At 40.3% G+C, this 144,179-nt stretch overlaps 4 protein-coding genes across 11 annotated transcripts in view; 2 read left to right on the top strand and 2 right to left on the bottom strand.

Annotated features, from left to right (window-relative positions):
- The window catches only part of ASTE1 (asteroid homolog 1), a 51,786-nt gene extending 51,784 nt beyond the window's left edge, over positions 1-2 (top strand). For both annotated transcript variants that reach the window (XR_006417153.1, XM_044455831.1), the window contains one exon: positions 1-2. This exon is cut by the window's left edge and continues 1,490 nt beyond it. The gene's annotated coding sequence lies outside the window, so the exon portion shown is untranslated.
- ATP2C1 (ATPase secretory pathway Ca2+ transporting 1) overlaps positions 1-12,298 on the bottom strand; it is a 50,550-nt gene extending 38,252 nt beyond the window's left edge. The window contains exons 1-4 of one of the 3 annotated variants that reach the window (XM_044455800.1): positions 12,045-12,298; positions 11,207-11,381; positions 1,972-2,082; positions 9-125 (exon numbers count right to left, since the gene is read on the bottom strand). In XM_044455800.1, the coding sequence (XP_044311735.1) occupies positions 9-125; positions 1,972-2,082; positions 11,207-11,212 (234 nt within the window). In that variant the 5' untranslated portion in view covers positions 11,213-11,381; positions 12,045-12,298. Of the gene's footprint in view, positions 1-8; positions 126-1,971; positions 2,083-3,443; positions 3,464-11,206; positions 11,382-12,044 lie in introns of those variants that run through there. The other 2 variants (XM_044455808.1, XM_044455790.1) reach the window with 2 other exon arrangements.
- A 37,928-nt stretch (positions 12,299-50,226) lies between these two features.
- Positions 50,227-79,120, top strand: PIK3R4 (phosphoinositide-3-kinase regulatory subunit 4). Of its 5 annotated transcripts, none has more exons than XM_044455748.1 (20): positions 50,227-50,507; positions 53,466-54,228; positions 55,739-55,872; positions 56,000-56,582; positions 57,370-57,504; positions 59,423-59,644; positions 61,002-61,175; positions 62,010-62,155; positions 63,140-63,343; positions 65,184-65,385; positions 66,354-66,553; positions 68,894-69,104; positions 71,570-71,735; positions 72,802-72,966; positions 73,726-73,937; positions 74,660-74,791; positions 75,423-75,523; positions 77,300-77,388; positions 77,752-77,860; positions 78,504-79,120. In XM_044455748.1, the coding sequence occupies exons 2-20, from the start codon at positions 53,499-53,501 to the stop codon at positions 78,672-78,674; spliced, it is 4,086 nt and encodes a 1,361-aa protein (XP_044311683.1). In that variant the 5' UTR covers positions 50,227-50,507; positions 53,466-53,498; the 3' UTR covers positions 78,675-79,120. The 5 variants fall into 5 exon arrangements, with proteins under 5 accessions (XP_044311683.1, XP_044311692.1, XP_044311713.1 ...); XM_044455757.1 differs by having other exon boundaries at positions 50,237-50,503; XM_044455778.1 differs by having other exon boundaries at positions 50,237-50,507; positions 68,894-69,086.
- Positions 78,985-141,179, bottom strand: LOC123036460 (collagen alpha-6(VI) chain-like). The gene is made up of 38 exons (XM_044455737.1): positions 141,141-141,179; positions 135,121-135,220; positions 133,191-133,796; positions 131,877-132,497; positions 129,651-130,211; positions 126,243-126,806; positions 122,025-122,600; positions 119,228-119,791; positions 117,612-117,964; positions 116,041-116,119; positions 113,098-113,243; positions 112,843-112,935; positions 110,101-110,154; positions 109,949-110,020; positions 109,821-109,847; positions 108,457-108,501; positions 108,307-108,360; positions 106,697-106,759; positions 105,656-105,721; positions 104,135-104,188; positions 101,515-101,550; positions 100,823-100,885; positions 97,917-97,979; positions 97,098-97,160; positions 95,347-95,409; positions 93,474-93,524; positions 92,945-92,980; positions 91,335-91,397; positions 90,411-90,473; positions 88,139-88,174; positions 88,002-88,035; positions 86,834-86,845; positions 85,431-85,924; positions 83,478-83,574; positions 82,713-83,384; positions 82,140-82,236; positions 81,356-81,450; positions 78,985-79,945 (listed from the first exon to the last, which is right to left on the bottom strand). Exons 1-37 carry the CDS (start codon positions 141,177-141,179, stop codon positions 81,369-81,371), a joined length of 6,762 nt encoding a protein of 2,253 aa, XP_044311672.1. The 3' UTR covers positions 78,985-79,945; positions 81,356-81,368.
- Between the last annotated feature and the right edge of the window lie 3,000 nt (positions 141,180-144,179).

The raw sequence follows: 144,179 nt of genomic DNA, 5'->3' as shown, positions 1-144,179 counted from the left end.
GCACTTACCTGGGAAATGTATTTTTTCCACAGTGGTTCATCCTCACCAATATCAAACTCATTCCATCCATGGAAAGCCCTTCTATGACAAACTTCACAATTCTTCAAGCCATTCTGAAGGTCAGCCTATGGGAATATGTACAAGTATATGTAATTTTTATTCTGCATATGTAAGTCCAGATTTTATTCCACTGCAAAAATAAGTTAAAATAGAAGCCAACCCTGTTATGTTTATCTATTATTTCTGAGTATTATTCCTGAGCACTGCTGTAAATTTCAAGAATCAGACACAGCACACATTTTCCCAGCATGGAAAACTACATTCCTGAAGTGCTGGATTTTGACGAAGAAAAGATGCAGTTCATACCTCCACCTCCTCAGACCTAAAGCCCTATACTGATGGGACCCATATATCTGAACAACTGTTTTCTCCCATATTAACCTGGCCATACCATACACCTGCAGATTTCTTTCTTCAGATGTCCCCATCTTGGAGTAAGGCAGGCATGGTGCCTCATCTTTGGAAACCCATCCCCAGGGAGGCCCACTAGTGGCCCTTGGCACTAGTTCTTGTGTTCTTTAGGAATTATTTATTTGTTCATTTCATTACATTCCTATACAGCCAAAAATCCAAATTCTCTGCGTGGTTTCAGAACAATTAAAACCATGAAATATAAGACACAATATAAAATTTTACATCTACAGTAAAAAGTAAAATAAAACCTAACAGCATTGCCAAGATTTGTAATACAACAAAAGTATTACAGCAGAAAGTGAAACACTAAGGAAATAAGGAAATAAGAAGGTGCTTCACCTGGAAAGAGCACAATGCAAACATCAGACAAGCCTTTCTGGGAACCTTATTGCACAACTGGGGTGCCAAATAGAAAACGCCCCCCTTTAAGCAGCCACCTACCTCATTTCCTTGGCAGAGGAAAGAAAACAGGTGAAGACATGAAAGAAATTTCTTCATTAAGCAAAGAAAACATTTTCCCAGGTCTTTTAAGATCTTGCTCAAATCTGTTTTTACTCTGTTACTGTATGTTATTTTTTTAACTGTTTGGAAGCTAAGTCACAAGCATTGTTTATCTACTTGTAACTCATAATATTAAAGGTTTGCTTTAAAAAAATATATGGAGGCTACAGAAAAGATTATGCAATTAATGGCTCTTTTCAATATTTTGTAACAGATCAACATTTCTCTAGTTGCCAAGATTACCATGCACATTTGAGAATATTTACTCAACTGGAAACACTCTCAAAATTGTTCTTATTTTAAAATGCTAGTAGAGAAATTACTGATAGTGTGCCAAGACAGCAAATTGAGTATTGAAAACTACAGAATATATTAGCTGACGATTTGAACATTTTCCTATTGAATTATGGATGCTCTAAGAATGAATATTATGATAAAAAGCCAAACATTTGACAAAGCAGACTCATCTTCCTTCCAAAGTTTTATTCTTAAATTACGTCAAAATCTGATTGTAATAATACCTGAAAGATGTATTATAGTGGTAACATTAAAGATATTTCCCATGGCATATGTTTATATATGTATACAATGCTAAAAAATACTCTTCATCACAGACTGACATTTATTTAACAATATTTATGAATTGTCTAAAGACATTTCTAAGGAATGTACAGAACAAGCTTTTATACAGAAGACAAAATTACTTTTTCTGCAATGCCTCTTGGAAAAGGTGATTTTTCAGTAGGCACAGAAAACTGGAAGAGTTGGCACTTTCCTTATTTGTAGTGGTGGAGAGTTACAGAAACTAGACCTTGTTTATCTTTAATCTAAAATTATTTGTTGTAATTTCTCATAAGTCAAAGTACTATATGAGAATCAAAATGCAGTAGGTTAGTGACAGCCACCAAATTATTAATTGACCAGACTTTGGAATTAAACAAATATTAAATAATGTTAAGGAAATGGTTCATTTAAACAGTGTTAGTCATTAGTTACCTGAAGAATGCTTGCAACTTCATCAACTGGTATTTCACTTGCTTTTTTGGAAGTCAGGACAGGAATCATTATTTCATTGTCATCATTAGGCAGTTGTTGAAAACGTGCAACCTAAAAAGCAAGAAGCTACATAGATCACCAGACTGCACATTCTCCCTCTCCTTCTGCAATAAATAACAAAGCAAGTATATCCTGGAAAGTAAAGGCTAATGCCATTTTCTATCATATATACAACAGGCAATTACTAAAAGTTTAAGCCAAGACTCAAAAAAAAAAAAAATCTTATTCTTCTATATTGTGCAACTTTTCTGAATACACATACAAAAATAATTCCATACAAGCTGTATTATGAATTAAATTCAATTTACCTTCTAGCTAATTATTCCTATATCATTAAAAGAAGAGAATGTTACAATAGAACCTAAAGATTGCATATATACACAATTCTGTTGCTCATTATTGTTAACCATTATACTAGGACTGTCAGTGACCTCATGACAGCTCACTGTCCTCCTCTCATTAGACTCTCTTCTCCTCCTTTCAATTGCCAGCCCTTTGACAGGTTTTGCACACAAAAATTTAAACCAGCACACTAGGCAACAAAGGTCTACAGATAAATAAAAGCAAGGCAATGAAGATACAGTATCTTTGGAATAACGCAATGACAACAGAACAAGATTTGCACGGCCTTAGCAATGGCTTCCTAAATTACAACAGCACAGATGAACAAGCTACTCACAGATGTACCAGCACACACTGAGAATGTATACTAAAATAAATAAATAAGCAAGCAAGCTGCCCGTGGTTATTCCACTGCTATTTGCCCTAACCCTTTGCCTTCTTGAGCTGTCTGTTACTCAGCACTTTTAAAAGGATAAACACGCTTTCATAAAAGCAACACAGGCATAATTTAAACTGAATTTTAGGCTTGTGTTGACAGCCAGTGTGGGATGGTGGTTAGCACAATGGACCGGAGACCTGGGAGATCTAGATTCTAGTCTCCAGCCATGAAGCCCACTGGGCCAGTCATTGACTCTCAGCCTAATCTGCCTCACAGGGTTGCTGTTCTGAGAATAAAAATGAAGTGGAGGAGAATTCTGTACGTCACCTTAGGTTCCTCACAAAAGGAAAAAATGGCAGAATGTACATACAATGCAATAACATTATGTAATAACTTCTGATGACTGGAGACATGAGCAGCTTTTTTTCCTTTCTAGACCAACTGCCCCTTTTCCACACTCATTAATCTTCTGCTCCTACCAAATATAATGCTAGAGAGATGCTGTCGCTATATGATAGGGCAACTTCCCAGGGCACTCCTGCAAAGCAACCAGGAACAGAGAAAAGAGTGTTTACTGCAAGGAGACTGTGATACCAATGTTCATTTGGATGGACTCAGAGAGCTCCCAATATCATGTATCTAGCGTATGACCCACATCAGCATAGCCAGAACTCTCTCTTGGAACACAAACCTTGAATGAAACTCTTTCTTCAGGCTGAATACATCTTTCCAAATGTTTTGTAATCATCTCTTTGTTGCTGAAATCAAAAAGACTGTAAAATATGGCTATGTAGGGTTCTCTGTGGCCAATGTCTGAAAGATCAGAATGTTGTGTAAATGTCCACTGCTAAGAGAAAGTACTTCAAAATATTCTGTGCCTCACATCCATTTTCTTTTTGTAATGCTTATTTTAAAACCCTGCATTGTTCATTCTTAGCCACCATATTGCTCCAGCTATGCTTAAATTTCAGTTGCCATGTGTGGTTACTGAGAAGGTTCCTGAATTCCAAGAAAGCAAAATTCTCTTAGATCTAGCTTCTCGTATCACCAACTCTGAGAAAGCTGATATAGTACATGGTGAAATCTCATTTCTGTGCTACTCTTAAGACACAGGGATCCATAAGAAAATTCAGTTGTATTAGTTCTAAACCCACAGTTCTCTAAAAACATGATTTAAGAGCCTCTTTATGCCACTGTTATTCACCCAGTTCTCATGCTTGCTGTGTAACACCCTGATGGAGTTTGCACATTCACAAGTTGCTTCCAGGTCTGGTACCACTGTGAGCTTTAAATACACTATTCTTTCCTGAGTGTCCTCTACTCAGTGAATAACTATGGAACAAATGGACACATGAAAAAGCACAATAGTGGCTGGACAGCTTTAGTTTTTTTACGTCACATTCTCAGTGTGCACTGGAACAAGATGTTTGTCTGTGCTGTCATTGTTGAGTACCACACAATTCTGCCCGCAATTCTGCCCACATAAGAATTTGTTCTACGTTTGTTGACCCAGCATTGTTCTGAAGATACTGTACCTTCAGTGCATGTTAAATTTATTTTATTTATTTACTAATGGGGAGTTACAAGAGTGGCTTAACCCTTGAATATTACACAATGGCCAATTTCACACAACATGGTACAAAACTCAATCACCCTAATCAGTCAAGAGTTGCATACTCAAAGTAGTGGCCACATCCAGCTCAAAACATGGGCTGCCTTGGGTAATTTAATCCATTTTAACCCTCTATGCCATGCAAACTGGAGAGAACCCAAGTTATAGTATCATAGGAAAGAAGGGGAGGGAGGAGAATCTCTATATGGTCTATTCACACTAACTAATGTTATAAACCTTTATCCTGTTCTCAGTCCACAACTTATCTTAGCACAGGAATGGGCAACTTTGAGTTTTTAACCCCCAAACTCCAGTTCTGCAGACCCCAGTTTGAGAAAAACATAAAACTAAATTAATTTCTTTTTTCACAATGTGTCCCGTTGCCCACTGTTTAGTGTCATTCAAAGGCTAGACCCAGGAACAATATAGAATCAAAAAGACCCTAGAGGCAGAGTCTCTATGTGTAGCTGTAGCTTTACTGCAATGTCCTTCAACAGCACTGAAAAAGATGGAAGAAAGATCAGTCTAATGGAAACTTCCTCTCAATTAAAAGTATTTGCACATAGTGATCTTAGTAATTTCTAACTCACAGAATTTCTGCATTGCAACCCCTTACTTCAAGTCATTAGACTAAATATAGAATCCACATAATCAGGTACTTCTTTATTATCTTAATCTGGACCTTGATTTGAGGTTCTGTATTTTCTTCTCAAACCCCAGTTGATGTCTACTGAGCATTTTTCCACCCATGGAAAAACAATTCTATCCCTAAGTGCTACAACAGAGTGAGGAAAAACATTAAACCAAAAGCTCTGCAATATTCATTGCATACTGCCTTTCTATCCATTAGTTTTTCAGACAAATGCATAATCAGAGCAGTGAACAAATCTAAAAACCAACACCACCACATTTTATCAGTGCTATAAAAATAAAGCCATATAGGCACCAGATCTATGTATAAAAATCAACGGGAGGAAATCTAAGAGAATCATCAGCCATTAAACATTAGCTAGAATAGAGGTTTTAAGATTATAAAAGGATAGTTTAGATAAACCTCTTTAGGGAGTTCCTTTCCATGCAGCACAGAGGCAACTCTGCTTTCTCTACCTTCTGTCTTGGGACAGACAAACACTTGGCTCAGAGGCAAAAATCAGCTCAATATGGATGACTAAACATAACCCAAAATAACAACCATAAATGTTTGCAAGAAAAACAATGGATCCTCTTGAGAAATAATGTATTATAAAATAGGTGATGGCCTTGTCAGAAGATACTGAGCAACAAATGCCCTTTAAAAAAAAAAATGAAAGCTAAAAGAATTCAAGCTGGATTTTAAAAAAGGAGCTCAGTGGGTGCTGCTTGGCGTTTTCCCAGTTTTCACTTTAATTTAACTCACAGGGCTGTCAGAGAAAAGCAGCATGCAAACATTTTTTAAAAATCTGATTTAAAATGGATCAGCAGTGTTAAATAGTTGCAACAATTTAAATGTAGCATCATCAACAGATAAATTTATATCTGGTGACAGATTTGTCTACATCGCATTTACAGGATAAAGAAGGTCAGTCAGCATTAACCTGTCATAAACAAATTCATACATCTGTAGCTACATTGTAAAAAGATTAAATGAAACATTTGGAAAGTAATCTATTTCTATTTAGCAATGTTTTCTTAAGTTACTTCTTCATTTTGATCTTGTATGAACTACTCTGACAACCCACGGCTTGTTGTAAGAATTACAAAACCACAATGAACTGTTATGATATCTGAACCCAGGAGAACACTCTGGGTTACAAGCAGCAGCAAGTGAGTCACTCAACAAGAATGGCAAGCCTCCTTGGCCACCCATACTGCTACCAGCAACAGCTACTCCACGGATGTCCAAGCAGAACTTTGAAGAGACCATCATTTACTAGCTATTCCTTGGAGTGGGCAATGTGTGCAATCAATATCAAATTATTTTTAAATTGTATGCACTAATTAACCTATAAAGTGCCTCACTTTGTCAGTGTTTGTTACCTACTGCATTTTGATGGCAGACACTTACCAGGACATTGGGCTGGAAAGACTCCACTTCTTGGACAGCCACTAATGTACACCAATAAAAGACCATTTTTTTAAAGTGCACACATTTCCACTGCCTTCCTCATCATGAAAAGGGTTATGAACTTTATGAACTAGTGATGGCTACTTCAAAGTGTCACTTGTACATTAGTGGAGCAGCTGTTGCTGGTGGTGACACAGGGTTCAGGGGAGTGGCAGGAACTGAAAGCAGATTGTGATCAGAGTGCAAGGAGGAATTAAGACATGTTCTGCTACACAAGACTCTGGGATACTAACCAGAAGACCAGGGGGAAGGAGAGGGGAGAAAAATCCACAGTAAGTCCAACTGCCCATCAGGTGTGGCTTGGGTTCTTCCGCCAACTGTGGCTTATTCACAGGATGGCTTAGCATGGTGTGCGAACCCACCCACTGAGTCAGACCACTGGTCTATCTAGCCTAATACTGTCAACATGACTGGCAATAGTTTTCTGAGGATTACAGTCAGGGGCTTTTCCTGTTCTAGGTGCCAAATTGTTCCTGAGGAGTTTCACAGGAGAAGTCTATGTTCTACCACTGATTGGCTGCCTCTTTTCTTATGTGCATCTAATGGTGCTGCACAGTCCCATGCATTTAAGAGATACACCCAGCTGTTAATCTTGAGCCAAGATTAACTTTGTGGGGCAGGTACACATGTTATTTGCACCGGCTGCATACACATAAGCCCACATTCCTACATGGATCTCCACTAGGAAACTGAATGAGCACCATTTGGCTTATTTCATAAAAATAGAGGAACTCAAAGCAAAACAACCCTAAGAGGCTGAAACTACCTGATTATCTACACTGATGCTCACATGTTGCCACTGATATGGAAAGTACAAATATCTGTAAGGAAACTTATTTTTTTTAATTCTAAAAAGATTTAGAAGAAAAACTTTCAATGCCAGACTGATGCAAGGCAGCAGTATTCTAAAGAAGGAAGTTAGAGCCTTTTTCAACTCAAGGGCTGAATTCTAGTTTTAAAAAGCCCTTGGGGCCACAAATTATGGGTGAAACTGAAGACAAAAAAGGAAGGGCCAAAGTACCAAACATACCAGCACAATTTAGCTTCAAGCACTTAGGGACAGAAACTAACCTTTTAGAATGTGAACGAACTGCACAAAAGCAGTACACTACCAACCATCAGTGGGACCCCAGTGAGTTAATAGTTCTGCATTGTTGCTCAGCCTGCCCAGTGTCAATTCAGTGAGTGTGTATGACAAGCTGCTGAGTTTGATCTTGTTCTTAAACCAGTATCCCAGTCTGATCCAGTCCTTAAACACTGAGGGATAATGGGACACAGCCTTATTGGCTTTGCTATACATACAGCCTCTGAACTGGTAAGCTACAAGTGATAATTCATATAAAATTAGTCAGAGAATATAGAAAATTTACCATACAGTGCACACACTAGAAATGCAGTTGCAACTGCTCACTTCTTTTTAAAAAATAACTACCGCCATTTCCATATTGCTTTATTCTCATGTACCTATAAAGCCCTAAACGGCTTGGGTCCTGGTTACCTGAAGGAGCTCTTACATCCATATATGCCCACTCGCCCGCCCCTTGAGATCAGCGGGAGAGGCCCTTCTCCGGGAACCCTCCGTGAAGGAAATTAGGAGGGTGAGTACTCGGAGGAGGGCTTTCTCTGCGGTGGTGCCCAATCTATGGAATGCGCTCCCCAGAGAGGTCCGCCTGGCGCCGTTGTTATTTTTCGGCGCCAGGCGAAGACCTTTTTATTCAAATGTCATTTTAACTGTTAATAGTATTTATTTATTTTATTCTTTGGCCAGGGCGACTTATTTTATACTGTTAATTTATATTATTTTAATTGAAGTTATTTATGTTGTGAGCCGCCCCAAGGCTTCGGCGAATGGGATGGCATAGAAATTTTCTAAATAAATACTTCTGTTCCTTGCTATAAAGCAACCAGGAACAGGAAGACGCTTCCATATTAAGAAGTTGGAACATCTAGATCTACATCTTGTAGTAGAAAGATGAAAATTATTGTCTTTCTACTAAATTTTTTATTTCAAAAGAATATCTGTTACAGCTAATTATTGTTTTTTAGCCAGAGATTGATATAGGAGGATATCAGCAGGAAGGATACTGAAAATTATTTATGGGCTAGCAACAAATATAGTTCTATATGCAAGGCAACACACTGCTATTGTTGGCTGCCTAGCATAACAAACCAACATACATTAAAAAATGAAAGTTGCATCTATTATCTTCTGTTTCGTCTGTAACAAAGCTAAGCACACATCATTTTACACTGGTGCTATAACTAGAAGAAACATTAGATCCTTAGGCTATGTTTCCCTGAAAATCCAGGATTTCAACTGGTTTCCAGGTAGCTGCTCAAATAGCCTATAAAGATAGCAGAAATTCTGGAAAAGCCCAACCCCAGCTTCCAAGTCTTTTGCACTTGATACCTTTTGTTGAATATTTTCATCACAGCAGTTGCAAATGAATGCCAGATGGATAAATGCTACCTGTTGTAGAATGACACCGTTTCAACAAATAGGATGGACTAACACATTGCATAGTATTTAGGATGAGACTCTTCCCCGTGAAAGTCCTTAGTGAAGAGTTTAAATAGTGCATAACAAAAGATACTCTGACTGGATTCACATGCTATGTTGAAATAACTGAGCTTATAAACCCAGGTGGCCTAGTGCATTGACCAAATTCAAGCATGCTCCCTAGCATGTTCTTGAAGCCATGACTTGCTATAGAATACATACACCATTCCTGGGCTTAAAGGAGTTTAAAGTGTTGCCTGAACCTGGTCAATACTTTAATCTTAGGAAAGTCAAAACCCCAAAACTGCTGCTTGGCAAGAGGGACAAAAAAGACTGCCACTCTGGCCAGGCAGGTCTGGGTGAATGCCAATGACAGCTGACCCAAAGTGCCTAAGCAGCACTTGAGAATGGCTCTCTTCTGCTACAGTCACTAGCCAAAATTGCTGGTGGCTACATCAGTGCAGGACAAGTCACATTTTGCCCAGTCTCATCTAAAAGAGGTTAAGGAGAATGTGCCTTCCTGGGGTTGCTGCCATCATGGAAACTAGAAAGAGGAACAAGCAGCATTCTGCTCAGCCGCTTCTAAAGGAGACCAAACAGATCACAGTTCAGCCTACCATCCTGTACTGCTGCTGATCCTGATAAAGAGGTGCTGCTTGGCCACCCCACTGCTGATATCAGTAGCCAGCAGCAGCTAGCTATGTCTCTGCCTAGCAATTCAGGCTGGCCCAGAAAAGGAGGTCATTGCAGCCACCTGCCTGGAGCAATCTCCTCTTCCCTGCTGTCCCTGCCTGCCATTCTGGAGCTCAGCACCAGGCACAGAGGGGTACAATACTCAGCTTCCACTAGAGGAAACCCGACATCATGCCTCAAATCCTGTGAAGCAGTTGCAACACCAGATGGGAGCAGAATAGCAGGACAGCACTGCTTCTGATCTCAGCAAAGATGGTTTGAGCAAGGAGTACTGAGATGGACAAACAAAGAGGTGCTTAAGGCATATCAGATAGTCATAAGTCACCCCACTCTTAAAATGCCATCTGAACCCAGCCATTCTGCAACTGGGCATCCTGTAGCAAGCAAATAGCCCCTGATTTAATTTCAGCATAACATTTGTTCTAAGCTAACTTTATATCAATATTTCAGTAACAAAATGCAGTCCAAAGCAGTACTATGCACTTCCAATAACATTCATACTAACAAGAGTTTTGGGTGAGAAACAGTAGCAGCACTATGATATGAAAAGGAAGATGTACAAGTAGCTCTAAATATTGGCCTAATTTCTCAGCGCTAAAGTATTTTATATCCAATGAATGTTATAAGGTTGGGGACAAAACCCTTCTAGAAAAGTGTAATACAATCCCATACAGAAATAAACCCTACTAAGGAACTTGCTGCCAAAAAAGTGTGCACAGCACAGCCTTTGGGCTGAAATACAAAATTAATTCTCCCAGGTTATTGGTGCAGTGGTGCTGAGGATGAAGTTTCTCTACCCCTCAGAACACTTCTTTCCCAGCAGCTTAGCATGAACATTAATACCAGATTGAAAAGTGACATGGGGCAATTTAGAATTTCTGAAGCCAAGTGATAGTGAAACCAATTAGCACAGAATCAGCTATGAGATCAGTGTGAAGAGAGCACTTTCAAATTCATGAAGTATTATTCCCATAAGACTGTTTCCAATTAATGTAGTTCATCTTGATTTTACAGTTTCCGAGTTGTATGAACTGTATTTGCCCAGAACTTCCAACTAACAAAAGGGACAGCTACAAGTTCAGTGCTTGAGCTAGACAAGAGCTTGCAATGACTGAGAGGAATCAACTATATTTCTACATTTTCAAAGTTTCTCATGATGAATATAGTTCATACACTTTAGTCAACCAGACCTTAATCAAGACACTCTTAATGAGTCCCTGTTTTGTTTAGCACCTGCTTGAACAAGAAAGCCACAAGTAACAAGTATTTTAATCTCTTCATTAACAATTACAGTCAACTGACTTGATATGGGATTATATATAGAATCCCTCAATTCTTAAGAAACAAAAGCAGCAGCACTGGATAAGATAGTGGTTTGAGTAAAGTGTAACAATTTATACAATTAAGGATAAAACTGATATACACCAAGTTCATCCAGCACCATGCAGCCTCCAAAACAAGCCTATACCTTAATAATCATGTTTTTAAAGCAATCATCACCCACACCCAAGCCCCAAATGCAAGTTACTTTGCTGAGATATTTACCTTCATTTTTCCATCGAAACCGCACTTGGATTGATGGCTACAAGACTTTAGTGACAGCAACAGCAGCCCTGGGCTTTGGGGGCTAAGAAGTAAAGTGCAGAGGGATCCCTATATTTCAGGTTGTTGCTTTGTTCCCAAACCCAGCAACATCGGTGATGGGGGAAGTGGCGTAGCGCTACCAAGAAAAAGAGAAACAAATAGAAACACGCAAAACCGCCACCACGTTTTGGCTCTCCGCACATATCCTTACCTCCACAGACGTAGCAATCTGTAAGCTACGCTTCCTGCACCCCCACCCAAAGGAAAACGGTGTAAGATTACAGCAAAGAAGCACCGGCAGGGGAGTGTTGGAAGGCCCTTCCCTAGAGCATGTAGAGCCCCACACCCTCCCTTCCCGGAACGCTCCCCAATGAATTGCTACCCTGTCTTGACACCTGTCAGCCCTCCCCTCACACAATCCTCAGCTCCCGCGACCCTCCGCCTGACATCTATGCCTGTTGCTAAGGTACACCCCGGATACACACGGCGGGAGGGAGGAGAGGGAAGACAAGCGAAATAATTCTGGATGGGAGAAGGAAGGTAAGGCCGGTAAGAGAAGAGCCGAGGCGGCTGTGCAAGAATTCCCCTCGGGGGTAGGAATGGGGCAGGGAAATGCCTAAAAAGGTAATGTGGAGCAAGACAGGAAGGAAGAGCGTCCCCAGCAATATTTCCTCAGACAAGCAGCACCTGGCATGGGGTCGTCCCACGCGTCTTCACTCGGGAGTCGCCTCCCCACTGAGACCCACCTTCTGCCTCCCCATGCACGCCCTCCCCTACCCCTCCATTCAGCCCGGCTTACCGAGCGAGACGCCCCTCGCAGGTACCTCTCGAAGGCTATTCCGTCTCCTTCGCCCTCCCCCACCCTTCGCAGCCTTCACTTCCCGGGCTCGAATTCCTCGCGGCGGCAGCGGCGGCCCAGGCACATCCTCCCCGGCTCCGTCCCGTACCAGGTTCGCTCGGTCGCTCGCTCAGCACCCCCAATTCACTTCCGCTGCCAACGGCGGGTACGGGGCGGAAGGGCCTGGAGTGCGGGAGGGAGGGAGAGAGCAGCACACTCCGAGGCAAGCGCGGAGACGCGCATGCGCCCGAGGAGAGAGCGCGGCGGCGGCGGCGGCGGCGCCGGCCGCCCAAGGCCTGTCGCTGCTCGCGCGCAGCGTCCGCTTTCTCTTCTCGCCGTGTCAGGCTGTCCTACACTTGAGGACAAGAGGCGGGAGGGGGAGGCAAGCGCCTGGTTTGCTAGGGATAGGAGGGAGGGGTGGCTGTAGCGCTCGTCTGCTCGCCCTGCGTTCGTCCCTGGATGTAACCAAGGCTGCATCCCTGGGCAGCGTTTGTTTGTGCTGCGACGGAGACGGCCCCATTCTGTTCTGTGGGGTTTACCTCCAGAGAAACATGGAAAAGGACCGTGCAGTGAATGCGCGGGCGCCCGGCCACCACCCATTGCCCACCCGCGAGATCGCCTGACACTCGCCATACAGAAAACACATGCATCTGAGGAAGTGGGCAGTGTCCGCGGAAGCTCACGCCAGAATAAATGGTGTGGGTCTTTTAACGGGCCGCTTAAAAGAGTGTTTTGCCGCTGCAGACCAACGCGGCTGCCCCTTTGAGAACAGAGAACAAAGAGGCCACTTCGCCGATGGAATCCAAAGATAAGCTATGCAAAGAGGTCGCTTTATGAAGAGAGAGAGAGAGAGGTGCTCGTTTATTTCAGAAGCCATCAAAGTTTCGCGTTGGAAAACGGTGCTTCTCTGAAGATTTCGGAATGCCGCAGCTCTTAAGAAATCCTGGAAAGCAGGCTTCACAAGCGCCGTTGGAAGCAGCGGGTGGGCGCGGAAAATCTCGCTTCACTGACTCTCGCTGCCACCCGATATGCCGCCCTCCTTCCATGATGCTTTGAATGGGCATGAAATACCGATTCAAAAGGTCCTTATAAAATCCAGCACAGTGATTCAGCAATGCCCAGGCAGAGGCATCACTCATTATCTTCCAGTTCTACTTTGGTTATAAATACACCATGACTTCTTACGTATCTTTGCCATGTTTTAATCATGCACTAGACCTGCCCCCTATTCCGAAACCCATCGTTGACCCACGATCATGGGTTGAATCAATATGATGCCCAGTAAATTTGCATGTACATGTAATTCTGAACTTCCAGAAGTGGACTAGATTAGCATGACCTAAGACGCAAATTCTAGAATTTCCCAATTATTCTATTTGACTTTTTGAAAGGTTTCAGATTATGAAAAAAATCTTTTAGAATTTAAGACATGGTGTGCATATATTGTTACCCAATCTTTACTCCCTTCAAAACACTTCTATAAAGACATGTAAAATGTCTGGAAATAATAAAGCCATGGACAAAAATAGCTTTTTTAATCTGTACGATTTGCAGCATAGTTATTTCTTCCTTATTTATTGATTGTATCTTTTACTGATGGACATTTAGGGATGATCCAAGTCATGTTCAGTTTTCCAACATGTGATTAGAATCACCATATAATATGCTAGCAAAATTGCATTCTTTAAAGTTTAGGATTTATTTTACAGAGTCATGTGCTTCTGAGTTTATTCTGGTTGGATGCTGTAGCAAGACTGCTAAAAGTTCTAAACTAAAACTACATGTAGAAAGAAAACCACCCATTGTAGGTTATCCCTGCATCACCACTAGATATGATACAACAGCATATGAATGATCCCAGCTGCTCTTCCCTTCCCCTTCCCTTCAGAAATAGCTTAGAGGCATGTGCCTATAGAATTCACTGCCACAATTTTTAATAAAGATCTCAATTAGACCCCACCACTAGAAATTCTGCACCAGCTATAAAATCTTTTAATTACCACCACAAGAATAACCTTCTCTGCTTAAAAGAAATGCAGTAGCCTAGTACCTGTACATGAGACTGACACTCCCACTAGATGAATAAAAAGTATAAAGTTTGTTAATAGCAATATTTACAAAAAAGAATACATATAAGTTCAAACAGTGGGTTGAGTTTGCTTACAGCCTCTTCAGTGTGACTGCTTACCATTCTAAAGCTGAGACTTTTCAAGTGAAACAAAATCTTAATAGCACTTTCTTTGGACTGGATTTTCCTAAACTACCTCATACATCCACAAACAAGAACAGGTTTAGGAATCTCCCAAAACTTCCTTACAAACAGAAACAGATACTATAGATCAATTTTTCCCTGGTTCCAATCCTACTTGCTGCTGCCTTCTGCTTCTCGGATAATTCAGATGTTTCAGGGACTGCTTGCTGAATTTCTCTCTGATCAGACATAAAATAGAAACTTAAAATCCATTATGTATGGCTTGCTCAGCTCATAAAATTAACATCTGGTATAATAAATGTAAAAATATAGTTTATTCATACCATATTTACACATTTTAATGTAAAAAGTTGTTAAATATAATGTTAATTTTATGAGCAAACAAAGTTATACATAATGTAATTTCTGGAATGTCAGGGCTGTTTTATGCATGTAAAAGCTGGTGCTCTCCAGATGGTTTTTTTTTCTTTTTTCCCAAATTTTCCATTTTTTCCTCCCCTGAAGCTGGGAAAAAAAAAAAAAAAACCAGGAAATTTTACCTCTCTAACTGTAACCTAACAAAAGTGGTTGAATTAACAACATTCGAGGTGGTCACATTTAATAAAGTAAGAAGATCCTCTTCTATGAGCATAAGACGCAGAGTATTTAAAGGTGAAGATTTTCACAGGGTACCTACCACAACATCTAGTTTTGGAATCATGCAGAAAGCAACAAAATTATAATACTTCAGGGACTTGGTAAATTATAAGGGCTAGTTTTGCTGTGTCTGTGTTGCTCTTGCCATAACTAGCTATTCTGAGTATGTAGTCATTTGTTTAACCTTACATTTGTTACAAAACTCCTGTAATTAACTCACCAATGCTTCTGTGTTTTTTGATAACAGGTCTAAGACTAGGATTTAAGGACATCTGTAAAATTATGTATAACACAATTGTTATGGCTAATAGTCATGCCACAATAAGTGTGACCAATTTCAAATATCATGAATATTTATTTTCTTGCTAATAATGATTAAGATAATTTTGTATATTTTATAAAATAGCAAAAGCAAACAGCCAGACTCCCTTTTTGCAAGCTGATAACATGCAGAACATGTAAATCCAAGTATATTTGTATATCCTCTTTTCAGCACTAGTTTTATTATGCAAACCAACTAAACTGCAACTATTACTCTGGAATTTTAGAGTGTTACACTATAACAATAGCTGTTAGATGTTTAACACTATTGCCTTAATTACAGTACATAGTGCCCACTTTATTTTATAATCAAGATGTACAAAGAACCTTCATTTATCTTTTAAACAAAAACTAAGAAAACCAACATCAAGTTGAATTCAGAATTAAAAGGATTAATAGGTCAGAGCAGAAATAATCTGACAGCCGAAAAGCTGCCAACAGTTCAGAAGAAAACAAGCTAATAATGAAGATGGGCTTATATAGGTGTATATAGGCTTTACCAGAATAATGGCAAGTAAGGTTCAATAGCTAGTGTAGTGAACTTTCCCAGTGTCCAGGGAACTTTCCCAAGATCTAGAACAAAGCTATTTTGGAGCCATGCTCAAGCATTATAGCCTTCAGCTTGTTAGGAAGAACACCAGAGAGAAATTCCTTGGAGCTACCTTTCCTAGTAATTTGGTAGATAAGGCTTTCCTTTGCCAGGAGAATAAGCTGTTTGCCTAAGTATCTTTGAGCACATACGCCCACATACACCCACATGTGCATGCATGTGCATGCGCACACACACATGTCTCCCAGGGGTTACAGCTGTGTGCATACTCTGGAATGGGGAGAAAGGAACCTTACAGAATCCTTGGCAAGAAGCACTGTCTTTTGTTCTCGGTCTGGGGGAGAGGAACTGATGCATTATTCACCCAGAAAACTTTGGAGGCCCAGGAGGCTAGCCTATTTAGGAAATCAATCCGGCCACTAAGAAAGGGGAGTATGGGCTTTCTTCTGCGTTTTTATATTCTGCATCTGTGTTTCATCGCTGTATTAATAAACTGTGTATAATCTTCAACACAAATGGTTTTGTTTCATACAAACATGGTTTTGTTTGTATCCTTGAATCTGAAAGTGAGGTGCCCTGGTGAGACCTGGCCCCTAAGATAAATTTGGTTTGGATCCAGTTTTAGTCATACTTATGGTAAACCTGCTGAAATCAATGGGACTCTAATCTCTAATCATGAATCCCATTGATTTTTAATGGATCTAGTCTAGGTATGACTAAATCTGCATCCAAGGTGTTCTCTATTCTCAGGAAGGTCTAAAATTGGAATAATAAGAATAATGAGCACTTATACAGAATCCTGAACATTTTGCATATACTGAATTGCTGCAAATAAGGCCTAAAGAATGCATACCTCTCCAGATATTACAACCTAACATGATAAATGGCACTAAACCTAAAAGACAAATCACATGTCCTTTCAACATGATGATCTGTGAGTCAGCAGGATCAACAGCTTTTAGAAAAGGAAGTAGTGAACTACTTTTGAAATAAGCTGTAATATGGCCACACAATTCACCTGAATAGCAACTAGGATTAAATTGATGTAAATGCTATAAGAAGTTTCATAGATTGCTCTTACTATAAATAATAAAATCTGTGTTAATAAATTATTACTGTAGAGAAGTCTCACCTGGTTCCTTGAAAAATCTTGCACATGCATTCCAAAATACACTGAAATTGGGTCTTTTGCTGATGTTAAAGAGAATTCACAGATGCCTTGCTTTGACTATATTAGGATTTTTAAAATTCTACAAAAAGTGAGTAAATGTCCATTCTTTGACTCCCAACAGAATAATTAAAATAAGAATGAGAGGTGATTAAGGCCTGACTGGAATATGAAGGAGTCAACAGTAAGTTTTTACCTCTCTTTGTAGCTGCTCATTTCAAAGATCTGTAAGAGCTGTTCAAATGCCAGTGGGAATTGAAGAACGCTTTTGATAAGAAAGTACACTCATAAATTTACCAAAAAAGTACTGTTATTTGTAGATGTGCATCAGTATAGCCTGAAGAAATTTTGAGTCTTTGATTTCAAATATTTAATTAAAAGGAAAGTAGTAAGATCAGAAAAATATGGTTGCATCTGTTTCTATTTTTCAATTGACCAGATGTAACTTTTCGAGAGTCATATGTATTTTATACATTGTAAATAAATGCTCTTTACCTTGATTTTTAAAATATTTTTTCCTTTTTTCTTCTTGCAAGGAATCCAAGGTGGCTTAAATGTTCTGCCATTTCTCTGGTTTATCCTCACAACATCCCTGTAAAATAGTTTAGAATAGGAGTTAGTGACTGCAATATGTCACCCAGGGAGTGTCATGGATGAGTGGGACTAGAACCCAGATCTTCAGGTCTCAGTCCAACACTCTAACCAGTACAACACATTGGTTCTCCATGACCACTGAAAACAAAAAGGCATTAAATAAGAGAGTGTGAAATGGTGAAACAACGTTCTTTAAAGGATTAGTCTGCATACTAATATATATGCAAGACTGTAGGTTTGGACAGGAGAAAGTTAGTGCAGGCAGAAGCACTTCTTAATGGCCTTGGCCAAAAATATTTTTTGAATACAGAGATTACTAGCCCAATTACTAGGCAACTTCTGAAAGCGGTAGGAGTATAGCTTTCCTCACAACCACCATTCTCAACTAAGGATATTGAAATATGAGACGTGGTTTGGAAAATGAAACAATCCATGGTTACCATAGACCATGGTATAGCCTCTTCTTAGGTTGTTTCATAATAGCCAAACCCAGAGTGTTTGGCAGTTTAGGGTTTAAACAATTCAGGGTTAATTTCAATTTTTTCCATGGCTTTTAAATGGAAAAACCAGGACTAGGTATCTATGAAGGAAACTAAACAGACAACAGTTAAACAGAGACTGGACAAAACAACACACTATGTTTACTGTGTAGTGCTGATCCCAACTTTTTAATTTTAATATAAGCATGTGGACACCCAGTTCAGATCAGGACCACCACAGATGGTTAGAGGGGATTAATCTTCCCATCCCACTGTTACTCCCCTTAAATTTGCCCCCAAACCTTCCACTGGCAGCAATGGAGGCTTGCTTTCTTTTTTTAGTTCCTAAAGAAAGTTGCAGCAGTTGGGTGGGACTAATTCCATCCATGTGTCATGGTCCTAATCTAGATTTGGGATATGTGCATTAATGAAAAAAACCAGCTAGTTTAGACCACAGGAAGCTGAATGTGGGTGTCTGTGAAAGCATCTCAGGATTCTTTCTCAAGATCTGATGTTGGAACAGTGGGCTTTGGAGATGTGAAGCCATGCCTCTACCTATGTCCACTTATACATTTGTAAATAAATTAAAAAGAATTTATAATTCTTATTCCTTCTGAAGGGAACTAAGCACTGCTGCACCCCAAAACTTCTCATTGCTAGGAGAAGTGGGTTAAGAATAACAGAATTTTCTTGCAGTTGTCCTGCTACCAGTATCTCCAGGTTGGGGGATCTCTGGAGAAAGCAACATGTGAATGAAAGGTGGCAAGTTATACCTCGCTACAAGAGGTTTCTGAGGGCCCTTGGTCAAGATACCTTCAATTAACCCCCTTCCTTCTCATCACCATTGTCACTAGCTGCTTTTGCTCATCGTCCTTGCTCATCTTTGCTCCCATTAACAGGCAGAGAGCCAGTTACCATGTAGGCAGTGACATCAATTGCTGTTCTATCTCACCCCTACCATTGCCTGGGCAAAAGACAGGTGAACAAGCAAGTGGTGAAGATGAGGGAGAACACCAGGAAACCCTTGTCAGCAGGCTTCTGCTGCAGTGTGGGCCCTCAGCAGGTGCTTGGCCAGGCCTGTCCTTGTCATTGGCCTTTCCTACTAGTTTCATGACCGTGGCAGTTCTGGAAATGCTGCTGTGGTTGCATTATGGTCACCATTATTCAAACCTTCCCCTTGACTCCGGCTGTTTGGAAGGGTAAAAAAAGACAAGTGATTTCCTTGCCTTTGCCAGCCAACCTTGAGAGAGAATGCCAAAAACAATGCTATGCATTGTCCTCAAAAGCTAGGACAGCTCTGGAGGACAAAAGAATGTACTCAGGGTACTGCAAGATGAGATGAATTGCCACACTTCACAGCATCTGAAGCCAAATGTCATCAAGGACACCTCACTGAGGATATTACAAATGGTCCTGAAGGTTATATATATATGTGTGGACATATTGCAGAGCGTATTTACCTAAGAACATTCCTTCCATGAAATGGGAAATAATGTAGTCTTATGACAGCTGTGATATTTACACAATGCATTTTGTGCCATTTTCTGAAAAGGAACAGCATTTTATAGAATGCAAATAATAAAGAGACTTCAATATAATGATATTGGAAATGTTTAAAAAATGGAAATGTTTGCTTATTTTTGAACAGATTGCTGCAAGGGCATTAACTAGTTCAACCCCATCCACAAAATTTACAAAATAAAAGAAAATACAAAAAAAGGCCATCTAAACATGCCCTAAAGATCCCATGTTCTTTACATTTCCACTGCTATAAAGCAGTGAGAGCTGGGGGATGTACAGGAAAGGGGAATTGACAATGTTTCTTTCTTACTATTTATTCATTATCTATTTATGAAAAAAATTCTATATAGTCTTATATTTTCCAAAAATCTCAAGATGGTCTACGTCAGAATTAAAAACATTAGAACTAGGCAACAGTTCTTGATTTAAAATATATATATTAAAGATTATATATATTTAATATATATATATTAAAACTAACATGTAAAAAAACAGGGAAATAAAAAGGGTTTGGCCTGGCACCAAAATGAGTAACGAGTAAAGAGTTGGTGCTAGGTGAACCTCTCTGGGGAGAATATTCTACAGTCAGGGCACTATGGCTGAGAAGACCCTTCTCCTAGTAACAGCCCTGCTCACCTCCTTCAAGAATCCTAAACGTTATAAAATCACATTCATTTTTAAAGAGTTTGGTTGCTAGAACAAAGCATTTGTTTTTAAAGTGTATTATTAAATTGACAAGACTGCATCTATTTTTTCATATCAAAATGCTTGCTAACCTTGTGCAAGGATGGTGAGAGTCCCCTGGCATACTTCATTTTGCTCTTCCAAGGGCATTTACTGGGCAAGTATGATTTCATCTGTAATATTAATGCTGTCCTTATTCTGGTATACAATTGATGCCCAACAATACAGTACCCCAATTATTTTAGCAATAGTGATAAAGTTAGATGAAAGGGTTTTTCACATTACACAGAAAACCCCAAAGTCCATTTCTGATCTAAAATGAAAAAAGTGTTCAGCTATTAGAGAACTGCATTTCAATCACTGCTGCATTTGGTAATGCAGCCTTTGTCATAATACATCTGCTTGTAGCACACTTATTTGTATTATATTTATTTTAGTTTTTGCAAGCAAAGGTGCTGAAGAAAGAAAATACTTATTTTGCTAAAAGAGAAAGCCATTCTGCCTCCTCTCCATCTGCTTAGTGGATTTTGCATGTGCACACACCCCTCACTCATACCACAGCTGTCAATTTAGAAGGAGAGTTTTTAAACAGATTCACTTATAATTCTTCTAGAACACATGGGAGGGTGTCTCAGAGATCACAGAATCATAAAATAATAGTGTTGGAAGGAGCCAAGGAGACAATTGGATCCAACCCACTGCTGGATGAAAGCATACTGTGAATTATTAACGACTACAATCATTTTAAGCAAAGACACATTTCTGACTAATAGTTGCCAGTGTGGGTCCAGAAGATACAGTTAGAATATTGTAAAAAAAAGTGAAAATATTCCACAGGTATGACTAAAACTTCCAAGTCCAACTCTATTTTGATCAGAGACTCACAAACTAATCTCCTGAGATACCACTGAAGCTTATATTTGACATTGGAGGATATCTATTTTGTAACTGGGGAAAATTCCAGTCAGAGTATTCCTGCTTCCAGATGGACAGCTGTTGTGTTTTGCCTGGAGTAGAACACCTAGCCAAACCATACTGATTCCATCTTTAGGTCTAGAAGACAAAAATCTCCCTTTCCCAATGTAGGTGACATAGCTGAGGTCACCTGGAGGCCAAGCACTACCATTTAGCAAACTTCTTGATACCAAAGTTGTCAGGTACCTGAATAAAAGGAATCTTACAGCTTCCATCTCAGAGCTGGGGATGAGCCATTACTAGACACTCAACAGACGAAAGACAAGAGTCCCTTTTGAAATGTTCACCCAAGCAAGAGATTGTGAGGGGCAGAGGATGTATACTCCACTGAGAAAGTAAATGCACAGAGGTCTTCCTCCTTTGGCACAGATGATAGGAACAAATCTCCCAGGAAGTGAAAGACCAGTTCCAAGAAGTCATCATCATGGTTAATAAGCAACACAAAAGAAGCTATTAGAGGAAAATAAGGCTTCCTTCAAAAACTCTTGCCCAAATGAGAACAAAAAGGAGCACAAATTTATACAAAGGAATTGCAAGCACACAATAAGAAATGCAAGAAAGAAAGAGAATGAACGAACAACTGAACAAATGAACAAACATCAAGGCCAACAATAAGGGATTCATTAAATACATCAGAAGCAGGAAAGCGGAAACAAAGAATGACACACGTAACATGATTTTTTAAAGGAGGTCCAGGGAGGTATGGCCAGTTATAGAGTGATTAGCTGAAAGGAATTTGAAGAATTCATTATTCAAATTGGAATTAGCAGTCCTGTAGAAGTACGGCTGAAAAAGAGTTGAGATGATTTCTGTAAAGCTATGTCCTGTCTTACTAATGTTTCAGAGCTCTTTGACAGTGTCAATAAACATGTAGATAAGGTGTTTTCTTGGACTTCCAAATGGCTTTTGACAGAATTCTTCACCAAAGACTCCTAAATAAATTTAGGAGTCATGGAGAAAATGGAGAAATCTTTCTATGGATTGGTAACTAGTTAAAGAATAGGAAGCAGACAGGAGTAATAAATTCTGTAGCTGGGGATGTATACAGTAGGCATCAGAGCCAATGCTTTTTAATGTGTTCATAACCGATCTGTAATTAAAAGTAAGAAAGCAAAAGCAGCTAAGTTTGTCAATAGCACTGAGAAATTTAGGGTGGTTAAAACAAAAAGGGATTGAAAAGAGTCCAAAAAGATATTATTATGAACTGTTCAGAGAGGTTTGGCTACTTTGTGGTATAGGAATATAATAAATAAATTTAAACATGTAACATATTCACTAACAGGATCTGAGCTGGCAGTGAGTGACCAAGAAAGTTCTTCCTCATGAACCTGTTGAGCCAGTGTATGACTGCTTTAAAAAAGGCAAATTTCATGTTGGATATAATTTAAAATGTAAGCTCTAGTATGGCTTTACTTAGAAAACTGTGTAGAGTTCTAGTCACTGCACCTAGCAAAGGATACTGTAGGCTTCGGAAAAGTGCAGACAAGGGACAACTAAGATGATCAAAGGACTGGAGCAACTGCCCTATGAGGAAAAGTTACAATATCCGAGTTAGAAAATAGGGTGAACATAGGAAGGAAATGATAGAGGTGAACATCATACATTGTATGTAGAAAGTGGATAGGAAGAAGTTTTTTTTCTGCAGCTCTTGTATTTTTAAAACCTGGAGTCTCCCAATGAAGGTGTTTGATGGGAAATTCAGATACATACAAAACACTTTACATAGCAGAGTCAAAAATTAAAATTTGCTACTACAAGATGTAGCAATGGTCATCAACTTGAATGGCATGAAAAGAGGTTTAGACAAATTCCTGGAAGAGAAGATTAGCAATGACTACTAGTTCAACTGGTTTTTTCCCAGTATCAGAGGCAGTCTGTCTATGCACACCAGTTGCTGGGAAACATGAGTAGAAAGGTGCTATTGCACTAATGTCTAAGTTATGGGCTTTGCACAGGCAGCTTATTGGTCTCTGTATGAATAGGAGACTGGACTAGATAGGGCTTTACTCCAATTTGGGATCAGTCTTCCTAATTCAGGGCCAATCTCAAACATTTTACCTTCCAAGGAACTACACTACTCAAACCAAGCTGTATACCCCCACCATGCTCATAACTGTGCCTTTTAAAGATGGCTATCAAGGAGGTTTCTGGTTTCTTCTGCTGTTGGACTGGTTTTGCTAATAACTCAGTTGCTTGGCAGTTCAGTAGTTGCATAAATCTGTGTAAGTACAGGACACACCTTTTATTTGGGTGGAGTTATTCCAAGTTCCTCAGCTGTAAGAAGTGGATACTTTATGAAAGTGTCAATGAACTGATTGTGTGTGTGTGTTTTAAAGGGGCTAAGCCAGTTCTCAATAACAGTGCGACACTAAAAAGTAACACTTGGCAGAAACATTTGACATGGAACTTGCCCTGGGGGGGGGGGAGTCCATTTTGGCACCTGTAGAGATCTAAAGCACATTGACATACACCAACTTTCCTCAGTATGCTGCCCTCTGAATGTTTTCAACTTCCATCAGTCCCAGCAAGCATGGTCATGGATTTGAGATGATGAAGGGTGTAATCCCAAACATCTGGAAGTCACCACACTGGTACAACATAAAAAACTTTTCTTCAGGACAACTGCAGAAAGCCAGATACTCAATCACAGGATGGCAATAAATCCCCAAGCTTACAAGAAAAATTTAGGGCCATATAAATACTAGGAAGAATTTCAGAAGTGCTAAGTGCATAATCAGGCAGTTCTTCCTCACTATATGCAAATCTATGAGCAACACATCACTTCTGCACATTTATTTTGCCATTTTTTTCTTCCTTCAACAACCTTCAAACATATGAAGGCAAAACTTTAATGATGTTCAGACTTGCTTGAACCCCAGCAAAGCAGTGACATTCATCCTGCTGAATACATTTTTACCCAGCGAAAAGGTTTGATCTCACATGCTGTTCTATCTGAGAATTGGGTTATGTGGATTTATGCCAAGGAACAAACTGCATTATTATGCAGAGTTGCTAGGGAGTTAACAATAGCATATGTGGAAATATTAGATACTTAATAAACCAAGCTGAATGCATAATTGTATATACAGGTACTAGGGAAAACCTTCCAGAGCCTATCAAAAAGTAAAATGCAAAAAGTGTTTGAAGTTCATGAAACTCTAGAGCTCCTGAAGTGTAAACAATTGAAATATAACAGGCTGATGATAAAGTCTATACCAAACTCTGTAAAGACATGTGTAATGGACAAACCAGTATGGTATGGCAGTGAGAGTGTTGGACTGGGGAACTGGGGGATCCAGGTTGACCATCCAGCTCACTGGGTGACACTGGGACAGTCAGTCACTCTCAGCCTAACCTACCTCACGACATTATTGTGAAGCTAAAATGGAGCAGAAGAGGACTATGTAAGTTGCCTTGTGTTCCTCTCAAGAAGCAAAAAAGTGAGATGTAAATGCAGTGTAATAATAATAGTCTACTGACATGCTGAGTCTTCTTACTGTCAGTGCATCACCAATAAAACCAGAAGCAAATCTGTTTTCTTGAGCTACTAGTTGTACAGGGGTGGCTTGCTGAGTAGATCCATGGTTAAAGTGTGGTAGAAAACAGCGGTGCACAAACATATATGTGCCCCCTAAAGGTGTAACACATAGTAGGGAGAAGGGGGAGCAGCAACTCTGAACATCTCAACCCAATAAATGGTTAATATATTTAAATGCATAGGAAAAAACCCCTTTGCACTCACCACATAATCATTTCCTTCCTTCCATTTAATTCCATATTGAGCAATGGAACATTTCTAACAAAATGTTTTTTAAATGGCTGACATGATTCAGTGATAAATCACTAAGGAGATGAACCAAGATTTTAGGGCTGTCTCTGTTTATAGCATGTACCCATGTTCATTATATACCCCTGCTTCAACTAATATTTACCAATATACTTCATGTGAGATGATTTCGTATTGTATGATGTGATCAGCAGACCAAATTCCAGGTAAAAAAGACAACCTTGTATCATTTAATTATTTAATTTCTTATCTGCCTAATAACTAATGTTTTCTGGGTGAATTACCAACAGTTAAAAAATGAAATACCCAGGAGAAAGTTAAACATTGAATTCAAATTTCAAAATACAGTACAATTCACATATCATAGGAATAGATATAACAGCCATGAACATCTATAACTAGGTTTCTAAAACAGAACCATCATTGTCTGTCTCTGAAAAAATGATAGAGTTGCCAGGTGACCCTCATCAGAGAGTGCATTCCATAAGGAAGGTGCCACCCCTGCGAAGACCCTCTGTCTTAACACCACCACTTCCTCCCATCATTGAGAAGGCCTCCTCCCTTAGAGAACGTCTCCCAAAGATAGCCTAAGGGTCTGAGCAGTTGCATGTGGGAAGAGAGGTTCCTTTAGATTTTGATACTGAATGCACATTTAGAGTGTTGGGTGGGCAGTGCAGCTTAAGCTTCAGAGATTAACTCTTCCTTAAGTATATCCTATTGCTAAAAGAGACCTTTTATATGTGCTGTATTACTTTCCAGGGATGTTTCTAAAGCTCCTTTGCCTGTTTAAGATTAGAATAACAATGGTCTGCTAAGGTAAGTAATTACTTTCTGTCATTATTGCATTTCAATTCCCTCTGACTTGTTTCACAACATCCTCACTCTAAGCTGAATCTAAGCCTGTGTGTGTGTGTGTGTGTGTGTGTGTGTGTGTGTGTGTGTGTGGAGGGGGTGTCCATGTACTTGGAAGTCAGGATAACACTTCACACAACTGATGAAAGGGCGCTGTAGTCTGCAAAAGTGTTTGCTGAATACAGTTAGTTTCTACAGTGCCACAAGACGCTTGTTTCTGCAGCAACTGGTAAACATAGAAACTATTTCCTTTGGAAATCATTACTAATAGTTAGACTGCCGCCTCTCAGCAGACATCTGTGAACTGCACATTTTTAAGTACATTCTTGAAGTTCTTTTATTGGGAACAGAATTGTCTTGAAACCTGGATACAGGGTGAAAGGTTTTCAAGGCTAGGGAAGGTATAGGATTTTCCTGCAGGCAATGGGAGATGATGGTAAATTACTTTGTAGAAAAGAGATAGGTTTGGCTAAGTTACTCTGTGCAGAAATGTACACAATTGTAATAGCTGGGAAGTAAATGGAAGGGAATTTGTGCAGCTCAACAACTGTGCTGTTACTGCAAGTATGCAAATTTTCCTTTCATTTACTTCCCAGCCATTAAAGTTTTATACATTTTGGCAGTATTTTAGAACCATCAGAACTATTACTGCTATACTAACTGCAGCAGTAAGGTTCTGAAAAGGGGTTGAAAGCCTGCAGAAGAGTTGAAAAAGATGTGTCAGTTCACTATTTAAAATCAAAAGGATTCGATTGTTGAAGGCAAGATATTGTGTGTCTCCCCAACCCCACCTTCCAAGTTTGGTGCACTTTCTTTTGCCATTCCACCCCCCACCCCCACGCCTTAGAAATGCTTTTCAATTGACAGCTTGGATTTCAACTGTGACAACTGTTTGCAAATCAGCTTATGTGCAGTCTGACCTTTTCAATCAGTTAACTACTCCACTTTGCTGCTCCCTTGATAGTTGAAACAGACGAGAAAATTGACTAGGCAAGACTACCTATATCAGGTATCTCTGAGGGTACACTTGCAAAAGGCCAATAAAATGATAATTTTTAAAACTGTGAACAGTAATGCCCTGAAAAAAATGACCCCAATTGCACATTTTTGTGGCTTTGCGTGGGGGGGGGGGCATAATAAAACTATGCTGGCAAAGGAAAAGTAAACAGAGCAGGGAAAAGGAGATGAGATGGGCCCTGCTAAGGAGGAAGGATATGGGGGGAAAGCAAACCATAGCAAGCCTGATCATCTCTTGGGCATACTGTGGGTTGTTCAGTGAACAGTCCCCATGGCTTAGCATGACATGCAAACTTTCCTCACGCTTTTCCTGAAGTGCAACCCAGCAAGCTATGTACTATGGCCTCCTGACATCTCCTGGGATGATGATCTCAGAGCTGGGACTCTGAAGCAAAGCCTGCTACCCACCTCAACAGCAAACATGGAAAGAACTATCCTGGCTGGCTGCCCCCCACCTACCCACCCAGTCACATGCAGGGAAAGGAGAGGCTACACCATGGATGTATGCCAATTCCACTCAGTATTCCAGCCTTCTTCCCTCCCCCTCAATGGCACCAAATCTAGTCAGGCAAGAACGATAGTCTAGAAAAAATGCCCAGTATGAGATACAGCACTAGAGACTGCTGCTGCCACATATCCAGGCACATAAAGTCTCTGAGATTAGAGATTACATGCACTGAGGGTTCAGCAGATAAGATGCCACCCTCTGAGGTTTTACTAATGGTTAATTTTGTATTGTGCTTTGTTGATGTTTGGGTGTCATTAGATTTTATGTTCACCACTTTGATACCCCTGTAGCAATTGGTATAGAAATTTGAGAAATAAGGAAATAAATGGAACGGTTTGCCTATTCTTCCCAGCCACAACACCCACCATCCTTCCCCCTCTTCCCTGTGCATTCTGCGCTGACTATACCATAACATTTTGCCCATAAAGGAATGCCAAAGAACACATTACAAATCTTGAGCATTGCATTTTTGTAGGCAAAGTCTGGCTTGAGAGGTATTAACCCATTTTACTAGGTTGCTTGCTTATCAAATTCTTTAATGCTTACAGGAAATTGTGTCTGGCTTTCAGAATTAATCCTGCATTCTGCCATCAGTGGAATGCTGTCTCTTTCACCAGAGGCATTAAAAAATGCTGCACCAGAAGCCATTCTGGTCTTTAATGCCTGGAATCCTGCCCTTAGTCAACGTGCTTCATGTTCCTAAGTGACAGCTTGGCTGCTTATGCTTCGGTCCATCTGCTTCCATGGACTGAATTTGCCACCTTTACAAGGTGATCAGGCTTTCACAGAGAGAGGTCATCAGTAATGTGTCCTCCTTCTGGCACAAGGCACATCCATTCAGTCAAATGTGATTTTACACTTAGGCCAGTAGATTTGCTGCAAGAGATGGGCAAAATGAAGCAACAGGCCCTGCCATAATTTATATTATAATTATGGGCCAGCACAAGGAAAACCAACCATACCAATGTATCACTAACTTGGTTTATTGAGATGTCTGTTCTATATTATGGTGTATTGTTTTTGCTTTGTTCTGATTGTAAACCACTGTGAATATTTCATAGGAAGCAGGGTATATACATTGAAAACAGCCAAAAATGAACAAACAAATAATGTTTTCAAATAGTATGCTTGAGCAAGCCTTGAGCTTCCACTTTGTATCAAAAAGTGTGTATCTCAACTTTGCATGTATTCTCCCAACAAACTGCCATAAAAACCTTATAAATACCCAATGAGACCACTATGGTTTCATAGACAGGATGTTTTATTTGCACTAGGGAGAGCCTGAATTTAAATCCCCCATTGAAGCTATTCCATAACACATTTCAGCAAATGCCAGCTTGCCACTATTCAACTAGAGCAGTGCAATTAATCCCATCTCACTAATGATACCAGTATTTACAGATGTGTATTTGTCACAGTCACACTTTACAATGTTAGATGAACACAAATTAAATCATATTCAGATGCTTTGACTAGACCCTCTGAAGGCAACAGTCAGCTGCTCTGAGTATAACAAAGCCTGGATCCAACCTGCTGGAAGAACACCGGCCAACATCTGAATTGATCCTCATCCATGAATTTTACGGAATCCCCCTGCACTCCATTTTATCCTCACTACAACCTTGTCAGGTAGCTTAGCCTGAATATCTATTACTGACAGTGTCGGAGCACTTCCTGGCTGAGTGGGGATTAGAACCTGAATCTCCTGAGTTCCAGTCCAAAATGTTAATCATTTCTAGGCCACACTGGCTCTCCTTTTTATTTATTTGTTTATTTATTATATTTAGATCCTAGCTTCTCTTGTTCTGAGGAACCCAAGGCAGCTTACATAATCCTCCCTTTCCTCCTCCTTGTATCCTCACTACAACCCTGTGAGCTGTTATGCTGTGAATCAGTGGGAGTCCTGAAGTCACCCAGTAAGTGTCATGGCTGACTGGGGAATTGAACCTGAGCTCCCGTGCCCCAGTCCAGCATTCTCATCTCTCCTCTCTTTTTACAAAAAGCTCTCCAGAAATCCTCTTAGGGTAACGTCTGCCTCCTTCTTTCCCCATGAACTCATCCTTGCTACCTACTCCCCCGACATTTCTTCCCACTATCTGCTTTGTTCACAACTGAATTCATATCACAAATCCATCTCTGCCATAAAACATACTTAAAACACAGTCTTTGTCCACTTTTCTAGCCATATTTCAAACTATGGAACACAACAGCCATTAACATTTCCCCCATATATTTCCACAGAACAGAACCAAGCACATTTTTTATTGCAAACATTGCGGCATTAGAGTAGCTCATATTTTTTGAAAATGTCAACCCTTTTATCTCTACTAAGTCGTCCCTTAGCTATCCTGCCAACATGTGAAGCAGAGGACTTGTGCTGAGCTTGTAGCATGAGAAAAAAGGCCCGAGGCTTAATGCACAGGCAAGGAACACTCTTCTTGCAAAACAATAGGACAATTCTTATGATTAAATAGCTACAGAGCCATGGGAAGAACAGAAATTCTATAAGATCTAAATATATTTTTTTTCACTGTGACTACCATCATAAACTGTGCTTATCATGAAAACTATAGTGCAAACACCAGTCTTTGTATGCAGTTAGAACTTAATTCTTTTTGTTTTGCAATACACCTAGTCTTACCATCCACTTATTCTTATTTAGTGAGATTGTTTTCATTAAAAATGTTTCACACAAGCCATATATGAGCTATTACAACTGTTGCACAAATTGTGTTCCTCTAAGAATGATACATATTCAAAAAGAGCCACTGGCCTTTTCTTTCTTTTTTAGAGTTGTATAATATTATTGACAATTTGGTGTCCCATTTGTTCACCATATCTCGAAGCAAACTCTGCTCCTGCAATTGACTTGGTGCTTTCAAGAGACATGCTTTGGCTTTTTATCATTTTATCTAAATTAAAATCTTGCCCTACTTAAATAAGTCTATTTAAATAAGACTCTTCAGTTACAGTCTTGGATTCCATCATTCTCTGACTTCAGACTACCCTACTCAGTGCTTGGCTGTATGCATGTATAGCCTCAGAATTGTTTAATGAACTAATTAAGTTTTTCAGCAATTGGTATAGCAACATCCAGCAAACAGCACTCTGGAGATCTACAGGATTTCAGACTTCTGATTTTGAGGTTTCACTGGAAAGTACCGTTAAGAGACATGTCTCTTTTTTTCAGTTCATGTCACCATAGGCAGAACAGATGGCTTTTATTTAGAGAACATTATCTTGTGTATCCCTTAATTCTGAGATTTTAATCCAGTAACCCAGGCAGTATATAGCTATTTGCTATTCTACAGTGCAGATCTATTATGGATAAATATTTTAAAATATGCTAAAAAAGAGATAACTTGTTCAGCCCCAAGAGCTGCCAACATCTAACCTGCATATTTAAGTTGCCTGTAATGAATGAAATTTATATATGTTCATCATCGACTGCGTGGGTGAGATGTTATGTGTTGAAAGTGGGACCCTTAAATAAGAAAAGTCTGTCAGATGATTAAAGAATGCTGCTGTTCAGGATCATCTCAGTAGCAGTGGGACTTACAAATATCTTGGGTTGGGTTGCAAGTCACAGCAACACTTATTTTTGGGTTCTTTTTATTTCCCTTATTGCAAGCAGGAAAACTACCCAAAGAAAACAAGCCATGGGTTATTTGTCTGACTTGTCTGGGGACAGACAAATCTGGGTTCTAGTCCCTGCTGAGACAGAATCAGCTGGATGACTTTGGGCCAATCACAGACTCTCAGCTCAACCTGCCTCACAGGGTTGTTGTTCTGGGGTAAGACAGAGAGCAGGAGGGGGAGACTTATGTGATCTGTTTTGAGTTCCTTAAAAAAGAGAGAGAAAGGCAGGATATAAATCTAATAAAATAAATAAATAAATAAATAAATAAAGCCTGGTTCACACATCACAACAACCAACCTAGGGAAGGAATGTTTTGTTATCCATGGATTGTCTAGTTTCTGCTTCCAGCAGCAGTGATCAGGCAGTGTGCAGCAGCACATTCGTTCATCACAGCCCTGGGCTTACTAGGCTGCTGTTTTACAAAAACCCTTTAGTACTACCTTCGGAAGTTGTACTCCGTGGACAAATAAGCTGGCCACACTTGAATGCCTGCTCTTAAGATGCACCACCATTGTGTTCGAAGATAAATCTTCTGACAATTATGGCCAGTTCTTGAAATGACAGCCTCACTCATTTTAACTAATTAAACCTTCCTAAAGCACAGGGAAGCTGCCAGCAGGAAAAAAATTAGAAACAGTCCCAATGACATGGGGAACATCCAGAGGAGGCTTTTATTGTGTGATTGTCCTGCCTTACTCATGACATTTTATGAGGGATGCCAATTGCTCTCCTTTTGATTGATAACCCTCCCATCTTTCCTCAGTGTTTCTATATTGTTTTTATACTACAGAAAATCCATTCAAAATGGAAAAACAGAAAAGCTGCACAATGTCTTTTCATAGTATCACTAGCAGCCATCAGCCTGGAAGCACCCAAGTATACACACTTAACTGTGCATCATTTATTGCAACAATATCAAATGGACCTGTTTTAATGGAATATGGAAATAAAGATTCCAATAAAGTAAATAAATATGGAAATAAAGATTCCAATAAAGTAAATAAATATGGAAATAAAGCTATGATTTTGTTTTACAGTGACTCCATTTGATCACTAAAATTGGTTTTATTGATACCGTATTCCAGAAATGTAGTCTAAAGCAAAAAACAGCCATGAACACTCCTTGCTTCTTAAGCCACGTGAGACCCCAAGTGAGTCTTTTCATCAATGATCACTCCCAGACTACGTGCCTGCTGCATCAGGGCAATACTGCTTCATTCAAAACAGACTGTCTTCCTAATTTCCCGCTTTCTAAACTTTCTTGAAGGGCCAGGGTGTGCAAAACTTCCTTCGTGTGCAAACCTTTCCATGGACATGCATGAGAATAGATGAATATTAAATATAGATATCCTTTACAATAAGGGTCTTTCTCCTATGCTAATGAGTGAATTTTATCAACATTATATGCATGGTCTAAGTTAAACCAGTTTTTAAAAAAGAATTTCTCATTTGAAGCCAGAATCTAAGAATATACACTCCAATATCTTATGTATAAGACCCATGAGTTCAGTAGAGCTTATTGACAAGTAAAGGTGTAAGGTTTGTAGCTTAAGTCCTTAGCATAAATCATGTCCTAAACTCTGCTTAGCACTGTCGACCCTAAGCAGAAATGTTAGTTAGGTAAAATGCTGAAATCTCAAGGATAAATCTAATCTTATTATATGATGTTGCAATAACTAGAAGGTAGTCTAAATGGAAGGAGGAATTTAAGGAATTCTTTACATAATATCATAGAATAGAGAGATAGCTTAAAGATCAACTAGTCCACCCACCCCTTGCTTAATGCAGGTGTGCCTACAGCATCCATGACATATGGCCTTCCACCTCTGATTAAATATGCCTGCCTTCCAAGGCAGTCTGTTCACTTCTCCTAATGTTTGGCAACTGTCTGATCCCTGCAGTTTCCCACCCATTAATTCTAGTTGTTCCTTCTGAGGCAAAAGAGAGTAATACTGCTCCATTTTTTGCATGACATCCTTTCAGGTATTTGAAGATAGTGATCATGTATTTCTGTAATCTCAGCTTCTCCAAGCAAAACATACCAAGCTTTTTCAACACATAGGACATGGGTTTCCTGCCCCTTCACCATCCCGGTCACTCTTTTTTGGACTCACTCTAGTTCATCAATGGCCTTAAAATGTGGCTAAAACTGAATATAAAACTCCAAATATGGTCTGTCCAATGCATAAAACAGATTATTTCCATGACGTGGACACTATGCATCTGTTAATGCAAGCTAAGACTGCATTAGCTTTTTTAACAGCTGTTCCCCACAGCTGGCACATATTCAGCTTGTGATCCACTAATATTTAGCTTATGATCCATCCTACAGTCAGGGATATTTTTTTGTACGCAAATATTCTGGACCTTCAACATTTATATTGATCTTTGCTGAATTTGTATCTTGCAAGCTTTGACGCACAGTGGATGAAGGATTCGGGACTAGAATAAGACATGACTGGTCAAACAGGTATAGCTTGGCAAATGCTTATGAGATTAGGCCAATGGCTTATCATGTCCATCCCCACCTTCTCTCCCTCTGTCCTGGAAGTTTCGGTTGGGAGAAACTCAGACAAGATAAGGTTGAAAATCAGAGAGCTTAGCTCTGGGGGCATCATTAGGATCCAAGAGCCCCCATAGAAACCAAATTGTGGAGCAGTATCTAGAGTATTAATGCTGTGCAATCCCATTTATTCTCAACCTGCATATGTGTGTATAAATAAACTATGTATTGCAGAAGCAGCTTAAGCCTTGTTCAAAGGAAACTCAAACTCTGGGAAATGCTTACTGCTTTGGATTTCTCACCATTCCAGGGCTGTAAGGGCTTTAACCATAACAGTGGGACTGACCATGTGGGGCATTGTTTTGACCAAGATTGGAAGAGTCATGTGATTCCCTTGGCTATGTTTACTCTACAAGTATGAACCTATTTCAAACCTATATGACTATGATGTTGTTCAAGGAATTCCGGAAACTAATTTTGCCAAAAGGCTAGCAGTCTCTGGTACAAAATTATCCATTAATGCTAATGGATTGAAATTCAACTATCAGCTTCAGATATTTTAGGGAGGGGGCATGACAGAGTGATGGCCCCACCAAGGGCTGTTCCTACCATTAGACGGGTGAGGTAGACAGAAAATTCTGGGAGACATCAGTAAGATGTTAAAGGAGAGAGCTGAGTGGGGTGTGGCCTGCCTTGCCTCTCTTAAAATCACCATGCTGTCTTCATGAGTGTTGGTGGATGCTTTCCCATCATCAATGTGGAAGGTAGATTCATTTGCCAGTCCAGTCAGCTTTTGTACATGGAAAAAAATGGAGATGGAAAGACCCCATCTCATTCATCAACTCAGACAGCAAAATTATTGGCTCCACAATCCCACAAGCTGCTCAGGTTTTTCGGGGCTATTCACATCACAAAAAGCATGTCCCTTGAAAGCATCCACACAATTTATGGCAGGCCTGGTTGGTTTTAAGTCTTCCTGATAATCTATGGGACTCACATACAGTACATACATACATACATACATACATACATACATGTGTGCTTAGGACCACAGCATGGGAAGCCTCAAGCTTCCTTGATACAATGGATTTCGCCCATCCATTTCACTCCCTTTCCCCCTTATGAGCAGGATTCCAGATGTGCTCCACTGCAGGAAGGACCAGGAGAAGATGAGAGGGCTGCAGGACATACAAGCAAGGACCACCCCTGAGATACTGTGGAGCCTCGGCAGCTTCTTGGCAGTCAACTCTGGTGAAATGCCAAGGATTATTTCCCCTTGGTTTCTGGTTGTTTTACTGTTGCCTTCTGAGGGTTATGCCAAATTTCTGTCGTGTCTGCTTAGGGTCTCTTGTAGCACTGTCTAGTCTGAGTATTCCTTGTCAAGCCCCACTTGCCTCTTTCCTACTTCATCTGGGCACACTCATCAGCACTGGAACCCATTTGGGTTATCATGGTACTAGCAAGTCTGGGTTTTAAAATTATTTCCATCTGGGTGGACTTTTTTTAAACTTCCAGGCTTTTCTCCCCCCCTTACCAAGCCTTGGGAATTCAGTCATTATGTCCTCAAATCCTAAATCAGTTGCCGTCCCCAAGGGATGTGTGGCATTTAATTATGTAAGTTAATAATTTCACACACTGTTATACAATTGCTGAACATAGGCTGAAAAAGTGCTCCCTACCCCAAACCAGCAAGGAAGACTCCTTCTAAGTTGGAGTGAAGGTAGTTCTGCTCCTGCTTGCCATCGCCACACAGAAAAGGGGTGGCCAGCTCCCCCATTCCTTCAGCTACCTGCTGCCACTGGGGTTTTCTGGCTGTGGGGAGCAGGGCAAACCTTGGTGTCTCCAGGATGATGTTCGTCCATCGTTTTCAAATAGGACCTTGACATCTAACAAGTTGTGGGCTGTTCACGGTATATCTGCAGGTGGCTGGTAAGGCCGATACGGGCACAGAATGTTCTGCCAAATGTCAGGCAGACATGTGTGGGCACCACTGTTGCAGCATTTGCAACTCTGGATTTACGGAGTGCTCACTTCTCTTGTGCTATGGTTGTCCTTCTAGCTTCAGATGTTTCACAGCCTTGGTGGATCAGAGAGAGAGACAAGGCTGTCTCCAGGATACATGCAGTGGGAAGGACAGGAAGGTTGCTCTTGAACTGCAGTTTGCCTGATCATCTGATGGGCAGATGGAGGGCCTGAAGTCAGACAAGCCACGCAGGTTGTTGTGTCATGTGAACCTGCCTCTGTATCTTTAACAACTGTAGGAGTTTAACAGGTCCAGTTTTCCTTGCACAAGGATACCAGTAATAGGTAAACCTATTATGTCATGAGATCCTCTGCCATACACAAGAAGTAAAACGAGAGAGAGAGAGAGAGAGAGAGAAGGTGGCAGTCCACAGGAGATTTAAAATAGAAACTGGTATGAACATCTATGGTAACAATGAGAACAAAAAGGCTTTCTGTTGGGATATGGTATTCCACTTAATGAGTGAGCATTTCATATTTTTATAGACTTTTGTTAGAGCAGAAAGATCTTTCAAAATCTTCTTGTGAAATGGATACCTTAGTATTTCTATATAAAGCTTGCTCCACTGTCTTCTTTTTTATAAGTCAAAAGATCATTTTTCTACCCACAAGGTCAGACCTTATGTCTATTCACACAGCAATCTATTCATCAATTTACCTTATTCCACAAACACAAAAGTTATTCTAGGAGCAAAATGTTGTTACCAGCAGCAGCTCTGCTGCTGCTTTATAAAAAAGGTCATTTATTCTTCTCCACAGCTCATAACCAGAGAATAATTACACAATAGGTGCCACTATGGGGTAAAGAAGACAGTGAAGTACTTGGATCAGAGAGACTAGGTTTAAATCTTTTGTTCAGCCAAAAAGCTCACTGATAGTCTTGCATAGGATTGCACTACTCAGAAGTAAACCCCAGGATATTCACTGGGACTTATTCACAGGTAGCTGTGCATAGTATTATAGCTGGGCTAACTTCAGGAACAGCTGACCAAAGATGCACAGCTTTTACTGATAGTTATTTAACAGCAGGCGTTCTGACAGAGGAAAGGGTTTGCCACTCTTTGTGTTAGTGCAGGGCAGCTGCCTTTTCAAAAACTGCATGACAGACACAACAGGAGCCGCTTTCTCCATCACCATACCTCTGCAATGAGAGTGTTGCACTTGTAACATGGCCATCTGTCATGCACAGAAGAATATCTGTCTTCAGATTGGTCTTCACTGTTGGTGTAGTTTCATTTGTAGTCTGTACTGCACTGAGTTTGGAAAGCATTTTGCAGGGCTGCCAAGGTGCCTCTGTAGAAACAAAAGAAAGATGGTTATAGTGATACATGCCAGTGACTTTGTGTTCACCAGGGGTTAGGATAGTCCTGTGAAAAAGAGAGTACAGCTCTTCTTTCCTTTAAGAGTTCTGCAGAAATAGGAATTTCAAAAGGGAACTCATCCTGCTGAAATTACCTCTTCTACACAGCAATTAAAGGGTGGTATGTGAATAAAAGTGCTACTACACCCAGATGCTCTTCCATGTTGCATGGAAGACAAAGTGTAGGGCATTATATTTATCCCCACCCACCTTTTTTGTGGAGATGCTGATAATTACCTGTGAGAAGTTTTTAGGTGAAGTTATGTTTCAGAAAGAAGGAAGCTACTTTGTTTCCAGATGTGAGTGTTCTTTAGGAAGAACAGTCCTGAGAAAAGAGATTTAGGAATCTCCTGTTTGATCTTACAAAATTGTTCCATTTCTGGAAGACCCCTTGTTGTTTGAGTTGAGAAAGGTCTCTACAAGTCATAAAAAATGGCTGTGTTTCAGCCCTTCTGATTGAGGCCACTTCTAGGGACCTTGATTCTATAGTCTTACAATGTATATAGCAGTATGTGTTTTTTTTACTCTGTTTGTCCTTATGTATTCCATCAAATATCTTTTATTTACAGTATGCTATGATTTTCTGCTTTTCTCCTCTGCCCGTATCCCTCCTTTGCAGAGTACACAGAAGCCAATGTTTTACTCTTTTTGCTTCAATACACTTTTTCTTCCATTATCTCAGGGGTGCTGAATCTGTATCATTGCACTCTGATTCTATGTTAAATAACCTTCAGAGCAGTGTTAAAATAAAGCACATTCTATTCTTTTCTGCTAGTATGGTTGTAAGGACTCTCTGCAGGAGTGCTGCTGTTAGCACAGTCTTAACGATTTATGTAGAAAAATAAAGTCTACCCTTCAGCTTGACTATGGCTGTTAATTCTTTTCGAGCATGACCGGTTTGTGATCTTAGGTCTAAATGCATGGCTTAACTGTAAGTACGAAACTGTCAGAAGAGGGAATTTCCTGTGCAACTTATCTCTTGCTGTGCAACCCATGCAAAGCATAAAACTGAGCATATGCTAGGGCCCTTTGCTTTCTCACAGAAACAGCTCAGTGCTGCCCTTAACTCTTTCCTGGTTCCACCCAGGATGTACAGCCCTTTCAGACTTAATCCAGCCATCCTTCCATATTGTTACCCAGGTGATCGTCTGCCACTGCATAGAACAGTATCTGTACACAATGTAGTATTGCTTTACAGGTTTGCATTAGGATGGCCTTGCCCACCCTTGCACTGTCTAGATGTGTTGCGCTACTATTCACATCATCCCAACCAGGATTGTCAGTGGGCACTGACTGGGGATAAACTGACTGGGGATAAAGGGAGTTGCAGTGCAACAGACTGCAAGAAGCTTTTCCAGACCAGTCATTTATTGTGCAATCCTCATTCTCTACCCATGGTTATTTACAGGTACTTTCTTTAGACCTGGGGAAAATGTATTACTATTTCCAAAACCTATTTTCTGACTTGTGCAGATGCAGAATTGTCAAGAGGTTATGCAACAGAAGGTTAAAAAAGGAAAAGCTCTTTGTGCAGAATTCTGATCTCAATGCAAAACCAGAAATGGAGACAGCAAGTTAAAATGTGGTGTAGAAAAACTCAGAAAAGGGTCCTATACTGGGCTGGAGAAAGCTGGGACTTGTAAGCCCTTTTCTGTCTAAATATGACTACAATTGCAATCTAGTCTCTGGTAGATGCTGATTTCATTTGCTGTTGGGACAGATATATCATTTCTGATCCTGCATTTTTAAAGAAGATCAAAGTGCCATTTCGGTGATCTGCAATGAATAATTGTTGTGTGTGCAAGTGGGGCCATCTCATTCTTGCCATCATGGCCCCTTCCCACCAGACCATACTCTCATCTGTTCCATGGGGAGCATGTCTGTACATGGGAACCTGGTCCAAGCACCTAGCTGCCCCTCATGAAGTGGAATCCTGATAGTGTGAGGTTCCAGGTCATGGGAAAGCCTACACACATAGAGAAGACTGCCCTCTACAGGCATGTGCTCCCCAGTGCATGCATGGAGAGAGGCAGGACCAGAGGGAGCATTGCCATGGTTAAGACCAGTGGAGTGGCATCTCCTTCCCGGGCCTGCATGAGGTAGGGAGACTGCCCAAGTATGAACCAAAATCTAGCAATTACTTGAGTCCATCTCCAGCGCTGTGGGCTGTTCGTTAGCCTTTGAAGAATAAAGTAATTAAAAACAACTACACATGAAAGATGATCCCACTGGCAATGATACTGACTGGGTTACAGCTGTGAGGAATATAAAACAGGGAAACAAATGAGGTTGTACAGAACACTCCTGTCACTTACTGTGATGGTGTTACAGACATTATGCACAGCTACAGATAAGGGCACGGGGGGGTGCGGGGGGGGAACCACAAGGTTCTCATGAGCTTGCTCTGTTCTGCAAGCTGCCAGCATTATCACTGATAACTTATCATGGTATGTGCACAGCAAAACCTGCAAGCTACTCATCTGAGAGTTACCCAGTAGCTAGTGAGGAGTGCTGCTATACCTGATGCACATGTTTTGCATGTAGAGGTTCAGATTCAATCTCTGGCATTCCAGTAGAGCTGTGAAAGTCTTGCCAAAAGCCTGGCACACTGCAGCCAGTCAGTACCAGCAATACTGATAGCTTCATCATAAAGCAGCTTCATACTTTATCGTTTATCATTAGGCACTGAATAAGCCTCCTGTATTTTCTCCCTCCCTAGCACTACAAAAATGAGTGTACGCCAATAAGCATCACAATTCATGGCTGGAGGGCATGTGACCACAAATTATGCCTGTTGCATACACATAGAACATTCTTTGCTGAATATACCTGTTGTTGATGTGAGCCTAATTTTCTCCACTGTATGGCATGGAACATATATTCACTTTTTTATTTTTTAATGTTGCCCTTCAGAATTATTTGTGGAACTCTACCCCTACCCAAAAAGCCAACAAACAACCAAGCCAAGCCAAGCCAAGCCAAGCCAAGCCACAAAACAGAAAAACACCTATGCATTATCTTGGCTTGCTTTGTAAAATTCTGGTTTCCCTGCACTGACACTAACTTTACATGTGTAGTTTTAGTATAGATATGTTTCAGTATAGATATGTATAGATAGTATTCATGGGCTAGATCGACATGGCACATAATTATACTGACATGACATCTAAATGTGCCTGAAATCTATAAACTCACTAAAGTTAAGGTTTTATGTATGCTTTAGCTGCCAGGAAGCAATTTACTTCCCCAAAAGGAAAAGTTGGTTTCTGAGACAACCTAGCATTATCTGGCTTGGGGGTTGCATATCTCCCCTGTGAAAGTGATGCATTTAGATAGTGCATAAAGCAGGGATGCAGAACCTCTGGTCCTATCTGGCTGCCAGGACTGAGGTGTCCCTGCCAACAGTAGCACATCTGCAGCAAGAGAAAATCTGTGTGTGCATGCATGCATATTTTGGTCAGATTAGGTTTTTCCCAAATAGCTTAAAATAGTCCAATTCTCCCTTATGCATTTGTGTGCCACTCTGGAAGTTGTTAAGATGTGGAGATGTATATACACGTTGTAAATTAAGATTACTATCTTGTGCACGCTTAAGAACATAAGCTGGATCAGAGTAAGTGTGCATTTGGTGCAACATTCCATTCACAAAGTGGCCAACCAGCTGCCCTAGGAAATTCATGAACAGAACATGAGCATGCAGCACCCTCTTATCCATGCCTGTAGTATAGGGAGATCTACAGCTTGTAATACTGGAGGTGGCATATAGCCATCAGGACCAGGAGCTATCTGATAGCCCTGTCTTCCATGAATGGATGAATCTACTTCCACAGGAGTAAATTTCCATTGAAATGAGAGGGACTTATTTCTGATAGGTGACTGACAACATTTTCTTGGAAGCGGATCTTGCTGAATTCACTGGGACTTACTTTTGAGCAATCACATACAGCATTGATGTGCACATAGGCACACTAGAAATAAAGCTAATATAGAATGCTTTGGCCATACAAAAGTTTTCCACAAATGGAGAGTTTCTGGCAAGGAGGAGCATTCAGTCGTGGGATTCTCCCACTGCAAGTTACACTGCCCTCTATCTGACTCCATGTAATCCGACTTGGACTTGCAGATCTGCAATGAAAACCCTTTTCATAATTCTGTCTACGGACCATGGACAGACATCCAGAAAGCACACCCAGAGCATCATTCTCAGTGGCTGCCCAACATCTTTTTGTGGCTGGTGTTCAGTATTTAAGTGGGAATGGTAATTTAGTATATATCAGCCAGGATATAAACAGGCAGTGCATTCCACATGTCCAATAGAGTTTCTAGGGTTTTTTCCCTCCAACAGCAGACCCTCACATATGTTCACCAGACAATAGTTTCAAAAGCAGTTTGTCCTATTGTGTGGGAAAAAAGAAAAAAAGTAAAAGATGGATGAAGCTTTAAAGACAGAAAACTTATGGAGTACACAATAGAAATTATTCCCAGGGGAGCGTGCATAGGATTCTAGTCTTAAAGTAACAGTCCAGCCATTTTCTTTAATTGCTTGATTTATAAACTTATATGTTTTCAGAGGTGTTAGCCATATTAGTTTGTGATAACAGAAATCACACACGTCTTGTGGCACTTTAAAGGCTGATCTATCCATTGCAGCATAAGCCGTAATGTTGTGGGCTACAGTCCATAGATAATTCTTCATGCATCTGATAAAGTAGACTTTATCTACTTTCTACATTCCACAAAAGTTTATGTCATAATAAATGTGTTCATCTCTGGAACACAAAATACTCTGATACTACTGATTTGATTAGGCTTAGGTATATAATAAGTTAAAAAGAAAAAAATGGGGAGGACACTTTATTGAAATATTTTCTTCCCCAAAGAAGTATCACATGCTGCTAATAAAATTAAACATGAAAAGGGTTCCTTCCACTAAAAGTGATGCTTCAACAGGTCTGGGTAAACATGGCATTCTTTCTCCCATTTCTTTTATGCATAAGCAATTAAACTCACTGTCAACATGAGCCATTGGAAGCGAGATGGGAGACAATCAAATGATAATAAAGAAGCACTCTGACAGGCATGGAAAATTATTTCATATAATTCTTTGAATTATTAATACATGTTCAGCTCAAGTCTCATGGGACCCATGAGAAGTATACATAGTGATGCTCTGATTTTTCTGAATTGCAGTCACTCCCCAAATACTATCTTGCCCCAGATGGCTGACAGTTCCCTCAATTATATCTGAGTATCAGAAACAGCTGAACACCCTGAAAACCCTGTGTTATGGTATGCTTTGTCTACAACTTATACTGGAATATATGAAACTTGGAAGCTAAAAATCATAAGTTAGTTCAGTGAATTCAGTGGGACCTATTCCCAAGTGTACCTAAGCGCTGCCATTCTGTGCAATCCTAGAACATCTGTGCCAAAGATAGCCAGTCTTGTGTAAGCGTTAGAATGCTAGACTAGGATAAAGGAGACACAGGTTCTCGACCTCACTCAGCCATGAAGGGTAACCAGTCACAGATTCTCAGGATTGTTGTGAGGATAAAATGGGGCAGGATCATGTAAACTGCTTTGGGTTCCTTGCAGGTGAAAAAGGATATAAACATAAGAAAGAATGCAAATGTAGACTTCTAAAAGAATGTTCCATAAAGTTCAATTAGCATACTTCATGGGAGAAATTTGGAAGGAAGAATAAATGTGCCACCTGGATAGACAGATGAGAAAAACCCATATTCCTTTTTTCAAAATAAGCAGTGCCAAATTATTCATTTCTCATCTTCTATGTAGATCTGTAGAACAGCAATCTTAGGTTAGCATGGTGATATAAGTAGCATGTAAAAGCTGTTTAAGTGCTCTGAGAGCTCTTTTGCTGCCTTCCAAGCACACAGGCATTTTCAGGGTGAACATTGCAGGCCAGATTTTCATAATGAGTTCGAATCATGGGAAAGTTAGCAGTGGCAAGTGGTTGTTTGCAAACACCTGTAATGGAACATGCATTGAGTGCGGCAACTGTTTTTTAAATATATTTGTGGGGCTTTGTTCTGGCAAGTGAATGCATTTGCAAAGAAATATACTGTATTTTTCGCTCTATAAGACACACCTGACCATAAGACGCACCTAGTTTTTAGAGGAGGAAAACAAGAAAAAAATATTCTGAATCAAATGGTTTACTAAACTATTTAATAAACTATAACAGAATACAGTAATACCGTATTTCAACCTTGTAAAGTGAACAGCAGTCAACAGTGGCATTAAGAACCATCATCACTGTCATTAACAAAAGAGAGACTTTAAAGTTTGAGTACTCTTCTAGTTTTCGTTGAACCCATAGAACTCATCATCGCTAGAGTCAGAATTTATGAAGTTCTGTTGCTCACAATCACTGACATCACTTTCTTAGTCAGTAGTGGAATTATTGAAGGAATCCACAATCTACACCAGTTATACAAGAGCTGCTGCAGACAATTCAATAACAAATTTAAAAAAGCCAGTAATGTCTACGCTGCCCTACTAGTAAATAATAGAAAAACACTTCTGACAAAAAATGAGATACTGTACGGTAAATCAAACACACAGTGGACTAAGTAGCCTTTGAAGAATAAACTTCATACACGAAGGTAATGCTGTTCAAATATCCACTGATCCTAAAAAAAATGTGTCTGATCAACTAACAGATAACTAATCCATGGAAAGCTTCCTGATAAACACAGGCACATTCCCTATCACTTCTCCATGGGCTTCATTAAAAGACGGGTTGCCATTCGAAAACACACACCGACCTGTGATTAACAGCTCTCACCTGCGCCGGAGGAGGGGGACGGAGCAGGGCGTGCCGTGCACGTGCCGGCCAGGTGGTGCCACGTGGGGCCGGCAGCGTGCCGGCGGTGGTCTTCTGGGCGGCGCGGCGGCGGCAGCAGCAGGTCTTCCCAGGCGGTGGGGGTGAGCAGTTCCCGGGCGGTGGGGGTGAGCAGTCCGTTTCTCCGTGCAGCCAGCGGGTTAAAGCCCGCGGCTCCTCCTCCTCCGCACCGCTCCCCCTGAGCGGCACAGCTCTCACCTGCGCCGGGGGCGGGGGCAGAGCAGGGCGCGCCGAGTGCGTGCCGGCCACGTGGTGCCACGTGGTGCAGGCGGGCTGGCAGCGTCCCGGGCATTGGGCACACACACATTCGCTCTAATAGACGCACAGACATTTCCCCTTACTTTTGAGGGGGAAAAAAGTGTATCTTATAGAGAGAAAAATACGGTAAGTGCACTACTGCTTCTTTTTTAAAAGCTGGCAACCCTTTGATTTATTAGGGTAGAACAAGAACAAAGGCAATCCATCCCTTGCCTTCCTGGTTTGCACATCTGTAATAAAACTTGCAAAACTGCCTGAGTATTGACGGCTATAATTGATTTTAGCCTTTAGCATTTACCTGCAGAAGTAGTACTCAATTCTCTGGCCTAATTAGAAATAGAGTGTTTCCACAAGAGACATTAACACCTTCATATTCTCCCAAATTTAAAAACTGATGTTACTAGAATGCAGAAAGCATCGGGGAGCCATTTAAGCATGGACTGAGGTGTGATTTCATTTGTTTTGCAAATCTGTGAAATTCAAGCACTGTCTGGTACAATATATAACTATAGGCAAAACTGAGAGGAGATAGCCAAGATATATACAGTGGTATCTTAGCTCATGAACTTCATCCGTTCCAGGACTCTGGTCATGACCCAAGTTAAATTTCCCCATAAGGTTCAATGTAAATAAGATTAATCCGTTCTGTATCCATTTTTTTTAAATCAGAAAAATGTGAAGCAAAGTGACAAAGAACAACAAAGATCGTGGCCATCTTCCCTCCCGCCAAGCACAAGCGTGGCCATCTCCCCGCCCCCCCCCAGCACGACCGAGATTGCGCCCTTCACCCTGCACGTGCCCGTCATCCCAGCATGCCCCGGGGGTGGGGGAGGGAGAGACAGGTGCAATCACAGGCTGACTGGGGGAGGGAGAGACAGGCGCGAACGGGGCGCACTGGGGGGAGGGAGAGACGTGCCCCCAGCACGATCGCGGCCATATCCCCACTCAGGGGGGTGGGAAGATGACCACAATCGTGCTGGTTGGGTGGGGGGAGATGGCTGAGATTGTGCCCGTTTTTCCTGCAGGAGCTCCAGCTGCTATTCAGCTTTTAGAATACTATGAAATAAAATTCCTTTGAGGGCAGTCCTTTCATCATTAGGCTTCTTTGGTGCAGATAAAGCATGGATCTTGTACAGTGAGCTCAAATCAAACAGTGGCTCACTGTGTTCCCTCTACAATCTCACAATGTCAATCCCCACAGCAAAGCTAAAAATAGATAATGCATTACTAAGTAGCTTTGCAGCATTTGAGAGAAATTCTAAGACTGCAATACTATGCATGTTTAAAGAGGAAAAAAATCTTACAAATGCCAGGAATATCCATCCATAAAGTTTCTTTGTTCGGTTTCATTCAAGTCAGGGGACTGGGTTCACACAATACGTTAAGCTATTATGGTTTATAAGCCAATGGTTTAACTTGTCTGAACCCAGCACTCTTCCCTCAGGGTGATCCACAAGCTTGTGTAAGCTAGCCATGGCTTGTTGCAGGGATTAATAAGCCCACTATGGCAAGACAATGAGTCATAGTCAAGTTAAAAATGCAAAGAGCCACTTGGCAAGAGCAACTGAAAGGTTTGCCACTCTAGTCAAGGAGCTAGCAGGCATCCTAAAGTGCCAAAGCAGTTGGGAACATCTGGGAAACGCTCCCCGCTTCTTGCTAGCAGAAGGAGCACTTCAAAACTTGGAAAACCTGTTGTACTGCCTTACATCACAAGCCTCTCACCATCCCACTTCCAAAATTCCCCTCCCCCATCCCACTGCTAAAATTTCTCTCAGGTTTTGCTGCTATGCACTTGGGTTAAATGGCATTTGGAGTAAATTCTTAGGAAGCACCCTGCAGAAGCCCTGGGGATCCTGTTTGGAACTAGGTGGAGAAGTGATGGGATGGCCTTCAAAACACTTTTTTATGGATTCTTGATTTTTTTTGAAGGGTGCCCTTGTGCCTCTGTGTTATCTATACTTGGGAATGAGAGGCAACCCAAGGTCACACAGATGAATTTTGCTGCAAAGGGTGTTTCCTCTCTCTCTTTAAAAAATAGTTAAACCTTATTAACAGTGTGTTACAAACTTGAAATTTAGTATGTGTTCTCTGTCTGTGCAGACAAGTGTCCAAGCCAAATTGCAATTTTGTGGTTTTACTGCTAATTGTTTTTTCTAGGATTTTTTTAATAGGTGGGGTATGTGGAAAGCACTTTTGCAGCAGAATCCTTGGGTTTTGTAGGGTATTCATATGGACTTGGCTGCCCTCACTTTCCCAAATTTTGATAAGACAGAGGAACTTTTTGACTTCTTTAGTCGAGCCACAGCCAGTGTTAAATGGCTGACTGGGGCTCAGGGGATATTTTGGTGCTCCTGCAGTGTAAGGCTGGGCTGCTGCAGGAGAAATGCGGTGCAGAGAGGAAGGGGAAAGAGGGAAGAGGTGGCACAAAACCCCTGCAGTACCTGATTGTGGGTCAGGTACAGAGGAAGTTTTACCACAGTGCTTAATTAAAATTCCAAGCAGGTTTAACATGTGTGAATCTGGTCAAAGTATATTTAAGGTAGCTAGGGGGGTGGCATACAATAAACAAACAAACAAACCTTCGGTTAGCAAGCATTTCCCATTTTGCTATGTTTTAAAGTAGCATTATTGAAATGATTTCTCCATGCCTTTTCCAAATGTTTCTTCCACTAGACACCAGCATTTAGCATCTGAATTATTATTATTCATTTCCTTATCTGAAATCCCACTGTTCCTGCACTCTTTTTAAATGGCTTATTAGTGTAGTTGCACAAAACCAGCCAGTAAATTTAAAAGCATTTCCAAAAGAAAAGCAAGGATAAGCAGAAGCGAAAGGTTCAGTGAAGAGTAGAACAAAAATGATAATGATTAAAAAAACATTTGTATTAGTATAACAATGGATCCAAAAGAAAAAAAATGTGTTTTTCAGTTACCAAGAAGCAATGGGGAAATGTGTTGCAGGGCACATAATGACAGCACACCCAGGAAATGTGAGCTGCTGCAGCAATTCTATTCAAAATCAGGAAAACTGACTCAAATCAGGTATTAGAACCAGATTTAAGTGCATGCAACTAGGCTAGTGGAGATTTCTCCATCTCTTCCTCCTTGCAGTTGCCCTTTCAGTTCTTTGAAAATGATACACAGAAACCATTGGGAACAGAATCCATGGTGGCTTCATTTGTAGTTGTGCATAATGTGTATGCATTCATCAATTTGCCTAATTACCTTTATGACATGTGGCTTGCCATGTTGTCTAACCCTGGCTTGGTGGGCAATGGGGGTGCTTGCAAAACCATGCCAGAATGCTGTTTTTGACATCTGTACTATAGAAATCATTATAATTTCAGAACTTTGCTTTGATCTTAGCTAGACTGATAGCAGGGACAAGAACAGGAGTGGACAGACTTGTTCATCTTGAAGAGCCACATACAGTAAATGTCATAATTTTGAGAACTGCAAGCAGGCACCCGTGGGCATGAGTGGTGGCTGCAAGCAGTGTCAAGCGGGCACCAAGCCACAAGCGGCAAAATAAACTCAGAGTGACTGAGCCTCAGTTTGACCACCTGAACTAGAAGGTCTGATCATATAACATCACGTTTGGCCCACTTGCACTGGCTGCCTGTACACTTCTGAGCCAATTCAAGATGTCCAATAAAACCTTATGTGGCTGAGAATTGTAATACCTGACAGGGTGCTTCTACTGATATATGAATCTCTCTGGCTACTACAATCCACAGCTGAGGAAAAAAGAATTCTTGCTGGCAGCCCCTGCCCCACAATTGTGGAATGCTCTTCCTGCCTGCTGAAATATACTACCAATGCAACATTTTTGCTTTTTTTGGCACTGGTTTAAGCCTTTTTCTACTCTGAGGCATTTGATGACATACAATGGAACAATTACTGTCAGTTGCTTTTATCGGGGCCCACTGCATATGCTAACTGAGTTCTTTTAGTGCATTTTAAACTGCTTTAAAATTTTGTACATCGTGGTTTCGTAACTATTTTTGTACAATGTTGTATTTTTGGTTGCAGTTGCAGGTTGAACTGTCTGGATAACTTCATTTACTAGGCATGATAGAAATGAAATGAGTGAAATGAATGAATGACTTGCCTGAAATATTTTGATAAATTCTGCATGGTATTATCTAACAAGTCAACACCTCATGGATCAGGCATGTATTATACAGGCTAAACACAAGTACTTTTGCCATTTTAGAAAAATAGAGCCATCTTGTGGCCAAAATTAAACCTAATGGGCTTTGGCTTCTATTGACTGTTTCACTGCAAACACTCCAGTCTGGAGAAAGTAGGACAATGTCCTGGTTTAGCTCAGAAGCTAGTCAATCCGATCACGGGTTTGGTGAAGATAGCCTCCTGTTCAGTCACTCTGGTCTTTTTTCCCTTAGGCAACAGATCAGTTCAGTCAAAAATCAATTCTATTTTTCCTTTAACTTATTAACGCCACACCATAAACTTACAGGTTTCTCTTTGACATATCAGGACACTAGAACAGTAAAGATACATAGATAATTAATTTGACATGACCTTTTTTGGATTAGAAGTCACTTAATTAGATGCATGAAGTGGTATTTTCCAGAGTGCCCACCACTGGACTGGAAAAATGCAGTAGAAACAAAATAGAGGAAACTCCTAAGTGCCATCTTTCTAATGTCTAATTCCACCTTTCTAATTCTGCATTTTAAAATTAAGTCTACATGTTGTTGCTACAGGTGTGAAAATACCTAAGGCTTATGCAGCTGGCTCATGCTGAGCAGTAAACTGCCTGAGTACACCTCTTGTTTAAGGCAATGCCTCATCTGGCAGAAGATTTGCTTCTTCGGAAAGAAACTCACATTTGGTATTAGACAGGCAACAGGTGCAACAGTGTGTTCCTGTGCATGAAGAAACAATGTGCACGTAAACAAAAACAGGAATGAGAACCTGAATGAGGCTGTGCTGACTTCACACTAGGGAGAGCCCACTTTGACTCCTGAATTGGCAGGAAGCTCACAAAGTGCTCATGGTCCAGCTAGTTTCACCTACCTCACAGGGTTGCTGTTTTTGAGGATAAAACGGGAGTGGGGAGTTCCTTGAAGGAAGAATGGGATATCAACATTTTAGTCTCTGAGTTTTTGTCTATTTAAACAGCTTACTGTATTTTAAATCATCGTGGTGCTGCTAGGTTTTATTTTGGGTTTTATGTTTATTTTACATGGTAATTTAAAATGTTTAAATTGTACTTTATCCTTTTAATTACAGTGAATCTCCCACAAAGCTTTGGCTTTTGGGTGGTGCAGAAATGCAATAAATCAATAAAACATAAAAGGACTTTTGGGACACAAGCCAAGACAAAGGAGCTATAGGCACTTGCCAATCATAATCCATTATTTTTTCTTCTACTTTAATAATAATTTAGATTTTGCTCTCCTAGCACTGATATTAATGTATTGTTTAATTATGTCAATTAGTATTGTTTATGTTTATTGTTGTTATATTAATTATATTGTTTTTTTAATAAAAATAATATTAAATAATAAAAAAGAGAAAAAAGGATTTTGCTCTCCTTTCTTTCGAACAGAAGCATCTTTCCTCCAATAATTGAACGTGGATGACAACCAGGGACAGCACTAGGTAGCAAAAAGATCCGGGTCTCGGGCCAACAGAAAGAAAAAAGCACAAACGGTGTATGGCTCTAAAGTCTTTCTCTCGGTTCAAAGGACTCTTTCTTTTGAGGACACGTTTGTTTTTAAAAAGGACTGTACGGACGGGAGGGGGGGAGGGCATCTCAGGGAAAAAAAACTCGAGCAAAAGCATTCGGGGAGGGGTCAGCAGGGCATGAAGCAAATACCAGCAAAAGCCCCCGATCCCCATGCAACAGAAATAAATAATCAGAGGGCCTGTGCATTTCTTTCAGGAAGCGCCCATGGGCAGCAGGGAAGTGGGCAGGGGGCTCCGGAGGAAAGAGGCAGGGCTCCCGCCCCGGCGGGCCACGTCCGAGCACGGCCTCTGAGGAGAGAGAACAGCGAGACCAGCTTCCCAGCAAGCTGCCCCGGGAGGGGGCGATGACGTTCAGCGCCTGCCCGGCTCCCACCTCGCCAGGCCGGGTGGCGAGCCAGCTTCCCCCGCGGCTGCTTCTCCGCTCCTCCCTGCCAGGATGTGAGCTCACAACACCGCCTCCTTCCTCCTGTGTACTGCTTACCGGTTCCGTGTTGCGGAGAAGCCGAGGCTGCGGGGCCAGTCCCGGCCCTGGTCTCCCCAGGCTGGGCTCCCTGTAGCGCTGCAGAGGTGGAGAGGCAGGTGGCGGCGGCGAGCCACGCAGGGGAGGTTGCGGGGGTGGCGGGAAAGGTCGCCTGCGCGCCTCCGCCCTGGTCACGCCGCCCGAGACGAGCGGGCCAGTGGCGGTGCATCGCGAGGTTGCGGACGGCGCCCCGTGTTCCTTCGCCCGGGAGGTGTCCTGGCAGCACTTAAGTAGGTGAGGGCCCTTCATAAAGTCTTGCCGCAGTGGATGCGAGGTTGCTGCTGCTGCTCTATTTGTATCCCCCCTTTCTTCCTGCAAGGAACCCAAGGTGGCATACAAGACTGAACACTTCTCCAAGTTACCCTTACAACAATCCTGTGAGGTAGGTTAGGCAGAAAGACTGCACCTGGCTCAAAGTTACCTAGTGACCTTCATGTCGGAATGGGGACTTGACCCCGAGTCTCCTAAGTCCCAAGATTCTAACTAGTGTGGCTTTTGGTTGCTTTGTAAATCGCCTAGAGAGCTTGAGCTTTTTGGTGGAATAGGAATTAAATAATAATAACCACCAGTATGCCATATTGGCTCTTGTGCTTTCATGACACCACAAAGGCAGGATGTGAGGTATAGGAAGTGTGTTTGGAGCGCTGCCTCTTTTTGTTTTCCAAACCCTTCCACCCCACCCCATGTAGGGCTCTAATGCCTTTCCCAGTTGTGGACTGTTTGAACATTCTCAGCAAGATGGTGCCTGGCTTCATTGATTGAATTTTGGCTTAGAGTGCGACTTTTAAAGGCAGAGGAATCCTGCCCTAGAATGGGCATGTAATGTTTTATAAACAATCTTGTAAAAGAAATTGGGAAGTTAAAGAGTGAGCAAGTAGCAAATATTGTGAGAATTCTGTGTAGTAGAAATTGGGCAAGAAAGCCATCAGGTTGGGGGAGATGCATGTTATGTTTTTGATTATATTGCTTTGTGCAGTATTTCTGAAGAAAAAGTATGAAGAAAGGCATCAGTCATCAATCTTTGATAGAGTAAATGTTCTATTTCCTAATATTTTACTTTAAAAAGAACTGTCTATGTGACTGAGGACCTCAGTAACATCCTGATTCTAATCTGTTAAATGTAGTTCATGGTATGTGGTGGAAATACCATGGTTTAGCGGAATGGTAGACTTAAACCCCTATCATGACAGCTATAGGACAATTTGTAATGTGTAAGTCACCAGGAATGCATCCTCATGCAGAAAAGAGTGCATGGTATATGTACTCTCATGGTGTAACCCAGAAGAGGTTAGTCCTACATGACGCATAAAAAAACCCCCAGCATCACTTGTGCATACTAATATGGTTGGCAAGGGATCCCTTACAGTGCATATAAAAAGTGTGTTCACACAGTGTGGCTGCTAATATTGTAACATGAAAAGCAATCTTAAAAAATAAAACCCCAACAGTCAGACTTGTGCTTAGGTCCCATTGAAATAACGTGATGTGATTTCAGTTAACTAAGAATACAGTCTTGGAGTGGCAAGAAAAAAGTGGCAGATCCTTTACTATTTCAAAAGCCCTGTTGGCTTTTGTAGGGGTTGTATGTGATCAGGTTTGCCTTTTCTCTCCACTCCCTGGCACTTTGTTTTTCATTCACTCCTTTCTACTGCACCAATGATTTAGTTTTGGGAAATGAGTGGGTGGAGGGATAATTCCACCTCCAGGCTGATGTGGACAATTCTGAGGCTTCTCTGATAAACCGCAGATCCATGGCCTCCCATGTCTTGCACACCCCCTTTCGGGCCATTAGTTTGGGAGAACCTTTAAAAACAAATAGGACTGTTTTGCACTCTAAGAATGATGATGGCATGTCATTGTCTGAAAGTGTGACCTAGGTCTCTCCCGTCACACTTCCAAATCAGCAGACTATTCTTTGTTGTTGTTGTTTTTGCAAAAAGCTCTTTATTCTCTAATGTACTTCCAGTAAGCACAACCAGTGAGAAATGAGTCTCCGAGTATACAAAGAGTGGTTTGTTGAACCCAATTTAGAGACTACTTCTGAGAACCTTCTTTTGAGTACCTTTGAGTCCTGCCCCTCTGGGAAGGCATCTTGGAGGTGGGCTCTTCTCTGTATGTGAACCCTCTACTGGCTAGTTCTTCTCTCCCAGTGAATTGTCATGGGGTCAAGATTCCTGCACGAGCTGCTGTCCCACACCCTCTCCTGACTACTGTAAAGCCTCGCTATTCTCAGAGTAGCCTTGAGATAGGCTCCTCCATTTATCAGTGTCTGGAGCCCAAGTTTCCATCCTACCCCATCTAGACTGATGTGACCTGAGAATGTGCACCAAGAACAGTTGGCCCTGACTGTTCCTTTTGTCTGATAATGTTAGTGTATTTTGATGGCAGCTTTGGCTCTGTTAACAGGTCTTGGATTGGATTGCACAAATGGAATGAAAATTAAAGAGGCATTGTGGACTTTTGTAGGAAAAGAGAGAATTCTCATTGTCAAGGATAGTAATTTATTGAAGCAACCAGCAGAATAGTGGTATTTGAGTGGCTCAGTTATTAACAATCATTTTATAAATCAAATTCCTCTAATTAACCCACAGAACCTTTAATGTACAGAGTAAACAAACATGGTTCTCATTTTGTGGTTTTGTTTTTTGACACGTAGTTTAAATTATCTGTAACCTGGTCTGAGTATTGTGCCCATATTGGAAGGGCAGGGTATACATCCAGTTGAATAATAAATAAATGCATGCATTTCAATTTTTTTCCTGAAAGACAAAAGCCCAGTTTATGAGATCTACCATAATCACAAATTTGTGACTTGTTTATAAGCTCATGAAGAAGCAGTAAGGTGGTAGAGACTAACATAATTGGCCATGAAGTTTTAACCAAACAGATGTCATGTGTAGGATTTGGCCACTAGGCTCTACACTGGTCTTTCTTAGGGTGGAAAAAAACCCAATCTTGTTCTACACTTCTAAATTAACTGTTAAAGGCACATTACACACATGGGTTCAGTTTAATAGCATTAATACAACAAGAATTTATTCTTTATGAGGATTAAAAATACAGCCACTTAAGATAGTAATAAGTGTTTCCACATGAAATGCTATACTGTATGTCAGTTCTAAGCAGCTGCACATAGATATTCTGGGATGAACAATGCAGCCAAGATGAACACATAACTCTTTTGTCTTTTAGGTGGAGTTGTGGCAAAGAAGCAAAGGTGCTGCAATGGGGAACCAGTTAGCTGGCATTGCCCCTTCTCAGATCCTTTCGGTTGACAGCTATTTCTCAGACATCCATGATTTTGAGTATGACAAAAGCCTGGGCAGTACTCGGTTTTTTAAAGTTGCCCGAGCCAAGCACAGGGAAGGTTTGGTGGTGGTCAAGGTGTTTGCCATTCAGGATCCCACTTTACCATTAACTAGTTACAAACAGGAGCTGGAGGAGCTGAAAATACGACTGCATTCTGCACAAAACTGTCTCCCCTTTCAGAAGACCACACTGAATGAAAAAGCAGCCATGCTTTTTAGGCAATATGTTCGGGATAATCTGTACGACCGTATTAGTACTCGGCCATTCCTAAATAACATTGAGAAGAGGTGGATAGCATTTCAGATCTTGACTGCAGTGGACCAAGCACACAGATCTGGGGTCCGCCATGGAGACATCAAAACAGAAAATGTCATGGTGACCAGCTGGAACTGGGTCCTTCTAACAGATTTTGCAAGTTTCAAACCAACCTACCTCCCTGAAGACAACCCTGCTGATTTCAATTATTTCTTTGATACATCGCGAAGGAGGACTTGTTACATTGCCCCAGAACGCTTTGTGGATGGAAGCATGTTTGCCACAGAACTAGAGAATATGAGAGATCCTTCCACTCCCCTGGTAGACTTGGCCAACAGTAATCAACGAAGCAGGGGGGAGTTGAAACGAGCAATGGACATCTTTTCTGCAGGTACTTTGAAGGAATCAAGTAAAAGCCATGTGTGCTGTGCCTTCATGGGAAATTAATGGTGAACATAACTTTTAAACATTAGTGTTGACAAGCGTCAGGCTCAGGTTTGCTGGGGAGAAGTTTGTGTGTGGGTGGTGGTATTTAGAGTAATCTTGGGATCAACTAAAATCACCAATGAGTTTTCTTCTGTGTTCAGATAAGATATATGTTTAAAAAATATTCAAGTTTCACTCCACAATGAGTTAGGCCACAATCCTATGCTTGTTTATAGATGGAAATCATTCCATCTATGATTTCTAGTATTCCCAGTCAGACTGAAGACTGAAGCCCTAGAGTGGAATGCTCAGCCAAATTATACTTTAAGATAAAACACTCTCCAATTGTTCCACTTCAGAATGCACATGGAAGAATGTGTCTTTGAAAATTCCTGTATGTGTTTTAGAACAGATCCTTACACATACATAACTAAATGCTAAAGATGTAGAACTCTAGCCTTGCCTAATGTGTTAGCATTTCCTATGCAGGACTTTTTGTTAAGCAGGGGAACAATTAAAACAGCCATCTTAGCTTTTTAAAAAAGTCTCTTAGCCTAGAGTTGTGAATAAGGACATTGAATTAGAGCGCCATCTATGCATTTTTTGTGCAACTGAGAGCTGCCTTCAGAGTTTTGGCTCCAGTGGAGTCTCCTGCATATTTTCTTCACAGGCCATAATGGGGGCATCAGCAGTTTTGTTGGCATGTAATAATCAGGATCCACAAAGGTTTTTTGTTCTTAATGCTTATTTTCAGTCCAATTAGTATTCAGATACTATGACCAAGGGAGTAGACCATGGCAATTTTGGGTTTCTGTCTGTGTAAATTTGTTTGGAGGTTTGGTGCTTAAACTGTGGTTTTTCTCCTCAAATGCTGGTACTTTCAAAGGAATGCATGGCTTGTCCAAAGGTGACAGCTAAAGAGCTAGCCATCACCAGATTGATGTGGAAGAGGGAGAAATCATATGTTTGAAAGTTTATCCAAATTAATACAAATTCTGCATGTAAACAGTACCATGTGACATAAAGTTTTTTGTCTAGCCATCTCCCTGACACACTGTTTGCTTTACGTAGGATGTTTTTTCCGAATACAAACATTCATACATGCATTAATCCCATAAACAGTCCAAAGTGTCAGTTTAGTTCAAGCTGCAGTGCCTGCTTATTTTGCTTGTGGCTCTTACATATACAGGAAACTTCAGTAGACAGAGGATTAAAAACAAGGTATATAAAGACTTGTATGGGGGTGAGGAGTGGAGAAATACCTTTCATAAGACAAGAAGTTTTGTGTTGTCTAAAGCAAATATATGAGATGCAGCGTGCTGGTAAGCTGACTACTGACTGCTTACATACACACACACCAACCACCTTTTGCAGCTTAGTAAATAGTTGTGTGATGCAGTCAATTTTAATTAGGAGGAAGCAAGACAAAGGATGCCTAATTCATAATTCTCAGACACATGTTTTATATTTTCTAGGCTGTGTAATAGCTGAACTCTTTACGGAAGGTGTACCTCTGTTTGATTTGTCACAGCTTTTAGCATATAGAAAGGGCCTCTTTGCTCCTGATCAAGTCTTGAATAAAATTGAAGACCGAAGAATCAGAAAACTGGTAAATAATTCTGCTCTCTTTATAGTAGCTTATTGGATTGTCCATATGAACCCAACAGTAAACATTGCCTTCTCCTTTCTTCTTCCCCCTTCCCTTTGCTGTTCTTTTTGTCCCCTTCTCTTTGAAGGTTATGCAAATGATCCAGTGTGAACCAGAAAAACGTTTAGCAGCTGAAGACTACTTGAAACAACAGCGTAACAATGCATTTCCTGAAATATTTTACACTTTTCTCCAGCCTTACATGGCGCAGTTTGCCAAGGAAACCTTTGTGTCTGCAGATGAGCGGATCCTTGTTATACGTAAAGATCTGGACAATATAATTCACAATCTTTGTGGACATGACCAAACAGAAAAAGCAGAGGGAGAGACAAAGGAAAATGGTCTGGTCATTTTGGTGTCTGTAATAACTTCCTGCCTACAAACCCTCAAATACTGTGATTCTAAGCTGGCTGCCTTAGAGCTGATTCTCCAGTTGGCACCCAGGTTAAGCGTGGAAATCCTGCTGGATCGTATCACACCATATCTCTTGCATTTTAGCAATGACTCTGTGCCCAGGGTGAGGGCAGAAGCTGTTAGGACACTCACTAAAGTTCTTGCTCTTGTCAAAGAAGTCCCACGTAATGATATAAATATCTATCCGGAGTACATCTTGCCAGGAATTGCACACTTGGCCCAAGATGAAGCCACTATTGTCCGACTCGCTTATGCTGGTAAGAAGGGGGGGAGTGAGATCATTTTAATAGCAGCTGTATTTATTTTATATTAATCATATAACTAGGTTAAAGGCGGCACAATCATCTTTCCCCACCTGGTACCTTCTAGGTATCCTTACTACAACTTCCATGCTGGCCATGCTGGCTAAGTCTGATAGAGTTCAAAGCATGTGAAGAGCACCAACTTGGGAAAAGTGGATTGATAAATGCAAATACAGCTCTTTATTGGCTGCTGAATTTGATTATCCCTGTTAGAATTTTTTAAAACTTCAATAATTTGAGCAAAATGCCAACGGCAAGAACATATTTGGACCCTACATAACCCTTGTCTGGGTGTCTCACTGACCTCTCTAAAAGAGCTAAGGAACTGAACTGGGTTTTACATGTTTGTAGCATAAGAATGTTAATTACTTTGCTGGATCTGAACAAAGCCTATCTAGTCCAGCATTCTGTTTTCACTATAGTGGTCAGTCAAGCACTTTCCAAAGCTCACAAACAGACATGAAGATAGTAAACAGGTCCATATTGCAGAGACATGTAAAGAAGCATTCTGGGTGGCTCCCCGCAAACTGGTCAAGGGAAGGAATTCTACCAAGCCCAAGCCTGTGGGAGTGGCAAGATTTTGGCTTGACTTTCTGTGCATACAGATAAGTCTGTATAAGATGTGTTTGTTCTGTGGCACTTCACATTTTAAGCATCTGTTCATTGTGCTTAACTATTACCAGTCCTAATGGCTTCAAATAAGTTTTCAAGAAATGAATTATTATTTTTAAAATATTTTCAGAGAATATAGCACTGTTGGCTGAAACTGCTCTGAGATTCTTGGAGTTGGTCCAGTTGAAAAACCTGAACATGGAGAATGAACCAAACAGTGAAGAAGCTGATGATGCAATGCACCCTAGTGAAAATTATGACACTGGTGATGTACCTTACATTTTTCTTTAAGCGCTGCATGTGATCATATGCACACTCAATTTAGGAATGAGCCTCTTTGAATATAACGCGCTTACTTCCAAATAAGTATACATAGAATTGGACTGGTATTTTTTGATGATCTATTAATGGTTCACACTTCAGAAGGATGTTGATAACCTTCATTTTCTAGCAAGTATTGGTAAGAACTTTTGATCATTTCTCAACTATTGAATGAAAGGAATAAATTACAAAAGACAAAAGTCACAGTGATACAACTGAGTGGGGTTACTTTTATACTGCGCTTTAATAAATCAGCTTGATGAACATCCTAGCTTGTTTGCACATAACAGCAGTCCATGAGTTAAATAAAACATGGGCATAAAAGATAAAGATTGGAGATCAACATTCCTTCGTAGGTGGTTGGTCGTGATGTCTGAAACTAAACTGCTGGGTGGTTTACGAGTTAAACAACTGTTTGTTTAATCCAGCAACAAACCATGGAATAATTTCTGGATTATTTAGCCCTAAACAACCCAGCAGTTCAGGTTCAGATATCATGCTCAACAATCTACAGAGGAGGCAATTGCAGGCTGTGAAGAACAGAAGTGCTGGGCATGTGGGAGGAATGCTCACTCCCATTCATGACAACCCATGGGTTTTTAAATTGATTGGCCGTTGTTACTTGTGAACCAGGTCTTCATCTTAAGCTTGTCGCCATTTTGCTTGGCATCCCCAAGCTTTCTGTGGACTTGATAAAATAAGTGTAGCTATACACAAGCAGGGCCTTCTATGTTCGCTTAAGTATTGGGATTATCTTCTACATGGGCAATGGGTATAAATATGGAAAGGTTTCCTGAATGCTGAATGAAGAAAACTGTTTGTGCTCCAAGACTGCACAAAGTGGGATGATCAGTAGCTTTTGGAGAGGTCACGACTCTTCTATTATAATTACTTCTGTGCTATGTGGATGCTTCTTTCTTCATTTGACAGCCTTCTTCCTCCTGTCTGCCAACTCAGTGGTGGTTCTGCTCATATTCCCCTGTCCATTATCCCTTGTCACATAACTTCTATGGTGCAGACTCTGAGCTCTTTACTCTGCAAAACACAAGTGCATGGGATTTTTCTAAAAAGTGATTTGACATGGCCAGGAAAATATGTTTCTACTGTACAATGTTGTTGCTTTCCTGTGAGGAGGCAGTTTCTTTGAAAACTTTTCTGTGTACTTCCTCTGGAAGTTGTAATGTTACTGTCAATGCAGCAATGGGATAACCATATCTCAACCAGTTTTGAATGTGGAAGTGTAGAATGTTGCAACCACATGGATGTTGCTGTACATTCAGGGTTATGAAGGAGCAACAGTTTTGTGACTTGGCTTTGAATTTCTGATGGTCCCGCATCTTATTACTGCAGTGGCCAGTGGTTTGGGCAGATCTTCTACAGGCCAAATTGAATGTATGAGACAGAGTGCCACACTCTTAAGGGCTCATTATATAATTTATGTATCCCCCCCTTGCGTTGTCATCTCTGACTCCTTTCTTTACTGACCAGAGGGGCAAGTGTACCATATGCAGCCCTACAGAGTTAGCCCAGACTGTAGGCCTGATTCTACCACAGCCAAGCTCCTAGGCCCTTCTGCTCCTGACCTGGTGTACTGCAAGCCTATGGGTCAATGGTGTTGAAATACAATTAATTAATTAATTAATTAAGCATTGCCATTGCTAGTACTCATGTCACAATTTGGCCAACCATAGCTAACTGGTGAATTTTTTAGAAAATATTTCAATTTTAAGTTTTAGAAATGTTACAGAATACAAAAATCACAAAAATATTGCTGAGTCAAATATATATTACATTCAGTACTCTTCATAGTCAAGGACTTACACCTAGCTTTCCCTAATGCCATTTCTATTCTACTCTTGCAGAACTTCAGGCCTTGCATGAAATGGTCCAGCAGAAGGTTGTCACTTTGCTGAGCGATCCAGAAAATATTGTGAAACAGACCTTGATGGAAAATGGAATCACACGCCTTTGTGTCTTTTTTGGACGTCAGAAAGCTAATGACGTTCTCCTTTCCCATATGATCACCTTCCTTAATGATAAGAATGATTGGCATCTACGAGGAGCTTTTTTTGACAGCATAGTGGGTATGTGGTTGGCAACAAAGAGCTTATTTTTATTGTATTAAATGAGGGCTTTTAAAAACAGGAAATTAAAGGAGTTTAAGCCATGTCTGTGAATAATTACCTGCATTTTAAGTAGCTAAGGACCAAGTGAGTTTCTTTAAGCAGTTGCAACAACAGATGATGCATCTGCTGTTTAAATGACAACACTAAATATGTAGGAGCTGCTGCAGTGGAACTGACTAATTGTGCATCTAGTCCAGGGTGAGGAACCTCTTTCATATCAGTGCACTGTTACTTCCAGTAACTATGCCATAGAAGAGGCATTTCAAGATTTTAAAATACAGGAAAGTAAAACCGCTACAAAAGCTGGAAAGTTACCAAATTATCAATGACTAGGGACACAACTTCACGACTAACAACAACAAGGGAAAAGAAGTTGGGCCAGGGAAGGGCTTTAGCCATCTAGGGAACCCCAGAGAGCTTGAGGTTCTCCACACCTAACCTAGCCCAATGCTCCTTCTCCAGTGGTATTCCAAGAAAGGCATAATGATATAGAGACATACCCATAGGCCACCCCTTGCTGTTTGTCTCCACTATATGTCCAACAGAGCTATATTAAGGTTCTTTTCTTAGCTCTATGGCTAGTAGGAGCTAATAGATCTGTCTTCTATAAATGTGCAGTAAACTTAATGTTATCTATGCTCTGGGCTATCACCATGACATGATAAGCCAGGGTCTTTTTCCCAGTTGTAGGTTCTTGTGAATATGGTAGCATAGAGGTGCTGCCTGATTACTCCCACTGCAAACGGGAAAAGCTCAACCATGTGTGAAATTTATCTCGATGGCTTTTTTCAGTGTTACATATGAACCAGGAATATTGATTTGTGTCTCCACACACATACACACCCAACAAGCCAGAGAAATGACAATAGTTTTGTTCTGGGTTATTTCTCTGACTTGTTTGAGGAAAGATAACACTACAATCCTTGTACTGTACATGGTGTTTAACAGACTGCAGACTGGAGGTCCATGGATGGTTGAATAATTTGCAGCAGGAGGAACCGGGAGACATATGCTCCCATGTTCACCGTAACTTTTTTTTTAAACTGGATTCTTGTGTTAAGCTAACTGGCCCTGTATCTTTTGGCAATGAATTCCACAATTTTATTTTACCTATGTACGAGTAAAATGAACCCTAGTGTTGAATACCAGTACTCAGGTAGATCCATAGCTCAGATTAAGACTTGCTTATTAATTGCTCCTGAACCCCACCCCCAGATATCCACTTTTTGACCCTGCCTATATCTTGACTTCGCTTTTTGAGTTGACTTGGCTTTTATGAATAGTAATGTGTGCTTTTATTGTCCCTGGATTTTAGGTGTTGCTGCTTATGTTGGATGGCAGAGCTCCTCAATCTTAAAGCCTCTGCTCCAGCAAGGGCTCAGTGATGCTGAAGAATTTGTCATATATAAAGCTCTCAATGCCCTTACCTGTATGTGCCAATTAGGGCTTCTGCAGAAACCACATATATATGAATTTGCCTGTGATATTGGTAAGCCCATTTTCCTGGAAAGAGTTTTTTTACTTTAACAAACTTGGTCTGCCATGTGGTTTCACTGTTAGTGTAGTTATCCAGCATGTGATTAGATTGAAATCAGAAGGCTTCAACCAAATTGTCCCTTGGTGTCCATTAATAGAGTACTTGTGGTACTGGCCCCATCCTATGCATGCTTGTTCAGAAGTGATAGGGCTTAATGGACTTATTTCAAGGTAATAATGCTTAGGAAGCTTTAAAGATGAAGTGAGGTGGTCAGACTACTTTCTGAGTTTCTCCCCTCCCTGTTGCATTTTGGGAGAGAGAATGATTACCAACAGTAGCAGCAGCAGCTGAAACATAAAGGAGTCCATAGCTTGAGCAAAACCTGCTAGAGTATGCGGCTGTTGGTGAAATATATATATATGAGAGTCACTGACTGCCCTTTCCATGTATATATTTGCAAGGGTGGCTTGTGTAGTTACTATGGACAATTTAGAACAGCCTTCTCCTACCTGGCACTTTCTTGATGTGTTGGACTGCAGCTGGCTGAGGATGATGGAAACCATGCTCCATCTGAAGGACCACCGTTGGAGAAGCTGGTTTAGAATAAAAGCAATGGAACTTCAGATTAGAAAGGACCTAATGGCCAGTGTTGGGGAGTGGGGGGTTGCCATAAATCAGGATTGTAACACAAAGGGACTCTTCAATTATATATTGAATTCCTTTTAGGATGTGATCTGCAATTGGGGTGGGTGGGGGGGAAGGAGGGGGAATGAGAGAGAATTTGCATTGATCCTATCTCTTGAGCTGTGTTAACCATATCTATTAAAATTTTGCTTCCTCCCCCAGCACCATTTCTGTGCCATCCTAATCTCTGGATACGCTATGGAGCAGTAGGATTTATAACTGTTGTAGCACAGCATCTGAATATTGCTGATGTTTATTGCAAACTCATGCCTTACCTTCACCCTTTTATCACTCAACCAATAATACAGGTAATGAATCAACTGCAAGTGTATTCTTCACTCATGTAAAATTGCAACATGCAAAGGACCTTAGCATCATTTAGCTTCATGCTTGCCTCGGAGGGCTTATATGCTAGCAGAAAAGGTGCTGTCAAAACCAGTATCTCTATGTTGAATCCCCATTTCTGCTGTAGGAGTTGCAGTTTTGGCTGCACGATACAGCACAAGATTGTATCAAGATCTTCCCTGTCCCCGCTCCAAGTCACTGACTGGAGGTGGGGGACTTGGAACATGCTAGTCGACATCCCATGGTAAGTTCTCCCAGGTGTTACAGTAGGGAGGGAGCAGACTTGCCACAGGAAGGTTGTTTTCTGTGACATGGTGGTATAATGTGTAATCCAACTCTCCCATGAGACAGGGAATTATTGCTACTGACAAACCCATCATTTCTCAATGCTACCATTTAGTCTGGTTGCTGGAACAAACAATGCCAAATCAGAAATGCATGTCCAGTCTGGAAAAAAAAACTCTAGTTCAAGCAATCTTTGGGCAAACTCTGCAGAACTCTCAGCTATTTCCTGTCTATGAAATGAAAATAATTGCTGTTTACCTCCCAGGATTACAAGTGCACATTACTTCCTGATTTGCAAAATGCTGTAGAAATGGTAAATAGTTGTTGAAAATACAGTTTTGACTAGAAAGGAGTGTATGTGGTTCTTAGTTTGTCTCAAGTTTTTTAATTTTTTTTTCTTTTTTAAGTTGTTGCCCTTCTTCTTCCAAAACCTGTCTCTGTGAACAAATTAACTGAATTACTTTCATAATATAGCTAAGGGTATAATTGTATGCGTGTCTAGACAGGAAAAGGTTCTGCAGATCCCAGCAGTCCTCAGCCAGCCATGTTTGAATGCTGGAAGCTGTAAGACCTTTTTCAGTACTGGCATACATAGGATCATGCCCTAATTTGTGTTTCTATGGGTGTGTGATGCTGTTCTTGTTCCATTTTCTGAACTGCAGATTGATAAAGAAATTGTCCTTCTGAGTGTTCTCAAAGAGCCTGTAAGCCGCTCCATCTTTGATTATGCTCTGCGTTCAAAGGACATAGGAAGCCTTTTCCGAACTCTGCAGCTTCGTCAGAAGAAACGCAGTGGGGCACTTCCAGACTGCCCACCCCCAGAAGATCCAGCTGTTGCACAGCTGCTTAAGAAGCTACTTTCTCAAGTAATTACATACTGCTGTAGTGATACTGCTGAGGATCCCTTAAGAAGCAGGAATCTCTACTGTGACAGTGTCTGTACAGTATGCCAATACAGCCATGGCCCTGGTAATTCCTTCTGTGTAATCCCCATTGAAATTAATTTGAGCAGTGAAAGACCTCCCCAGCACTCTTTCAGTGGGGCTTATGCTGGAGCATTTCAAGTGCACTTGGGCCATGTGTCCCATCAAGGAAAGCACACCTTTTATGGTACTGTTCTCTCATTCCAAATGTTCACCTGAACATTCCTCTTATTTTCCATCTCCTTCATAGGGAACCATCAGTCCCTCCAGTTGTACCGTCTAGTTATACATTTTGACCTTTTGGCACTCTCTGGCTGCTGTAGATGCCTTTTTTCTAATTAAAAAATGCGGGAGCAGGGCTGCTTTTTAAATTAAAATGGGGGGGGGGCTGCATGTAGCCCATGAACTGTTTGTTGCCCACCCCAATCTCATAGAATAGGTAATTGCAACCATCATGTAATTTCCTCACCTTTGTTCCATGTCAAAGGTGTTGATGGCTGTGGGAGTGAACTTACAGAGTGGCAGTTGCACTAATGTAGTGCATTCTGCTAAATGATGGAACTGTGAGTGAGAGAGAAATTGACCCTGGCATTACAACCTTAGGCCAATTCTAAGAAAGATTGTTCACTCCCTCAAAGGGAAGTGATGAGAGGTGACAGCTGGTCAAAAACAAATACATTACCGGAATCTCAGTAATTTTGGAGAAGGGCATAATTTCCTTTATCTAGGAAATAAATTATTAGTTCTATATGCACACATATTTGCACATAGATGGGCGTCTAGAAAATAGAAGACACAGTGATAGTAGCACACCAGAACAAAAACAGCTTCATAAAGGATGCAAATTCATATTTTGTTAGTTGAAGATCCATACATAAAAAGATGATATGACAGTCATTTCATTTGAGCTCTGTCAGTTCCAGTTGCCTGACATTGCTAGGAGGAAAACCATAGTGCTTTCATCTTGAAATGTAAAATATCTACTTGTTTAGAATACCAAGCAGAAGGAAGATCAATCTTTCTATTTCCTTTTCAGTAAGAAGTAGATGGCACAGACAAAAAGGCACCACCATCTCTGTGCATCCAAATCTTGGTTTTCCTCATTAATTTTGATGGGGGGGGGCATGCTTTAATTTGGGATCAAAGCTTCAGTGACTAATCTACTGATTTTTAAAACTTGTAGGCCTATGAATTATTCTTGGAATACCTATGGGCACTTTTGCATACAAATAAACTAGTAAGCACTCAGCTAGTACAAGTCAGGTGTATGATTTCTTAGCATCTGCAACAGGGAAAAAGCATACAGTTCTTACTTTGCTTGTTTGCTGACCTATTAACCCTCCTACCTACCCTGTGAAGTGGGTTAGCCTACCCAAGAAAGAGTTCCTTGCCTATGGCTTTGTTGTTGAATGGGTGTCTGGACTTGGATCATTGTTATGTATCCCTTTGCCTCAGATTATTCTGATTACTGATGACCACGGCCATTGTTTTTGGCTCTTGTTCTAACGGGTTCTTTCCACATTATTCAGATCAGCCTGATTTCCAAAAAAGGTCATTTGTGGATGGTTCACAGCAGGCCATCTCACCAGATCAGTTTAGAAACTGCAATAATGGGCTGTAGTAGCCAAACAGTTCTGGTGTAATTGTGTAAGAGGAATATTTTATGTTTCTATCCAGCTTGACCAGCAGTTGCAATGTGCTATGTGAAAACTGAAATTTGCACTTCTGTTGCTTTTGTCTTGACAAATTCAGTATTCGCTGTGCTGTTTTGTTTTTTGAACAGGGAATGACTGAGGAAGAAGAAGACAAACTGTTAGCTTTACGAGACTTTATGTTAAAGTCCAATAAAGCCAAGGCCAACATAGTGGACCAGAGCCATCTTCATGACAGTACCCAGAAAGGAGTGATTGACTTGGCAGCCCTGGGTATAATGGGGAGGCAAGTTGATCTGGTCAAAACTAAGCAGGAGTCTGATGACAAACGTGGTTAGTATAATCTTGTGTTTCACAATTGTTGGTTTTTAAATAATTTACATTGGGGGAGTTAACGTATGTATCAGCGTGGAAAACATTGTGACTGGAATATAGGCTCAGGCTCATACAACTTCCTAGCTCCCTCCTTTCCCTTCAAAGGTCTTGCTGGGTAGGGCAGGCCATGGGGCAGGGGGATGAAGCAGGGGATCTCTGAAAATTGGGCAGAGCCATCTGATTTTCTGGATTCCCCTTAGTCCTTGGGCGCCACCGCAGCCTACCCAATTCAGCAGTGCCTCCCAATTCATTATGTAGCATTTTGGGAGAGGCACCGGGGCCATCTTAAAGAGCAAGGAAGTATGTTTCCCTGAACCTAGTTACATGCCCTTCCATCTGGAACCAGCCCAGTGTCTCAAAATGAAGTTGCTGCACCTATTGCCTTGTCTCTCTACCTTGCCTTCTTGAGTAGTAGCCTTTTTTAAATAAAACATGCACCAGCTGTGCTTTTTGGATGTGCTGCCCTAAGTGTTCTGAAATGCAGACTTTGAAATAAATCCCCCCCGTCCTTCCCTGAACAAATAGCTGAAGCTTTGCCATCTTGTTGGAAATATGATCATATTTTACAGCAGCTGTAGTCCCCTTCATGTCAAATCATATATCTCTTTCTTCCTTAATCCTGTTACTAGTGTAATCTTGAATACAAACCATTCTTCATTCATTTCTCTTGTGTAAAACCTTCATTATCGTTTGAGCATTTTAGAAGACATGGTTAAGCTGGGGTATTCTATTCTGATGGACTGAAATTATGACCCAATTCATCATCTAGCAGTTGATTTATATAATCAAAACATGTCAAAATAAATGAAGATGAGTAACTCAGTATCTGCTCATAGCATGCTCAAGTCCTGCCCATTTGGGACAGTTTGTTATAATAACCTTTATTTGATCTTATGTTAATTCTCTTTTGGGCCTTGCCAATTTAGCTAGAAAACATATTAAACAGGATTCCAATGTGAATGAGGAATGGAAGAGTATGTTTGGCTCTTTGGAACCTTCCAGCATATCACAGCCAATTGGCAAAGGCTACAGCCAAGCCACAGATCAAGAAGCCATCCAGATTGGGAAACCTCTTCAGTCAGACTCCTCAGCTGGCATTTGTGTTCCTTTGTCATCCTCTCCACAGGTATTTTCAGGATTTTAATTTTTTATCCAATCCTTATAACTAGAAGAGTGTCCTTTGATGTGGAGGAGAGTGGGGCAAACACAGCCCTACTATGATCTGGTCTGGCCCGCTGAGTTTCCTTTGGTGGACATGTCTTCTTTCTTTTTAACTCCTCCTTTCCCCCCACCATTTGATAGGATCGCTGGCTTTTGTGCAGTTTCTCTCATTCCCAAAATACCGAAATGCATCTCCTAAGTTTTAGTTACTTGCAGGGGAAGTTTCAAGTTAAAACATGCTGGGGAGGGGTACCAAATTTTGCCCTGCCTTTTTTGCCTTTAGACTTTCCCACCATAGGAATACAGCCTCCAGGAACTTCTCTGAAATTGAATTTTGCCTTCAGGCTGAAAGAAGCTCTTCAGCCTTCCTTTAATATCTTGGCATGTTTTTCTGACTTTTAACGCAAGCCCTTTATGCTGTTTGTTTAAAAAAAACAGTTTGAAAAAGTTACAACTGCAATTGCACATTTCTGTGGCACTGACAAAGAAAAAAGTTGAGTAGGAAGTGACAGTATTTGCAGAGTGGAAGGCAATCAGTGGCATGATTGCAAAGTGTGAGCAGCAGGAGCTTTTTTTTTTTTTTTTTTGGTCATTCTTGCTGAACAGCTCTGGAGCTGATTGTAGAACCTATGATTGTAGAACCTATATGTAGAACTATGCTAAAGTTGGTCTCCCAGGTTCATATGACATGACAACCCACCATGTATGCAAACACACATCACAGTTTTCTAGGGGCTGCTTCTATGATCATGACAGCACATTTTTCAGTACTGCAGTTATGGGAATTTCCTTCAGGTAGTTATTGCCACTATTCACAGCAAGCCCAAGTATTCTCAGTACAATCAGTGTTCTGGGTGTCATTGGGACACACTACACAGAAGAAGATAAATAGCCATAAATAGCTTGGAAAACAGCAAAAAGAATATTGTAATTCCTTCACTGAGTAGAAGAAGGTAGATCTGTCAAGAGTCGTCTTTTTATTATGATCTCAAGAAACAGTGTTCCAGACCCCTTCATTTAGTTATATCCAGGTTTGGTGATTGTTGTCTTGTATGGGACTGTCTTTGAGAAAGTCTTCAGAAATTTTGACTGATTCGGAACCAGATTTGACAAGGGCTTAGCAATTTTAATGGTCTTTACTGTTGCCCTGCTTGTTTCAGTGTACAATTGATAGTGTAGGATTTGAGCTTGAAAATGCTAACTGGCCTGAAAGCAAGATGAACCATTTGTTTCCAGATAACCTGCCTGAGGTTATTGTTGGCTTTTGCTAGATACCATGACTTTCTTGGTTCTGGCTACCAGAGGGAGGTTTTTCTATGGCTGTACTGTGATTGTTGTTGCTTTTGCTATTCGTTAGGTGCCAAGCAAAGTATGTCTTGTATATCCCAGCTTTTGGAGTTGGTTGATTTTTTGTCCAATTTATGTGGCTGTTTGGTTCATTGGCTGTTGAACATTTTGTTACATTTTAGTAACATTCTGTTGCCGTTTGGTACAGTGGCCAAGTTCAGACAACACAGTAACCTACCCTCAAGGACCAAGTGTGGGTTGTTGAACTGTTGAATGGTGGGCTTGTTAACTATGAACAGCCCACAACACAACAACAAACCATGGGTTCTCTTCATGGGTGGTTCACGGTTAACCAAAAAGTTTGTCAGCATGGCTGGTTCAGACAACCTGATAACCCATGTTTCAGCAACAGCCTGCAGTTCAGTGACAAGTCATGCTCAGCCCATCTTGAATCTCTAAATGTGTTGTCTGAACCAAGTCAAGCTTTTATTATTTTATTTTTTGTATTTGTTTGTAAATACAATTAATCATGTTATAATAATTTGTTAAGCTACGTTGAATGCCATTGTGTTGAAAAGGCAGTTGTGTTGGGTTATATATAGACTTCCAACAGAGGAGTTAGTCTTACTGGTAGCATACTATGGGTTGGAGTGAACCTTCACAGTATTGCAGTAGATGCATTGAACTGAATGGAAATTAAGTTAGTCATAACAAACTGGACTTCCATTGATTGTAGTGCATATACTTTAAGAATAACTAAGTCTGAATGCAGCCCTGTGTTTTCACAGCTGCTGTAACCCTAGTAACCATCTTGGATGTTGATCATATCTACTTTATTTCACAGCTTAGAGCAGCTCCTGAAAACTGCCACAATTGCTTGCTATCTAATGAAATATGAGCTTGATTTAAATGGAATATTGAGGCAACAGCTGGTTTATAATGATAAGAACTTATCCCCCAACTTTTGGAACAGAAATCATTGACACCATGACTGTGATCCGTGATTTATGTCTTGCAGGCCACAGATGGAGCAGCTGTTCAAGCCAGAAAACCAACCATACAAGTTTTAAGCAGTGTAGCTTCACCCTCAACATACCAGCTGCGCATAACAACTTGTAAAACAGAACTTCAGCAGCTGATACAGCAGAAGCGTGAACAATGCAATGCAGAAAGGATTGCCAAGCAGATGATGGAGAATGCAGAATGGGAGAGTAAGCCACCGCCTCCAGGTGATACTTGGCATACTCTTGGCAAAAGGCCGGTGCTACCATGAGGGCAACTCCAAAAGGCAGTTTCAGTCCTTCAGAAGCCAAGTTCTTCTGGCACAGGATTTAGAGCAGGGAGAAGGAGGAAGGTGTCTCTTAGTGGCTCTCCTTTGTAGATCATTCCTTGCCTGTACCTGCCACACACTGCCAGTTCCAGTACTATATGATGAGAGTTGAGAACTCAGACAGACTGTAAGTGCATCTGAAACTCAAAAAGCTGACAAGTACATGTCCTTAGTATTTCTAATTAAGATTTTGTGATGCTTAGAAGACCCTTAATCTAGGCCAGCCTTCTCCAACCTGTGGTCTTCAGAGGCATTTGGACTACAACTCCCAGAATTCCCATCTGGAAGGACCATTGGTTGGGAATTCTGGGTGTTGCTGTCTAAACAAGTCTGGAAGGCACAAGGTTGGGGAAGGTTGGTCTAGGCAAAGTAGCTAAAATATATAAAAGCTACAGGCTGCACTGTGAATATTAAGCAGGGGAGAGTCATTCAAAGTGAGGGTCTGGAGATATGTAGGAATCTGTACAAAGCAAACTTGAACCAGAATATGAATTTTGTCAGAGTGTTGTAGATGGAATAGTTTTTTTTAATACAATGCATTCATTGTTTGATGTAAATATCCATAATCCTATTTAAACAAGGGTGGCACAATAATGACAGTATTGTTTCATATTCTGGTCCCAGTTGGTTGGGCCAATTATAGGTATCAGCTTCAAAGTTACAGTTAAAATATCTGCTCACATGGACACTTCAGAATTGCTGTATATGTTCTGTACACAAGAATGTATCTGTTTATAAGGTTCATAGCTTGCCGCTTCAACACAATGAAACTTCATGGAAGCTTGCAAAAATTAAAACGATCTACAATAAACTCTCATAAAGGTGCAAATAAAACAGTTCAGTTATAGTAGAGAACAAAGATGCTTGAAGCTGAAGAACTGAAAAGCTGTTTTTAACTGTTTTAACAGCTGTGCATATGCCTGCATGAGAGAGAAAGCACTAAATGAATATTTCTGTATGTTTGTCCATATGTATGAAAAGGTAACTTGTGAGTAGGCCTTTGGACAGTTTTCTTTATGTGGTGATATATTGATGTCAAAGTACATCCATATGGAAAGGCTTACAAATGTCTGATGGAGGGCTTCTCATGTTTTCAGTTGTGCAGCTGTTCTGCCTGTCTCTTACTGATGTCTTTGTTTCCAGAGAAAATCAACCAGAGAAAGTGGTGGGAAGACAAGGGAGGAATACCATGGAAAGATGACATTATCTGTTCTGCTGTGTTCCAATTCCTTGATTGAGGCAGGGTGCTTGCTCCATGCAAGTCTTGTCTGGAGCCACACAGTCTTTACTGCTCCATATGTGGCTGAAGAGAGCCAGGGACATGTTAATGTTTATCCTGCCATGACCTTTATCTCTAATTTAGAATCTAATCAGGCACCATGTTTTGTTGCACATTCTTAGAAGCAAACAGTTGCAAAATGTTGATCTGTTTGTTTCTTTGGAGCAGAAGAATGCATTGTATATGTAGTAACATGTTATTAGCCTTTTTTGCATCTCTGAAATGTTGAATAAGCTTGAATCCATTTACAAATAATGGTCATGTTAATACTTTGTATTAACAACTGCAAAAAGAAGCACCAGTAACAGTACAGTGTGAGAAGTACAACTTCTGTGCCTTGCTAGTTTTGATATCTAGAACCTGTGCAGCCCAGTATTGCTGTGAGTGCATGGGTAGCTCTGATAATATATAGTCCCTACCTGCATGAGCCTCACATGTGCTGCATTGTGTGAATATGTGAGTTCCACCACTGATAACTACCACAGAAAGGAAAAAGTCAAGGAGTTCATATATGGTCTTCCTTCCATTGGTGTGGATGCAGAAACAATTCAAAGTGTAAGAGTCCTCCATGCTGGCATCAAATAAATACGTAAAGTGGCTGATTGAAAATTGTACCAAATGTCAATGTGAATATGGTGCTCTGTGTAGAGAAAACTCCTGCTGCACCATATACTGTGGTCACACTGAAGCTGCATGGGGTTTGAGTTTTATTCTTAATCTTCATGCCCTGCCACCAGAACCAGTGTTCTTAGTGGATGAAACACACTGGAACCATCCTCCAATTGTTTTTCATCTCTTTAAAATGGTACTTAACTAGCTATCTCTTCTATAGCTGTTAATGGACAGTGCAACATGTTTCATTGAGTGCATTTTCACAGAATTTGCTTGAAAGAAAGCTTGTGTCCATTGACTTACAACTCTTCTCATAATAACCTCAGCTTCAGTGTCAGGCAATCCATGAATATGGAATTAGTGTGTTGTGTGTTGCTGCCCTCATGACAGTTTTCCACATCCACATGGTCATGGGTGATCCTCTTATGATTTTGGCATAAATGGAAAATGGTGTTTTTGGTGCTTTTTCTTAGGATGGCATCCTAAAGGGCTTCTTGTTGCTCATCTTCATGAGCATAAGTCTGCAGTAAACCGGATTCGAGTCTCTGATGAACATTCAATTTTTGCCACATGCTCAAATGATGGGACAGTGAAAATCTGGAACAGTCAGAAGATGGAGGGCAAAACAACTACCACGAGGTAATGTATAATGGTGAGGGATGACCAGTTACAAAGTTAAGAATATGCCTACTGTATTTGGAGACCTTCACCTGTTTTTGTTACAAGAATGTGACTAAAAGGGCAATGTACTCATTTTCAATAAGATTTCTTTTGACTTCTGTTCCTTTGATTTATTTCATCCTTGTTTATAAGTTCTGATGTATATCCTTCCCAGTGAATGGGCTGAGAGCAGCTTGTACTGGTTTTCTCTAAATGCAAATTGTCCAGTCTTTTAGTGTGACAGCTGAAGGCAGTTTCATGTTCTGGGAGACAGGGCCTAAATGAAAAAAAAAATGACATTTGAAATAATGTTGGATAGTGGACAGCATTGAAGTCCCATTGATTACAGTGAGTCTGTGCTTAGTGTGGTTAAATTTTGATTCACAGCCAATGCAAAAAGCTTTTTGAAAAAGTATGCTTTTTAGAGATAACCTCCACCTGCTCAGTGTGTCTTGTTAATGAAGTGCTGTAGAAGGGAGTGGAGCAGGCAATGGTTTCTCCAGAGCTTTGCTGAGGTGCCAGATGGATCTTTACTCCCAGACTCTCAATTGCTCCTTTCTTTGGGTAGCTGCCCCAAGTTTTGTGGTGACATTTGGAAAAAGCGCTATAGAGGGAGGGCTATGCTGGCAGACTAGAGCTTGCTTCCAGATGGGGGTGGTTTTCTGGAGTTATGATTTAATAGCAACAGTTCTGTATGTTCCTGGATTAAATAGTAAAATCTATGAAACTAAATCCATTACCTCCTAACTGAGCTACAGCAAATATACAGCTTAAACATACTCCTCAACAACTCTTCTCAAGCGGGACCAATCTTAACCCACATGGCCCAAGATTTTCTGGTAACTGTAGGGTGAGATGAGGGATCTCTGAACAGAGAAAGTTAACAGAACTGCAGTGCTAGGATGTGCAGAAGGCGCTGGGATATATGAAATGTCAACAACTCACTTTGTTTATATCTTTGGGATATTTTATTGAACCTCACTGGATTTTTGGAAGTGTTATTAAACTATCTTTGGAAATTGCTTCTTTCCATTTCTTGCAACAGATCAATTTTGACGTATTCTCGGATTGGAGGGCGTGTGATGACACTTACATTTTGCCAGGGTTCTCACTACTTGGCTGTCGCTTCAGATAATGGAGCCATCCAACTTCTTGGAATTGAAGCTTCCAAACTACCCAAATCTCCTAAGATTCATCCAATACAAAGCAGGCAAGTATTCATACTTCTGTTTGGAAATCTGCTTTGCTTGCTAGCAAGCTCTCATTAACAATCCCTTTCTATTCAAAATACAGTATTTTTAAAGTCACCCAATGAAGTGAGGTGACACAGACCTGACCTATTGCAATAGAATGAATTCCCTGTTGTTCTGAAGTGATAGAATGGACAGTACAGACTGTAGGTCCATATGTTGCATTCTCCCTTACATACAAACAAACAAACAAAATCAGACAGTCCTTACAAGCAGAAAACTAGCAGGTAGCATGCAGACTGGGATACTACCTTTCTCCCTGATGGGATACTAACTTCCTTTTTACTTCGATGGGTATTTTTAACATGCAGGAGCCTCCCAAAATGGCCCACCTCCACAGTACCAGCTCAGGGTCCTGCCCCCTCATTCTCTTGTTTGTTTGGAGCCATGAGCTTTATTGGGTTGATAAGTCTCTGTCTATGTTGCACTTACTGTGACCACTGAGGAAAATAGAGACACATTGTTTTAAGAGAGCATTTGCTAAGGGCCCACCATCCCCTGCTTTTCCTACTGAGAATGTCATTAATTTCCATGATTTGTGAGAATCCTTGGGAAGTGGTAAGCAAAGATCTACTATAGCTAAGAAGAGAATCTGCAACTGAATCCAAAAACTGGTAACTATAGCATGATGGAAGGGAGTCGGAAAAAAAGAAAGTCCTCAAGTTGTGAAATGCCCATGAATTCTATCCAGCGTGTTGTCTTTGCTTTATTCCACCCAGGTTTTTAGATCGAAGGGATGATGGCTGCGTGGTAGACATGCATCATTTCAATTCAGGAGCCCAGTCAGTTTTAGCTTATGCGACTGTAAACGGATCCTTAGTGGGATGGGACTTGCGATCTTCTAACAATGCTTGGACACTGAAACATGATTTACGTTTGGGACTTATAACCTCATTTGCTGTTGACATACATCAGTGCTGGCTGTGTATTGGTAAGCCACAGTTTGATAGGGGGCTTTTTGTTAAATAATAGTATATATTCAGAATGTATTTCTTTATAAATATTTAAATGTATTTAAATAAAATTACCTTTGGGAACAATCACAAATGCACTTGGATTTTTCAAGACAATCAACTCCTGGAGAGTTAAATGGATCTGGGTTAGCTCCCATTTCTGTTACGGATTTAATATGGGGAAACCACATTTTTTCACACTTGGTTTTCCATTTGTAAGTTGGGAATTAACACTGGTAACACAAGGCTGTTACAAGGCCAAGTACAGTATATCGTATTTTTTGTCTATAAGATGCCCCCATGTATAGGATGCCCCTCCACTTTTCTTACCGATCTCCAAGCAAGTGAGCTGCTGCCGCGCGTGCGCACCTGCGCCCACACCAGTCTCCCCCCCCCGAGCCCCCCTGCGAGCCCGCCACTCCCCCCCCCCCCCGAGCATGCCCACGGTTCTTTTGTCGGCCCCCCATGTATAAGATGCCCCTCCATTTTTAGGTAAATATTTTAAAGAAAAAGTATCGTCTTATATATGGAAAAATACGGTAGATTTGTATCTTTGCAAATGATATACATAAAAAGGTATATCAAAAAGGAAGTACATCTTTGAATGTTAGGTTTATTTATGTATGTGCAATCAGAATTGTTGAAAATATGACTTCACTGTCATTAAGTTGCTAATAGTGATTAAATTGTTCTCCATCAGGTACAAGCAGTGGAACCATGGCCTGTTGGGATATGAGGTTCCAGCTGCCTATCTCCAGTCATTCCCATCCTTCCAGGGCACGGATCAGGCGCCTGCTTATGCATCCTCTCTCACAGTCATGGGTGATTGCAGGTATACCTTACCCTCTTTCTTGAAGTGCTTGTAACACTTCTATAGATGCCCTTAAATCAATTCCAGTCATTCCCTTCATGCATATGGAGGACGAAACACAGGCATGCCTGCTGGAGCATGCCCTAGTGGCATGTATTTCCACTAGCATTTTATATCCATTTTAAAATAGTATTCAGCCCTCTGCTTTGGTAGTACCGGCTCTTGGCAATTGCAGGTATCATTTTAAGAACTATATGTATTTGTGGGGAAAATTAACTTGAGAGTCCGTTAGGGAAGATGGAGAACAAAGCCACTCTGTCAGTCATTGCAGAGCTTCTGTGGCTATGGCTTAGAGAATAAACCAGGGGTGCATCACCTGCAGCTCCTTAAGGATGCATTGGCTCTACCACTGCCACTGCCGTCCCCTGTACTCTCTTCTCCTGCTGTAGAGTTGCTTATATAGAACACACTTTTCTTGTCACTGCTGGCAGTGAGGAAAGAGCAGTCTGCATCAAGATCACTGGGGGAGCAGGTGCTTTACTTCCTTCCCCAGAGATCCTCATGTAGAACACTGGTGTGCATAAATGCATTTTTATAAAGTATACTCTGTAGTGTACATTTAGTTCTTAACTTGCCCTTGTCATTTCCTTAGCTGTTCAAGGAAATAATGAAGTCTCCATGTGGGATATGGAAACTGGTGACAGACGCTTCACGTTATGGGCCAGTAGTGCCCCACCTCTTTCAGAATCGCAGGTATGGTCTTCTGAGTACCTTGTGCAGAATATCAGGAAGAATATTGTAGAAGTCTGTCTAGATTTCTGCCTTTAGGGGAGGTGAATGCATATAGCACTGAAGTTCACATTTTTAATACATAAGAGGTATATTATCTGTAAAACCCAGGTTCCTTCAGGTGTTTTGGATTTCAGCTCCCTTCAGCCCCACTCAGCCTGGCCCGTGATCTGGAATTCTGGAGGTTGTAGCCCAAAACCTTCTGTATAATTTAATATCCACCAGTAGAGCACCGCTAGATTGCAGCACACAACTCAAAGGGCTGGTACTAAGGTACCACAGGGATTGCCTGTTCCTGTACAAGATGATTTGAGTTTTTTTGGTGAGGCTGTTCTTCGGGTGCTTGGGCAGCCCTTATTGGTGATAGCCTACTGTGTCTAGAATGCTGACTCTGAAATCCAAATGCCTGGCACCCACTTTTTTGAATTTTAGACACCAGGTAAAAATGTTTTTATTTGCCTGGGCTTTCTTAACTCAGGTTTTCTATTTTGATTGGTTGTTGCTTTTCAAGATCTGAAGCACAGTCCTGTGTGTACTTGGATGTAAGAGCAACTGTGCTTAGTGGGGCTCACATGCAAGCAAGCGTACAAAAATTTGTAGCCTTAGGGTGATCTCTAGACACTGTCCCAAACTAGGGGGTTCCAGCTCTGATATCAGAAAGTTGCTCCAAGGCCAGAGCTGAGACTTCAAACTCAGAGCACTCTCCTGCCACAGCCAGTGCAGAAAGAACTGCACCAGCCACAGTGTTCACAGTTGGTGTTTTGTGGGCATTGCAGTGGGAGGGGAAGAGACAGACTCCTCCAGGACCCTGCAATGCCTCAGCCTGCCCTTGTTATGCTCTGAGGAAAAACACTTAGTCAAAACTGAACTTCCAAGTCTTCTGCAAGGTGGGGGAAGTGCATAGCTGATGTTCACCTCTGTGTTCCTTCTGCTCTCCGTAAGATGCCTGTAACCCTCCAGCGGGCTAAGCACAGCCCAGAAAGTTAAGCACCACCACACTGGATTGCACTTTTACTGTTTTACCTGCCACTCTGTTCAATTGCGTTTATTTCTCTGAATTTTGTTTTTATCTGTGTTTTAATGTTCTTTCTAACTGGTAAACTGCCTCAGATTTTTTATAAGGTGGGATATAAATGTATTAGATAACCAAACATACATGTCTGCAGATACATTTTTTAAAGATTGTGGCTATTTTAAAAATGAAGACATTGCTATAGTAGAGCAATGTATGTTTTGAAGGCCTGTTGAACTCATTAAGCCTAAGTAAGTGTGTTCAAGTTTAATGGAAGTTTAAGATCTTTCCATGAGGTCCTTCTATGGGAGCCCTTCTTGAAGGAGGTTAGAAGAGTTATGTTAGAAGAAGGTTAGAAGAAGGCTACCTGGAGAAGGGCCTTTTCTGTGGTAGTGCCCCAGTTTTGGAACCTACTTTACAGAGAGGGGTGCCTGGAAGCAACACTTCATTCTTTTCAACACGGGGCCAACCCCTTTTTACTTTCCCAGTACTTTAGGGGTTGATGGGTTTTAAATTGGAATCTTATTATATATTTTATATTGTATTTTAATGTGCTGTTACTGGTTTGTGAGTCATCCTGAGACCCGTAAAGGTAAAGATAGGGTAAAAATGTTTTAAATAAATAAAGCCTATATGACATAACTGTTACTTAAAGTAACACTTAAAATATTAAAATATTTTACCAGCAGAGTATAAATGTTTGAAATGTCTGCTTTTCCACCTGTTAGCCTTCACTTCATAGCGTGCATGGAATATATTGTAGCCCAGCAGATGGAAATCCTATATTGTTGACAGCAGGTTCAGATATGAAGATAAGGTAAATGTCCAAGTAACATATATGATTTTATCATACTTCACAGGTTATATAATCTTGTCTGCATAAAATCCCATGGGGAGCTAAACCAATCTTTTTTTTTTTTGGAGCATCAGCCAATCTGTCGCAACCTGTTCCACTAGATTTGTGACTGAGACAGAACATGTTTATCTACTCTAAAGACAGGACATAGATAGTGAGATCTGTCCAGCAGTGAACAGCTAGATGCCAGACTGGACAGAAACATGGTTAAATTGTATGCCTGTCTTTATAGGAAAGGTTTTAAAAAACCAAACTTTATTTTAAGGGGTGAAATACTTAGATTTAAAATATGTAGTTTTATGCCTTTGGGTTTATTCTTTGCAGATTCTGGGATTTAGCATATCCTGAGAGGTCCTACATTGTTGCTGGAAGTCCTAGCGGTTCATCTGTGTCTTATTACCGAAAAATCATTGAAGGAACAGAAGTAGTTCAGGTATATTACTTTGTATTTTCATCCAAGTAATTTCCTCATATTTTTGTGTATATTTGTGGTCTTTTATTTTAGTAGTCATTTGTTTCCATTTATCAGGAGTACCGCTTTCAGGTGGAGGGGTTTTTTTTGTGTGTCTGACACTTTCAGGGTGTCAGTTACAAGTATTTATAAGTCCAAACTGTACCAGCAAGAGTGAAAGAATGTAGTTTTGTACAGCATGTTACTGTGCATTTTGACTGAACACCAGGTTAAAGCCCCAGCTGGCCATGAAATTCACAGCAGGGGGCTTTCAGTTTTCTGAAGGCTAACCTGCCTCACAGGGTTTTTGTGGCTTCCAGATGGAAGATGATACAGCCATGTCTGCTACCCCAAGCTTCCATTATTTTCCTTAAGTTCATAAAATGACACAGGCCTGTTCATGTGGGAGTGGGGCCATTATCATTAAAGACACCACAAGTAATAGATATCTGTGCTTTGATCCTTTGCAAAGCAAACTTAGTAGCACTGACTGCATTAGCAATTTCCTAGTTACAAAATAAAGTGCAGCCAATGTACACATACTGGGTACAGAATGAGAAAGCACCTCTAAGTCCCAACTATCACATTCCCGCAGCTGTATTTAATGTTTCCTCTTCTTTATTAGGAAGTTCAAAACAAGCCAAAGATGGGCCCCACAGATGAAACTCCTCGGAGGGGCCCAGAATCTTTACCAGTTGGACACCATGACATTATTACTGACATAGCTACTTTCCAGACAACTCAAGGTTTTATAATTACTGCATCACGAGATGGCATTGTCAAAGTCTGGAAGTAAAGGTTGCACTGACTTATATATACTGTTAATACCTGTTAATAAAGAAAAATAATGTGGAACTTAATTTCATTGAAGGCTTCCAGAATCTAAGATGGACTGTAAAGCTCACTAAGGTGAATGGTATTTTCTCAGCATTTATCATCACTACTACTAGCCCTTCCACAACCTGCCAACGTATTAAAGTAAAACTATTTATGTAGCATTTTCTAAAACTACCAAGCAAAAGGAGGTAACATGAAGAAATTGTACTTATCCATGGTATTATTTAGAAAACTTTAAAAAATGTGTATAAACATGAAGACAGCGCTTATATTCTTCATCAGCAATATTTATGTAAACTTTTTTTACAGACTGAAAGTGATAAAACAAGCATTATTGCACTTTTGTTCATGTATAGTCAAACTCCTGTATAATTAATATTGAAAAATAAAGAGTTTGGATCACTCCTTTGTGTCAGAGCTGTAATAGGAAGTTAAAAAGCAATACTGTTGTATATCTGCTCCACTGTGACAACATAGGTGAGGATTCAGTTTTTTCAAGCATCGCATCTTGCTGTATAGATGATTTATCCCTGTACAAAAACACCCAACCAAATTGGCAGAAAACATCACTTGCCACCCAAAGCCGTGTGGCAGACTGGGGACACAAATAGCATGCTGTGTGAAAAGAACAAATAGGAGAGGACGTTCTCCTGTTATCTGTACACCAGCCTTCACATGACTTAGTTCCCACATTTCTGTGGTGCCGTTTAAATGTTACAGGGATGTTATGGAAAATACAGAAGTGTCATGGGTTGAAATGAGGTCACATGTAAAGACCTGTCCACATAAGAAGCATCCACTGTTCAGCAGGGTTGATGCCATAAGGAAGAACTACATGTGCTTATGCTTTTTTTTAAATAACACAATCTCTGGGCTGACCCTATGATATACAAAGGAGATCCAATTTAGCCAGCCCACTGGTTGTATCCTGAAGACTAGTTTTTCTAAGGACAACTCTATTGCATCATAGCATACTTAATTTTAACCTGTCTTGGCATCTTCCATAAAGGTGCTTCCATATTTTTAAAACAATGCATCTTTTAAAAATGGAAATTTGTTTGCCTTTCCATTTTTTAAAACAATGAATTAATGAACTTCTTAGGGAAATGCATTTCTTAGAGCTACGGGTGGCAGCAAACCATGTAGTACAGTACTACTTGAAAAGTTTCCACAGTGTTTTTGTTCTTCAGTATGATTGTCAAGTTGAGCACATTGCTGATTCCCAAGCACCTGAAAGCAAAATGAAGAAAGTAAGAATATGTCTCAGTTATGCTCCTAAGTTCCTAGAAATTGGGTCATGCCCACCTTTATCTCTGCAAGTTAATGATTAACAGGCTAAGACTCAGGATTATATTTGCATCTACCTAGGATTATATAAGGATATTTCACTGACAGCAAAAACCAGTTGTGTGTGTGTGCGCACGCGCACATGTTGAGAGAGGGGTTCCACAAGCTAGAAGAGAGAAAAGGATACTGCAGGATAGAGATCATGCAATAATGGTGGAGCTTCTGGCAGGAGAAAATTGGGATGCTTGCAGGAGTGTGGAGATGTTTTTGGATTTAGCATTTCACTAGAGCCACAGGTACTCTTGATGTTATGGCACACCTTTTTTCTACTTAGGGTGATTTGTAACTATGTCCTTACCAGGCCAGAGATAGTCTAGTTATGGTTATCCAGGCTCTAGTAAGTTCTCACCTGGATTCCTACAATGCATTATGTGCAGTATTGCCTTTAAAAGTGGTATGGAAACTTAAGCTAGTCTAAAATAGGGCAGTGAGAATTAACAAACTGGTCAACATCATTGTGATCATGGCGTCTTACAACATTAAACTTACACAATTACAACATGAATAGAAATATACAAATATACAAAAGTTAATATAATTAAATCAACAAAATATTAAAATATATAAAGAAGTCTCTATTAATAGCAAAGAGTCAGTTCTGTATCCAGTAGCTTCACACATACTGGATTATACTGAAAGATACTCTATCTTGTCCCAGTCAGTTCAATGTGTCAAAGTCAGACCATCATTGCTTGAAACTGATTCTTGTAATAGTACATATCCTACATTGTGAATATATGTACTGATGGAAGAGGGAAGAGTTCCAGTAGTATGCTACAGTTCAGCTTTAGAAGGCAAGTCTAAGATAAAACAGCAGCCTGCCCTGTGCTATTGTTCCCAGCTCCTCCACACTTCTTGAAGCAAAGAGAAAGTAGGGTGTATTCTTGAGTATCTTCACTGACCACTAGGTGGAGGTGCAGCACAGATGCAGAGAATTTTACTATGGTGGTCATTATTAGCCCCGTGTTGGCATTTGTGATTGTAGTTTCACTGCATTTGTAGAGATTAATGTTGCTTTTTTGAACATGTAACCAGTTCAAGAGATGTGAAGTTTGTTCGGCAAACTCTATTAGAGTCAGAGACTTAAGCATTCACGTATTGGATGCTTACTGCATCTGTATTATTGATGGGGCAGGGACATCAGGAACAAAGGAATTCCTTGTGCAGAGCAGTACACACAGGGATAAGAAAGACAGAAGTAAGGCACAGTAACATTTCAACAGGTTACACCTGCTTGCGTTAATTTTGCATTATGCCTACTTAAAAAAAAACTCACAAAAGTAGGATACTTACTGCTGATGAAATCTTAATGGATAGGCCAGGCTTCCAGGAAACCAGATTCAGCATCTAGAGCATAATCTCCACTTAATGTCTCATCAGTGCTAAAACTAGGTATGAAATAAAATAATTCTTGTAAGTATTTCATTAGCAGTCTCTTCCTACACTTCCATATTTTATTCAAGAAGTACTCAGGATAAGTAAAGATGTTCACAGGTACAAGGGCACACCTGGGGCTGTTAAGCAACCCAATGAAGTTCAATCCCAACACTTTGGGCTTGTATAATCGGCATACTGTGTAGATGCCTGGCCTACTCTTCTGAAGTGCCAGCGATGTGGGAAGGGGAACAGGATGTTCATAGGCCCAGCACATGTGATCTTGAAAGCAATGGGTTGTTTAATTTATTGCTACTTAAGTTTACCAGCAGGGAAGGGACCAGGTGCTTGTAGGATTTCTGCCTTAACCACCAAAATAATTCACCAGCCTTGGGTACCATGCACCTTAACCTATGGTTGGAGGCGAGGGAGCTATGTTTTGGGTTGGTCCTGCTCTCATTTCTGTCATAGTGTGTATAAGACATATTATGTGCACAGCAATCCAAGGTGACACAGTTGTCTTAACTCTGTAGGAGGACCATTTTTGCTTTCCCATTGTTACAGTTGAGGGATTGAATAAAACCATAACAGCTTTCTTTCATATCCATATATAGCGTGTAAAACTATAGAAATTTATCTTCATTATGTACACCTGTAGAAGATCAGAGAAGAAAACAATGACTGGGAAAAAACAACAACTCACCCAGGAAAGTCTATCTGTGTAGCATACAAAGGCTTTGTTGTGAGGCTTTCTGCACATTTTCTCTTCAGCTCTGTTGGAGGATAGCGGTTGATTTTACCTATTAAGACAAATGAAATCAGTGCAAAGATGGCAGATGGTTATCCCAAATGAAGGAACAGGACTGGTAGGGTAACTGAACTTAATTCATTCAAGCACCTGATAACTATGGTTGGAAAAATGGGTCGTCTCTTGGTAGAAACTGGCTTTGAAGGGATATGGAAACCATCCATTCAGAGCTTCCTCTACTGGCATATCCAGCTCAGTACCAACTACCTCAGAAGTGAGCAAACAGGTGCACTTGAAGGATTCAATGCAGATTTAGGCACATGCAGTTGGACTTGTGGAAGTGCACCCCCCCCCCACTCCCTACAAGAGCTGCTCCAGCACTATCATATTGTTACACAGGTTCTCCCTGAAAAGAAACGCTTGCTGTCATTCCTTGTTTTTGTATGCAAAAAAATCAGAAGTGTGCATCTTGGTTTACCTTCTGAGCTTTCTATAGAGAAATGAGTTGGCTAAAGTGCAACAACTTACCCTTGAGGAGACGTACAAACGGTTTCAAAAAATCCACGGCATATCCAAGCTCGGCCTTGTGATTTCGGCCAAGCTGTAACAAGTGCTGCTCCAGGGGGAAGCTCGCCAGTTGCTCAAGTTCTGTGTGATCATACTCACGCCCCAAGGAGAGCACGAAGAAAGCATAGCCCTGGCACTTGGCTCTCAGGGATGCGTCGCTCAGCACCCCCTTGTCCCACTGACTCGTTCTTCCAGCAGATATAACAAAAATAGCCTTCGATTTCCTCTGGTTGCGTGCTACTGAAAATACGTTGCTGATTGTCCACTGTATGGCATGGCCAATGGCGGCTGATCCATTCAGCGGCTGGAGAGACTCCTGGATGTGCCTCTTCATTCGTCCTTTACTTCTAAAAGCCACAAAGTCAAATTCAATTTTAGCTGGATGCATGTGGGTCTGAGGTCTGAAATTTAGTGGAGTGTGGCTCACCACAGCCACCCTGTCACCTTCCAAAGAGGTGTCTGGTTTAGCAGAAATGTCAAAGTTGTCTATCGCTGCACCTAGGAAATCTTTCAGCTGCTTAAATTCAGCAGGGCTTATTCTCTGTGAGCTTTCTAAAATGAAAGCGGCATCCATGTAGGCCCGAGGTGGGGAGGTTTCATGACGGAAGCAAGATTCATCTGGGTCGCATTTGTCTGAAAATGGATTTAAAATCATTGTAATGGCACAACACAAAGAGCAGCTATGACTGAAGAGCTGATTCTCATGTTCCTTTCAGATACTCTTACCATAGCAAAGTACACATGACAGCAGTCTTTCCAAGGCTGGACCATAATCTCTCTCCTGTTGAAGATTGATAACTTGAAACAGTCTTGTGGTATCCATCTAAAAGAAGAAAATGCACGTGTGCTTAAAAAAAAACTGAGGAGACATCTTTGGCACAACCTCTCTGCTGCAGCCTGCCTGGCACCAAATTTGTCATCTTTTCAGTGCCAGGTAAAGACAGCCTTCTTTGCAGAGGCCTTTAAAGATCTCCCTGGTCACTCAAGGACCTGATGGGATTATCCAGGTGCCTTTATTGTATTCTTGGACAGATACTTTTACTGTATTTTATTGCATATATGTATTTATCTTTACATTTATAAGCCACCAAACAGCTCAAATGAGCCCTTTAGGTGGTGTAACAAAATAACAACCAAACAAAACTATTATTTAAAGTAATCAATTAATAATAATACTAACACAATATAGGCCAGATCAATTCCAAGAAACAACCAGGCAAGATGGAAAACCAAATGCTAAAAGATAATAAAAATTAAATATTTAAAAACCAATTAATAAAACCAATTATTTAAATTATTAAAATAGGTCTAGAAGAGATATGTTTTTGGCTGGTACCAAAATGAGAACACAGTGGGTACCAGCACACTACTTGGGGGGCTTGTTCCACAGGTGGGAGGGGGCTGCCACCAAAAAGGCCTATTTACAACCCCTCTCATCTCCTTAAGGGATGGCACATTCAGAAGGGCCTCTTGGCTAGATCTTAGTGGTTGGGAAGGCATATAAGGGAGTCCTTCAGATAGGTCCTTCAGGTCCTAAACCATTAACAAAGCCATTTTTTATTCTATATTAATTCAAATTCTTGTTAATTCTTGTTAATGTTGTTTGATCGAGTGTATTTTATTGCTTTTATACTTTGTTGTAAACTGCCCAGACAGCATTAGCGATAGGTGGTACAGAAATGAAATTAATCATACTAATAGTAGTAGTAGTAGTAATAATAATAATGTTTTCATCACCAGTGAGTCCCATGTGGAAATTTTGAAAAGTAGTATTTTCTATGAATTTATCCTCATTTGCATTTTATACAATCACATTCTCTTAGAGACATTATACAATAGAGCCCAATGAAGTTTAGAGCCAGTCCATACCATTGGCATCATAACAGTTGATTTCCTAAGTGCCAAACATCTAGTCACTTTTAACTGGAGATAGCCATTTTTCTCTGAATTTTGGGTTAGAACCTAATATTCTGATTTGGGACCAAGTTTAAACTAATTGGTTTGAAGGTTCCAATGAAGCTAACTAGAATTTACAAAGAAATTTGGCAGATGCAATCCTGCTGCTGTCCAGCGTGCATGAGATGCATAATGCTGAGGTATTGGGGCACCAAAGCCTGTTGGGGAAAAGCCTAACATGTTTATCCAATCCAGGCCCTGAATGTAAGCAAGGAAAGGAAAGCCCATCGCCACCAGCTGCAGCATTCAGCAGCTCAAAATATGGAGGACCTGTAAGTTCCAACAAAAAGGAGATATGTGTCAGCGTGAGAGAAATGGAGGAAGTAAAAATGACCTCAATTACTGACCAGAGGGACACATGATGTAAGAAAAGGGGCATTTTGTAGGTCAGCATGTTTAGTTGACGGTAATAAACGTACCCATGATAATGTCCCTATTCAGCACCATCCCAGTCAGGCTTCCCACCCCAGGTCTCCCATTCTGTGCTCATTTGCTGAATGTCGGTCAAGGTTGCCGGTGTGGCAGTGCCCCACTGGCAGCAGCACCTCAGGCCTGTCTGCACTTGGCCGGGTTGTCTTCAAATTTGCTAAATTCTGGTTTCATTAAATGATCTACTCAGTAATACTAAACAAATCTTTAAAATCTAATTGATATTGCAAACATTCTAACAGGCTCAATGAGACAATTCTCCTGAATATAAAGAAGAAAATAACAGTTTCTCACCGCAAAAGCACGGTTGACATGAGGGGTGTTCCTAAAAGCGACGACCGCTGGATGGATATCTAAGGCACTGAACTCCAGGACTGCTGTGTCAATAGAACTTGGATTGTCAGATTGGCCATTGCTGAAAAACACAGCAACCCTTCTCACATTAGCACCTGGCATAGTTCTCTTGAAGACATTCCTGGCAACAAACCTCATAGACCCACCAAGGTCTCTCCCACTTGGAGATCTCTGATAGGAAAGAGCATTGAGCTCCTGGATCAACCGTTTTTTGCTCTGGAAATCTGAGAAGCGGATCAGATAGTGCGTATCAGAGCTGTAGGACACCACAGCCACTCTGGCTCCCACTGGGCAATTGCTCTCTCTGATTCTGGTATTGTTCACAATGGCTATGATGATCTCTCTCATTTGTTCAAATGTCTGGAGTGTGGTATCTTGGGATACATCCAAGGCAAACACTAATTCAGTCGGATATAATGGGCACTTAGGGAAGCCTAGAATGTAAAATAAATAAATAAAAATAAATATATATTTGTTCAGACAAATATAAGTGGTTGTAAACTCTATTGATTTAAGTGAGAGTGAATCAAGGATGCGTTTGGTTTTCTCGTTTTAAAAAATGTGAGTGTGATAATATCCATAGTTTTCAAATAATATCTAATCAATATTGATTCTGAAACTCTAATATTACCATTCAAATCAATGCCAAAATTTACTCATGGGCATAAGGCACTGATGGAATGGATTCTTGTAAACATGTCAGGAAATGCTCAAAATCTGAGATGGAGTTGGAATAGAATGGAGAAGTGGATAAAAAAGATAAGAGTCACTGAAGAGAGGTGCAACTGCTTAAGAAGAGGATGCCTTGGAAAGGAGAATGGGGAGGAATGAGTGAATTGTGATTGTAACCTTGGGCACAGTAGAATCAACAACTAGAAGACTTTTGAATGGCAAGACTTGAGAAAGGGATGGGCAATGAGGTTCAGCAAAATGTGTACCGCAGTAATCAGTGTAAGACACATTTTTAGAAATAAGGGGATTGACTTGTTAAATAAAGTATGGTGTGGTTAATGATATTGTCCTTTCTCAGATTTAATCTGTAGCAGGCCATTTCCTTGCGGTGCTATCATCTGTAATGGATTACAATCAAAAAAGTATCTTTACCTCAGTAGCTTATTTTCTCCCTAGGACTAGGCTTAGTCTTATTGCACAAAGCTGAACTTACATTATGAATATTGAATTTTCAGATGAGAAGGAAGCAGGCCTACAGTTATCTCTGTATCATGTCTTACATAAAAATAGAACTATCAGAACCAAGATGACTATACTGCTGCTGCCTAGCATCCTCACTAAGATTTAGAGAAGCCTATAGAAAATGAATTAAAAACTGGAACAATACTCACTTTTACAACAAGCTAAACAGAAAAAGGAAAAAGATATGTTATTCAAAATGTTATTATTCAGAGAATTTTAAAATATAGAATGCATTGTTATTGGTGGCATTAACAGATGGCATTCACTTACCTGAATAGCCAAAATGGGAAGTATTGTGATTGGTAGATGATGGCAGAGTTTCTCAGGATGCCGTGGGAATGGCTCCTTCCTCTGATACTGAACTCGGGTAGTGATTGCCAGCATAGAATGGAAATGTGGCACCAATGAGCAAGAGCCCCCTCCCCTCAACCAACCTTGGCTCCTGTTTTTTAAAATCTATGTATGCGCATGCATTGCAGTGCATAAAGATACACACACACATTTTACTGGTTGCAGTTTTTAGTTTTTAAAATATGCTCTCATTTGACCTTTACACAATTTAATTGCGATACTGCTTCTTATATATTGGATTTTATTATTATCCAGCTGGAGCATATATTACAGAGGAATGCAACTGTAATAAAGACATATAAACAGTCTCCTAAAAAATCCTATGTGGGAAAAACCTATGAAGAACCATGCAATGATAAATGAGCATAGCCCAATAGATACAAAAAGCTGAGAGTCAGTTGAAATGGAGGAATAGAAAACTGGGGAAGGGAAGGGAAGGGCCTGCTAGAGGGGCTTAATGCTAGCTCCCTGAAATTTTGAACAATGTGATTTTTTGTGGTTCTCCATCATCACCACTTTTTGAGCTTTTGTATCAACAGCCATATTTGTAATGTTGGCTATGCTGCTGTGAGTCCAAAGGATTATGACTGCATCACTCCAGCATTCACTATAAACTACCCATTAAACTAAAGCCTGCAGCCCTGCTATTTTTTTCTGATTGCAGGTTAAGATGAATCTGTCCATGGACAACATGTTCTTCTTTCACTAATTCCATTCATTGTTGACACTTATTTGTTTGCTTGCATTTTGTTTATTGTATTTTTATCCTGCCTTTCCTTTCAAGGAACTCAAGGAGCCTTACCTTCTCCTCCTCTCAATCTTATTCCCACAACAGCAACCCTGTGAGGTAGGTGCAAAGTCATCCAGTTAGCTCCCTGGTTGAGTGTGGACTAAACTTGTACTCTTAACCTCTACACTACACTTTTGGTCTTTCAGTATATAAATCAATCATGAAGAGGTACTTACTCTTATTACGTATGTACTCAATGAGTTGACAGTGCTTTTTGTGGAGCAGGGGAGATGAAAAGAGAGAGATAATTGTTAATGGTCAAAATTGTCTATTTCTCAATGGGGAGGAACTAGTGCATTCCAGATATACATACCAAATACTCAGGCTGGCCTTTTTTTCCTTTTAAACCCTAGAAAAACAAGATAAGAATCATATATACACACACACACAAATATATATGTGTGTGTGTAGAAGCTGAAGTGAGGGCTACATCATCCAACTGCCTGCAGTGGCCTGATAATGAAGTGACTGGGATATGATACCATTTTCATCTCTGGTGCCAGGCCTATTTTAACTGTACTGCAGGCTGGATGCAGGTGAAAAATATCCTGCCCTTTTAACAGCGGTATGCTCTTAAGGACAGCCACAGGCTCACATACCCCGAGTTGTCTTCTCCTGCCTCCTGCTCCTCTTGTCTACACAAATTCCTCTTCCTTTCCATCCAGTATTCATCATTATTTAGCAATATGTTTGCACTAAGGCTAATGCTAACCAAGGATAGTGTAGTCTTTAATGATGCCTGACTTTAAATGCTAGCTTAAAATAATAGTGCATTGTTTAGTGCATTAGCCAGTTAGATTTATTATACAGGTACCTCTAATTAATTGGGGAGTAAATAACTGGAATGGTGCCTGGGACCAGAAAGCTTGGTTGACCAACTTGATTGGATATGCAGGATCTGCATGCTGCAATTTAAATACATTCAGTCCATAAAGGAACTTTGGGTCATTCTGGGAACTGCGGTAGCAGCTGTGATTGCGCCAAACATAGCCCCTGCCAGGCTCCTGAACTGGCAATGGGTGACCGCTTAGCTTGTTGTGAGTTAAAAATGGGAAGAAGCAGAATGTTGTAAGTTGCCTCGGGTTCCTTATAAGAGGAAAAGAGAATAGGAAGGAAGGAAGGAAGGAAGGAAGGAAGGAAGGAAGGAGAGCACATGGGCCTTTAGGATGTTCACAACACTGTGATGAACATGTATCTGTATAGTGGCACCCTATGCCACCAATTGTTTTATGCAATCAAGATATTCTAAATGTTAACAAGACAAATTTATCTTGAGGAATATCACTATGATTCGTATGTGCATGATTCAGTGTACTATGCTGAATAAAATCCGCATGTGTGAAACAGAGACTGCGTAAAAACAAACACAACATCTGTCCACATGATAATCCTTACTGAGGGAAGTCTGTGTACACATGATTTCCAGGATGGCCATAAAATTATTTCATCTATATCCTACCTTTTTCCAAGGAGATCAAGGTGGACTACCTGATTCTCTGCCTTGATAATCATAGCAGACCTGTGATACAGGTTAGGCTGAGATGCAACCAGTGAGTTTCATAGCCAAGATGGAATTTGAACCTGATTTTCGCCAGTCTTAGTCCAGATTTCTAACTTTTAGTACACAGTTACCTTTCATTTTTATAAGACAAGGCAGATAACCTTGGCTTTCCTGAACTGCCCAATGGGCCCTCTGAGGTTCCTCAGAAAGACAGTCCTGCTCCATCCAGCCCCGCTCCCTTTTCCTCAACCACTGATTCTTTGATGGTTTGCCAGCTTCAGAAAAGTGTCTTCTCCAATCTAAAAAATTGAAATACCTTTTTGAAAGTTTTGTTATTAATGGTAAGAGCTTTAAGCTATAATGAGTCTGGAATTTTTTGTGTTTTGGTATGACACTTTAGTTTTGATTTTGCCCACCACTGGAATGCAGCTCCTGACAGCTGAATTCAAAAGTGAATTCAGCCCTCAACATGAATTCCTTACCCCTGGTACAGGGTTTCTGTAGGGAAACATCTTCCTGGGTTAAATCTACATTAAGTCATATTTAAAATAGTCCCATTTGAAATCAATAGGTTTTAAGTTAGTCATGCCATAACTTAAGTCCCATTGAGTTAAATGGGTTTACTCCAAGTATAACCTAATCCTGATGCAATCTATTATAAAGGCCATGGACAGTGGCCAACCTGGTTGTACACTGAACCTCCATTTTTTATGAGAAAATGATACAGACTATTTGAGACAGGCTGTGTGGGTGGAATGAGACAGAAAAGATGCAAGGAAATGCATGAGAATGGAGGCAGAGGGCATCTGGATCTTGACAAGTTAGCAAAGAGGAAGCAAATGAGTCCTGTAGTTATGATTAAACATGCATTTTACTGGCATTGCAGCACGCAAACTTGGTTAGAAATGAAGGATCTACATGTTGGACACCAATGGGAACAACTTTTGATTGAGCACTCAAACTAGTTAATAAGCTCTTGCCTTGGACAGAGAGACAACCACATCAGAAATTTAACCACTAGACAACAAAAGAGTTGTTTCTGATTCAGATAAAACAGCCCACATTAGATAAGACTGGGACCTACCGGACGTCCTGGATCACCCCGCACTCCTGGATCACCATTTCTGCCTTGCTCTCCTGGGTATCCCTGAAGTCATGACATAGTTCATTTGTTTCAGTTACAACATAAAAGCATCTGTACATCTATGCATATTGTTGACATCCAAGCAGTATGGTGTAGTACAAGATATTAAGCAGCAAAGGAGACAGTTTTCTCCCTTTTTCATTTTCTTCCTTGTACACATGTACATTCTTCTGTGGCTAGGACCATTCTGAGTTGAAACCCACAATCTAGTTGGACACCTGGGTAACTAGAAATATCCCTAAGAAATTTGGAATGGTAAGTTTCCAATGGTTTACTATACTGTTTTTTTCCTGATTTTTTAGACTGTGCTGACTTTAAGCCTACATATGAGTCCTCATCTGAAGAAAGAACAAAGGCTCCAATAAAAGATCTCAAATCTGTGAAAGACAAAGCATGATCTTTACATTTGTGGCCTCATGGTTATGGAACATTTAGAAAAGCAAACACAAAACAGCAATCCCTACTCAATCTTCAAGACTTTTGTGAGAAGTGCTCTTTTGAGAGCAACAGAAAACTCCTTGCAGGTATCCACAGAAAGTTTATAATACACTGTTTGACTAACTTATTTATTTTCCTAGTTCAACTCATTTAGATTAGTAATTGCCTTTTATAGTTTTATTGTGTGTTCATGTCACAATTCTTAATTTTTAAGCATTTTGAGCCATCAGATAGTTCATGCTCATAAATACATTGTTAACACTAGAACCTAAGGTTCAAAAGACCCTGTTTCCCCAACCTTAAGGACCTCACATGGAGGAAGTACATTAACTTAAGAATAAAGTCTTCAGAGACAGTACAAAATAAAGGACACAATAAACTACAGGAATGGTGGGTAATAATTATACAAATTGCTCTTCACAGTACCATTCTTCCTCTATACCCTTTTCGTCCAGGTGCTCCAGGATCTCCCATGTCTCCAGAATCACCCTGTTGAATTGAATATAATGCTAAGAATATCAAATGGCTATGAAAAATCAGTACAGTTGTAAAGCATTCAAAAATAAATATTCCTGCTCATTCACTTTTCCATGGTGGGTGCCACCTTAAGGCTGATCCATAAAAGAACTGTTCAGGGACACTACAGAATGTTTGCAATCATAGATTCATAAAGATGGTAGCTGACAGATGCAGGGGATACCCACTGCTATCCACTATCGCAATAATTCTGCTATGCACTGAATAAATACCCAGCATCCTTCTCTTGAATGTTAAAACCCTCAGACTTTCACAACTCTTTCCCTTCTTGCCTTGAAGCACATGTAAATTCTCTGCCTTTCTCTTATATATGCACATAATACATACATGCATCAAATAAAAAATCAACAGGCATTAAATGCTTCCAAATAGCCTGAAGTGCCTGATCTTAGAAGCTAAGCAGGGTCAGGCCTTGGTAGAATTTGGGTGGAAGAATTTGGGTGTGCCCTACCTTGAGCAGAGGATTAGACCCAATAGCCTCCTAGATCTCTTCCAACTGTATGATTCTATGGTTCACCTAAATTGTCCCTAAGCTCACTGCCCCATTTATTCAGATTTTCCCTTACTGACTCAAAATAGCCTCTACCCAGTGATCCAGCTCTTGAAAACTTGGAGCCCTGACACAAATAGATTCATTTCCTTAATTATACAGTCATGGAGGGTGTGATCCTATGCTTGTTTAGACAGAAAAAGGTTCTACAGCTCTCAGTATTCCCTTGTCAGCTAATCTGGCTATGGAAAGTTGGAAGTTGTAGGAATTTATCTGTCTAAGCATGATTGGATTTTGATTTTAATTGGTGTTCACTGTGGTGATTTGTAGAACCCAGCCTTGGCTTCCCCAACTGGCTACTTTCCAGATACGAGAGTATTGTATGGTAGAGTACAACTCATATAATCCCAGTCAGTATGGCCAATGGTTAGAAATGTTGTAAGTTGTAGCCCAACACAACTGGAGTGTACCAGGCCAAGGAAGGCTGACCTTCCAGAGTGAAAGGAAAAGTGATAGAAAAGTAAAACCTTCCATGAACTACCTGATCCTACCCAATTTTGGAAACTAAGCAGGGTTGGCCCCGGTTGAAATATGGATGGGTGACTTTAATGTTGCCCAGAGAGCTTTGGCTAGGGGGGAGATAGAAATGTAATGTAATAATAACAACCTGATACTCTCCAGAAGGCTGGACTACAACCCCCATAATCCCCCAAATAGCTTCTGAAGACTTCAAGTGAAAGCAGCATATTCTGATATGAAGAACCTAGTCCAGGGAGTTCAGCAAATGCAGTCTTGGGCTTCCAATTTACTTAAACAAGTTTAGTGAAGCAAACCAGTAGGACCTGCTTCAGAATCTCAAAGTAATAACTTCCAAAGATGATTTTTTCCACTTTGTAAGGCACACTGTTAGTACCAGGAATGACAGTAAAAACTGTGCTGGGATTGTACCCACTTGCTGGAATCTTGCCTTTAGAATATATGTATATGGATATATTCCTGGGATACGTACCAGCAGTCCAGTGTCTCCCATGCAGCCTTCTTGTCCCTAAAATTTAAATAATATGTTACTATAGTTACCATCAAAATACTTGTTTTGGCTGCAATTCTAAAAGCATTTTATTTATTTACAATATTTGTAGACCATCTTTCAATACAAAAGAAACAATTCAGAGAAAGCTTCAGCTGCACGTATGGTTCATTTTCATACACACGTAAAAAACTACTTTAGATATCAGTTACCTACTAAATATTGCCCTGTTTAGAAACCACTTGAACCTGTTCAAATTGGAATGTAGGAGTCATATTAAAAATAAAAAGCTATGCAGAGATGTACATTGCAAGGAAGCAATCTTTAGCACCATTATCTGCCCTGAAAGTTCTTTTAATTTTAGTGTAACTTAAACACATGGAGTGACATATAACTAATCCCCTGTAACTAATCCAGAGCAAGTTCTGAACAGCATAAAAGCAACACTACTTTTTCATTATTTAAGAGTGTACATGCATGCTGGCACATGCACACACACACACACAGTTACCTTCAAACCTTTCTTTCCTGGTCTGCCGTATTTAGGAGTTCCATCTCCTCCCTAGAAAAGATTAACAAGACCAAAAGAAAAGTGTTAATGGATGAGACCAAAAGCCAATCTAGACTGGCATCCATTTTTCTCATCCAGCAGATGCCTTGTAAGTCCTTAAGCAAATGATGGAGGCAACTGCTGCCGATGCTCTCCAGAGGCTGCTATTATGGCCTACTTTAAAAAAAAGTCTATAGAACTTCCATGACAACTAGCCAGACATATATTTGATGAATCTACCCAATCCCTTTATAAAGCCATCCAAACTTGTGGCCACCATATTCAATATTCAAATTAACAATATGTTGTGTGAAGTTGTTTCTTTTGCTTTTCCTGGATATCCTGCCAGTCAACGCCATGTAATGGTTTTGAATTCTAATTGTATGAGAAAGGGAAGCAAACTTTCCCCTACCTATTTTTTTCCCACACCGTGCATAAATCTGGAAATGTTTGTCATATATCTGCTTAACCCCCTTTTTAGAAAGACTTAAAAGTCATCATTTTTCTTCACAGAGAAATTGCCCATTCATCTGGTTGTTCTTTCCTGCTCCTTTTCCAGCTCTACAATGTCATTTTTGAGATGGAGTATTCCAAGGGTAGTTGCTGCACAGATTCATATAAGGGTGTTTAATACTGACAGGCTAACTTTAAACCCCCTTCCTAATAATTTTTAGCACGGAATTGCTTTTTTTCACAGCTGCTGCATACTAGGATAACATTTTCACTGACCATTGTGACCCAAGATATCTTTCCAGCATTGGAACTGCCAGCTCATACCTCACTGGTGTAGATATAAAATTAGGATGTTTTTATTATTTTGCTTAAACATGCATGACTTGATTTACACAGAGCTGAATTTTCCATTTTGCTCCCTCTTTGCCAGTTTGGAGATATCCCTTTGAAGTGCTTCCTGGGCACCATTCATGTGCTACTCATATGTAAAATTACGTAGTTATGCGTTGGGGCAGAAGTTGGGGCACGCTGTGATCTTCACCCTGAAATCATGTCCCTGAGCTGGCCTCACCTTTAGCATCCAAGCAGTGAGCCTGGATTGCTGCAAAAGAATCCCAAGGTGGGCAGCTGCCTGTATGTAGTAGCCCTATATGATAGCTGCACAGGCAACCTTCTTGAGTGAAATGCCTTCATGTAAGCCACTGATTGTGCACAGGGCTCCTTTTCAAACATCCATGCTCAATGCACAGAGATGGAGAGGATAGGGCCCACCTACAGACAGTATGTTAGAGGAAAGGCCAGAAGCATAGCCCAGTGAGAGATGTCAAAGATTCCCTCTCCCTCTCCCCCTCCCTCCCCCCTTGCACAAATAAAATTCATATTTTTTCATGAGGCAAAAACATTTCTCTTCTTCATCCATTTTAACAAGTAATATTGAGATAATTGTATTAATTTTAAGGGGTTTACTAGATTTTAATAGTTGTCCCCTCACTTGTACATGATTTATACTGATCATTGTTAAATGATTATTATTGTTACTTATATTTTTAATTGATGAATTTTAGTGATTTGACTGATTTTCATATTTTGTAATTTTAAGATTGTTGAATGTTGGTCTTGTTGCTGGTATGCCACCTAGAGAGCCTTTTGGACTACTTGACAGCATATAAATCTAAACATAAAATAAAATCTTTGTTTATAACTTCATTTATATTCTACCTGGATGCTGGTCTGAAAAGTGAAGTGGTATAGAGTTTAGATTTGTATAAATATAACAGTCAGAATACACACAGCCCTGTCTATGGGAGCCATTTTACATTACCCTTTAAGCCTGGGGCAATTTCAGCCCATGGAATGAGTGAGAGAAATATAAATGACAAACCCTCAAACCCCGATGCCCAGGGAAGCCTGTTGTTCCACTGACTCCTGGATCTCCAGGTTCTCCCTATTAAATGAGATAGTAGAAAACATACAAAAAACTTGTATAAAACATAGCAAGCCAGTGAGACAGAATATGTGACAAACTATAAATAATTATACAAGTGCTCACAATTGTGAAATACAGATAAATTATGCACTTCAAGCATTCAGATAAACTTCAGCATGTTCAGAGGAAAGCCTTATCTGTGCGTAAATACTTGGAGGCCTGCCCATTTGTGAGCCAAAATTGCTAATTTTGTTTTACTGTTAACAAAGCCTCCCCCTTTATCTCCTCTTTGATTTGCTCAGAGATTGGCCAAATGTTGACTGTGATATAACATCTGTTCCATTTCTGGCTCTGCTGTTAGTATTTCAGTGATTATTTTTGAATACTTGTTTTTGTGAACATAAATTAGGGCTGCCCCATTTCTATGAACAGGAGCTCTATGCCTTTCATTGCTGACCTACAGGAAAACATTAATGGGTTCAGCTTCTCCCATTTGTGGAAAAAGCAGCACAATTTCTGCCTGTTAGGCAATACTTAAAAGGCAACATGCCAATAGCTCTATACAAGTGATAAAGCTTGCTCACAGAGGGGCTACATGTGAAGAAGACACCCCAAAAGCCATGTTCCTTCCATTTTCATTTTTTTAAAATCCCACTTCTTCTCTTACATGAGAAACCCTAGGCAGCTTCCATAATCCTACTGCTTCTCTCCATTCTATCCTTTCAAGAATCCTGTGAGGTAGGTAAGGCTGAGAACCCATGACTGACCCAAAGTCACCCAGTGAGTTTCATGGCCAAGTGGAGTCTTGAAGCTGAGTCCCAGTATGACTTTAACCACACTGGCCCTCTTCTTTCCTCACAATGAACAAGAAGATCTGAAGAGGGCTCTTATTTGCATTCACTTGAACGTGAAAAGAAACCTTCACGCACTTGGGAATGTGCTTTATGAAGAACCTTTACAGAAGCAAAAAATTACTAGACAATTGTTGAGTCCCTGGTTTAGAAAATTAAAAAATCTGGATTTATAGAGGTAAAAATGGAGAATCAGCAATTGTCTAGTTTGTTGTTGTTGTTCTTTATAGGATCTAGGGGTTCAGAAATCTGAAACCATCCCATCTCTTGGAAGAGCTCAGTGTGAAGATCTGCAACCCCCCTCCCCTATATCATCTTCAGACTGACTATGCAGATATCCTGCCTACAATATCCAGTCAACCTTCCCTCGACATCCTGCTTTTTGTAACATCATGCCTAATGAAGAGATCTGAAGAATTCAAAAGCTGATACATTTTTGTGATATCTGAGTTAGCCTATCCAAAGTATTGGCTGCATGGTTTTTGGAATTTATCATAGGCTCCAATGGTTACCTTTCCTTTTGTGTGTGTTATCATGGTTCCTGACTGCATGGAGGTTTCTCCTCATGTTCAAGAGAATGTGAGTCAAATTCCTCTTCATAATTTCTCCCTCAAGACAAGGAATGGGCAGGGATAGGGACATGCAAGGCAGGGCTTGTGTGTGTACCATATCCTCTCTCATTTTTTAATTCTCACATGAGCAGGTTGCTTGCCTGGGCTTTAGATGAGGGTGAAAGCCCTAATTAAGTGCCAAGGTTTTTCCTTTACTGAACATAATGAATTCAGTCTTGAAGACTTTCTCCTGGTTGGTTATGGGCTGTATAGAAAGATTAAAAACAGACTTGTGAAAGCATACTTTACGCCCTGTAGTCCCAGGTTTTCCCAGGTTCCCACCAGAGCCTTTCACTCCAAAGTTTCCCTAAAAGCAAAATAACATTGTATAAACATTTTTTAAAATTTTGATAAAAATAAAACGAACATTTCACTTCTTATGTGGAGATTGGTTGCACTTACTTACCTTGCTAAACTATTCATTTATTTGAAAAAAGAATCATACCACTCTTCAATTAAATTTTATTCTAACAAATTTCTTGTTTAAAATAGGACAACAATTTGAGGTCACAAATTAAGGCACAAGACTTAAATCTTTCATGATAAACCCACTAATGTAAGGACCATAAAATCAAAGAAAATCTTCTTTAAAATCAGTTATCAGTGATATTTAACTCCACACAAATAAAATACATCTTAATATCCTAGACAAGTGCTTGAAAGATCCAAGAAGAAATAATGTCCATCTGTTCTCCTGGCCTGCTGGCAGCATCTCAGGAGGGCACTGGAGCATCTGATCTTGGAGGCTTCCATCCAGTGAGGCTGCCACGTATAGGCCAGAAGCCTAAACTATATTAGAAATTCTGACAGAATAAAAGTAACTCTGGCTGGTGTATGAGCCAAAGGCCTGCAACAGCTCTTTTTGGCTCTTGTATGTCACACTAAATCTTAGAGTCCACATTTGCAACATGTGCAAATGCAGCAATTACATGGTAATTTTTCTGCTTTACTCATTTCCTGTGGGGTGAAACCTATTTTCAGTCACTATAGCACTCCTTTCCATTAGTTATCAAGACAAAGGATACAGGAGGTCTAAATAAAGAACTGCATGTAGAAATTTTACCTGAAGACCTTGACTTCCTGCATTTCCTTTTTCTCCCTTGTCACCATTTGCTCCTTTTGACCCCTGAAATGGTATTCAGCAAAATAAATTTTGTTAATTAATTCAAAACAAATTAATTCAAAACAAATTCAAGGGCAGTTCACATGCTACTATTCAGTATTCTGTACTCCCTTCTTCACTGAGCACTGAGGTGTTTGAAGGGTAGTGCTCCTTGGGTTTTGGCTTCCTTTGGATGACACAGCTCTAGAGACTTACTGGGGTAGTGGGAGGAGAGTTTTACTCTATTTCTTTGTTTCAAATGGTGCCTAAATGAAAGCAGAGAACACTGCTGTCCTACATGGCAGCTAATTTGCTATACCAGGTCAGATCCCCAGAGACCTGAAATGCCCTAGCTGCCATTTTGATGTTTCATTTTCATAACTGTGTATTTGTCTTGGTGCTACTTTGTGGGTGCTTCTGGAAAGATGGTTCCTAGTGATGAGCAGTTATTCCATCTTTCTCTCGCTAACAGAGTTTCTGCAGTAAGGAAAAGGCAGAAGATATGGTGGGAAAGCATGATATGATTACAAGAGGAAGATGATGGGCAGGTCATGAGCGGAGCTGGCTGGAGCTGTGAGTCAGACTAGATGGCCCGGGGGATCCCTTCTGACTTGCTCTGCTTCTATGATGATTTCTGGATCCCTTGTAGAATTCTACAAATGAGGCAGGGCAATTTAACACGCACGCACGCACGCACGCACGCACACGCCTTGGCTGGAACCACCCCATGAGCTTGCAACCTAGAGAGATAAATGAAGTAGCAGAAGAATTCTCAGACTAGTATTATTTTCGAGAAATCATAGAGGACAAGTGATATGCCAGATGATTGGAAGAAAGCTAATGGTGTCCCTATATTTAAAGTGCGTGTGTGTGGGGGAGGCAGTCTGACAGCAATTCCTGGGAAAATTCTGGAGCAGATTATACAATAGTCAGTCTGCAAAAACATTGAAAACAGTGCTGGGGTTACTAAAAATCAACATGGATTAGTCAAGAACAAATCCAGCCAGACTAATCTGATCTCATTTTTTGATCAGGTAATCTCCTTAGTGGACTGTGGAATACTGTGGATATAATATATATTCAGCAAAACTTTTAACAAAGTGCCTCATGATGTCCTGATTAGCAAACTAGCTAAAAGAGAGGTCAGCTGAACAAATAACGGACAGATTCACAGTTGATTTACAGAATCAGATTCAAAGAATACTTATCAATACCATCTTTTCTAACTGTGGGGCTACCATAGAGTTCAGTCCTGGACCCAGGGTTCTTCAACACTTTTATTAATGATTTGGATGAAGAGGTGTAGGGAATGTTTATTATATTTGCAGATGAAACTAAATTTGGTGGGATAGCTCTGGAAGACAAACAACATTCAGCATGATCTTGACAAGCTGAAAACAACAGGATGAAATTAAATAGGGACAAATAGCAAATTCTGAACCCAGGAAAAGAAACCAAAAGCATAGTTATGAGATGAAGAATACATGGCTCAATAACATGACAAGTGAGAAAGATCTTGGGATTTTTGCAGATCATAAGTAGAACGAGTCAACAACATAACCTGTTTTGCTCTGTTGCTATGCTATTTTGGACTGCATTAATAGACGTATCACTTCTAAATTACATGAAGTACTAGTTCCTCCCTACTCAGCACTGGTTAGGCCTCATCTTGCACATGGTGTCCAGTTCTGAGCAGCACAATTTAAGACAGATGAAGATGAGAATGGCAGCAAAGATCTGGGTACTGGAAACAAAGCCCTGTGAGAAGAGATTGGAAGAACTGGGCATACTTGGCCTTGAGAAGTCCGAGAAGAGACATGATAGCACTCCTCAAGTATTTGAAAGGTTGTCACACAGAAGTGGGCTTGGATCTCTTCTCAGTCATCCCAGAATGCAGAACATGGAATAATGGGCTCAAGTTACAGGAAGCCAGGTTCTGGCTAAACATAAGGAAGGATGTTAGAGCAGGATGGCAATGGTACCAATTACCTAAGGGGGTTGTGCATTCTCCCACACTGGAGGCATTCAAGATGCAGCTGGACAGTCATTTTTTAGGGATACTTTAACTTGAAATCCTGCATGGACCAGGGGACTGTACCTGATGGCCTTACTGGCCTTTTCCAATTCTACTATTAAATGATTCTCTGACATAGAGGACAATCCTTACCAATAGCAGACATGATTCTCTATGTACCACTGTCATTCTTTTGACATCTGAGCCAGTAATTCATATATCTTTAGAACAGCTTCTGAAATCAAGTATCTAAGAAATGCAGACAGTGGAAACCACTACAGCCTATATATGTGAGTTACTGCCTCATGCATAGGAACTGTCGGATATTTTGAAAGCTATTTCACGTATACCTTGCAAGCAAAGCACCCAGTGTATTTGTGAGCACCTGTAGCTGAAAAAGCATCTCTCTTTACTTGAATCTATCCAAGCACTATGACCAACGTCTTAAGGCCTTCCTCTGAATACCACGTCTGAGGGTGCCTCAGAAGATACCAATAATGGAAAGGCCCACTGAAGCCCACCTGACACCACCTCTGTTATCCTTTTGGTCCCAGATTAAGATGGCCTGCTTGTCTGAGACATTTAATGGAATTTGGGGACATTTATGATGGTTTAGTTGTTCTGAAATTGTTTTAGCTGCTCAGAGTTTGTAGCCGTTTTGATTTTTGTATTTTTCTGTTTCTTTTGTGTTTTAATAAATTTCTGTTCACCACCCCAAGTTTCAGTTATTGGGAGGTATTGAAAACAAATTAGTAGTAGTCATTGTCGTCGTCGTCGTCATCCTCCACATCAACATCTATATCTTCACACACACACCCAGGGAGAGAGAGAAAGAGAATAGTGTAATATTCACCTGTAAACCTCTAAATCCTTCTTCTCCTTTCCTACCAACTGGACCAGGAGTTCCTTTCAGCCCCTGTATGAAGATATAATTCTTGTTATTCATAATGTTCTTCTTTCTCTTTTGGAGTATATTACTTCTGGGGGATTTTAATCACTTTTGATTCTTGATTCCATAAAACTATGCATTACTATCACATTACAGCAGGTACAATCCTTCTGACAATGGACATAGGACTGCACGGTGTGTTCAGCTCCTACATACACTGGATTGCACATAATGAATACACTTTGTTATTTCAACTTAAACAATACTTAAGTCAAATTTTAGAGAAATAATTAGAACAGAACGTCCATGAAATTATAATCTGCTTTGTAGTCATGACAGGCTGCACATTTTTCTTTACCGTTATGGTGTTAGGGAAAGGTTTTTAAAGGAGAACACTGTGTTTTGTCAGGGGAAAGACAGAACACCTTTTATTACCATGCATTCTGCAACCATTTCTCTCCAACAAGGTAAGTTGCCACAGCCTACAGTATCAATACGTTTTCATCCAGAACTGTGGTGGTATGGGAAGGCCTAGTAGTGCCATTTCCCAGTAACCTGCTCTTCTGTCTTCCACTAGGCTGCCCAGAAAGGCAGGCTTTCTTGTATGGATTACTTCGTACTTCATACTGTAAATTTGAAAAATTAGAAAAACATACCTGTAGGCCTGGAGGTCCTCTTAGTCCCCTGGCTCCCTGTGACACACAACATTTATTATTTACATGTCATAGCTTTCTTTCATATCTGAAGACAATTGCTGCAAATTTTTTTCCCTCCCCCTCGCCCCACCCCCAGTCAACTGGGAGATCAGATACTTCGTTCTCTTCCCTATGCATTTCAGTGTTATAAGACAAAAAATATTTGTGATTGTAGAGAAGCAAATAAGGCTTAAATAGCCCCTTAACCAACACTACCTACAGATTTAAAAAACAAAACAGCAGAAACTTTAATAGAATATGATGTAATTTAATTGACATACGTTCATTTTGTGGAACCCTTATCTCCAAAGATGAAGGCAATGAAAATTAGAGGGAGGGCAGACCAGAGATGCTTGAGCTACTAGCATTCTCAGAACTTTGCTTCAAAGTTTGCTTCAGCTGACTTTCATTCTTGTTTGCAACCTGCTTCTCAGTTTGTTCAAATGGAAAACACAGCACATTTCTTAGAAGCTGCATACTTTTTAAGTGTGAAGTTTGCAAATGCAAGCTCTGGGATTTGCAAACTTTTGTGAAGAATATGTGCTCTGCTTGCAACTGGGGCATTTCTAAGTGGTTTGCAAGTTGCCATATACCCTTAATTAGCCAATCATCTCTTCCTGATCTCATGGGGATCTTCTAGTCTACATGTCTGTAGCTACCTCATTAATCTGGAACCAGGTTCAAGACCTACTCTAGATGACAAGAGACTATAGAGATCAACAAGTACAAGTACAAAATGCACTAATGAAGAGTCATACAAAGCTCCAAAGGATATTTATGGAACTATCTTAAACAGAAATCACTTCAGGCCAAGGCTATAAATATTTCAAACCTGCAGCTCCAAACTACCGCAATCTATGAGCAATGGAAATGGGTCCTTTGAAGCTGGCTGTGCTTTAATTCCCAGAAACCTCTTGGCAATGTCATGATTCATGCCTATTGCTATGGCTATCAGCAGCTAGTGACCCCTGTATCTTATCTCTAATATCAGAGACAGGATGCACCTCAATAGCAGTTGCTGAAGGACCACAAGCAGGGGGGTGCTATGCTTTCAAGTCCTGCTGGTGAGCTTTCAGCTGAAGCATCCTGCAGGCAACTGTGAGTACAGAATATTAGACTAGGCAGCCTTTGGCCTGATCCAACAGGCTTCTGATGTTCTGATGGGCAAATAGAACTGTTGGTGGATATATCAGCATCTGAGCAATCTCTGGCTGCACAAAAGGAGGCAGACAATGAGAGGTCTATTGAAAAGCAAAACCTCACTATGCCATCCATATGAATCTTACCAATCAGTGCATGTCAGTTTTTCCCTCTGAGTAGGCGTATTTTTCCATATGAAACTTAATGTATGAGCAAATGTGTGGACAAAGCTCTTCAGTTACCCAATAGCACAGTCAATGCTCATCAAAACCCTAAGCATATTTATTTGGAAATCCTGTTAGTTCAAGTAAGGAACTTATGCTTTGGTGCTATTTAACTCAACATTCCCTAATGCAGTGCCCTTTGGGTGTTTTGCACTACAACTCCCATCAGTATAGTCAGGACAGTAATGATGGTTGTAGTCAAAAGCATCATACAGGAGAGACTGATTTTAATCTCATGCTGTTTTTGTTGAGTCATGAATTGACATGGTTAGTAAAAGTTAACCAATCTGTTAATTTTTCCCCCTGTTGTGATGCTTTGTTACTTTGTTACTTTATCTCTTTTTATACTGCATTCTATTTTTCTGTTGTTGCTTATAGAAAAGGCAGTAGTTTATATTCACTGCTATTGTAAACATAAAATAAACATATAAATGATTTTTGTGACCTTCCCTCAACCTGCCTGCTCCAAAATGAGATTGAAAACAAAATCTTGTCAATTTACAGTAGTACAACAGATGTTAGTTTGAAAATTATTTTGGGAGCACTGCTTTAAAAATTGAATGCCCTGGGAAAGATTCCATCCTTTTCCATGGATCTTCTAGACTGACTGCTCTATCAAAAAACAAACTAAACGCCCCCACCACACACACACAATCCTATATGTAACCATTACAATTTCTCCCACAAGGACCAGAAAAACAGAAGAAAAAGAACTGCCCCCAAAATACTTTGCCTGCTTTTGGTGCTACCACATTTTTTCACTTGTAGTTTGGTTGTAGAATCATTCAAACTGCAGAGCAATTATCTTGATTCTAACATTCAAAATCTGGATCGTTCAAAGTTGAGGTTGTCCAAACTAGATGGCAACACCTTATTAAATTGCAAACCTGAACAAACTGGAACAAAGCCTCCCTAAAAGTTTCAATTGCACTATACTGCAGCTATACCACAGCACCATCTTGTGGTTGGTTATTAGAATAAATTGAAAGTCAAAGAAATACATATCAATGGAGAAAAGCCTGCATGAAGGATGTACTGATCCTCCCACACTAAAAACAAAAGAAGCAGCAGTAGTTTAAACAACAGTTTAATCACCCCATGCAAAGAAGCCTTCAGACCAAAGTTGTTGATTTTGTAGCCCCCATCTAACTTGGAACTCTCCTCTTATTTCCTTTACTGGGAGAAGCAAGGTTAATGTTTTTCACATTAGTTCTTACCGTGTTTCCTTTTGATCCCTCAAATCCTGGTATACCTGAAGGTCCTCTTTCTCCCTGTGAATGGAGAATTTAATTTCATGTTATGAGTCAACAACAATGATTAAATTGCTTAACCTTTTCATTTTTGACATATCTGAGTTCCATCCAGACAGATTTATATATGGCATGCAGGGGGGTGGGGGAGAATATGATATATGCCCTCTTCTTCCTGTCAAGAGTACATATAAAACATGGAAACAGAGAAGACTGGGATCAAATTGTAATCACTGTGTTTGCCATAAGACAACTCTCTCTCGGCAGAGTATATGAAATAGCTGCCACATATTAGGATTTACTTGAAATGATTAATGTTAGGATTTGATTAATGTTCTGACCAATAGAACCCATCATAGGGGATGACATTTGTCAGCCAATAACTACCTCCATAAATGTGCACCACCACCTAATTTGCTTGCAGGTTTTCCATCTCCTCTACTTGGGTTTCTTGCTCAACACCACTAAGTAAGGTGTTTTATGGTGAATTGCCATTAATCAACTTAAAGGCAGCAACTGACATGTAACAATGTCTCATGAGGTATACTTCCAATTAAACTTTTTGAAAATTCACATTTAAATCAGTGCTGTATCAAGTTGATGAGGACAATCTCTCAGCCATTTTGCCCACCTCAAAATTAGATGCTATGATTTGTTTATATTGTGGTTGGCAGTGCAGTTCTTTGGTGGAAGGGAATAGTAACAACCACCATTTCTGCCTGTCCCGCCCAAAAAAAATTCCATTCTGAGGAACATTTTTATTTGGGAGAGAAAATTTAAAAGGCTGCTGCCTAAAAAGATACCTGCCTTGTTTTCCACCCAGTGTGATCATCTTTCATGGTGGACAACAGTTGAAGATCTACCGAAGAATATGTGCTTTTTACAGAGTAGGCAGATTATGCCTCCAGCAGTTCATTTAACCAGAGAAGTGAACAGTTAACTATTCATCCAGAAAAAAGGCAGTGGTTGAAGTAGTTCTTTTTAAAACCAAAAAATCACAATTTGTTATATCAGGCAGCTCATTTTTAAAAGTTTAAAGTAGTAGGAAAAACCTTTTTACATTTTCTTTTTCTCTTGTTTAAAATAAGAATGTCTTGCAAAAACTGTTTTTGTTTTGTTTTGCTTTATTCACAAAGTTTTAAAAGCATTGCATTCCATCATTTGAATAACACAAGAGAGAGGAGTTGGAGATTAACAGCACAATTTTATGCATGTCTAATTCTGAGCAGGACCAATTCCTAAGTAAAGATCTTGATGAACATTGAAATGATTCAGTGCAAAGTGAAGTGATTTCTTTTTGAATCAATGTCACATTTTTTTGTAGGAGATCTCTATAGCCCTAAAATCTGAAGTCTTGTATTCATAAAATAAATTGCTCATCTATTATACTTTCAGTATTATTCACAAACAAGCAGTGTGTTGTTATATAAGGATTTCCTTTTAATTATTGTAAACAAAAAAAAAATCAAAGAAAATCTTAACAATTACCTTCTTCCCTGGCATGCCCTTGGGACCAGGAGTTCCTTTTATGGTACCATCCATTCCAGGTTCACCCTAAATAATATTTTTAGAGGTGTGTTTTCATGAAAACAAAAATCAAATGTCACTCTGCTCTTGCAATTTTTATTTTTTTGAACATGTTGCTCATTTTACCCACAAGAATACTATGAACCCTGCTTACATATACCCTCTAACAATTCATGGGAAAGAAGAGGGTTGCCCTTGTACATGAGAGAACAGGGATGTGGACAGAATCTGGGCTGGGTGGACAACAGTGGGAAACAATGGAGCAAAGCAGGAAGGCAAAGGGTCTGCAAGTGATAAAGTAAGGCAAGCCATACTCTCTTTAGCAAGTCATATAATACACAGTGACATATGCACTGATTTAGATCACTAAGGGCTCAGTCCTTGCATCCTGAGAAAGAAAAAAAATGTTTTCCATAGCTGGGTGGGAAACTCTAGGAATCGTAAGGCATTTTTCTGCTAAAGATACATAAGATTATGCTATTAGAGTATGTTGCTCAGTCAGATGAAGGACACTGAGGCACAGTACCGAGTGACCAACCTGACCTGGCAATGAATCTATGACTCATTTTTCTTATGCAACCCATCAAGCCTTTGAGCATATGCGGAGTACTTTTCATCAGCACTTCATAATTACAGCCTCCCTTCTCCCCATATACCAACAATGAAGAAGCAGAAGTTATAGAGTGATAGCATATCTCCCATTCTTATTCAAATCTAAGCACCCCTTTCCTTAGAAATTAAGCACTGAGCCTCTCCACCACTTTCAGCAACCTAGAGATGAGTGAAGAACCTTGAATTTACTCCAGCAAGTTTGCATGCATCTTGGAAATTAGCATATTTGATTTCATGCTCAAAAGGAACTAATGCCAGTCCCTTGCTGGCTGCTGTTCTTTTCCCCTCTCCCCCAAAGGCACAAAACTTACTCCACCCTGGGGAAAGGAAAGGGGATGGCAGTTGGCAGAGGGTGCCAAGAACCATGGAAGAGGGTTGGAGAACACTTACAGCATTTCCGTGGATGCCTTTTGCACCAATATCACCAGGAGGTCCCGTTGGTCCCGAGCTGCCCTGAAATATGTAAAATATTTGTTAAAATCCCACAAATGGACTAGTCTTGGTTCTTGAAGTACTCAAAATCTATGGTTATTTGCAATCTGGACTGTAGTTTTAAAAAAGTAGGCGGGGGTGACTTGAAATGTTTTTCTGTGCACTTGTAACCTTGGTTCTGTACCATAATTTCACTTCTGTGAGTGCACCATATTCCTCCTTGCTTTGCAATGAGTGATATGACAGAAAAGCTTTCTTCCAACAGCAATGGGTACATGTTACATCTCCGAGGCCCAATTCAAGATGCTGTTGCTTATCTTTGGAGCTCTTGAAAGTTTGGGACTGACAAACATCATGGGCTTTGGCTTCCATGAGCCTTTATGCCATTTGTCCCTGAACAACTGCCCTCCAGATAAGTTGAATTACTACTCATAGCATCCTCAGCCAGCATTAGTTACACAAGGTAAGCAGTGGTCTCCATGGTCCTGGAGTGATTTCTTGCTGGGAATCAGGCATTTCTGTTCTCTTTTGCCTTCTGTAAGGACTATATAGTTCATTTATTTCAAATGACAAAGGAAGATCAGACTGGCTGGTCTGATTTTCATGTGTCATCCATGATAGCCTTTTAATTGTTTCCTTAGTAATATTTTAGTTATGTTTAATTAAGTAAGCTGCTCTGAGCACACGAGAATGGACCAATACATTATAAAAATAAACGTGTTTATTTAATGAAATGGTAAAGATGCTTTTCAAAGTGTGATTGAGATCTTTTTAAATAAAAAAACAGGATTGTTTTCCATCCATTAGAAAGGTGTACTTTCAGTTACCTTTAAAATTACCTGGAGCAACTGTCAATATCATATCACCTCAGTTGGGAGCTGCCACTTGGAACCAGTGGTTCAATAATTGGCCCCTGGAAAGGGGATGCACATTTCCTCACATAACTATAGACATAAAGTGAGAAGCCCATCATGTAATAGGGAAATACCACATTGAACATCATGTGTGGGCAACCAGATTTAAGTTTCTTGTTGAATGCTTTTTTAGCAGTGGTGATGGGACAACATGCTTCCTTGTACCCAAGGGCAGTGCACTAGTTTAGTGGCCACGGGATAGGCTCCATGGCACACACAGTTCTTCCAGCCAGAACCTACTAAATTATATGGACTGGAATACCAATTCCTCTGCCCAATCAGAGGTCTTTCCCAAACATGCCATCCATGGGAGACAGAGACTAAGTGAGGTAGCAGATGGACCAGGTCAGCAACAAGTAAGCACTGACTCAGCTAAGACACCAGCTAAGGAGGATGGGGATGCCTGGGAGAGGCTGCCACTACTGATTCCCACACATCCATCAGCAAAGGCAATTGCCTTACTCAGCCCAATAGTTGGGCTGGCCCTGGTTTCAAGAAATATAGCCCTATTGTTATCATCTTAATTATTACGGTCCTAGACCTTTTGAAAACCAGCACTTGCTAACACATTTCTGTCCCCTGGAAAAAAATATGTGAAAACTTAAATTCTGCTCACATTCAAACTTGAAAGAAAGTTGACATTTAAAATAATACCATCTGGCCTGAGTCCCCCTTTTCTCCTTTTTCTCCTGGTAATCCTTGGGATCCCTTGAAGAACACAAAAAGGAAAAGAAGAAGAAAAGGAATTAGTTGATCTATTTAAAAAGGTAGTACTGGGGCACAAGAATGTGTAACATGACTCACCTCTTCTCCATTAATTCCATTAATTCCATCGATCCCATCCTCTCCCTGAGATAACAAAATCAAGAAATATGAGTTCTATTCTTAGGCGGTAGAGTCATTGTGCAAAAGCAATCCAATAAAAGTAAAGAGTCTGTGTCAAATCCAGCAACTGCTCAAAGACAAGGATTTTCAATTACATTCAGCAGATTCATACATCATACTAAGCCACCTCTGTGAATAAGAGATGAAAGGTTTATTGTTCATGGGACAACTCATGATATGCCCAACAGATGACTGGACTTACTGTGAATTGTTAGCCCTCTTCTTTCCCCTCATTCCTCCAAGTAGCTCCAGCATGTATCCCAGTGTCCTTTTCAAAAGAACCTGTCTTGTTTCTCTGTCCCTTTTCTTTTCCTTTAAATTTGGAACCTCAAAAAGAACATTTTTGCCTACGAAAATTGTGCCATGATGTTTACAATTTTGTCATTTTTGATACAAATGTGCTCTTATGCTATCAGTCCTGTGTAGTCCTGCCCAGTCAATTTCCTTGTCCATTTTGGCTGCCAAAGTATTAGTTACTTGACCAAAAGCGATGCAATTTGCAATCTCAACTGGGACTCATGGCCTGAGTTGAAGTAGACAGATTCTGAGCTGACTCAACAGTTTTCCAAAGCCCTGATTTGGTCCCAAATCCAGTCTTGTAGTTGATAAACTCTAGTGTGCAATGGATATAATCTAAGGCTGCAGTTCTATACAGTTTCCATGGAAAAAAAATCCCATTGAACTCACATGAACTCACTTCTAAGTAGAAATGCAGAGGTTTGCACTATTTCTATCACTGTGTAAACTTTAGAATCCCTAGACTAGATTATAGAAAAAAAAATCTTTCCTTTAGCTTTTCTTTCCATTTCTGTTCAGAGTTATAAAAGTAAGAAATTGCCAGTTTTGTTAGTCTTCAAATTAAGTGAATAGTATTTTTATTAATGTAGAAAATGGTATTCCTAGTGAACAGTAATGACATCCTAACCTTTTAAAATGTAAAAGCCACCTCAGAGGCCACAATTTTGAGCAGAGTAGAGGAGAAATAGGGCCATGGTGCTGAATCATTTGTTTGTTAGTGAAGTCCTATCAGCAGGTAGCTCATCCTCACACAGTGCGTCTAAAAGAGTAAAGCTCCCTTCCATCCTTTACTCTTAAGCATGAAACAACAGTCTACTCTGTTAACAATAGTTCTGTTGTTCATTTGCATGCAACCTGTAGTTTGTCATTCGCTGACAATATTTTTCTCCTCCCTCTCTTTCTAATTCTACGGATAATTTCATCAATATTATAACATGAAAGCAATAACTAAGATTTTGTAGAAAATGAAACTTTCATTACTATACCTTTTCTCCAGTCAGTCCTCGTAGCCCCTGCAATGTTTAAAATGGCATATGTTTTATTTAATGAGGCAAAGAAAAAAGAGTCCAGAATCTTGATGAGACTAAAGTCAATGGTTGAGATATAGTCTTACCTTCATTCCTTGCTCGCCTTGGCATCCTGTAACACCTTGTTTTCCCTTTGGTCCAATAATTCCCCTTTCACCCTAAAAAATACTAGTAGTAAATGGAAATATACAAATCTTACATACAACTGAGAAATAATTCCAAAAATTATATAACTTACTGGCTCTTCATCTTCCCCTTGATGTCCTTGATTGCCTGGAATACCAGGAATTCCCTAAAAATTAAAATGTATTTCAGAAATAGATTGTTGCAGTCCTGAATTTAGAACTGTGTTCAGCTGAAGACCCTGGATATTTCTTAGCTTGTTGTAAAAATTGATAGGCAGGTCATTCAGTTTCCAGTTTAGAAAAAATAAGCTGAGGGAGCAGTCTATGGTATCTATGGGCCATATGATTTTTTGGATTCCCAGATGTGAGACTGGAGACAGAATTTGGACCTCAGACCTGGGGTTCCACATTGAGATCTCCCCTTCTATCTGACATGAAAAGAATTGGGCTAGCTGCTTCCCTGAGGTTGTAAGGACCTTGGAGAAACAGTAAAGGGGTACTGTTCTGGGGTACCAGCCTTCCCCAACTTTGTGCCTTCCAGACATGTTTGGACTGCAACACCCAAAATTCCCAGTCAATGGCCCTGCTGGATGGGAATTCTGAGAACTGCAGAATGCCTCTGAGAGCCACCAGGTTGGGGAAGGCTGGTATAGACAAAGAAAAAGGCCAGCCATCCTGGTGGTGCTCCAGCCTCCTCTCTCTCTGCTTGCAAAACTGGAAGTCCAGCTGACTTAGAGAGTAAGAGGAGTTTTGTCACTTGTACTGCTCTATATTGGATGCTGGTAAGCTTCCACGTTTGGAGGCTTATGCTTATTGAGGGTGCAACCAATTGGATTGAGCAAAAAAGTGCACAAGAGCTAGGAAAACAGCAAATTACAAGTTGTTGGGGAAAGAAGGTAAGACCAAGGGAACATCATGTGGCTACCCATAGGACTCCCAGTGTGTACACAAACACACTGCCTCTGGTACTGAAGGTAGTGCATAGCCATCAAGACTAGTAGGCACTGATAGCCTTCTCCTCCATGAATTTGTTCAATTCCCCTTTGAAGCCATAACAAATTGGTGGTCATTGCTACTTCCTGCAGCAGTGAATTCTTTAGTTCAAGTATGCACGGTATGAAGAAGTATTTATTTGTTCTGAATTGCCCACTGATGCAATGCCCAAGTTCATGGGATGAAGTTCTAGTATTATGGGAGAAGAAGAAAAATGTCTCCTTCTCCACTTTCTTCACACCATGCATGATTTTGAACACCTCTGTCATGTCTTCCTTTACTTGCCCTTTCTAAGTGAAATAAGCCTACCTGTTGTAACCACTCCTCAGAGGGGAGTTGCTCCAGTCCTGTTCTCATTTTATTTATTATTTATTTTATTTTTATTTATTTAAAACATTTTTATGCTGCCCCCATTGCAACAAAGCCTCAGGGCAGCTCACAACAAAAACAAAGTTATACAAAGTTATAAAAAAACAAAGTTATACAATAAAAATATTAAAAGCTGGTGCATCTCGGCTTAAACATTTTAAAATCCTACACAATAAATTAACACTTAAAATAAGTTTTAAATAAAAAGATCTTAGCCTGGCGCCGAAAAACAAATAACGACGGTGCCAGGCGGACCTCTCTGGGGAGCGCATTCCATAGGTGGGGCGCCACCTCCTCCGGGTACTCAGAGAAGGCCCTCCTCTGGGTACTCACCCTCCTAATATCATTCACAGAGGGTTCCCAGAGAAGGGTATCTGTTGCTGATCTCAAGGGGTGGGAGGGCATATATGGACTCAAGCATTCCTTTAGATACCCAGGGCCCAAGCCGTTGAGGGCTTTATAGGTCATAGCCAACACCATTTTAGGTCATTTTAGTTGTCCTTCTCTGCACTTTTTCCAACTATACAATGATGTTTTTCAGGTGTGTCAACCAGAATAGTACACAAAATTTTTGGTCACAACCAAGACTTGTATAAAGGGAATAACTATACTGACAGTTTCCTTTTCAATTCCTTTCCTAATTATGCCAAACTAAGAAGTTTGCCTTTTTCACAGCAGCTGTGCACTAGGTTGATATTTTCATCAAGCTGTCCACCCCTACATACACCCAATATCCCTTTCCTGATTAGTCCCTGCTAGCTCAGTTTCCATCAGTCTATATTTGAAGTTAGGATTGCTTGCCACAATGAACATTTCTTCTTATTTGCTTATACTGAGCTGCATTTGCCATTCTGATGCCTATTCTCTCAGGTTGGGGAGATCGATTTGGAGCTTCTCCCAATCCTTTTTAGTTTTAACCACCCTAAATAGATTGGCATTATCAGCAAACTTGGCCACTTCACTGTTCATGCCTAATTTCAGATTAGTTTGAATTACGAATAGGTCGAAAGGCATTGGTCCTAATAAAGAACTGTGTCAGATCTTGCTGTTTACATCCCTCCATTAAGAGAAATGATCATTTATTCTCACTTTTTGCTTTCTGTTCTTTAACCAATTACTAATCCATAAGAGAACCCTTCTTATTCTGTGCCTGTGAAGCTTGCTTGGGATAAATACCCTCCAACCAAGGATAACACTTCATGTAATTGATGAAGTGGACTCAAGTCCACAAAAGAACTTAGGCCACAACTAATTAGTCAGTTTTTAAGGTGTTACAAAACTCTTTGTTGTTTTTGCTGCAATAGACTAACACAGCTATCTCTCTGGAAAATATAATGACCCTGGAACAGTCTCTGATTTTGTAACAGTATAGAAAATTAAGCAAAAAGGAAAAAAATGCTTAAAATTTCCAGTGGAAATTTCCAGTTGTGCATTGTTTTATTCAACATACATGTAACTGTGATTGAAATTAAACAGTACATAAACATCCTTACTGGAAGTCCTTTTGGGCCTGGAAACCCGATAGGTCCTTCTGTCCCCCAACAGATACAAAGCTCACAACAACATTCTCTCTCAGCAATTCCAGCCTTGGGAGGAAATCACAATAGATCAAACATATGTTCTTTAGAGAATGCAATATCCGACATTCTGTTAGTACTGCAGCTGTTGCACCCCACATTGATAACCTTTATGAATACCCAAGGTTGTGCTTATTAGATAGAGTCTTGATATTTCACTGATGAACTTACCATAAACTCAAATATTCTGTCGGCTACGTTTTGCATGCCAATAGTTAATTGATAATTATACCCAAATCCTTTTCCAAATTCAATGGGCATGAGGTTATTGAAGTTGGTGGCTCCTTCCAAGGCAACAGTTATCAAACCAGCAAGTCCTGTTTAGAAGATGAATTTATCATAAATACATAGAAACAAAGCAAGTCAGAAAGTTCCTCCTGGGCCATCTAGTGTGACCCCCAGCTCCAGCTGGCTCCGTTCATGACATGCCTACCATATAAATAATAACTTTTATATTTTGCTTTCCTGATTTTTTCTGTTAGTGAAAACACTGTGAATTTAATTTAGATAATCAAGCAGAAAAATAAAATAAAGAGGATGAAGACTATCTTGCTTTCATAGTCTATTTTTGCACAGTACTGGCTTTGGAACTACTGGACATCAATTTTGTAAGAGATAGGGAGGCAAATAATCACACATTCTGAGATTGTGAAATTCAGAATTTGAACCAAAGCTCCAACACAGATGTATGAATCCTAAGGTTATAAATAACTGCAATGGTGACAGCAGTGGCTTGTGTTCAGGCAATAGGGAAGAAGCAGCAGTTTCTTCTCTCTCTCTGGCAACATCATGGGTCTACTGAGGAAAGTAACTATAGATACTCCTAGAATCTCAGACAGGAGTTATGCAGCTAAGTTCATTAATGCAGGGGTAGGCAGAACTTTGCTTCCAGATAGTTTGGACTTTAACTCCCAGGAGTTTGTGCCAGCATGTCAAGCGCTCAAGAATCTTTGGAGCTGAGGTTCAAAACAACTGGCGATAAGCTTTGAGCCTGCTCCTTGCACTTATGAAAAGCCACAGCTGCTATCAAGTTTCAAGTGCGAGGGTGCTGCCTCTGCCTATATGCAGGGAGGATAGAAAAGATCTTTTTCAGCAGCCTGAGGAGGTGGTGGCTAGAGAGAAAGGCTCAGAACCAAGTAATGCAGAGAGAAGGCCTGAGCAATGTTTTTGGTGGGTGCAAACTTGAAATTCCTGGCCTTGGGACAATCCTTCCCAGCATGAAAGCCTGGCACCAAGCTGATCAGAGATCTAGGGCTTTGGAGTGAAGAAGACCTGAGAGGAGAATTATTTTCTGTAGTAGCATTTGTAAAGAGTTATGAATTTAACAAAGTTTCCGTTTGAACTGTTGATAGAACCCATGGGTTATCAACATTGATTTGTTGGATTGTTTTCAAGGCACACGCCATTAAACATTCTAATGGCGGTTTGATTGTTATCTGGACTGTGTCTGGCACTGGAGCTATGTTTTTTAATGAACTAATAAGAAAGGTAGATCTACCGGTCCTTTGGACACAAAAAGTTTTTCTATGCAGCTCTATTACAGGGCTGTTAATCTGCTGTATTTACTTTTAGTTTGTTGCAGAACTGAGATAAAAGTACTACACGAGGAGCATTTTCTTTTCTGCTTTTCTGTTACGTAACCTCTTGGGGACACCACGCTATATCAGAATAGCATGCACCACAAGAAGAAATTGGACTTTCCTTTGCTTTTTCAATTAAATGGTGCGCCTTTTTTTTGCTTTAAAAAACCTCTCTAGAAGTACTGGCACAGACACAGAAGCAGAACTGAACAGTTACAATGTCTTCTAAGGAATCTATAAACAACTGTAAGTAGTGACTGTTAAATGCATAATAAATACCTCATGTAGAAAAGCTCAAAGAAGAAAGCATCACAGTTAGTGGTATCTCCATCTCTTTGTGAACTTTCCAACACTAGCTCAGACCTTGTAACAGTTCATATAACTACTGCAGTATTCTTGCCTGGCATTAAGGATGAGTATATCTGGTTTTGCTGCCTACCAGATGCATTACCCTTATGAGAAGGTACTGTTTGGTATTACCAAACATTAAGTATGAATTCCTTCCAGTGCTGCGAAAAGGAAAACTGTTGACCACTATGGTTAAATCTGAAGCTAGAATCAGTTTGCTCATTGGGATAGATCTAGGGTAAGTTAGCTGTGCTACCTGTTAGCCACAAGTTAGACATGGCTAACATAAGCACCATCGTTTTCAGGGGGCCCAAACCATGACTAGATTCAACCCATTTTGTCCCAACCCTGTTTGCTTCCATTTGGGGAAGCATTATCATTAGTAATAGAAAACTGAATGAATTACTGATTACTTTTTCAGAAAGTAATGGATTTGACCAAGTGACAAATGCAAGTTCCTTTTCAATATGAAAATGTGCTCTGTGCATATGACCTTTTGCACATTTGCACTATCACAGGGAATCTTGGGAGTTCTGGTTCCGAATCACAAAGTGTGGCACGAAGTCATGCATTATCATGTTATGTGCTGCTTTTCTGAATGGTTGTTCTCACAAGACTTGCCTGTATGATGTCTAATCACCTGTAAAGATAGACCAGCATCCTCCTCCCCATTGGAGCCAGAGCTGCATCAGGGGCAGCAACAACAACTAAGGAGTCTGCTTCAAGTAACTTTTGGTGTGGTCTAGTGGTAGGATGACTTCAAATTTAGGGATTTTTGTACTATTTTACTGTACATGCAGTCAGTTCCATACCTAATAGTTAATTCATAATACATCAGTTCAGGCACATTACCAAGCTGAGCATTATGAACAGATGAATTTCAGGCAATGAGCCAACTCACTGCAACATTTGGAGGCATCTCTAATTATTATCTGGTTTAACCCTGAGCAATTAATTGGAGAGATACCTGTGAGTTTCTTGCTTGTTGAATGTAAAGAATATTCTTGTAGAGAAGGGGTTCAAATGAATAATTCTAGCACTTAGAGGAAGATCTGATTATATAGCAGGGTTGGAGCATGAGCAAAATTAAAAGAAAATTGGTTTCATCGTAGATATTTATTTTGCTGATCGAAGAACACAATTAAATAAAATACATTTGATTGCATTTTCATCTGCTATGAAGTACCTTTTTGTCTAAGTTCTTCAGATTTTTGCTTCAGTGCTTCTATTTCATCATCCGGGCCATCAGAGAAAAGAAGTAACACCTAAAACAATACCAGGTAGATAACATTAATACCGTTATGGTATTTGTCTAGAACAGTAACACAAATATGTACAATGGTAGAGTCTTATTTAAACATGGAGAGATACCATAAAAGAAAGGATAACATACTTGAATACATGGAAACAAGTTTATGTAGCATGGAACTACAGAAGAAAAAATATAATGGGAAATATAATTTAAATTATTTAAATTATTCTGACTTGGCAGGTAGGTTTACATTTAAAAAACATTTTAAAATCATTTAACATCATTTTTATACACCATTGATGTACAAATCAATAGGTCATGAACTAGGCATCTCTTTCCATACAAGGCAAGCACTTCAGCAATGATTAAAAGAGTCTTTATTCTATACAGCTACAAAGTATTCACAAACTCCAAAACACACACTCCAGGTAGAAAGTTGACATCTCGCTCTGACCCTATTCACCCAAAGCTCTGTTTATGAACCCTTCAAGGCTGTTCTCTGGAGGAGGGCACACTATGACACACGCATGCCGACGCTCTTCCCATTGAGTTTCCAACTGGCAAGCCAGCGAGTGCGTCAACAGGCCCTCACGTCCACGTCTCCCAGAGTATCAAGTTCTCCTCCCAGGAACCCCTCCCAACCTGTTCTCTGTCAGCTTCTTTCCCACAATCAGGAATGGGAGGGGCTCAGTGGTTGCCCTTGAAGTGCTTTGATCCAGCGCTGGCTCGGGCTGGCTCACTGGGAGGATTTGGGCAACTGGGGCCTCACTAGTCTCAACAACTCCAATTTCAGAGTGAGAACTCGGAGCCACGGCTGGGTCAGCTCTCCACTCCCCTCCTCGGAGTCTGAGCCGTCATTCCCACCAGAGTCCTCCATCTCTGGTGCACGCCTGGGAATCTCATCCAAGCACGCATGCATGACAAATAGGTATAACTTACACAGGTATAATCATGCAATCATTGACTGAGAAATGATTTTCAGACATTTCTCACATGTCTGAGAAAAACTTCTTTTCTAGAAATAAGCTTGTGTGCATCCTTAAAATGTAGCTGACACTAACCTGGCATCCAGAGAAAGCTAGTTGGCACTTGACAGATAAGTAAGAGCTCAAACAAAGGACAACTCACACCAACCCACCCCATCTTCCTCCTCTTCTATTTATTAGCACCCCATCCTTCCCCTTCCTTTGGAGCATCTTCTTTGGTATGCAAGTGAGAAAGATCATGCCATTGAAACTTTTTTACTTCTGATACCTATTGGAAGGTGTTAACTGTCTTACCTGTAACCTTCTAACAATCAATGTATAAAAGGGCAAACTGCTCCTGCTCAGGACTGCTCAGGTGCGCCATCTGGAACTATTTGTTTGCAACCAGTTGTTCTTGAGAATAAATCCTCTAAAAGAAAACCTTCCCCTGTTGTGTATTTTGGGCATTTGCACACCAGGATACAGAACATTTGGTCAATGCTATTTTATTTCAACCCATTGGATGTAAGAATAAATTACCTTATTTCGATTTGAATCTTGGAACTTGTCTTGAACTTTATTCCAAATTTTGTCCAAGAATTCAACATTGAGATGAGATGGATTGTTGACCACAACCTTTCTGAGTTCATTTAGGATTTTTTCAGGGTGAACTTGGAGTTTTGGTGAAATAGGTTGGTTAGAATTTTCTATTGCAATAGCCACGCTGAACTGTGTTTTTGTTTCTTTGTCACAGCTTAAGTGTTTAAAGTCTGTAAGGTACTTTAAAATGTCTAGAAGGGAGTGGTCCAAATGGTGTTGCCTTTCGAATAAATATTCTCCTGACTTCTGAGATGAGATATCAAATGCCAGAACAATATCCACAAAGCATCTCGCTTTAGGGAAACACAAATTATTAGAAATTATGTATTTAAATGTTGAAGAATGTAAAAACAGAGATAACAGTAAAGAATCACATTAGTTATGATAATCAAATAAAAGTGCTGCATTTCCAAATGTACCACTACACCACTGCATTTATCTAAAACACATAGTAAACACCAAATCTTTCTATTCAGCTACTCCTGGAAACACTCTGAAGAAGACTGGACCACTACTTCACACAACTTGAACTCTTACTGAAGTACTAGAAATGTTTTCCAAATTTCCGTTACATGATCTTGAACCTTTCATTACTCTCCATCAGAGATCCTCTGCTTTATGGAAAATGTATGGGTTTAAACATTCATAAAGTGATGGCTGAGGAAAATAAATGTCACTAGAGTACACAGACAATGGGATGAAGAATTGCAAGGTGATCCAACCCATCAGCTTCCTTAGACAGTTAGAAGTTCCCATTTCAAAAGAAGATTGGGATAAGTTGTAGATGGGCAATGCAGAACATGAGCAACCTACTCAGGTGGCAAAATTAATCACAAAGTTCTTTATATTTTAGCCAGTCACATCAAAGTGAAATTTAGATTTCCCAGCTCTGTGATAAGAATCAACAGTGAAAAGTTTTGTTAATGAATGAGGACAAAACAGAAGTAGGAAGAAGATGGACTGATGTTAGAAAGCAGGGGTGTAGGACAGTTTTGTGGTGGGATTCCACATGCCCCCCATCCATCAGGCCTCCTGTAGGCCTGTTTGTATCAGGAGTCACAGTCATTGATGTCAGTGACCATTCTCCCCAGGTATTATTGTCTTGAGTATTTCAGCATTCTCCATGTGGAGGCACAGAGATCTTAACACAGAGAAAGGGGTTCTGCTGGCACTGGTGGCTGAGTTCCTGGGTTTGCATGGTGCCTGGTGCCCGGTGCCCACAGAGACTCTAGATGTAGCAACAAGTGATCCAGCTGCTGCTAGGACCCTATTTTTCATAGCACGAGGGAGCACCATGCAAAGCAACCTGGCCACTGATGCCTGCATTCTGATCTCAGAGGAGGACAAGCCCCACCTGCTGGAGTCTGGTTTGGGGAGCATGGGAGGACTAGCTCTACATCCCTTTTTTAAAGAGAAAGGGATGAAACTTGGTGAAATAACAAAAAGGGTTTAAAAACCACCAGCAGCAGTGGGAGCAAAGCATTTTTAATCTGTTTTATCACCCATAGACAGAAATGTAGAAGATTTTAAAAATGGTTTTGCTGAACAGAACTTACCTCCAGGTCTCTTTTTACACCAGTCTCTAATCAGTTGTGTAGTCACATTTGGCAGGTCACTGAACATATCTATTGTATATTTCCTATCTGGGAAGCCAGTTATCTGTTGAAGTTGCATTTCATTAACCTCACCCACTCCTATTGCGTATATTCCCACGCCTTGTTTCCTTAAGACTTCTGCTGGTTTAGCAACTCCATCATCTGACTTTCCATCAGTGATTAACAGCAATTTTTGCTCCATAGCACTTGTAGCTGACCTGCGCCTTCGTGACTTGTACAATTCCTGTACTCCAGTAAGAGCAACTCCGATATAGGTTTTTTTGCCAAAGAGCATTGAAACATTATTGATTTTTTCCATCAGATTTTCTTTACTCAGATAATCACCCAGACTGAATTCTTCTTTGTAGCTTTCACTGAACTGAGCCATGCCAAATTGTAGTTCACTCTTATACTCAATCTTTTTAATCAGTTCCTTCAAGAAATTTTTCATTCTCTCAAAATCTTCACGGGGTACACTTTTGGAGCCATCAATTAAGAAAACAACCTCTGCTTGGATGTCACATTCTGTGAGGGAAAATTTGACCATTTTGCATTAATATTGCTACAAACCAACATTCATGTGCAGTACAAGTGAATATTTCACAGATAATATAAACAAATTTCAACCAACAAGAAGATAAATAGGAAAACATAGGGACAACAGTCATGCCAAGGAGATACAAGTGTACTATCTTGGTATAATAGTTTAATACGCTTTCCCTTATTGTAGGGGTAAGTGTACTGCTTAGCAGTATGAAGGTAACATATTTTACTGTATATATTTTAATTGTCATTGTTTTAATGTATTTTGTATTTAATGTTGTAAGCGGCATAGAAATGTTTTAATAAATAAATAAAATAAATAAATTAATATGGCTTATTTTAAGAAAGTGTAAGTGGGATGCATTGTTTCCTATAGATAAATATCTAGGAACCAATCTTTGCAATACACTAACAGGGTTGGATTCACACTTGGTCATTCTTAGTATAGACTTACTGAAATCAATGTGATGTATAAGTCATTACTAACCTAAGCCCCACTGATCTCAATAGGTCTATTTTCAGTATGGCTGGATGCAACACAGAAATTATTTCCCCCAGACTGAAAATGGAAATGGTGGTTATTTGCTGCAAGCTGCCCTCCAAAAATGTTCCTTGAGCTACTATCTTCCAAGAATGGGAAACTTCTGGTCCATGGGCCTGGTGCATCCCAGGAATGCTCCTCATCTGGCCTGCAGATGGTTGGACTTCATTCGTTAAAACATTGAAAAAGACGCCAAATGCTTAATCCAGTAGACTGTTGACATATGAGTTTTGGTTTCAATTGTTCCTACTCAACTTTACCTGCTTTAACTGTAACAAGAGGATGGCACTTTATATTAAATTAAGGTATTATGTTGAAAGGCACTATACCAAAATATTAAACAATGCATTCATTTTCTGTAAGAGTTTATTTATTACATTTATATCCCACTTTTTTTCCTTTCAAGAAGCCTGAATCAGCTTGCATGATCCCATTCCCTTCCATTTTATCATCATAGTAACCTTGTGAGGTAGATTAGTAGGGAAGTCTGTGACTGCTGCAGTTCACCCAGTGAGCTTTAAGGCTTAGAGGGGACTACAGCCCAGATCTTCCATGTCCCAGTCTAACACTTTAATCTCTATGTCGTACTAGTTCTTGATATATATGCCATGCAAAAATGATCCTGCATTTGGCTGATAGTCTTGAGTGCTAGAGTAACTGTTTTCCTTACTGGTAAGGTTTATGAGGAGATGCAAAAGTTCCACACCATACCACCTGCATGCACAGATGTATTTTGGCCAGTATGATGCCAAGAAGGAGCCATGCCCTTTCAGCCTCCAGAAAAAGATGGGGACCATAATGGCACTACCCTGGACAGAGGGCTGAGGACACTGTGAGCCAAACAGGGTGCTATGCTCAGCTTCCTGAGCATTTTCTTTTAACCAGCAATCAGGGCAGGATTCTAGTTGAAATAGAGGAAGTGTGGATATAGAGAGGCTGTTTAGCCCCTCAGATCAAAATCTTCCTCTTGTCCAAGCTATTTTTCTTACTTGTGGGGGTATAAAGAGAAATGTAGCCTCCTTGTAACATCTTGTTTTTATCCTGAGAAAGCTTTCTGAGACAAACTGCTGAAAGATAAATGGTTAAAATCTCAATTTCAAACTGTCTTGAAAAAGACACCACAGGAATATAAGCAGGAAATTATTTCTCAGTTTATTGGTACAGGTTAGTGCCGTAACCCTCCCCACACCTCAGCTCCCCATGTTATTCTGTGACTGGGTTTTGCTGAATGGGATTCAAAATAATTCAGAAGTTTGGGCTTCACAATGAAAAGAATACATTCTTTTCTCAAAGTAAACTAGGAGAAAACATTGAGTGAAAAAACACTCAATAAAGGAAATTTATGCTTACTTAGAATCTATTTTCAAAGAGGTAACTTGATTCAGATTGTCCTGAGGAAAAAAAAAAGCAGGAGATCACAGCTATACAGGTGGGGTAATAATCCAGCAGAAATGGAAGTGGGTGTAGTGACATCGCTATATTAAGTACGGCTCCAGGATTAAAAAGGAAAGAAAAAAGGGAAAAGAAGGAACTGAGAAATTGTCCCGAGGAATACTCCCACTTCCCAGCACTTCTAGAACTGCTAACTTAACCAACACAAATACATTTGAGTAGTTTGTTCTTTGCCTATTCATTGAAAAATGAATACCACAGAAGAGTAAGTCAGTACATTACCTGGCTTTGAAATATTGCAAAGTTGTTGTGATAGTGTCTTGGATATGTTTTTTAGTCCATCAAATTCATCCACATAACATACGTACACCTCTGAACCGGCCATGGTCTGAAGTTCAGCAGGATTTGCTCCTTTTATCCCAATGGCATAGATAGTAATTCCACTGTCCCTGAGACTCTTTGAAATTCCATCAAGGGCAGACGAATCGTGGGATTCACCATCAGTTATGACCATAAGAACTTGGGGGACACCCTTCCATTTGCGGCTGCCACGTGCCTCAGTGAACAGAGCTGCTGAATGCTGCAGAGCCTTGGCAGTGTATGTATTGCCATTTAAAGGGATGTCACGCTGGATAGCCTCAATGACTGCTGCTTTGGTACTGTGGGTATCAAGGTGGAACAGGATACTTGGATCATCTGAATACTTCAGAGCTCCAAACTGAACGTTGTCTGGGCCAACATCAGATTTATTCACAAAGCTGATCATGAAATTCTTCATGATTTCATAGTTGTCTGGACCTATACTTCCAGAACTATCAATTACAAATACAACATCTAGACGTTCTATCCTTTTGCACTCTGGAAAGCAAACAGATATCAGCACAATCAATCAAACTGCTCATATTCAACTATATATTTACTGTTTAAATGCTGGCTCTTTTTACTTTATAAAATTAAGTACACACATTTTGTACATTTTGCTGTGTGCACTGATAATCGTGGAACTAATGCTATGTTTCAGTTACTACCCAAGGGTTATAACATTTGCTTTTTGATAAAGTTTGTGCTTGGTCCACTACAGTAATTGTTCCAACACGAGGTTGAAGACAAACAATCACTTTTAAAATGAATACAATGTATTTAGAGTAAAATGAATGCTATACTTAAGTTTTTTTAGTTTTGCTGACCATGTAGTTTTGCATTTTTGAAACAATAGAAATTCCTGAAATGCCTGTTATCTACAGGCTAAATGGAGATGAGTCTATAATGTGTCTTGGTTTGGACAACATGACAACCCTTGTTTCTTATTGTTGGTGGGCTGCAATGTCATCTGCACCTGGGTGGCATGATTCACTTGTGCCAGCAAGTCGCTTAGTGAGTACAGCAAAAATCCCCTTTCAGTCCTGTCAAGCTACCAGCAGCAGCATCCAATGTACCAAAGTGGCACTTGGGGGCTGTTCTCAGAAACTTTCCCCTGCCCATCATGGCATGGAGTGGGCATTTTGCTGGGCTCTCAGGGGTAGAGCTTTCATCCGGCTGCCAAGAATGGCTGGGATCTCCTCATCCTTGAAGAGAAGGTGCAGGACCTATTGGCAAGAAGGAGGCAACATCCTGGCCAGATCCTGGATTGCCAGGAGGCAGGAGGGGGAAATCTGCCAACTGGATCAGGCACCCCCATCTTCTGCTTGAGAGTAAACCTCCTTGGCAGGAGGTGGGAACTGGAGATTCACTGGACAGCAATTTCTTGTGTTTGCAGCACTACCTGTGAATAGATTGGGCATCCCTGCAGGAGGAAGAGAAGGGCAGGCTTGATTAGCTCCCCCATCCTCCCTGTTTCAGCTATCAAGACAAAGATCTTTTGTTCTATTTTGTCCTCATAATGCAAACTGAGCTTCTGCCCTAAAGTGCAGTGAGCTCATCTTCCAGCCTCAGCTGGGGCAATTTGCTGGTGCTGCCTGCTGCAAGGAACTGCTCGCTGCAAGTTTCCCCAGCACACTATCCCTTCCAAGGCTATGAGTGGAACTCATTGTGCTATGGGGACTCTCTGACACCTGTGCACTGCTTTGAGGAACATGAGAGAAGGAGGGCGACAGAGGGAGCAAAGGCCCAATCCTCTGTTGGGCTCATTGTGGATATTTCACAAAACAAACCAACCCAGTGTGGCTTAATGCCAGGGTGACTTGTCATGTCATGTGAACTTAGCCAAAATCTTAGCATTTTTCTCCAGACTACAGGTGTTTGCTTCCTTCCTACAGTAGTTTATTTTGATCCATTGAAAATGTTAAAAGAGCCCCATAGATTATGACTTCACACATTATTCTTCAAAGCAGTGCCATTCATATGTATGCACAATTTTAATCAGCCCTAGCCAGCATGACAACAGTCACAAGAGATGGGAGCTGTAATCCAGCACATCTCAGGAAAGGTTGTCTTAAATCAATGTTATTCTGGTCTGCCATTGTTCTTTGAAGCCCACCACACTACAGGATCACCTAAACACATTTCATACAAAATTTAATATGGACTTTAATATGCCCAGCCATATTAGAGATATGTTTTGTAGATGGCCATATTTATTCTTCCTATTTTTCAAATCTCATTAATCTAAGAAGCCAAATGAGGGGAATTTCCCATATGCTTAATCATCCTATGGGGACTATAACATTGAGTGTTAGTTCTAGTCAGTGGAGAACAAATCCACAGCCAGAGCTTTCATATTGAAAAACATCACTTCAGTATGAAAGAACCAAAAGCCCATATCATGGTGTTTTTTTTTAATGAACGAGTATTGAGAGTAAATCCCTTTCCATAATATGGTAGCTAGTTGGAAGTGGTCAGCTTTTTTGCAAGACAAGTGCAAGGTCCTTAAACAGGTAGACCTAGATTCTAATAATTTTTTGATTGGCTGGTGAGATCACTGACTTCAGAATTCAAGTTTATCATACCATTGAGCATATCAACTATTCATTTCCTGAAAGGGCAAATGTTTATAGGATTCCCATTGCCTTACATATGGCCTTTTAGACTTCATCTCAAATACGAATTGTGCATATGCTCTTAAACTCAAGATTCTATTCAGGTAGATAACTTGTAACTAGCTAAGTTAGATCAACTCTATCAAGATTGATTTTTACTTGACTTTTGTGTATTGTTGACTTCCTTTAAAAATTCTTCTCCTCTTTTTTCCTCATGCTTCCCTTCCTCCACTCTATTCCACACAAATAAATGTCCTTGATATATTGGACATACAGCTGCCTTGCTTAAAAAGGGAATTTCTCACGAAGACGTTTCCAGACTGCATGGCTGCTAAGTTATCCTTTTGTGTTGTTAAGATATTTCTTAAGGCATGTTAAGTTCTGTGTTTTCTGGGCCAGAAAATCAAAAGTGAATTTCATTTTATCTATTTTTTCTAGAGCTGTACTGAAAGCAGTGGATGTGCCCTTGGTAAACTGGCAGACAAACTTCTCAAGCACCAGGGTGCTGAAGTGAGGATCAGTCTATGATGGAAATAATTCTTTTTGGGGACAACCCTTCTAAGAAGAGTGCCTGCCAGTATTTAAAGTAATCATCATTCCCAGATCTGTGACATTCCCATAGATCAGATTGGCAAAGAATAGCATTCTGAAGGCCATCCACTGAATCTGTGAGAGGGAAGAACAAAGCCAGGGACCTCCAGATCCATATCTCAGTTTCTTAGCAAGATAGCATTTGAATGATCTAGAAGAATTGGTACTGGGAACCACAGATGGCAACATTTGCCATTCTGTGACCATGGACATATTCATATAGTTTGGCAGTTGCTTTTAAACAATACCCGCCTTCATCATGTTGTCCACTGCTAAACCTAAAACACAGAATCGTACTTCTGATTGTGCAACTTGAGTTTGGAATGTATGAACTTTTGGGTACATGATGTACAAGTTCCTGATGGAAATAGCACAAAGACTTTCCAACGGAAAATGTTTCTTATCAATGCATTGTTTTCCAAGAGCAAGAGAAACACTACTAATCTTCAGGGGGGATACATATGGCAAACAGGATGTCATCTTGTATATGCTGTAGAACATCAAATTTTTCTACATAAAACACCTTATCTTGTCTACCACTAAGGTGGCTAAATATTGATCCTCACTTGCTGAACTGCCATGGAAGTGGTGAGGTCAATCATAATTATAGAAGATGTCATCTGAAGTGCTAATAAGAATTAGCAACTCCATGGTCTGAACAGTGACCTGTTGTATCCCCCAACCTGCCATCATGGAAATCTCCATCAAATTTGGCAGTAGTTGTGCAATACGTGCATCACATTACCCACTGCTCAAATAATCACAATGCAAAACTGCAAACTATGAGTGTATGCTTTCTGTCATTCCACCCCCACCCCCCGCCCCACCAAATTTACAAACTGCTCATTAGACTACCTCCTCATTCTCTGAGGAGGACACACATAAAAACACACGTACCCACACAGTGCCTAAATGAAAAAGAGCAAGTACTAACCGTCAGGCTTATAGATAGTGCATATGTCAAAAATAATGTCCTTTTCTAACCACTTAAGAATATCAAAGTTTTCCACATAAAACACCTTATCAGGTCTTCCACTTATTTCTTCCAGTTGTGGTTTATGGGCATTGAAAACCCCAACTGCATAGATTATGATGCCTTTCTCTCTCAGTGCTGTAGCTGGAGTTGCTACTTCATCTTGCGCTTCCCCATCTGTGATCAGGATAAGAATTTTGTTGACTGAAGGCCGTGCTCCTTTGGTAGGTTCAAAATAATTGGAAATTACTTTCAGTGCGGCTCCAGTGAGTGTGTTTTTGTCCATAAGCGCCATTCTTCCAATAGCATTAATGATATCAGTTTTCGTGGAATGCTGGTGGAGTGGGAATTCTTCTTTAGGTATGTCACTGAACTGGACAACACCAATCTGCACACGGTCTGGACCAATGTCAGATTTTTTCACCAGCTCCTTCATGAAGTGCTTCATTTTCTCGAAGTTCTCAGGTCCTATGCTATGAGAACTGTCCACTAGGAACATGATGTCAGCTTTCACTCCCTCACAAACTACAGAAGATTAAAATAAATACACATAAATAAGTCCAGATATATTACTTATGTGATTTTAGCAGAAGAAACACCAGATTGTAGAAATTAGGAAAATCTGAGATCCATTCTGAACTTTTGTTTAGGCTGAAATACAGCATTTTTTTCTGGATAATTTATTATTTTAAGCAATGTGGTTTTTAATCTGATTTTAGCTATTAAATCATATCCATTACTATTAATTGCATTGTTTCAAGTTATCTAAATGCTTAACTTCATTCAGGCAAACTTTTAATGTTTATTTTCCAAACAAGCGTTTCAGCATAAAGCTAGCCAACACTGAACACATCTAAAAAGTCATGCCATGCAGAGTTAGTGTGGCTTTGCTCACTAACTTCCTCATAAAGGTCTTTGTTTTCTCAAAATTTCCAAAGCCTTAGACCTGCCCAATAGGAATGCAACAGTAGCCTTCATTTTCATACAGGCTAGAGAAAAAAAACACAATTACATTATTTCAAAGATATAATCATTTAATTACTCAGAAAAATATATGGGCTGCCTTATATCAAAATGTTCTCTGAGTAATAAAAAGACATAGTTACCAGTCTGTAGCAATGTAATAAAACATATGCAACATAAAAATCAGATTTGATATCAAGATCAAAATCAGAGAGCTGAGACTAACATGGAAGAACTAAGATGGGCACAAAAGTTTGCAGCAAATTTAAAATAAACTAAGGGACACAACTAGGTGAGATAACAGATGAATTGTGATTGAATTTCCCATGCTTTTTAAAAGGAAGAACAATTGCAGCCATTGTAGCTCTCAGCTGAGATCAGAACCACAGTGCTACCCACATTTTGCTAGGGTGGATTCCAAAAGATGATTTAAGTTAAAAAAAATTGGAGAAAATGTTTTGGTGCTGCAGTTCCAGTACACCCCAGTGGTTAAATTTAGCCTTCTAGAGCACAATCCCATGCATGTTTAGTGTCATGAACAGTTCCCTTTCTCCTTTTCCTGAGTTCCCTCTTTCCCTCTCAGCCTTGGTGGTAAAAGGATAATAGAACTTTGGATGTTCGGGACAACTATATACTATACTATAGCCATGAATATAGCAATGGGCTGATATTCAGGTCAAGACAGGATAGCCTCATAGGCAACTGTGTTATTAATAATTCATTGTTTTGAGCCATAAAATAACATCAAAAAGCTGACATCATTATAAAATATTTTGGCCTTTGTCCACCACTGAAAGTTGACATTGTATTTTCTGATTGTGTTTCTGCAAATAAATCTTTGCTTTATTGCATTGCATAGTAGCTTCTTATTGCTATAGAAATAAGCAGTTATTTCCCCCATACTAGTTTACTACTCTTTTTTACTTCAGTTTATTTCTGTTTGGTTTATATTGCATCAAAGAGTTATTCATTCTCACATGCTTGTAACTAATGCCCTAACATTTATTAAACCATTGGAAAAACAATAGTATGGTCTCTGGGAGAATTCTTTGGAAAAACCCTTCCAAGGTTGGACACAGTGGCCTGATGTCTGGAGGGGAGTAAGGGTTCAGGCCCTCTTTCCTCACCCTATTATAATTTCTGAACAGAAAGAATTGGGCCAGCTGCTCACTGAAGGTGGAAGAATAACTGAGGAAGAGGAGGAAGAATGGGGGGCATTCTAGTTTGGAGGGAGGACAGGAAACCAGAAAAGTTAGATACAAGATATCTTGAGCCTCCTTCATTCTTCCTCCCTCCCCTTCCCACTACATGGGTTCTAAAGCCTATTTGCTAGAATTGTGAAAGAAAGAGGATGGGAGGTGAAGACTGTCTTATTTATTTATTTAGGAAGCTTCTATGCCGCCCTATTCGCTGAAGCCTTGGGGCGGCTCACAATAATAACTACTATGATTCTGCCATCTTTGGTTATCTCAGAAGGCTCCAGGTTTAGTGTCTCCTGCTCAGCAGGCTTGCAATGGATAGTGTCCTTAGTAATTTAAACTTGCTGGTTTTCTGACCCAGTGGGCTTTGAGTAGCTAGCAGAATTGGAAACAGTACTTAGTGTAATGAGTGAATTAGGCTGCCACTCTTGGCAGGGACTAGATGGTCCAGGGTCATCATGACCTAAATTCTGAAGAAGGAGACCTTGAAGACTTGGCAATGGGAGTTTTGGAAACTCAGGGAGAGGCAAAGGCCTTTGAAGCACCCTTAAGATTCTCTGGCTGACCAGGAATGCAGAGATGTTTTGGAAGAGAGAGGAGCAGTCCAAGAAGGGGAGGAAGGAAAGCCATTGCCTTGCCCAGTCCTTGACCACATGATGAGGCATTGGGACAGACAAGCTGACCAGTTAAAGGGCTTGTGTAGGTTTCACCAGCTGGCCCTCCAGCAGTGGAAGTCACTCCAAGGGTGGAGTCCACAGAGTTAGCAAAAAGGACTTAATTTGGAGAGAAGTTCTCAGTTTGGGTTCAACTATCTTGACATATACATATACAGAATACATATACAGACATATACAGAATCTTATCTTCCAACCCACTAGAGCGTTTTTAGAGTTCCTTTGCTTTGTAGCTGCAAAGTACCAATAAAGATCTGCATTGCCAAGAGTCTTGTCTAGTGTTTTGGAGCAGAAGGGAAAGGCTGAGCTCATGATACTTGCGCTTGAAGCTTCAGAGACAAACCTACATAAAGGACCTGGATATCCCTCCAAATGATCCCCTTGTAATCTCCAGTTCTGCCTGGAAAAATGGGATCCTAAGTCAATAGATTTCATGAGAAACTAGTCAGAAGGACCTGGGTTTGCTCAGTATCATTAACCTGTGAAATTCATATTCTGTACATTGAAGGAAACATCAGGAGTATTTCTCTTACCTTTTTCATGGCATATGTCCTGAACAAGCTTCTCTTTGATATCTTCCAAGGCGGAAAATGATTGAACAAAATAAACCCTTGATTCTGAACCAGCAATCTCATTGAGCTGTGTTTTATTAGCACCTTTCACACCAATAGCATAGATGTTCACCATTTCACTTCTAAGCTTTTTGGCAGGTACCAGCACATTGTCATGTGCCTCCCCATCTGTCAGCACGATGAGATAGCAGGGCACACTGCTGCCGCGCTGCTTTCTTGCTTTTTCAAACAAGGGCTGCATGGAATTTATAGCTGCTCCAGTATACGTATCTCCTCCCAGTTGCTTGATGTTATTAATGGCTTTTTCTAAACTGCTTCTTTTAGTGTGCTCATCAAGTTCAAATTCAGTTCCATAATTGTTTGAATACTGCACAACTCCAAATCGAACATAGTCAGGCCCTATAATAAATGTCTGAACCACTTTCTGCATAAAAATCTTCATGTCATTGAAATTAGTTCGACTGATGCTTGAAGAACCGTCAATGAGAAAATATATATCAGCCTTTTCTGTGTCCATACATCCTACAGGAACAGAGAGATTTAATATTACATTAGGCTTTGATAGACTTTTCTACAGGCATAAAAACACGCATCAGGAGATTCCCACCCCCCGCCAAAAAAAAAGCTCAACAATATAGGTTAGAAGGTTAGAATCAGAAACATGTAATATAAAAATGCTGAGGTGTAGAATGTTAGTAGGGATAGCAGAAAATCTTTGTTATCATCTTGTGTGATAATAAGAAAACAACAAATTCTACTGTGAAATGAACTGAAAGAGATTCCCCCCACCCCACCCCAGGCAGTTTTCCTAATCTGTCTCTAATAGCATTTGCAGTGTAATGACTGGTGGACAAGAAACTTGTAAATTTAGTTGATGACATCTCACCTGTGGAAGATTTTTTGGCTACTGGCAACTCATAGAATGACAAAGGTATAGTATTCTATAAACTCTAAGTCAAGGAATACCTTCCATTTCAATGCCCCAAATAAAGATTGGACATTTGTGTTCCTTTTAAGATGGGAAGAGATTCCTCAAAAAGAAGAGCAGCACTCCAAAGTCAGAGATAAGGAACCACAGAAAGGAGATGGACTAGCATACAACTGAAGTGCTCTTGTAGGTCAGTTCTCATTAAATCCCATAAAAAGGGTCCAGGACAGCTAAAATAAAGTAAATGAGTATGGAAAAAAAACAGTCTGCCTATAACCACACAGCAAACCAAGAAAGATAACTTTTTAGGATTGTCATATAAGGAAGTCAACACAATCTAAACATGAACTATTCACAGTGATCACTTCTCAATATGGGAAGGGGAGAGCATTTTGAAATGTGGATATGGATGGGAAAGTAAGTGGGATGGTCATTTCAAAAAAATATTTTAGGCTGGCCCAAAACATCTCACTGCCTGAAGCATAGCATGTCCATAAATGTGCATAGCTCTCAAGCTGGTTATATTATTTGACCAATACAGAAAATCCCATAACTGCTTCTCCCCATCACTGGCGGTAAAAATCCAAAAATAATGAATTAAAGGCACAATTCAATTTTCCCCATGACAGCTGCTTGCAAGTCACTGTTCTCATAAGCTTAAGATCAAGAAGTGAGCCATGATGATGGCAATCTCCACTATTGCTGGGTCTTACATGGGGTATTTTATCTAGATGGTTTTTTTTTTTTCTAGATTATCTAGATTTAGTATCGGGGAGAGGGAGAGAAAGGGGCTGGAGCACTGCCTGGAATTGGCATAAGTTCTTATCCCCACACTCCAAATGTCCTTTTTTCCTCTTTCAAACCCAGGGTGTAATCTCAGGGGAGGCAGCCAACGTGAAGGGGAGGGGAGGGGAAAGGGAAGGAATCCCAGGTCTGAGATCATAGGAGCTGGGACTCTGAAGAATCTTTTGGCCTTTGAGTCAATGGATGGAGGCCAGTGTACCCTAAATAACTCATTATTTGCTGTCCTTTCAGACTGCCAGCAAAATCATCTGCCTGAGGCAATCCCTTCCTCTCTCTGCCTAATGATAGCATCAGGCTTTAATGCAAGTGTTAAGTTTGGAAGTAAATTTAAAAAGATAACAAAATGTGCACAGGCCAGTGTTAATCTGACAGTTGAGTGGACTTGCAATGACAACACAAAGAGCAGGGAGAATTATGCAGGGACTCTAATTGTTGAATACTGTTAGTGGCTTTACCTGCTTCAAGCTCTACTTCTCTTTTAGCTTGGACATAGAGCATGTCCTGTATTTGGTTGACAAGTTTCTTCTTCAAAGTCTCACTCACTTTTGGAAGCTCAGAAAAATTGATCTTTGATATAACATTCCGCTCTGGTGGATATGATACCGCCTGAGTTAACTGGGTGATATTGGCTCCTTCAATGCCTATGGCAAATACATTCACACCACTCTGCTGAAGGAGCTCAGCTGCAATATTCATGTTGTCATCAGAGGCTCTGTGAGTGATGATTGTGACAAATTGTTCCACCCCTTGAGTCTTTCTGCTTCCGTAAGCCTCAGTGAAAAGTTTTTTCCTGGTAAAATTCAGGGCAGCACCAAGGTGAGCCTTTCCTTCTTTCGGAGAAATGTGTTGAATAACTTTCAGAACATCACTTTCCATTGTGTTAGTGCTCAGCAAAGTTTTTTGTTCTGGCTTAGTGCTGTATGTTACTAGGCCAATGTTTGTGCATTGTTCCTCCACATGAAGTTGTTTTATTGTGTTTTGTAAGAATTCTATAATATAGTTAGCGTTTGTGTCTGAAACACTCTCATCCACCACAAATACGACATCTGCCACTAAATCATCACGACAGTATACAGCTGGATGGAAAAAAGTAACACATTGTTAGCAATTCCTTTTTGGCAATTTCTGTGATAAGCCTTTACAAGCACATATACAGAAACAAAGAAAAAGAGCGAGTCAGAAGGGGACTCCTGGGCCATCTAGTCTGACCCCTGGCTCCAGCCGGCTCCGCTAATGACATGCCTACCATGTGCATGTCCAGCTTATCCTTGAACACCCTCACCGATGGGGCCTCAACCACCTCTTGTAGAAATGGTATTGAACTATGAACCCCCTTGACACCACACAAGATGCACAGCCTGACTATGGCTGTACTTAGATTAATCAAAGGTACACTTCATGTATCTTCAACAGGAACCATGTGGGGGATATCTTAAACTAAGTGTGCCTTCTGGATACTTTAGACTTCAACTCCCATTAGCCCCAACAAGAATGGCTGATGGCCAGGAAGAATTTTGGAAGGCACCAGGTTAGGGAAGCAATCCTAACTTGTTTGTATACTGTTTAACTTGGGCTTTGACAATGATGTGGCAAATAATTTGGCACATGGATTTAGCCACCATCACATGCACAATAATATAGGCTGCAACACTCATGGTCTGCTAATATGGCAGATCTCAGTAACTGGGGCTGAAGAGTTCTTTTGACCACTCCAGCAGCCCATATTTCTGGTTTTCGATTTCATTATTTACCTCCTGCTGATAACTTACGCTCTTGAAATGGTGTTATACTTGGTGGAACAGTTGTTGGGATATCTGAGGTACTATCCACTTGCATCATGGTTCCGATGACACCAGACAAATCTGAAGAAAATCCTAGGAGCTCCTTTGGTGTAGCGAAATAATAGTGGAATGGCTGTGTGGCCATTGCCTGCAGTTCTTCATGGGTTGCAGCCTTTGTTCCCAAAGCTATCACTTTTATCCCTTCATCCTGTAATAACTTTGCAGGTCTTCTCACATCATCAACTGACAATCCTGAAGTTGAGACCACTAAAATCTGGCTTCTGTCTTTGCTTGGGGATTTGAAGAAAGTTTCATGGACCTTCTGTATGGCATTCCCAGTTCTTAACGATCCACCCCTGAAAGCCAAGTTCTTTTTGATGTGGTTCAACATGGGGTTCTTTGCTTTAAAGCTATCCAGCTGGAATTCAATGTGCACATCATCACTGTACTGCACAAGTGCAACACGGTATTTGTTTGGGCCTATTGGAAATTGGCTAATTATTTTGTTAATGAAAGATTTCACAGAGGGAAAAGACCTTCTGCCAAGGGCATCAGAGCTATCCACCAAAAGAACAATATCTGCAGACTCAGAGGCTGCAAAAGCAGAAAATGAAAATTAATGAGAAATAGTAATAAAATGAAATGGAACTATTTAGCCAAAGATATTCATGAAAACCCCCTTAAACATAGAAATCATATAGTATTTTATGGATTCTCTTCATGTTTCAGCATTAGATGTGATGTCAGAAACAGAAACATGTCTATATTTATGGCATCCGCAACTTTGCATGGAATTGCATTTTGTCCTCACAGACAATGCAGCCGGCTTGGTTTACATAAGGGATTGTTATGAGCTGAAAGGTCTGTGTGTCTGTTAAACCTGTGCTCACACATCTATATTAGTAAATGCTGTGTGCCCATTTGCCCATGTCATAATGCCAAGGTCATGAAATCTAGTCATTTGAAACCTGTTATGTGTACTAAGGGGGCCTGAGAAATAGATATCTAGGCATTATTTTGTTTTTAAAATGCATTAGTTAATTTTATTTCATTTAAATGTGCACTAACAACTTCAATCACTTCAGAGATAAACTTTCTTAAGCATTACATAACTTTGTAGTTGATACAGTTTGAAGTGAGGGGATGTGAATAAGCCAAGGGGCAGAGTCATATGCCTGGCCAATCCTCACTACACTGGAGTTTCACCCCAATAGAATGGAGTGGACAGACCCCTACATCAGGAGGTTACAGAGGTGCCCCATGGCAGAGGTCATGCCTAGGATATGGCTCCTCTCAGATGAGGAAGGAAATAGTCCCTTATAGAAGTCCATTTTTTATAGCTGTGTCAGTTTGCTTGAAGGCTTCACTACACCAAAGTAAGGGCATTTCCAACCTACACAAAGCAGCTTTGCTCACTACTTTGACTTTAAAGTAGAGGGGATGTGCGTCTGTGCTTTTGACAGTAAATGGAATGTGTGGGGAAAATGAAACCTGCTTCCTTCCTTGTTATGTCCCTCTCACTGTTTTTTAAGCCTTTTAAATCCCATCTGGCTCACTTCCAGTTTAAAATATCAGAGCATGTAAAGGCAAGAAAGAGAGCCGTTTTTACACTACAGTCCCTATTTAATGTAAAAATAGTCTGCCACCTTTCTATTACCCTGGCAAGCACACATTTTTAAATGCACTTATTTGGCTTGGCCCTTGGTCTTTTGAAAAAGTCTTTTGGATCTTGCATATGGCCATAACGAGGAAAAATGTCACAATGTGCACTGCATGTGCTGTAAAATTTCAAATGTCTGCTGCAAAGGAATTTGTAGCTCTAAATGGCCATCATTTGTGAAACCACCAATATTAACATTAACATTAACATTAGCAAGAGCAATTGTTTTTTATTTTTCTTCAAAAGCTATTGAAATACCAGGATTCTGTGTTATAGAAGTCTGTGCCAGAAGAATAACAAGAAGCAAAACTGGAAACATCTTTAGGTTGTGCATTGATAATCCAAGAGACAAATCTAGGAATAAAAATGAAAACCTGTTATTTGTCACTAATAAAACTACTTATTTAGACATTTAGAGGAAATCCATTCTTTCTGGATGGATTTCTGGCTTAGGAAACTGACCTAAATATTGACTCCTTGCTACAAACATACTCTTTAAGCCACTTCTTGATCTGGAATTCAGTCTCAGCTATGGAGCAACACCAGTTTTCTGGTGTGCACCATTCATTCATTCATTCATTCATTCATTCATTCATTCAATTTATATCCTGCCTTTTTCCTACAAAGGGCTCAAGGCAGCTTACATCATTCTCCTCCTCCATCTTATCCCCACAACAACAACCCTGTGAGGTAGGTTGGGCTGAGAGTCTGTGACTGGCCCAAAGTCACCCAGTTGGCTCCATGGCTGAGCGGGGACTAGAACCCAGATTGTCTGAGTTCCAGTCCCATGCTTTTAACCACTATACCACACTGGCTCTCCCATCCTTTTGCCATGCAAAATAGTGCACTACTTTGAATCCAGACCAATATTTCTCATGCTTTAATGTCTCCTTTTGTTTTCTGTCTTAATGATAACCATGCAAGAATCATACAGAGCCAGTGGAATCTTATGATATACTGCCTCCAATTTCTAAACTAAAGTGCTTTGATTTATTCAAAGGCATTAGTAGACAAACATAATCCATTGTGTGACAAACATCATAATTAAATGCCCATACATTTACTCACCATTCTACTAGGGTGATGAGAAGGCTGCTGTTTTTAGGTAAGATATGAAGACTATCAGATAAAGCTTAAGTTTAATGAATGTAAAGCATTTATGGTTATTCTTATTGGATTGCATTTATATCACATTTTTTTCCTCTTGTGCAGAACCCATAGGTGGTTTACACATACATTTTTATCCTCAGAAAAACAGCCCTGTGAGGTAGGTTAGACTGAAACTGAGTGACTGCCCCAGTGAACTTAATGACCAAGTGAGGACTACAGCCCACAACTTCTAGGTCCCCAGTCCTATACTCTAACTCCAGCAGGTAGGAAACATGGTTCCTCCCACATGCTTCAAACTACAGTTCCTGACAATTATCCATTCTAGATGGGCTGATGGAAATTGTAATACAAAATATTCAAAGCAAACCATGTTTCCTATTTTAGTCCCATTGGTAGGAAATTATAATCACTAATGAGTAGGAGAACATAAGCCCAGGGATCCCAGTGTCATATCCTTGTGCACCAGCAGGCCTACAGATACCTCCCGTGGAAGATTCTTGACTCCTTACCCCTCATAATATTTTTAAATATTTTTTAAAATGTAGCTGGGCTTGTGAGCTGATTGGTGCAAAATCACATCTATTCCCAGGAATGGCTCTGAGGCCCATGTGGAAAAAAAAGTTTGGAGGCAGGAGCCCGGTACTTCATTTGGAATTATGTCCTGCTCCTGGGAAAAAGGGAAAAGATCAGTTGGATGTGATGCAGAGCAACCTAGACATTGGGGAGCACCTCAACGGTTGGCAGGGATGGCAGGGGGCGATTGACTAAGGTTGTTGTTTTGGGTATGTCTTTCACCCTTGGTGGTAGTAGAGTGTCTCTGTTTGTATCTGTTTATTCCATTATTTCATGCCTTTATTTGTTATTTACTTACTTACTTACTTACTTACTTACTTACTTACTTACTTACTTACTTGGGTATTTGAAGTCTATACAACATGCCTCTTCCTCAACCAAAAATGCTCTCAGAATGGCTTAACACACAGTCAGTTAAGTAAGACAGCCCACAGGTTTTCAATCTAAAAAGGTACAACATAGAAGAGGGAGGAAAAATGAGGTAAAGCTGCAGAGGGGAGGGTGTTAATTCTTTTCATAGGGCTGGTGAAATGGGCCTGTTTCCCTCTCTTTTCCCTCAGCACAGCCTGTCCGAATGGCTGCTGACCATGACAATGGAGGGAGACAGAGGAGCCTTCATGAGGGAGGCCTTTCAGGAGGGCAGCTGGGCCTTGCACTCCTCCTCATCACCCCCAACTCCACCTCAGACAGAATTGCTGCTGGTGGTGATTGCTGTGGCCACTATCCCCTTGCCTATCTTACTGGTCATGGATGTGTGTACTTCAACCTAGCACTTCTCATTCTAAGTCCTACTTGACCTTCTAGGCCCTCATGAGCAGTTGCCTACTAAGGCACCAAACTATAGTTTTGTGTTTAGGAAACCTTCAGTTGCCAATTAACTATTAGTAGTCAATTCACACTTCAAAGGGTGAATGAGAAATTGCCAGATTGGATTGGATTATTTTATTTTATTTGGCTTTAACATGCCAACTGGGTGACTTTGGGCCAGTCACAGACTCTCAGCCCAACCTACCTCACAGGGTTGTTGTTGTGGGGATAAGATGGAAGAGGGGAATGATGTAAGCTGCCTTGAGCCCTTTGAGGAAAAAGGCAGGATATAAATCGAAAAATAAATAAATAAAAAGCCAAAGCTAGGCGAAAAAAACATATACAGTGGTACCTTGGCTCACGAACACCTTGGGTCACGAACACAAATTTCATGAAAATTTTGACTTGGGTCATGAACTCCACTTTGGGTGGTGACCAAGATCGCAGCCATCTCCCCACCCCCCACCCCGAGTGGGGAGATGGCCACGATTGCAGTCCCATTCGTGCAGAGAACACGTGCGTGATCACGGCTGTGCTGTGCTGCGGCCATCTTTCCTGAAGGAGTGCACCCGTGATCACGCACGTCTTCCCTGCACGAACGCAACTGCGATCCTGGCCATCTCCCCACATGGGAGATGGCCACGATTGTGCTGGTTTGGGGCGGGGAGATGGCCGAGATTGTGCCCGTCTTTCCTGCAGGACTGCGCCCATGTTAGGGTTTCTTTGAGAAGCACCACCCCAACATAACTGTAACGAACAGAGTGTTGAATCTGATGAACGATAACGTGGTCTCTCATTTCCAGAGGGTTATGCAGTGCAGGAAAAAACAAGTGACTATAGACAGATTTTTCACCAAAATTGCCCCTGCAGCTAAGAGACAAAGAGAGGAAACCCCTGAAAGAGATCTCCTCAATGTCCTTATGGAGGGGAACTCTCCCTCAAAACAATAATCTCCTCCCCACCTAGGTTAGTGTTCTCCACTGTACTGTACACTACTTTGTTACTTTGTTGTTCTTTGTCACTTTGTTTCAAAATTTCTGATTAAAAAAAATAGTTACAGAACGGATTAACCTTATTTACATTGAACCTTATGGGGAAATTTGACTTGGCTTGCAACCAACATCTGGCTCACAACCACATTCGGAGGGTCCAGAACGGATTAACCTTATTTACATTGAACCTTATGAGGAAATTTGACTTGGCTCGCAACCAACATCTGGCTCACAACCACATTTGGAAGGGCAAGAACGGATTAACCTTACTTACATTGAATCTTATGGGGAAATTTGACTTGGGTCAAAACCAATTTGGATCACAACCAGAGTTGTGGAACGGATTAAGTTTGTGAGCCAAGGTATCACTGTATCCATTTTCCCTTTTCATTAAGGGGTGTGGGTGTGTGCATGTTCCAAGTTTCTTATCCAACTCTGAATAAGCAGTTTGGCTGACAGGCACACAGACTTGTTAGGCTTCTGAATGATAAAATAAATTGAAGTCCTCAAAACAACACAAGGCTTTCCTTGTTTTATTGTGCTTCACTTTATTGTGCTTTGCAGATATTGCATTTTTTTACAAATTGGAGGTTTGTGGCAACCCTGCATCAAGCAAGTCTTTCAGAGCCATTTTTCCAACAGCTCACTCTGTGTTTCTGTCACGTTTTGGTAATTCTTGATATATTTCAAACCTTTTCATAACTATTTTATTTGTTATGGTGATCAGTGATCTTTAATGTTACTACTTTGTTTTCAAGTGCCACAAACTAGGCCCATATAAGATGGTGACCTTAAAAGTTTTTTTAGACATAATGCTACTGTGCACTTAATATACTGCAGTATGGGGTAAACATAACCTTCACATGCACTGGGAAACCAAAAAATTTGTGGGACTCATTTTTTTTTTTTTTTTTGCAATAATCACTTTATTTCAGTGGTCTAACTCAGCCAAACTCACAATATGTCTGAGGTATCTCTGTCTGCATCATCATCATCATTTATATCTCTTGTTTTTATATTATATTATCATTATTCACTATTTGATAAATTCATGCTCAGTCTTAACTCCTCAAGAATTTCAGTGTAAAACATCCAAAAAAGGAGCATAAAGTTAAATGTGTATCTTTAAATTTGGGTATGACTGACTTTTTAGAAAACTACTCCCTGCTCAATATTTGCTATGTAACCCTAAGTGTATAAACTTTTCTAAGCATCTAGATATAAAGCTTTATATCATGTCCATCTTATACAGTATTTATTGCCTTTTACTTATCAACCATTAACTGGAAATGAAAAACTCTTAAGAACACTTCTGATCTCCACTAATAAAGCAATGCCATTTTTCAACCCAGCATTTTTCAGATATGCTTTGACACCAAACAGTGAGTTGTATACATTCCACCAACAACTCTTTCTGTACAGCTATCATGTTAAGTGAAGCACAGGAATTCACAGGGACAGATCCCATGTCAGGAATGCCTGAGAACAGTGACAAGCAAAGTGCAATGTCTCAAATTTGTATTTGCAAGCTTTTGCTTCTGGAATTTTAGGATCTTTCCAAATGCTAGTTACACAGTTTAGCTGCTGCTTGTCAGTTATGGATCAAATACCTGCCTTAAATGTGGGTTTACCCTAACAACAAAAATCCAGGCATGGGATTTGCAGAGAAGACAGTAAATTAATTGCAGTCTGTATAATCCATACAATCAGGATAATCTTACACAGTGAGAAATGTTCCCACACTCTCTTTTTTGATAAGTCCCTTATCTGGTCTCTGTAATTTTATTTTGGTTGCAACTGTTTACAAACTTATCTGGGAGTAAGTCATGCTAAATGAAAACAAAAGTACTGAGGAGGCACAAAAAGGGCAACATTGCATTTTATGGGAACACAGCTTTGTTTCTTATATTTCTGAAAGAGAAATCATATGTTTCTCTTTTAACAACACAATCCGATACATGTTTACTCTCAGTTAAGTCCCACTGACTTACTTCAATATTTTCAAGTAGATATGCATAGGATTGCAGTCTCATTTTAATTCTCAGTTTATAAGTCAGTTAAAATTGATGTGTGAAAAATAGTTTTCCTTTAAGGAAACACAGAAGTCTAGCAATGTGAACTGAAGTGGTGGGAAGCTGCTTGGTATGTGAGTGTTTCGCCCATATCCCCTATGGTACATCTTGTAGGAGTCCTTCAGACATCCATTCAACCCAGTGTTCCAATTGTACTGACAAACTGTTTTCTCTGTGAAAGGTATCAATATGCACTAATACTCTCAAGAATATTAAATATCCGGGAAAGCATTTCTCTTCTAATATACTTAAGGTGCACTTGACTTTTTTCAGTACATGCTGTGAATCTTAATTCTATTCCTCTGAATCGGTATTCTATTCATTCAAATTTCATTGGAAATTCTGGCCCTCCTAAACTTTCTGACCATAATGGAGTAAAAGAAAAACACATTGCAGTGGCTAAGAAATTGCTAGTGATAGGGACTTACCTTGTGTGCTTACCCTTATTCAACAAAAAAATAAATGAAATGTTAAGGTATGCAAAGGGGATACATATATCCAAGTAGTCACTACATTTTTTATCACTCTCTGATTGGGAGGACAAGACTGCAATGCATTTAAAAATCTCATACACATGCTGCAGTCCAGAAAGGCTAAACATGTTAACATTTCTGAATCAACAAAAATATTATTACAGTGCAAAGACTATTGTTACAAAAAGAGACAGTAACTGTAACATATGAAAGATGGCTAAAATCTGAACAATTTCAATAGCTTTCATAAGCAATGCATGAAGACACTTACCAACTATGAAGATACCCATGATATGCTCATAATGTTATTTTCTGCAAAATGTCTCGGGAAGCACGAGCCCTTTTATTTAGCAGCATCCTATTATAGGTTGCAACTTAGCATAATGATTGGTTTGGCCAAGGATTACAATTTACCCAAAGTGATCAGGTTCAAGCCCAGCCCATTCCATGCCTTCCACTACAACATCTGTTCTGAACTGCAGTCAAAAGCTGCCACATACATGAAGTTTACTCTTAAAAAAAAAAAAAGAATCAGAAATAACTTTAAAAAATAGCTTTCTCTTTCAGAGTGATTCCTTCCAAATTAGAAGAGGATTTTGTGCTCTGTTTATGTGCTGCTGGTCAGGATACTGATATCTTTTCTCTCTTGGGTCTGTTAAATTATCTTAACTCTACCTATCAGAAGCTGAGCTGATGTCTCTAAAATAAATTCATAATTACCTTATATGGAATATGAATTTGCTTAATCTATAACAGTCAAAGGGGTCATGACCTAATATACTTTTCTTGGAAGGCCTTGGCAGCTATAAAAATGAGATTCTTCACATGTTGCGTTCAGACTTATTAATATTTCATGAAGGCCTATTGAGATTAATCAGACAAGTCAATCATGACTTAAGTCCTATTAATTTCAATGACTTTACTCCTGGTATGCCTAGACCAAGGTGTGTGTGTGTGTGTGTATGTAGGGACTGCAGGTGGTGCAGTGGTTTAAACCTCTGTGGTGCTGGGCTGGTTGACTGAAAGGTCGCTGGTTCGAATCTACACAATGGGGTGAGTTCCCGTTGCTCCATCCCAGCTCCTACCAACCTTGCAGTTCGAAAGCATGCAAATACAAGTAGATAAAAAGTTACCACTTCAGTGGGCAGGTAACAGCGTTCCGTGTACTTCGGTGTTTAGCCATGCCAGCCACATGACCACGGCGACTGTCTGCGGACAAACGCTGGCTCCCTCGGCTAGAAAACGGAGATGAGCACTGCCCCCTAGAGTCAGGCATGACTAGACTTAATGTCAAGGGGAAACCTTTACCTTTATATATATGTATAATTTGTGTCTCTTCTTTTTGACCAGCACATGAACAATTAATGACATATTCCTGACTTGTCTATGACCCTTGACAATAAAGGCAGGCTGATCTGTTCAGATACATACAGGAAATATATGGAGATTCTATAACTCTACAGGAGTGTTCAGACATCATACTAACAACCCAATCAATAAGAGGTCAAAAGATGGGATGTTTGTTGTGTAAGCAACCCATGGTGTACTCAACAGATGACCAGTACACTGTCGGATACTCCCTCCTCCTTTCTCACCCTTGGTCATCCTACAGAAATTACTGGGAGCTCACTTGCCTGCCTCCCCACAGCTGCTTCACAAGCCTTTCCCACTCTTCATGGCTATGTGTCCCTGTCAAAAAACATTCATTGCTTTGTCAAAACTCTGTTTTAAAGGGGACTGAACTGGCTGTCAAATGGGAGTGAAATGCACTTTGAAAATTTTCTGGAGTATCAAGAAAAAATGTAAAATGTACTTTATCCTGGGGTCATTCAGGATACAATACAATACAAGATGGGGATCTTGCTACAAATGGGATATAAAACTCACCATCCTGTTTTTGTAAGCTAAAATCCCTTCTGTCTTTGTGTTTCCGTGGCAGCTGTCAAGAAGGAAGCAAAATATAGGAAAATTTTATCTGGACCCTCTTCAGATCAATGCACAGAGTGGGTATCTGGTAGCATTGTGACAGGAAGTACCCCTCACCCCTCAGGTGTTGCCTCCCTTTTGGAGATCCATGCATTTCCACTTCGGCACAAGTCTAACTATGAAAACAGTAGCAAATCTATTTGAACACACGTGGGGTACAAAAAAATCTTTTAAAAGGGGGCGGCCCACTAACAACAGCCCCTTCAATGTACCACTTGGACACTTTGAAAGGGGCTGTCCTCAGCAGCAGCACAGGCAGTATCGCTAAGAGCAGCAAAGTGTGCATTTGTTGCTATTCTTGACTTGTGCCTAACTTACTGCTAGACTTTACCCATGTTTGCCCATGATCAAACAACACAACAATAAAGGTAAAACAAGCCTTACAATACATTCTCAGGGTGACTTGTTTGGAAAAAAGAACAAGCCACTATGTGTGACGTTGGCTGTAGCACAGGTTTTTTTTTTTCTGCATTGGGAGAATTTTGGTGCAATTAAAGATATGGAACAAGACAAGAGCCAGAAAACAGTGAAATTAATGCCAAAGTATTTTGGAATTATAAAAATCAACAAGAAAGTAAAGTGAAAGTATAGGGGGACTTTGACCCTTGAATAAGTATGACTGCCTTGTAACTAGTAAATATTTGGCTTTTCAAATGTTTCCCAGGGAAGACTATGCATAATCACCACAATGCTGTCTCTTTATGTGGAGGCATGTGATGAGTGATGATGCAATGAAATATCTCAGAAGAAACATAGAAACAGAGTGAGAGAGAAGGGGCCTTCCGGGCCATCTAGTCTGACCCTAGTCCAGCTGGCTCTGCTCATGACATGTCTACCAGGTGCATGTCCTTGAACACCCTCACCAGTGGGGCTTCAACCACCTCCTGTAGAAGACCATGCCATACCCTAGGGGTCCTAACTGTCAGGAAGTACTTTCTGACATCCAAATTGAACCTTGGTTCCCTGAGCTTTGCTTCATGGGAATGTGTCCTGCCCTCCTCTGCAGGGGAGAACAGGTCTCTACCCACCTCCACATGTCACCCTCTCATGTAGCTATATGTCACCAACAGATCCCTTCAGAGTCTCCTATTCTCCAGGCTGGAAAGACTCAGTTCCCTCAGGCTTGCCTCGTATGACTTCCCATGCAATCTGGCCACCATCCTTGTGGCCTTATGCTGCACTGATTCCAACCTGGCTATATCCTTCCTGTAATGAGGGGCCCAAAACTGAACACAATACTCCAGTTGTGGGCACACCAGAGTAGTATACAGTAGAAGTAATACTTTTCTGAATCTAGAAGCCAC

The sequence above is a fragment of the Varanus komodoensis genome, unplaced genomic scaffold (genome assembly GCF_004798865.1).
Source record: "Varanus komodoensis strain SLA01 unplaced genomic scaffold, ASM479886v1 scaffold10, whole genome shotgun sequence".
In the NCBI taxonomy this organism is placed as follows: domain Eukaryota; kingdom Metazoa; phylum Chordata; class Lepidosauria; order Squamata; family Varanidae; genus Varanus; species Varanus komodoensis.
This window is presented reverse-complemented; position numbering and strand designations above follow the sequence as displayed.

Excerpts from the sequence above, each read along its gene's own strand:
- LOC123036460 (XM_044455737.1), bottom strand. The coding sequence starts at position 141,179 with ATGGGTATCTTCATAGTTGGTAAGTGTCTTCATGCATTG. Across the intron at positions 106,760-108,306 it reads AGGGGGACTCAGGCCAGATG|GGCAGCTCGGGACCAACGGG; the intron begins GTATTATTTTAA and ends TACATATTTCAG. Across the intron at positions 100,886-101,514 it reads GAGGACCTCCAGGCCTACAG|GGGCTGAAAGGAACTCCTGG; the intron begins GTATGTTTTTCT and ends ATCTTCATACAG.
- PIK3R4 (XM_044455748.1), top strand. The coding sequence starts at position 53,499 with ATGGGGAACCAGTTAGCTGGCATTGCCCCTTCTCAGATCCTTTCGGTT. Across the intron at positions 55,873-55,999 it reads ACCGAAGAATCAGAAAACTG|GTTATGCAAATGATCCAGTG; the intron begins GTAAATAATTCT and ends TTCTCTTTGAAG. Across the intron at positions 77,861-78,503 it reads AAGGAACAGAAGTAGTTCAG|GAAGTTCAAAACAAGCCAAA; the intron begins GTATATTACTTT and ends CTTCTTTATTAG.